Source organism: Loxodonta africana, chromosome 3 (assembly GCF_030014295.1).
Source record: "Loxodonta africana isolate mLoxAfr1 chromosome 3, mLoxAfr1.hap2, whole genome shotgun sequence".
NCBI classification, from domain to species: Eukaryota; Metazoa; Chordata; class Mammalia; order Proboscidea; family Elephantidae; genus Loxodonta; species Loxodonta africana.
The window spans coordinates 37,256,971-37,364,169 of NC_087344.1; the positions used below are offsets into that span (position 1 = coordinate 37,256,971).

The 107,199-nt window shown below is 57.3% G+C and overlaps 2 protein-coding genes across 6 annotated transcripts; one reads left to right on the forward strand and one right to left on the reverse strand.

Moving 5' to 3' along the window:
* Positions 1-442: 442 nt before the first annotated feature.
* Positions 443-17,162, forward strand: ARHGEF16 (Rho guanine nucleotide exchange factor 16). The gene is made up of 14 exons (XM_003413503.3): positions 443-1,015; positions 3,211-3,256; positions 4,276-4,445; positions 6,070-6,126; positions 6,632-6,792; positions 10,521-10,673; positions 10,820-10,949; positions 11,630-11,704; positions 11,982-12,074; positions 13,735-13,886; positions 14,296-14,484; positions 15,781-15,854; positions 16,407-16,508; positions 17,014-17,162. Exons 1-14 carry the CDS (start codon positions 443-445, stop codon positions 17,151-17,153), a joined length of 2,115 nt encoding a protein of 704 aa, XP_003413551.1. The 3' UTR covers positions 17,154-17,162.
* Positions 17,163-26,671: 9,509 nt separating this feature from the next.
* MEGF6 (multiple EGF like domains 6) lies at positions 26,672-97,216 on the reverse strand. 5 transcript variants are annotated; one of them, XM_064281131.1, is made up of 35 exons: positions 96,853-97,216; positions 70,571-70,693; positions 54,023-54,148; positions 52,992-53,114; positions 50,716-50,838; positions 50,280-50,417; positions 47,953-48,072; positions 47,508-47,630; positions 46,639-46,812; positions 46,178-46,309; positions 45,179-45,307; positions 42,878-43,006; positions 41,827-41,961; positions 41,617-41,751; positions 38,428-38,553; positions 37,715-37,846; positions 37,516-37,644; positions 37,103-37,234; positions 36,260-36,388; positions 36,044-36,172; positions 35,596-35,724; positions 35,116-35,244; positions 34,743-34,871; positions 34,335-34,463; positions 33,949-34,077; positions 33,651-33,782; positions 33,295-33,423; positions 32,663-32,791; positions 31,495-31,623; positions 31,148-31,276; positions 30,623-30,751; positions 30,395-30,523; positions 29,594-29,722; positions 27,996-28,043; positions 26,672-27,375 (listed from the first exon to the last, which is right to left on the reverse strand). In XM_064281131.1, exons 1-35 carry the CDS (start codon positions 97,199-97,201, stop codon positions 27,308-27,310), a joined length of 4,632 nt encoding a protein of 1,543 aa, XP_064137201.1. In that variant the 5' UTR covers positions 97,202-97,216; the 3' UTR covers positions 26,672-27,307. The 5 variants fall into 5 exon arrangements, with proteins under 5 accessions (XP_064137201.1, XP_064137200.1, XP_064137204.1 ...); XM_064281130.1 differs by having other exon boundaries at positions 27,996-28,046; XM_064281134.1 differs by lacking the exon at positions 96,853-97,216 and adding an exon at positions 80,350-80,677 and having other exon boundaries at positions 27,996-28,046.
* Between the last annotated feature and the right edge of the window lie 9,983 nt (positions 97,217-107,199).

Below are 107,199 nucleotides of genomic sequence, written 5' to 3' on the forward strand. Positions count from 1 at the left end.
CAGGTCTGCAGGGCCCAGGCACCATGCATGCACACCCACCCACCCAGCTCAGGGGGTTTCCTCAGCAGGCCTGCTGCCCACCAGACAAGCAGGGTGGCCTTGCAGACCCAGCCTCTACCCCCGAAGATGGAGAACTGGCCACCTGACCTCCACAATGCTGACCCTGCAGGTGCCCGGCCCAGGCAAGCCCCTCAGCCCCAGGGAGGCACCTGATGGTCATGGGTGGTGCTCATGGCTGGCCACCACCAGCTGCCATGGCGCCCTTTGCTTATGGTGGCCTGGGAGCTGCAGGGAGCTGTGACCAGGGTAGACACAATGAAGAACAGGTGAGGCCAGGTGGGCAGAAGGACAGTGTCCGTTTGACAGGTGTGGGGGAGCAATGCCCTTGTGGGCTGCCCTCACCTCTATCCTGTCCCTCCCCAGGTCCCTGAGACTGCCCAGCATGTCCCAGCGGTACTCAGACAGCTCCTTGGATGAGAAGCTCCTAGAATACCGCTTCCACTCTGAGCTTCAGCTCGATGCCAACGGCAACCCAGCATGTGGGCTCCCCATGGTCCGGGGCTCCCTGCGGGTCAGGGACAGGACCACTTCCGAGCCTGAGGCCCCGGCACCCCCAGAAGACATAGAGCCGCGGCCCATCGTCTTGAGCACACAGAGCCCCGCCGCCCTCAAGATGGGCACTGAGCAGCTGATCCCCAGGAGCCTGGCCGTACACAGCAGGGCAAAAGCACCAGCCCGTCACCAGAGCTTCGGGGCAGCCATGCTCAGCAATGAGGCCGTCCGACGGGGCCCTGGGCTCCCCTCGGGCCCCAGCTTCTCTCTGGACGACCTGGATGTAGACGCAGGCTCAGGGGGCAACCTGAGGAGAAACCTACGGAACCAATCCTACCGGGCAGCCATGAAGGGCCCAGGGACGCTGGGCAGTGAGGGGGGCCCCACCCAGCTCAGCCCCCGGCTCCAGGCTCTGGCCGAGGAGCCCAGCCAGCCTCCCGCTCGAGCCCAGACCAAACACAAGGTAGGGGGGACTGCCTGCCTGGCTATATTTAGTTGGGCCCAGTGGCCAGGCTGTATGCCGAGTGCAAATGTAGCCCTTTCACGGGTGAGGCAGCTGAGGAAGGTTAAGGATCTCACCCAGGCCCCACTGTGGAGTCCCCACTCTCAGCCGCGGCGTTAACCCTCTCTGAGGTGGGCTAGCTGAGTGGCAAGTGTTAATGACAAGTTTGTGGAGCACTAGCCCTGGCTCAGTCTGCCCGAGGGGCTCCATCCAGGGTCAGGAGTGGCTGGGCCTCCGGCTCAAGCCTGCACGCCCCTTCAGCCAGCACTCAGGCACCTGCAGCCAGGAGGGTAGATGTCCCCACGTCTCTGGACTCCGGCATCCCTTGCCTGGCTCGGGACTGGCCTTTGTAGGGAGCCACCAGCGGAGAGGCCATGTGCATGAAGTTCAGGCCCCTACCCAACCCTGCCTTGTTCTCCTGCCCTGGTGGGCCTGGGGTCTGGTGGGGGATGGGATACAGAAGCTGACAGGGAGGAGAACCGAACCACTGGGGCTTCTTCAGCAGCCTGGGAAAGCCCGGAAGTTTCTCGGGGGTGGAGCAGAGAAGCAGGCCTGCCCCCCGGCTTTTCTATGCTGGCCTGCCCAGGCCCATCCTAGAAGCCCCAGGCACCCACTACCTCTGTGAAGACCTGGGGCGGGGCCTTGCTTCTGAGTGAGCTCGGCAAGTTCTGAACCTTCTTGAGCCCCAGCGTCACCATCTGTAAGTACAGATGACAAGGGCAAAACCTGGGGGGCGGGGGTCTCAAGAGGAGACAGTGTGGCCACGGGGGCCAAGGGCCATGCAGGGTGCTGGGAAGGAGGCATGCTGAATAGTGGTGTCTACTCTCGTGGCTGCCCGCCCCCCACCCCTTCTCGGCCTCCTGTGCCCATGGCTCCTGCCCTGACCTAGTGGTGGCCTGGCCAAGCCATGGGGGCGACTAAAGTTGTAGGTAGGGTCCCCGGTGCCCCCGCTGCCAACACTGTCTTTGGTCTAGAAAGTCACCTGGCTGGGTGGGGGGACTGACTTCTCCTCCAGGCCTGCCTGAGAGGCCTAGGTCCAGCACCCGCCTCAGGACCTCTTCTGCCGTCCCTGCATCCCAGGGACTGGCACCCCACATGCCCTGTACCACCCAGGCCAGGCCAGTAGGCTCCATTCAGTCATCCGTTGGGGGTTCCTGCTTTTAGCAAATGCTTCCTCAGCATCTACTACACACCCGGAGCTGGGCTTCTTAGAAGCGCCCAGGGTGGGGGACACATCAGAGGGGCCCTCACAGCCTCAGGGACAAGAGAGGGTCCCAGAGGAAGGACAGAGACGGGGCAGGTACAGGAGGGCAGAGGCCGCAGCCTGTGCAGAGACCTGGGCGGGGGGCGGTGCAGACATCTGAGGAGGCCTGAGGGGCGGGGGTGCAGGCTGAGGGCGCGGGGACCAGCATGGCTGGGAGTGGCACACATACCAGACCAGCATGGGGAGTTTCAAGCCCTGGCTTGTCGGGGAAATTAGCCCCTGCCTTCCCGGAACCAGTGCAGCACCTGTGATGTGGAGGAAACGGTGTGTCTCAGCCGGGCAGGGCTGACTAGTGCTGGGCACCTAGCTGGGGGCCTCCCGAAGCCCTGCCCACCACACTCATCTCCACCCTCCTGTCCTTCCTCCAGCAGCTGCCAGGCTCCCGGCCTGTGCTGAGTGCCAGACACTCACTAGCCAGTCCCTACTTTGCCTGCCATCGCAGGTCCCTCGCCCCCAGGGACCCTGTCTGTAGCATGATCCCACCTCCCCGCCGCCGCCCCAGTGTCCCTTCTCAGTCCCCTCCCAGCCACACCTGTGCTACACTGGGCTTCCCTTCAGGCCCACTCATACTCCCAAGGCCCCACATCCTGCTCTCCTAGCATCCCTCATGACCAGGTCAGCCCTGCTTCTTCCTCCACGCAGCCCTCCTGGATCCACCAGTCCTCAGTCTTCTGCCCTGCCTGCTCTGAGCCCCAGTTGCACCTTGTCCCAGCCTCCCTGGCCCTGCTTGGTGACCATGAGTCACCCCTCGTGGTGCAGATGATTATTGAGCACCTTCTGCATGTCCAGCACAAATGGAGTATGGAGTCTCTAGGCTCAGAGCAGAGGGATCACGATAGACCTACCCCGTCCTCGGCCCTGATGTGGTGTATATGTCTCTCATTTGCTGCAGAGGACGCTAGGGCGGAAACGTGCACACAAAGGCTCCTTCAAGGATGGTGAGTGTGGCTGTGGACGTGGGCTGGGCTCAGGCCCTACTGGGAGCTGGCCTTGGGCTGCCCCCCCCCACCCCCCACTTCACTGCTGGGGCTAACTTGGGTTGCAGGACCGCCCTGGGCTCAGTGACACAGAGGACGTGCTTACTGGGATCCTTATGCTTCCAGGGGCTGGAGGTCCCAGGACTGGGCTGATGGGTCTGAAAAGGTCTAGAATGTTTGCATTGGACACCATCCATGCAATCCTGGGGCAGGGGACAGACAGAGCTCCCAGGAGACAGTTGTTAGGCACCCCATGTGTGTGCGGGGCCCATCGTGGCCATGCTAGGGGCCAAGGCTGAGCAAAATGGGCACAGACCTCTACAGGGTGCTGTGCGGGGAGTCACAGAGGTCTCAGGGGGGCCCAGGGGATGTATGTTAGCCTGCTGAGCATGGGGTGCCAGCAGGACCCCCACAGGGGAGGACCAGATGTAGGACCAGAATGGGGCATTTCCCAGGTGTGAGGGGCCAGGAAGATATGGGCATCGAGGGCTAGGCCGAGGTTTACCTTTATCGTGAAGTTTGGGGACATGATAGGGTCCATCCAGGAGGTCCCTGCCAGCCTGCCTGCCCCAGAATCTTGGTGTCCCCAGGAAGGTGGCAGGGATGGCCGAGTTGTAGAGCAAGGAGTGGGAGGGAGACAGGAAGGGGTTGCTGCAGGGGCTCAGGGCTCCTAGCCAGAGGGCCTACGGAACTTGGCCTGGGAACAGCCCTGCTCAGAGCCTCCCCAGACCCCTCTGGCATTCCAGTTGGTCAACTTGGCCCTGGCTGAAGGTGCCAAATTCTGCGTGGGGCCACCATTCCTCCTGCCCTGACCACCATGGAAGCCAGCTGGCCCGAGGGCAGCCTGTTCTGGGAGGCCCTGCACTGCCTGTCACTCGCAGGGGTTCCGGGGGCCCCTCGAGAGGACTCAGCCCATGGGTTCTAGGGGGACCAGTCCTCAGAGCCCCCCAGCCCACAGGTGACGCTCCCCCTCTCTGCAGACCCCCAGCTCTACCAGGAGATCCGAGAGCGGGGCCTGAACACCAGCCATGAGTCAGACGATGATGGGCTTGAGGACAATGCCAGCCTCAATGGCCCCCAGAGAGTGGACACCACCATCGTGGTCAAGAGCTACCGGCCTGCACAGATCACCTGGAGCCAGCTCCCCGAGGTAGGGCCAGTGAGGGTAGCCAGGAAGAGGGGCCAAGGCAGCCCTGTGGCAGACCCTGTCTTAGCTGTGGTGGTCCACTGGGCCCTGGTCCACCCCTAAAGTGCCATGGAAGTGCCTGGCTGGTCTGGGACACTCCCTCCTGGTGCCCCAGAGCCATGCTGCCGTTCTGAGTCCATTTGGGGAGAGAGCAGCGAGGGACCTGTTTGCCTTCCGACATGTGTGCCTGCTCAAACTGACCTGCCGGGAGCTAGGGGCACAAAAGCCCCCTCTTCCCAGAGGCCGCACCAGGAGAGGGTTGGGAGGGTTGGCAGGAGGCGGCAGCCAGGGAGGGCAGTGAGCCCTGGGCTGGGACTCTGAGCCAGGGCCACGGCCAAGCCACTGCCCTTCTCTTCTCCCTTTCTGCATCTGAGAACAGGATGCCGTCCTAACCTTTGTAGCTGTGGGGGTTTGGTGGACAGTGTAGGAGGCAGGGCCCTGGTGCTCTGAACAAGTGCGAGGTGGGAGGCAGCAGGCAGTACCCAAGAGGGCACGGATGCAGCCATGGATGGACAGACTGGTGACCCGAGACCCTGACGGTGCCGTGAGGTGGGGATAGCAATCGAGTGGGTGGTGCCTGGCCCTGGGTGGGGGAAGTCAGCCAGGGTGTCTGCAGCATAAGGGGCTCTTTGTTGGCCATCCCCATTGAGGGGGGCAGTGCTGTGCCTGCCCCCATGCTCTGTGCCATTGCTGTGGGACCTCTAGCTGGGGAAGGCCAGAGTAGGGTGGGCGGTCTCTCTCCAGCAAATGGAGAGATCCGGAAATGCGTGGGTTTTTTCCACCTGCCAAATGCATCTCGGTTCCGGGAGCTGGGGGGAAGGGCTGTTACCTCCCCCAGGTCTGGGGTGGGGTCCAGGGTTCCGTGCCCGGGAAAGCTGCGGGAGATTCTGACACCAGCCTGAAAGATCTCAGCAGAGTCACAGGGCCAGAGGAGGAAGGCAGGAGGGGCTGGGCTCCCAGCCCGGTAAGGAGCTGAGTACAATGGGGTAGCCCTGCAGAGGGCACCCTGGATGGTGCAGCAGGCCTGGCCTGATGCAGCTGTGGAGGGCACGGCTCGGTGGCCCAAGCAAGCCACACTCCAGCCAGGGCGTCTGCAGGGTAGAGGCCCGGGGCAGGCAGTGAGCCGTACCTCCTTGCAGGGTGGTGACTCACCTGGCCCAGGTGGTATCTGAGTCATGGCCCCACCCGGAGCTGAGCCCTCACAGCCTATTCTGGGGCACGAGCTCTGCTGGCTTCTGGACAGGCTCCTGTCTCCCCATCCCTGGGGCAGACCCGCAGATGAGGTCAGGGGGTGTCAACCTTTCCCTTGGGGCCATCACGCTTTCCTGAGCTGCCCCGGGCTCCTCGAAGGCAGTGCAGGGACTGGTCTCCACAGGGTAGCAGGGACAGCACATGCCAGCCCAGTGGCTTGTCTCCCAGCACTCCTACCTGCAGCCATTCTTTGGGTGGCCCTGCACAGTCCACCCTGGCTCCTGCCTTCCCGGGGCCTCTGTTCTCCCTGTGGGCTCTGGTCCGGTGGGGGGCAGGGCAGGGAGGGGACAGGAGGTGGGAGCTCACTCTGTTCCCTTCCTGGGCTGTGTCCTCTCAGGTGGTGGAGTTGGGCATCCTGGACACACTGCCTGCCGAGGAGCGAAAGAGACAGGAGGTGAGGGGGTGACTGTCTAGGCTGGTGGGTGGGCCACACAATCTGCCTGGGGAAGGTGACCATGGACACAGTAATGCTGTCCACTCAGTGCTCCTGGGGCAGGCACCCCCGTGAGGGTGGTGACATTGTGGGTGTCTCCCTATGCCAGGCCTGGCCTGAGCCTTCTATTCCATGTCCCTGACCTACACAGGGCCCTCAGGTGGAGCTACTGCCACCCCCTTCTTGATGGGTCGGGGGCCATCCTGGCCCAGTGTCACATGGCTCGTGGGCGACTGAGCCTGCATGCAGGCCCACCCCAGGCCTATGTGCAACAGTGGCTGTCCCGTCAGCCTTGCCCAGCTGTCTGTCTGGGTGTCCTGCTCTCTCCCTGTACCCCAGATTGTCTTCTTGTCTGAGCACCGTTCCTAACACGCCCCTGCATTCTACCCTGTGGGGCGGGGTGGTTCCTTTGGGGGACCGAGTGCTTGTGGTGGGCTGTAGGGCCCAGCGTCTCTCTCTCGCCCAGGCCATCTTCGAGATCCTGACCTCGGAGTTCTCCTACCAGCACAGCCTGGGTGTCCTGGTTGCCGAGTTCCTGAAGTCCAAGGAGCTGCGGGCCACCGTGACCCAGACCGAGCACCACCACCTCTTCTCCAACATCCTGGATGTCCTGGGGGCCAGCCAGAGGTGAGCCCACCCTGTGGCCCACACATGTTTGCAATCCCTGGGCCTCCAGCACCCAGGGTGGAAGGTCGGGGTGCAAGGAAACCTTGGATCTGTGTCTACGACCCTGAGGCCACCGCGAGCAGGTCCCAGGGATGTGCTGGGCACCAGCGCTGTAGGGGTCATGGTGCTGTGCTCCCTCACCCCACCATTCACTCCCGGTGGAGTGCTTTCAAAGAGAGCACTTTTGGTGGGCACAGAGGGCTGCCACAATGCCTGCAGTACAGGCAGGGAGCCCAGGCTAGTGCTGGCCAGCCTGTGGGGCCCACAGGCTGGACTGGAGCCAGGCCACTCACCTGATTCAGACTCGATCTCAGGTTGCAGCCACTGGGTTATGTTCTGCCTGGTGGAGTCTGATGGCCCTGAGCTGGCCACAGGCTCTGGTTGCAGGACGGGGGCGCAGGGAGGAGGGCCGGGCTTTGCACAGGCGTGTGTGTATGAGCACACATGTGTGTGTGCCTCTGTGGAGGGCTCAGGTCCCTAGGAGTGTGTGTGTGTGTTTGTGTGTGTTTATCCCGTGAAGGGTGCAGGCCCACGTGTGTGTATGTTATGAGGGTGTGTGTGTGTTTACCCTGTGGAGGGTGCAGGCCCACATGTGCCTGTGTGTGTGTATGTGTGTTTACCCTGCGGAGTACCCAGGCCCACAGTACATTGTGTGGGCTCATCCCCCTCTGCCCTGTTCCCCAAAGATCCTGGGCCTTATCCAGCTCCCCAGCCTCAGCCTCCTTACTTAGGCCGATGGGCTGACACCACACAGACTGGGTAGGGTCAGTGGCATGATCAGGTGGGTGCAGTGCCTGGCACACGGGCAGGGCACGCTGTCCAAACATGGTGGCTGCTGGTTATCGGTGTCAGCCCCACCCCAGCTGAGCCCCACCCAGGAATCTGTTTCCTGAGGGCCCCCCGCCCGGGGAAATATCAGGCTGCAGGGTGGGGGTGGGTGACCGTCATCCCTGAGGCAGGGGCTTCAGCAACTGGCTGCCATGGGAAGCTCTTAACCCACACCTGGCGGGGAGGGTCTGGGGCAGCAGCTGCCCCCTGCCTGGTCCTGGCCCTTTGCTGTGCGTGTCCCGTGCCCCCCGAGTATGGGGGAGGGGGCCAGGGGCCCACCTGTCCTCTCTTCTGATCTGAGCAGGGCCTCTGACTGTCCCTGGGTGGGGGGCAGCGGGGAGACTCCGGTCCCTCCCCGTGCTGGGCCCTACAGCAACCCCTGGCCACTCATGGCAGAGCCCCCTCCACTTCCAAGAATTGGCATTATTTTGGGTCAGCAGCTGACCGCCACTCCTCAGACCTTTCTTATGCCCCCGAAACCTGCAAGTCACCAGTTGGGGTGCTGACCACCCCGCCCACCCGCACACACACATACCTGACCCTGCATCTGGCAGCGAGGAGCCCGCTCCCCTGGGTCCTTGTCTATGGGGACCTCAGTTCTGACACTGATATGCTGTCCCATCCCTGAGCACTCCCAAAGCAGGCAGGCCCACCTACAGGAAGCACATCGGGGGAGGGTCAGGCCGAGGACCAGAGAACAGGGTGCCTGAGGGACCCCCACTCGCCTCCAAGCCAGGCCCGGTTCCCCTCCCCCCAGGCCCTCAATAGGCCCAGCCCCCATTGGCCCTGATAACTGAGTGAGGCCTGAGCCTTCCAGATGGTCAGTGGGGTACTGACTGATAGGATCACTACCAGGTGGTGGCCCTGCCCCAGGTCCAGGGTGGACTGGAGTGAGGGGCAGGGGGTCCCTTGGTGCTCTGGAAACCTCTGCCAGCCTCAGAATCAGAGAGCTGTCGCCTCCTCCCAGCCCCACCCCCATATGTCCGCCTTGGCTGGCAGGACCAGTCTGTCCCTCGCCTTGTATGGGCCTTGTGTGGGCTGGGCCCACCAGCTGGAGAAGGCGCAGCCCCACATCCCATTGTCCTGCCGCCACACACGTCCTGGCCGCTGTCAAACTGTTTGCAGAGGAGATAGAAGGTGAGGGGCGGGCCTGGCTGGCCTCCATGTCTCATGCGAGGGGACTCTGCCCTCCACCCTTCGGACGTCAGCCTCGCTGCCTCTGTCCCCAGGGAAGGCTGCCACAGATGAGGCTAAGCGAAATCAGTTGGGTCTGGAACACAGATCCAATCAATGGAGCCAGGAGCAAAATCATGGGAACCCCAAATACAGAATTGACTGTGAGAGAGGTGCCGGCTGTCAGGGTGAGACTGGGCTTAGGCTGAGGGGCCATCAGGGCAGAGAGTTTCTTAAAGGACAAAGACCTCGAGAGGGGAGCTGCCCTACTGGGCCCTGCTGACGTGGAGGGGTGGTGAGGCCTTGGGGCTGGGCACCTTCTGGTCTGCACAATGACATGGCACTGCTGGGCCCTGTCCAGTGGCTCCATCCCCATCTCCCTAGGCCTATGTCCATGTACACGGAGGCCCAGAGGAAGCCCAGCCAGAAGTGGAGGCTGGCTGCACCTCCAAGGAGCCTACACCCAGCCAGGCCACTCCCCCAACCCTTAGCCAACTTGCTCACAGCAGGACACACCTGGCAGAGTGGGTGGGTCTCCTGCATGCTTGGAGCCCAGCCCCTTGGGGTCCCAGGGATGAGGGTACCAGGGAAGGCCCTCTGCCTAACCAGGAGGCTAGGCAGCTTATGTCTCCCCCAATTTGTGGGCAGAGTTTCTATCCCTGTGCTTGTTTCTGCAGTGGAGGGGTGGGCACAGGGCTGGATGCTTCCCTGGGAGCCCAAGGCGTGGGGTGAGCACCAGGTAGCTCGGAGGCTGGGCCAGTTTGCAGCTTTCTGCCCCCTACCTAGCAGGCCCACCCATGGGGATGTGGCACCTACCATGAGGGTCCCCGGGAGTACTGCCCTGCGAGATTGGGAGAGGTCCCAGCCACAGGTCCCAGCCTCATGCTGCATCACCCTGCCATCCAGGCAGGCCCATTACCCAGTTCTCAGCACATCCCTGACCTCAGGCAAGCCCCTCCCCTTTCCTGGGCCTGAGTTTCCTTTCCAGCCAGATACAGGGTCTGGGCTTGTCCATGTGCTCAGTCTCCATGCCCTGTGCTGGACTGAGACGAGTAGGGCCCAGGTAGACCATGGCGGTTCTGCTCCACAGCCCAGGGAACCAAGGGAGGCGGGGCTTCCAGTTATGAGGTCTCCACCCACGGTCTCTGTCCTGATTCCCCTCGGAATTGATGTCCAGTGCAACACGGTCTTGGGTTTGGCCCATGGTTACACATCCGGTTATTTTGGGTTTGCAGAGCTGATCTTTCGTGGAGTAGTCCTGGGACAGCTGCCCAGCACTGGCCTGGCTCCCATCTGGGGTTCCATTCGGCTTAGACAGTGACCCACGGAGCCCCGGCCACCTCTGGGAGCCTGTTTTGTCCTCTGCCAGGCACGGTGTGGGTGCAAGTACATGTATGCATGTGTGTGTGTGCATACTGATGTATGTGCATGTTTATGTACCGGCAAACGTGTGCATTGGTGAATACGTATATGTGTCTGCATATATATTTGTGTGTGTGTGTGTATGCATATCCGTACATGTGTATATCCGTGTACACGTGATTATATGCATGCGTATGTGTGTGCACCGTGTTCGTGTATGTGTGTGTACTGTGTGTTCATGCATGTGTGTGCATGCGTATGTGTGTGTGTGCACATGTGGCAGGGGACCACCAGCACCACGCCCTCACCCCTGGCCCCCCCCCCAGGTTTTTTGAGGACCTGGAGCAGCGGCACAAGGAGCAGGTATGCGTGGAGGACATTAGTGACATCCTGGAGGAGCACGCCGAGCAGCACTTCCATCCCTATGTGGTCTACTGCTCCAACGAGGTCTACCAGCAGCGCACCCTGCAGAGGCTGCTGTGAGTGCCCATCCTGGGGCTCTGGGCAACCTGGGCTCTGACAGGGATCACTCTTGGTCTCCTGAGTGCTCTTGCTTGCAGCCCAGTGTCTTTAGCTCCTGCCTGCTTTCTACCGGGGTTCAGGAACACCGTGTCCTCTGTTGCAGAAGCAGCAACGCCGCCTTCCGTGAGGCCCTGCAGGAGATCGAGCGGCGGCCTGCGTGCGGGGGCCTTCCCATGATCTCCTTCCTCATCCTTCCCATGCAGAGGGTAACCCGGCTGCCCCTCCTGACAGACGTGAGTCTGGGCTGGGCCCGCTAGAGCCCTCACCTCGGGGCCTGCTGTGCTGACTTCTGGCTGCTCGGCTGCTCTTTGCGTATCTCCGTTGTTTCAGTTATAGTGGTGATGGACACGAGTTGGCTTTAATAACAGTAATAATAAGCGGTTGATGTAACAGCCCTGATCCCGCACTCTGCGTGCTCCCTCCACCAGTGTTTCCACGTTGATGAGTCAGAACCGGCGCTGCCCAGACCCCTGCACGCAGGTGGCCTCGGGCTGGGGTCTCCTCCTCCCCCTCCCCTTTCTCCTCTCTTTCCCCAAGACCCTTGAGGCTGGTAGGACACCAAGCATCGTCCCCATGTCGGGGTGAAGAACAGAGGCTCAGGGCTTTCATGCATGGTCAGCCCATGGGGCAGAGATGGGGATGTGAAGAAATGGAGGCTGCTTGGGAGCTCCCCAGGCTGGATGGAGAGGGCCAAGGATAGGACAGGGATGTCCCAGAGAGGGTGTGCCAGCTTCAGAGGCCACACCCAACATGGCCTGGCCTGGCTGGAGCGTTGGGCGGTTTGGGGACTGGGAGCACCAGGGGCTTGGCAGGAGACCCCTGGGGGCTGATCTTTGACCTGTGGGCTCTGGTTTTGGAGGGAACCCCTGCCCCATGCAGGCCTCTAGCCCTCACGTTGGTGCCTTCTCTCCAGACTCTCTGCCTCAAGACGCAGGGCCACCCAGAGAGGTACAAGGCTGCTAGCCGCGCCCTGAAGGCCATCAGCAAGGTGAGGCGGGGTCTAGGCAGGGGCCGGCCCAGGTTCTATCTCCCTCCACCACCTGTGGGGTGTGTAGACACTGAGGAAAGGGGCCAGAAGGGGTCTTGGATTATCCATCCCAAGCTTTCCATGGTATCGATGGGGAAACTGAGACCCAGAGCAAGAGTGGAGCTCACCCCAGTCCATCGGTGGACTAGGATCGTGCCCAGCTCCCCCTCCAGGGCAGATGGGCAGTGGGACGCCCTACCCCCTGCCCACGCACATCACCCATGCACCTGCCTGGCAGCTGGTGAAGCAATGCAACGAGGGTGCACGCAGGATGGAGCGCACCGAGCAGATGTACACGCTAAACAAGCAGCTCGACTTCGGCAAGATCAAGGTGAGCTGGCAATTCATGCTGCCCATCCCCCCTCCCCAGCCTTCCCAGGGCCTCTCCCAGGCCTGGCTTCCTGCCGTCCTGGGCCTAAAGGCTAGGGTCAGACCTCGCAGTGTTAGGTGTCACACCCCAGGGGTCAGGGCTGCACACAAGCCTGTAGGGAAGCTGCCACATTGAGCGGTGTGCCTCTGGCCCACTTTGGAGGGTCCCTTTGCCTCCCTGGCCACACATGCTCAGCTTCCCAGCCCACCCTTTCTGGCCTGTGCCCCCCACCCGCAGGGCTGCCCAGGCAGAGGAAGACCTGGGCCAAGTGGCCAAGCCTAGGACTCGGTGGGCAGCAGGCCCCAGTTGGCCCAAGACCAGTGGGGAGGGTGGCCTCAGCCCAGCTCAGGGTCCAAATTCCCTGTAAGGCCAGGACTTGTCCTTGGGTACTTGGGGAAGGAGGGCTGGACTACCCTAGAACCCCCTTGCAAGCAGCCAGGGCTCAGACCCCTCTGTTCCCCAGGCCCCCCATGATCCCACAGGCTGGCCTCATCCCTGTGCTGTCCAGGGGGTGGGTGGTCACTCCAGACAGTGGACCAGTGCCCCACCTTAGGCCCCAGGTCACTCAAACCTCCACCCCCTGCCAGAAGGGCTCCTGTGGGAGGTTGGGGGGCACGTGAGGAGCAGACGGCCCCACCTGTAAATGGCTGTGCCTCAGAAACCAAGGGTCTGAGGCTGCTGGGCTTGATTCTGGCTGCCCCAGTCTAGCACATCTGGAAGGGACCCTGCCCCATCAGGCGTGTTCCCCCTCCCCACCAGTGCTGCCTGCCTGCGGTGCGCCGGCCTTACCTATCCGTCAGCCAGGTGACCCGCCAACTTCAGTGAGGAGGCTGGAAGCTTGGTGGGGAATGGGGGCCACCGTGAGGTCAGGGACCAGGCAGGGTCAGGCCAAGGAGTTTGTGCAGGGAACCAGTTGCCCCCCACCACCACCCATTCTTCCTGCCCACCTGCCTCTGGCCCAGTAGCCTGCAAAGCACTGCTCCCCTCCTGGGTCTCCTTCACCTCCTTTCTGGCAGATTCTGGGTGACTAAGCATCCCAGCCCAGCCCTCCAGCACCCACTCTATGCCCAGTATGTTCTGTGCCCTGCGGTGATCCCCCTGCCTCCTTCAGGCCACCCTCATCCTGTACCCCCTGCCAGCACTTGGTCTGCCTCACTTATCTTTCCTGCCCCCTGCCCGGCTGACATAGCTCCTGCATTGACTGCATACTCCAGGGCCACCCTGAAGGCAGGAGGGCAGGTCAGCACCAGCCCCATGTCCAGCGTGAGTGCTGTGTGGAAGCCCAGGGTCAGGACAGGCCCCCAGATGCCAGAGCAGGGCCAGCCATGCAGGCTGCCCTTCGTGCCCCTGTGCGGAACCCTGGACCAGGCCTTGCGCCCAGCCTGGGCAGAGCATAGAGTAGGTGCTCAGCCTTGGGGCCTGACTGAGCTTGCTGGCCACTTGAATGGCCCTTTGTTTGAGGCCTGGATGAAGCTGTGTCTCCTGCCCGGCCATCAAGCTGGGTCACCTGTTCTCAGGACAGGATTGATTACCAAGCTGCAGCCCAAGGACAGTCCTTCTGGGCCACACACCCTGACCCTCAGCCCCTTGGGGAGTTGCTCACCCCCGTCCCTGTCCCCAGTCCCTTGGGCTCATCTCCGCCTCCCGGTGGCTGCTGAAGCGTGGAGAGCTCTCCCTGGTGGAAGATGCTGGACTCTTCCGAAAGATTGCCAGCCGACCAACCTCTTACCTGTTCCTGTTCAATGACGTCCTGTTGGTCACCAAGAAGAAGAGGTGGGCCTGATTCCGGGGAAAGCTGCTGCATCCCACTGCGGAGGGGGTGACCCTGAGATGGGGAGTGAGGCTGCAACCCTGGCCATGGACTTGAGGAGGGGGTCAGGGGCCAGCTCAGGGTGGAGAGCCCTGTCCCAGCCTGGCCTGGCCATGGCCTGGGCCCCTCTGCTTGAGGACACACAACCCTCCGCTTGGCTCTGGCTTGTTCCTGAAGACCCTGGGTGACTTGACTGTGCTCAGTCTCTGTTCTCCATGGCTCTAGGGGTGGAGGGTGGGCAGGTAACCCCTCTGGAACGGCCCTTTGGAGCCAGGCCCTGGCTGCTGCTGATGGAGTGGGAGGGCAGTGCTCCGAGGCTGCCTGCCCCAAGCCCACATCTGCAGCATCTGATTAATGGCCTGTACCCAACAGTGAGGACAGCTATGCAGTCCAGGACTACGCCCAGATCGAACACATTGGGGTCCAGAAGATCGAGCCCTCAGACCTCCCTCTGCCGGGCGGCAGCAACCGCACCTCCACCGTGCCGTACACCTTCCTGGTGACCATGCTGCACAACAGCGAGGGCCGCCAGGAGCAGATCCTACTCTCTGCCGACTCCGCGTAAGGCCCTCTGCTCAGGCCCCAGCTCCCAGCATCACCCATTCAGCTGTAAGCGGGGCGGGGTCCATCTGCTCAGCCTCATTAGTTCCACAGACATCTCCTGAGCACCTACTGCGTGCCCGGCACTGGTGTGTGCCAGGGATGGGTTGGGAGTGCTGACAGCCTCGTCCTTGTGCAGTTTACACTCAAAGGAGAGGACACACGTACATAATGGGGAACCGGTGGTGAGGGGTAGTGGTGAGCATAGCTGCCCTCCAGAACAAGTAACTGAACTTTCTAGTGTGTGAGATGGGTAAGGACTAAGGGGAAAAACTAGACAGGGAAGGGAGTGCCAGGTGGGGGAGCTGGTGGTGAAGGCTTCATGGACAAGGTGAGGTCTCAGTCAAAAACTTTCGGGAGAGAGGGCACCATGGACACCTGGGCAGGAGCATTCCTAGCAGGGCATGGCTGTGCAAAGGCCCTGAGGCAGGAGCAACAAGGCAGACAGTGAGCCAGGGCAGGGGAGTGTCAAGAAAGCAGAGCCCCCAGGGTGTAGAACAGGTGCTGGCACACAGTAGGGTTCTGTCAACATTGTGGGAGGAAGAGGCTTGTACCCTATGTCTCCTCCAAGCCTTCCTGTGGGGCCATCACAGGCCCCCTTTCAAATCAGGAGACTGAGGCTAGTGTGTTGAACTGCAGGATGGTCAAGGAGCAGGGGCCTCGGGCCCAGCGCAGGGAAATGGGCCGCCTAGGGCCGGCGGGCTGGGTTCTGGGCCTGCAGCTGCCACCTAGCCCCATAACCCTGGGCAAGTATGACTTGGGAGTGGCCTGCCTGGGACGAAGCTGCCCTGCTCCTGGCCCGCCTTGTGACCAGTCCTTTCTATGTCCCAGCACCATTGATGTGTGGTGGGGAGACGGCCCAAGCACAGGGGCCCTCAGAAGGTCTGAGGAGGCATCCACGTGGAACACCTGGCTCAAGCCCCGCCCACAGGGGATGCTGGGCAGGGAGTGCTGGGGGAGGTTGGATGGTACCACCTTCCTCAGCATCCTCACGCCACCCCTGGTGCCCATCCCACCCAAGGGCTGTGGGTAGCACACTCTCACACCCCCAGCCATTCCCAGGGAAGGGACAGGAACCCTGGAGTTCTGTGGCTGTAACAGTAAGGACTCCCGATGGGAAGCCGAGGGACCCCCACCTGTCTTCCTGCTGTGCCACACAGGAAGTGACCTGTGGAGGGCTGAGTTGAGGGTCCCCCTCTGGGAAAGCCAAAGCCAGGCTAGCCTCGGGGCCTCACTCGCGCTCTCTCTGGTCCCCAGGAGTGACCGGGCACGGTGGATCACAGCACTGAGACATAGGGAGAAACAGTGGCAAGACCATGCCAACAAAGGAGGTGAGTTGGGGGACAGGGGCACATAACCCTTTTCCCAGCCCTCTGTCTCCACCACGCCTGAGTCCAGGGCAGCCTGCCCAGGTGAGGGAACACTGGCATGCTTAGACCCCAGCCCAAGGTATCTGAGTATTGCCTCTTTCTTTATCATCAGCCCTTCTCAGGGTCTTGCCCATCTGCAGTGGGAGAGAACATCACTCTGTGTCTAGTAGCTGGGGAAACGGAAGCTCATGCCATAGGGCTGCTGGTCCTTAGGTTTGTCACCTTAGAGGCCAAGAGCTTTGGCCCCAAAAGTGGAAGCAGCCTGTCCCACAGCCTCTGGAGGGGCCACTTTAGCCTGCAGTCAGTAAGCTGCCACCTCTCTGTGTGCCGGGACTCCCAGAGGCTCCCCAGCCCCACTGGGACTCAGCTCCTAGACATGTTGGCTGGCAGCCATCCTTCCCTCCCCACTTCTGTGTAGAGAGGGGTGGACTCTGCCCTACTCAGGGAGATGCAGAGTTCTTGGGGCCTCTCCCCTGGTGGTCCTGGAACTGACACCTCTTCCCCACCCCCCAGACCTGCTGCAGGTGGAGGTCACCAAGGCCTACTTCGCCAAGCAGGCGGACGAGGTGTCACTGCAGCAGGCAGACGTGGTCCTGGTCCTGGAGAAGGAGGACGGTGAGGATGGCAGAGGCTGTGGGAGGCGGCGGGGCTGAAGGAGCCTCTGGGGCTCAGGCAAGGGCCCTGTAAGCAGGGGTGGGCAGCAGGTATTATAGCCAATCTCGGGGTTTTACCGAAGACCCTGCGGCAGCATCCCTCGGGACTCCTCCAAACGGGGGCTCTCATGTCCCCATCAACAGTCACAGTTGGCTCTCTGTCAGTCTTGTCTCTTAGGCTGGGAGGAGAGGGATTTCCACTGCTCCTTGGGAGCGCCCCTCAGCCTGGGAGTGGCAGCTCCTTCCAGGGCTCTGGTAGGAGCTGAATGGGATGGACTCAGCCCCCACCTCCTTCCCCATAACCACGCTGTGCACAGAAGAGCTGGTGCCCAAGTCTGTCACTGGTCACCTCTGCCCCATTTCTCCCATGTGGCGGCAGGGCTGGTGTCCTCTGGAACAGCAGCTCAGGGGCTCTGGGATGCCGACATCCAGGGCAGGCCCCTCTCACCAGCCCTCCTTCCACTCAGGCTGGCTGTATGGTGAGCGGTTGCGGGATGGGGAGACCGGCTGGTTCCCCGAGGACTTTGCCCGCTCCATCACCAGCCGCGTGGCCGTGGAGGACAATATGCGTAGGATGGAGCGGCTACGCGTGGAGACAGACGTGTAGACAGTCACTAGGCACCTTTGGAGCTGCAGCTGCAGACTGGGTTCCAAGGAGTACATGGCTTGCCCCAGTGCCTGGGTCTTCCCAAAGCCCCTGCTCCGAACACTTCACAGGGAAGATCCACATTGCCCTCCTCGGAGGCACTCCCAGGTGGTCATGGGCCAGGCCACGCCAGGTCTCACCTCTGCAAGTCCAGCTGGAGGAGCACACCTGGGCCCCACCACCACTTCCTTCCCCCCACCCCCATCTCCCAGCTGCCCAGGGTCTGGCCCTCCTGGCCCTACACCCCAAGGGGTTATGGGGTGATCCGAGAGGACAATATGGGGCCCATGCCCTTCTGCTCCCCCAACCCATGCAGTACAAGGAGGCCTCCCGCTCTGCCCAGTGCCCAGGGCTGCCCCATGATCCCAGACGAGGGCCAGCCATGGAGGGGGTCTGCAAGGCCAGCCTGGGAATTGTATCTTTGAGGTTTCCAAAGACATTAAAGTATTTCTTTAAAACCTGGATTTCCACAGTCAATCAGAGCGAGGCAAAGGCCACAACCATCTGTGTCCCAGTGCGGGCCGGGACAGGCCCCTGTATGGGGTCACCTGGGTGCTGGGTGCCCTGGGCTGGGACTGGGACTCTTTATGAGGTCACCCCAGTGCTAGGTGCCCCAGGCTGGGGCTGGCCCCCCTGCATGTCTTCCAGAACTTGCCCCTGGCTCTGTCTTACCTGTGACCTATCACATCACCACAGGCAGGGCCCACATACGTGCTACAAGGACCAAAGGCTGACCAGGGGCCTCATGGCCTCCCCCACCAAGCCCCCTACCCAGGACCCCATGGGACCTGCAGATGCAGAGGCAGGTCGGCTTGCCCTTGGAGCTTGGTCAGCAGCCTGGTCCGGGGAAGAGCTTCCCAGGAGAGGTGGCATTTGTGCCTGGGGGGAGGGGAGGCTGCTGGGCCAGGCTGGGGAGGACTGGGGCCTGCCATCCCAGGACGCAACACCTCCCCTGCCCTTCATGCCCTTTACTGAGGCTCCTGGACTTTTTCGGCCTGGATAGTGCTGTGGTTGGGTGAGGGCACCCAGCATGCTCCTGAAAACTCTCCCAGACCTTCTGCGTCACAAGATGGGGCCCTGCTTCTATTCTGAAATCCAAGCCAACTGGAAGTGGGTGACGCTGGGAGGCCTGCTCACTGCCCCCACCCCTACTCTGGGGTTGGCTTGTTGAACCCTGCAAAGGATGAAGGGGAGAAGATAGGTGTGGGAGAGGTTGAGGTGATGGGTCGAGCAAAGGGGGTGGGGCTTCTCTGAACCCCACCCATGGCCCCAGGTATGAAGAGAAGCCTGTAGTGGGAGTGGACAGAGTGGTGGGTGGAGCAAGGGGTGGGGCTTCCCTGAGCCCCACCCACAGGCCCAGGTGCCTTAAGATACCAGCACCAGGAAGGAGTGGTGGCAGCTCCTGTCCCCACGACCCCCAAGCCTGTCACAGGGGCGGCAGTCTGGCTCAGAGCCGCACGAGGGCAGCTGCGCTGCTGTGCAAAATGCGGCAGGGCCACATCTCGGGAAGAGGCATGGTCCCTGGAGACCTGGCCGAGCCCCGCCCACTCCCCCAGGCAAAACGGAAGGAGATCCCGGCCTCAGTTTCCCCACCTGTGAGCTGGTTACCTCTTGCTCTCCTCCCAGAGCTCAAGCTGGCAGCGAGGTGGGGGGAGAAGGACCTCTGGCAGGAGCGGGCAGGCAGCACTTTGTGTAAACCAGGTGCTGTTGTGACCCTAAGGCTTCAGTCTAACCGCTACCCCGCAGCTCCAGGGGGGCCCTCCATTCATTCTCAGCCAAGTACAGTTTTAGGACGTTTTTAGTCAATGGAATAGAGTGGATTTGGCAAGTCTCGGAGGCAGGGCCATTGACTGCAGCCACTTTTTGGAATCTGTCCTGTGCTCATTTGAGTGACCTTGGGCAGACCTTAGGTGACCTTGAGCAGTACCCTCTAGGCTCCAGTGTCCTCATCTGCTAAGTGGGGAAAAGAATCTTTCTCATACGCAATGGGTTTAAAATGCTTAGCCTGGAGGACAGTGAGGGAGTGGGGGTGCTGGGGCTAGCTGCAAGGCCCACCAGAGCACCCACGGCAGCGCTGTGCCCAGTGCTGGGCCCTGGTGGACGAGGCATGACTGGGCAATGCCCTGGTGTCCATACACCCCCCCACCCCGGGCCTTTCTGGCCAGCTTAGTAGCACTTCAGTGGATGAACGTCTGCAGGGCCATGGGGATGGTGGGGAGCTGGGGCTGTTGGGCAGGCTGAGGCTCAGGGTGAATGAGAAGAGCCAGATCCCCACCCCCATCCCCCCCACAGAGATGACCTGGGCAGGAAGAGCAGCCTCCTGGGAAGAAGAGCAAGTGTGGGTGGGTCATGGAGACCCAGATGCCAAGCATAAGGACCAGGATAAATGTCACAGGCTGGACGGGCCACCCATCCCTTCCTGGGGAGGGGGGTGCAAGGTACATAGTGTTGAGCCATCAGCAATGGGACTCAGCGGTGGTGGGGGCTTCAGTGAGCACTCCCTTTTGCCCACCTCTCCCTTCTACAGACACCTCCATGTGTTTGATGTGCTTCCTCAAACACCTGGGTGTCCTTGTAAAAAATATCATGTCCTTTGGTGGGGTGGCGGGGGGGTGTGTGCTGTTGACTTCATCCTAATTTCTGTCTCATTCAACACGGTTTTTAGGACCTACCGGTGCTACTACTCTGTACAGTTCTGATCACTCCGGAACATTCCACCACTATGTGCATTCAAGGCACTTGACCTGTCCATTCTGCTGGGTTGTTCCTGGGTCTCTCCATGCCCTCTGCATCCTTGGGTGCCCCCTGGTGTCTAGAAGCGGCATTGTTGGTAGGTTCTCAGGACAAAAGTATTAATGCTGCCCATTGCTCTGGGGCTCAGGGGCTGACCACTTTGCTTCTACCTCCTCAGCGTCACTCAGGACCCATGACTCCCCAACTGTTCTCCTTGGTCTTAGGGAGGCTATGTCCTGTGAACACTCATGTCCTCGCCTCCCTCTCTCTGCTTATGGATTTGTCACCATCCTTCCTTGTTCTTGATGTCAAACCCTTGGCCTTTTAGACGTTGCAGATTGCTTCTTCCAGGCATCCCCTGTGAACTCCGTCAGGGGTTCTTTGATGGAACAGACTTAAAGACTGACTAGGGGTGACATTTTTACAATGTCAAATGGTCCTCCCTGACACTGGTTAAAGGAGCCCTGGTGGCACAGTGGTTAAGCACTCAGGTGTTAACCAAAAGGTCAGTGGTTCAAACTCAACAGTCACTTTTCAGGAGAAAGATGTGGCAGTCTGCTTCCGTAAAGATTACAGCCTTGGAAACCCTGTGGAGCAGTTCTACTCTGTCCTATAGGGTTGCTATGAGTCGGAATTGAGTCAACGCCAAAGCGTTTGGTGTTTTGGCTTAACACTAGTCAGACACTTCATTTGTTCAGGCCTTCTTCCAGGTCTGAAAGTTCTATGAAGGCCTCATGCATTCTTTTGCCAGATGAACTCCCGAGATACTTTCTGGGTTTCATTGCTATATTGGATGGTATCTTATTTTGTGTTCTGTCTTGTAGATCCCCATGGCCCTGGGAGAAGGGGGTGTATGGACATCTGGTTATTGCTGGTGTTGAAGAACTATTGACTTTATAGGTTAATCTTTTATAGGTTCATCTATCAACCTTGCTGAATTCTTATGAGTTGTAATAATGTCTCCTGGCCCTTCTGTGTTTTCTGTAGAGATAATAATATCCCTGGTAAGCCAAGATAGGTTTCTCTTCCCCCTGGATCTTTATACCTCTTGTTTCTTCTTATCTGACAGTATTGACCAGGGCCTTCAGAACTCTACTGGGCAGGGAGTGATAATGAGACATCCTCTGATTCTTGATTTTTGTTGTTGTTAGCTGCTGTCCAGTTGGCGCCCAACTCATGGCAACCCCAATCACAACTGCACAAAACGCTACCTGGTCTTACACCATGTCTGTGACTGGTTACAGATCAGACTGTTGTGATCCATAGGGTTTTCTTTGGCTAATTTTCAGAAGTAGTATGCCAGACTGTCTTCCTAGTCTTAGTCTGGAAGCGCCACTGAAACCTGTTCAGCATCATAGCAACACGCAAGCCTCCACAGACACATGGGTAATGGCTGCATGGAAGGTGAGAATTCTACCACTGAACTGCCACTGCCCCCCTCTTGATCATCGTGGGAATTCATTTATTCATTCAACAAATGTTTGGGTCCCTACTTAATAGGATCTCACTCCAAGTGGTCACATAGTGAAGCAACCAAAGCCCTTGGCTGTCCAGATTTTGTGCCTTAATGGGGAAGGACAGTCAAACAAAAAGACACAGGATACAATATTAGGGCTGTGAAGAAAAATAATGTGGGGCAGGAAAGACAGCAGCGAGGGATGATATTTAATTGGGGTCACAGAAGGCATCTCGGAGATGGTGTCATTTAAAGAGAGACTTGAATTCATTTGTTTCTCATTCAACAGGATGTTTACAGTAGATTCTTGCCTTGAACCATCGTGAAGAAAGATCCTCTCTGTACCCAGTTTTCCAAGAATTTGTATCCTAAACAGGCATTGAACTGTATTGAATGCTCTTTCTGCTTCTGTCAGGACAAACCATCAGATTTCTAGTCCACGTACGCTGGCATATTTTCTGATGTTAAACTGTCCTCGTATTCGGATTATCCACAATTGATCAAGTTGATATTTTTAAACATTTTTATTTGAGTAGCTAATTTTTTTATTTAGGATTTTTCCATACACAAACTGAGTCTGTAATTTTCTTTTCTTGTAATGTTCTCACTCAGTTTTAGAACCAAGATCATACCGGTCTCATTCAATGAGTTGACTCGCCTTCCCACTATTTCAAGTTTCTGGAACAACTCATATTAGGTAAGATCACGGGTGTCTTGAGAGTCTGGTACAACCACCTATATAAACATCTGTACCTAGGATTATTGGGGTAGGGTAGAAGTGGAGGTCTTCAATTACTACCTGCATTTACTTAATTTATTGGTTTATTAGAATTTATTTCTATTCATACCAGTCCTAGCATTTTATATTTTTCCAGAAATTCATCCATTTCTCTAAGTTGTCAAAGTTAATGGCATACGGTAGTTCATAATAACCCTTTTCTATGTTTTCATCTCTATTGTATCTGTGGTTAATTCTCAGTCCTTCTCACTGCATTTTTTTTTTTTCCCCCACCATCAGTCTTGCTAATGCTTTGTCTTTCTTATTCGTCTCCAAAGAAGCAACTTTCAGTTTGGTTAATTGTTCCATTATGCTAAAAAGAATATATATTCTCCATTTGCTGAGTATAAAGTTTACATAAAACCAAAGAACCAAACCTGTTGCCGTCGAGTCGATTCCAACTCATAGCCCTACAGGACAGAGTAGAACTGCCCCATAGGATTTCCAAAGAGTGGAGGGTGGATTGAAACTGCCGACCTTTTGGTTAGCAGCCAAGCTCTTAGCCACTGCACCACCAGGATGCCATAAAGTTTATAGACAGATAAACATAGATGATGTATGTATGTTAAAGCTTATTCAAACTTCATCATTGCTTGCATCTTGCTTGCTAAACATATTAGTGTTTGTAAAGAGTGCATTGAAATCCCAAGTTATCATTATTCATTTCCACCTATTATGTCCATCCTTGTGTTATGTATTTTTCAGACTCATTGTTATGGGCATACAGATTTATATAAGCAACTCATGATGCTTTCCAACTGTAAATATTAAAACTGCAACCCCAGCTTTGATTTATTTATATTTCTATCCATTTAAATGTCTTTTATAGTCAACATACGGATGGATTATTTTTACTGCAGTCTAGGGATCTGTCTTTTGTTCATCAAACCATTTGTAAACACTTATATTTATTGTAATTACTATTAGAGTTGGTTGACCTAGTTTCTTTTTATTATGCTTTATTTTCCCTCCTTTTCTGCCTTCCATTGAATAGTTCAAATTTCCTCCAGGTGGTTTAAAAGTTGAACATCCTACCAGTATTCCTGATGTAGTTCAAAAACCAAAAACACAAACCAGTTGCCGTTGACTTGATCCCAACTCATGGCAGCCCCATGTGTTACAGAGTAGAACTAATCTGTAGGGTTTCTTGGCTGTAATCTTTATGTAAGCAGGTTGTTGTTGTTGTTAGGTGCCACTGAGTCAGTTCTGACTCAGTGATCCTGTGTACAACGGAAGGAAACACTGCCCAGTCCTGCTCCATCCTCATGACTGTTGTTATGATTGAGCCCATTGTTGCAGCCACTGTGTCAGTCCATCTCATTGACGTCTTCCTCTTTTTCACTGACCCTCTACTTTACCAAACAGGATGTCCTTCTGAAGGGATTGGTCCCTTTGGATAACATATCCAAAGTATGTGAGACATAGTCTCGCCATCCTTGCTGCTAATGAGCATTCTGGCTGTAAACAGATTGCCGAGCCTTTATTCCACAGCGCCACTGGGTGGGTTAGAATCGCCAACCTCTAGGTTTAGAAGCTGATCACAAATCACTTGCATTGTGGTGGTTACAGCTACGTATCCAGTTAAGATCCGCACTTACGTGTATTTGCCTAATCACTTTCTGTAGCTTATCGGGGTCTCTTTCACCAAACAGGACAGGGGCCTTAGCACACACCCTCCTCCCCGGTGGTGGTATCTGCAGTTTCAGCTGTGGATCAACATCAATATTTTGATTCTTCTAATTACTAAGTTATGTGGGGAATGTGGTGACCACGTAGCTCATGGCACCCTCCTGGATTTCTTTCCCTTCTCGCTGAAGAACTTCCCCTAAGAGCATTTTCAAAGAAGATTTTTATGTGGTAGACCCAAGAAGATCTTTATTTGACTTAGCTCTTCAATGATAGTTTAGCTGAATATAAAATTCAAGTTTCAAAATTTTTTCTTCAGCACTTTGAAAATAGAACATGACTGGTTTCTTGCTTTCAGTGTTTCTCTAGAAGTCTAATGTCAATGTAACTCCTAATCCGCTTTTTCTCCGGGACCTTTAGAATTTTTTTGTCCCTGATGTTCTTAAAGTTCTTTACACTGTGGTTTTTTCTTATCAATTCTCTTCTGCCCTTTGAACCCTTCCATCTGAGATCACTCACCTTTAAATCTGATAACTTTTTATTTGTTTATTGCTTCATGTCAATTGTTTTTTCTTCTCTTTTTCTGGGCTTCTATTAGAAGATTAAGGAGACCTGGTGGTGCAGTGGTTAAGCACATGGCTGTTGACTGAAAGGTCGGTGGTCTGAACCCACCAGGTGCTTTGTGGGAGAAAGATGTGGCAGTCTGCTTCCATAAAGATTACAGCCTTGGAAACCATATGGGACAGCTCTAATCTGTCCTATAGAGTCACTATAAGTCAGAATCAACTCAATGGCAAAAGTTTTTTTTTTTTTTTTTAATTAGAAGATGAGGGGGTGGAGCCCTGGCGGTGCAGTGATTAAGAGCTCAAGCTGCTAAAGAAAAGGTCAGCAGTTCAAATCCACCAGCTATTCCTTGGAAACCCTGGGGGGCAATTCTACTCTGTCCTATAGGGTGGCTAAGAGTTGGAATCGACTCAGCGAAGTGAGTTTGGTTTTGGTTAGTGGTTCAGTGGTAGAATTCTTGCCTTCTGTGCAGGAAATGTGAGTTTGATTCCCAGCCAATGCACCTCACGCACAGCCACCATCTGTCTGTCGGTGGAGGCCTACATATTGTTATGACGCTGAACAGATTTCAGCCCAGCTTCCAGACTAAAACAGACTAGGAGGGAAGGCCTGGCAATCTACTTCCAAAACTCAGCCAAAAAAAACCTTATAGATAACAATGGTCTGATCCACAACCAATCATGGGGACAGTGCAGGACCAGGTGGCATTTCCTTCTGTTGTGCATGGGGTCGCCATGAGTTGGAGGCTGACTCAGGAGCAGCTAACAACAACAGAATGAGAAGATGAATGTTGGGAACTTCTCTTACCCATTTCTATTAACTTTTCCTTTGCATTTCCCATTTCTTTTGCCTTCCTGCTATTCCTGAGGGTGTCCTGAGCTGGAAAACCCATTATTCAGTTGTGTCCATTCAACCTACCCATCATGTTCTTCTTTCAACTTGTGTATATTCCACACTCCATCGTTACAGCTGGTTCTTCTTTTAGTGCTTGTTCTGCCTTCACGTGGCCAGTCAAGCACCCTTATCCTTTCTGAGATGTGTATTGTGTTTATTTTAAAGTTTCAATGTGGTGGTCCATTCACGTGGCTTCCTCTATCATGAAGTGCTCACGTGTCATCTGTTATTTAAGTGCTTCAGCTCGTTAGTTGTTGTTGTCAGGTGCCATCAACTTGGCTCCAACTCATAGCAGCCCTGTGTATAACAACGAAATGCTGCCAAGTCCCGTGCCATCCTCACGATAGTACGTATGTTTGAGCCCATTGTTGTAGCCACTGTGTCAATCCATCTCCTTGAGGGTCTTCCTCTTTCTCTATGACCCTCTACTTTACCAAGCACAGTGTCCTTCTCCAGGGACTGGTCCCTCCTGATAACATGTCCAAAGTAAGTGAGATGAAGTTCCATCATCCTCAATTCTAAGGAGCATTCTGGGTGCATGTCTTCCGAAACAGATTTGTTCGTTCTTCTGCCAGTCCATGGTATATTCAATATTCTTCACTGACAATGCAATTCAGATGCATCAGTTCTTTTGTCAAAGATGTCACTTTGATGACTAGGGTGCACCTGACCCATTCCATGGTCTTTTCAATCACCTCATTCGCATGTGAAAGCTGAGGTTGGTAGGGCCCTCCTTATTTTCCTGGTGAGATTCTATGACTTTAGGGGTATCAGCTACCAAGGCAGGCATTGTGGAGAAAGGAAAGGGGGCTACAGTCCAGACCCTACAGAGGCTTCTCCAGGTGAGAGGTGGGGGAAGAGCCTCAGGGCAGAATCTCCAGTGTTACCACCTGGGCTCTACCCTCTCCATGGACTCCCCCGCCCAGGACAATCTCCCTGGCCTCGCTGTGGGCACAACCCTTTTCCCAGGTTATGTCTGCCTCAGCCCGTGAGTACCACGCCCTCAGGAGAAGTGGCCGGTCAGGCCTGTTCCCCCATCCAGCTTCAGGGTCCAAGCAGTCTTCTCACCACTGCTTTCACGTGTGATGGGGATACAGGTGGATAGGGCCAGCTCAGCCAAAAGCATCTCCCGCCCAGGCTGCCCCTCACACCAGCCCTGCCCTCAGACCCAGCCCTCCTCCCCTCCCAGCCATTCTTCCCACGCACAGGCCCTGAGACTTGCACTGTCTGTGTCTTGGGACATCCCAGCGTGAGCATGTTTCGTAGATCCATCCACCTCGTCGGGAACAGCCCCAGCGTTTGTCTCCACAGCACCAGGAATAGGGATAAGCCCCAGTTTTACTGCAGCCTCCCCACCTCCCCTCCCTGGGAGGAGCAGGGGCCAAATGTGGGTTTGTCCACGTCATCAGCAAACACACAGGCTCAAAGGAAGCTGTTGCTCCTTTAACTTGGTGAGTTTTACACGGTAGCCAAGCTGGTCACCTGGAGACCCCAGGGCCTGCAGTCCTGAGTCAGGGCTTCCTGGGCTGGGCCAGGAGACTGGGCAACCTTCCAGGGGCACAGAGGGCAGGTACCGGTGCCCATAAATACCTTTACATAAATACGGGGTGGGCTATATTTCCAGGTAAACGTCCGGCCGAGCTGCAGCAGTCCCAGGCCTAGCACCAGCTGAACCTGCTCTGATGGCAGGGCCACACCTGCCCCCACAGCTGCCTTCAGTCCTGACCAGGGCAGCTGCCTTTCGTCCTGACCAGGGCCAGGGCAGGCGGGGCGGGGCTGGGCAGGACAGGGCTTCCTCAGCACTGGCATGTAGAGCACCTGGTGTGGTCAGAGGCCTGTCCACTTGCTGGACCCAGGCCAGGTGGGGCCCCCTCCCCCGATGGGTAGCCCTCCTTGAAGCAGGCAGCCACATCTGTCCACAGTCCTCCGGAGAGAAGGTGCTTGTGCCCCTGAGGCCGGGGCCGGAGTCCTGGGTTCATGGAGCACCCTCAGCCATCACCAAAGCCCCTGGGTCCCCGCGGCCAGAATGTGGGAGGTGGGGTCTCAGCCAGTGCTGCCTCAGAACTACTGGTCCACTGCTGCCCTGTCGCTGGGCCTGGATGACGGGCTGTGGGAGGCTGGGTGTGTGGCTGCTGCGGGGTGGAGGGGAAAGGAGGGCATCAGCCCCAGGCCGGGGTAGGGGCCCGCCTCCCCCTTCTCCCTACCTCCCCCTGCCCAGCACTGGCCCTGCCCTCATCTCTGAGGTCAAAATTCTGGGAGTCCACAAAGACCAGACTTGCTGGCCTGACAGAGACTGGAGAAACCCCTAGAGTATGGCCCCATGACACCCTTTCAGCTCAGTAATGAAGTCACTCCTGAGGTTCACCCTTCAGCCAAAGATTGGACAGGCCCATAAAACAAAATGAGACTAAAGGGGTGCACCAGCCCTGGGGCAAGGACTACAAGGCAGGAGGGAGCAGGAAAGCTGGTAATAGAGAACCCAAGGTCTGGAAGGGAAAGTGTTGACATGGCGTGGGGTTGTTAACCAACGTCATACAACGATATGTGTGCTAATGTTTAATGAGAAACTAGTTCTGCAAACCTTCATTTAAAGCACAATAAAAAAAAATTCTGTGGGTCCCAGTGCAGTGGACGCCCACCACCCCCATGGGGCCCAGGTTATGGATAAATTCTTCCTTTGGCCTTAGCCATAAAGCTACCTCCTGGCACGTGCCAGCCTCACTGGCAACGTGAGCATCCCCCACCCCCTTACCTGGGCCCAGGGCTGAGGACAGGCTCTCCAGAAGCTGGGGGTGCCCACCTGCTGGGGGATAGGCTACAGCTCATGTTAGTGCCCCCCACCCTTGGGTGGGTAGCAGTAAAGGTACGACAAGGCCTGACCCCACACAGAGCCTCTAGGGACCTCCACCCAGCACAGCCTCTTCCCCCATTCTCATTCCTACTCAGGCAGTAGGGTCCCCTCCCCAAATGAAGCCCCCACTCTGACCTGCCCAGGTAGCATAGGCTGGGCTTTGGCGCTAGGAGAGGAGGAGCCTTGCTCAGGGCCACTCCTGGGCAGGGGGCAGAGCCCAGGACTCCCGACAGCCATGGAGGCCCTGCCCATGGGACCTGGATGGCAAACAGTGGGCAGCCGTGGGAGACAGGAGGGGAGAGGTCTCGAGGGTGGCCTGGACTCACCCAGCCTTGAGGCAGCCCCCCAGGGCACTGGGCTCAAGGAAGGCATGTTGGAGCAGACAGCCGCTGATTCACACCAGCCACAAGACCCAGGCCTTTCTTTCTGGCCCACCAGCCCTCAGGGAGGAGGAGGGGGCCTGGCTCCCAAGACCTCCAGGTTAATTCCAGCATTGCTCCCCAAGCGCGCTGCCCAGGTGCACTCTGGGTCAGCTTGTGCTGCAGTACTGTATCTGACCACTAGATGCCACCATGGTCACCGGTACGTCCCCAAGCACAGTAGCGCTCAAGTTGAAGCCTCAACACTGGTCTGTAGGAGGTGGAATCCCTTCCAAACCCTTCCCACAGCTCTTAACAGTTTGGGTCCATGGCTACCCTGGAGAGGCTCAGAAAGATGCATACCCACATAACACGGAGTCCATGTCTGGGGCCCCTAGGTGAGAACCCCAGGTCTGGAACCTGCTCGCAGCCACACCCAGAGCCCTCTGCCTGACTCCCTCCCTCATCCCTGTCTGCATGTCTGTGCCACACAGGACTGAAGGCTGGCCTTTGCCCCCCTCCACAGACATGCCTTCCCAACCTCCTGAACCTGGAGGAGCAACCAGCAGGCACCAGAGGGACATGGGCTGGCCAAAAGGAGCAGGGGGCACTGCTGAGCTGTGCCTGTTGACAGAAAGTTCCAGCAGAGCCTCGAAGGGCTTAAAGACCAAGGGGGCTATCACTGCCACCTTCCCACACTCAGTGCATTCATGCGTGTTTGCACATGAACTGGTGCACATGCACACACTACTGTATGCACACACACACACACACTGGTGCACACACTGGTATACACACACACCTGGTTTTCACATGCACACAGTGGTACATACAGATGCACTATTGTACACACTGGCACAAACACGCACATTTGCACACATGCAGTGGTGCACACCCACATGCACTGGAGTGCACACACACAGGGCCATGACGGTAGTGATGGTGTGCCCACGTGGGGTAAGTGGCCACAAGGCTCACTCTTGCCTACACTGGATATGAGCAGGGATGGTTACGCACCCAGTGCTGGAATGGTTATGTACCTGGTCCTTGTCTGGGGACAAGGGGCAGGGGAGGTGTAGACCCAGGGCAGGGCTGAGACCAGGGGATAGTGTCTCCCCACCCCCGCAGGGCTCCCCTCACCTTCTCGGCACGTGGGCCCCGTGTAGCCATCCACACAGTGGCACTGCCCGCTGACGGGATCGCAGTCGGCCCCACCCCCACAATCACAGCGCAAGGCGCAACCGGGCCCAAAGCGCCCCCCTCTGCATTCTGTGGGGCGGGAGAGAGACCAGCTGTGAGTGAACCCTGCCTGTCCAGGCATGGCTGTTGCAGGGCTAGCATCTCTGGGGTCACTCTGAAGTATGACAACCTGCTCCACCTTCCCCCACAGCACTCTGCAGCCCCTGAGCTCCTGTGTGGGAAAGTGCCAGACCTAGGTGGGCAGGCACCCAGAATCGCAGTCCCAAGTCCCCCTGGCCGGCAAAGGGAGCCAGCGGTCAGGGCTGCTCCTTCCCAGGACACAAGGGGGCTGGTGTCTGCCCTGCACAGAAGCAACTCCTCCCTTCCTCAGGGTGGGCCTCCCAAGTCAGGCCGACAGGGAGGGTCTTCTTCCCACCAATGACTGTGGTCCCCATGCTGGGAAAAGCCCTCTCCGGGCCCCTGGGAAGCCAGAGGGCAGGTCTGACCTTGAATAGCACTGAGCAGGAGCTCCATGCATGGACTCCAAAAGTCCTAGTGCTGCTCCCTCTCCCTGCCACCACCATCCGCCCCCCCACCCCAGGGCCACAGATGGAGGGAGGCAGGACACGGGGGTGTGGGGGATCCGGGCAGGTGCAGTGCCAGTGGGCAGAGGGCACAGGGAGCCCTCATCCAGCTCAAATGATACTCACCCCTGACAAAGACCCGCCCCATGGCCCACCCCTGTGAAGACCCCAGACTCACCGAGGTCACAGGTGGTTCCCGTGCGCCCCGGCGGGCAGAGGCAGAGGCCGGTGACAGGGTCACAGGGTGCTCCCCCCTCACAGGCACACTGCTGCCGGCAGCCCTCTCCAAAGAAGCCCCGCTCACACCCTGTAGGGGACAATGGGCTCAGCTCCATCAACCGCAGGAGGCAGGGTTGGGGAAGGGAGCATGGGGAAGGCGAGGGTGGGCAGGGCACTGCGCACTCACCCTGCTGACAGGACTGGCCCTGGAAGCCCGCGGGGCAGAGGCACTGGCCGGTGACGGGGTGGCAGGGGGCTCCATGCTGACACTGGCATACCCCCCGGCAGCCAGCCCCGTGGAAGCCGGGGGGACAGGCTGAGGGGAGACCTCAGTTAGAGCTGAGTGAGGGGAGGAAGTGATAGAAACCTCCTAGCAACTCCTCAGCCTTGCCCCGGCCTCAGTTTACCCAGAATGGGAAAGGGCCACCCATGAGAAGCCCCCTCCTTCGCTTCTGTCCCTCAGTCCCCTGAGTCCCTGTCCTCGGCTAGGTGCTCAAGGCAGGAGGGGTGGTGATGTGGACCTGAGGGAGAGCCAGGCTCCTGGCCAGGGAGCTCTTGCTGAGAGCTTCAGGCAGGATCTCATTGGGCTGGGAGGGATAACTTGGGAAATCAGTCACTGTCATGGCCAAAGTCTGCCCGGATTCCCACAGGGAGCAGCAGATGGCCTTCTAGCAGCCCAGCTGGCTGGGAGAGTCCCGGCACCCCCACTCACGGTGCTCGCAGGCCGGGCCATAGAAGCCGGGGCCACAGTGGCAGGCCCCAGTGGTAGGCTCGCAGGTCGCGCCATTGTGACAGGAACACTCCAGGTGGCAGGCGGCACCATAGCGCCCAGGTGGGCAGGCTGCAGAAAGGGTGAGCAGGTAAGCCTCCCTCACAGAGGTGGAAGAATGGGGCTCAAGGCCCAGTCCCTCCGCACTGCACCCAGTCCAAATGACCCTGAATCTTGGCCTGCCCTACAGGAGTCCAGGGTCCCCTGTAGGCCAGGGGCCCACGACGCCCTCCAGAGCCCAGGCCTCTCCCAGCCGGGGTGCCAACCCCTCCCCTCGGCCAGGTACTCACCCTGCTCACAGTGTGGCCCCGTCCAGCCTAGGCTGCAGGTACAGCTGCCATTGGCAGGGTGGCACAGACCCCCATTTCTGCAGAGGCACGCACCCTTACAGCCCATGCCAAACTGGTTCTTGGGGCAGCCTGTGGGTGAAAGAGGCTTGCTGGGAGCTCAGCCCTGGATGGGACATGCCCCATGAGGTCCCACAGTCACTTAACAAGTGTCCCTTGTGGCCCCCTCCCTATGCCGGTCTCTGCCCCAGGCAGACCTGTGCTGGGAGGAGCACCACCCTTCCCTGGCAAATGCCCAGGGCTGCAAGCGCCTGGCCTGGCTGGCTGGGGCAGGGCTTAGGGAAGCTTCTCTGGAGGAGGCGGCAGCATAGTGCACATGGGCCTCCACAGCTTGGGCGCGTGTACATCCCCAGGCACAGGGAGAGATCAGCCAGGCCATCAGTGGACGTGGGTGGGAGGGCTTGTCCTTCCCTGCGGGTGAGGTAGGCCAGGCCCATGCAGGCTGGTGCCAGAGGTGGAGGAAGCAGTGGCCAGGGCCTTGAATGGCTAACACTTTGCTGCACACAGGCTCCCAAGGAGCCCCCAAAGCTGAGAACTGGGGGTGTCATCAGAGGGTGGCAAATGGCCCAGGTCTAACAGAGTATTGGGGACAGGCCTGTGGGTGTGGCTGTAGGGACCAGGTGTGCCTTCACGAGCATGACCCACCACAAATGATGCCCCAGGCCCCAGTTTCTCCACCATGGCCTGTGCCCTGGGCCTCCCTTTAGCAAGTCCCTGACTCCTGGGACCAGCGGAAAGGGCCAGCAGGACGTTGCTCCAGCAGGACATCAGCCAGGAGCCTGGCTCCGTCCTCAGATGAAGAATGGCTGCCTGATCCCTCTGCTACGGGCTGGGGCACTCTGGGTTGGAGGCTGTCCAGCTCCACCAGCCACAGGGACTCAGTAGACCACCTGCTGGCCCGAGCCTCAGGGCCTGTTGGTTAAGGCCAGGCCTGGGGGCTGTCAACGCTCCCCCATGTACTACTCAGACATTCCAGGTGGACTCACGCTGCCTACCCACCAGGGCCACTTGAGGAGTAAACTGAGGAGCTGGGTTGATCACCAGGCTGCCCCTTCCTGGCAGTGCCCACTGCAGAGTGGACTCCCCTCAGCCGTTGCTGTCGGACACTCACCATGCTCACAGTGGGCGCCGGTTCTCCCGGGGGGGCAGGTGCAGGTGCCCGTCACAGGGTCACAGGCCGCTCCCCCCCGACACTCACATGCACGGACACAGTTGGGGCCAAAATGGCCCTGCGGGCAGGCTGCCAAAGGAGACCAGTTAGGGCGCCACCTTGGCCTGGCCCACCAACTGGCTCCTCATTCTCTCCCCAGAGGGTGCCCCCCTTGCCCAGGGGGTGGAGCACCATTGCCCAGACAGAGGTGCAGCTGACTCCCATGCCACCACCCTGCCCCTCCCCTTCGCCTATGGCTCTGCTGGGGCCATCTAGGCCTGCTCTGCGTCAGCTACTATTGCCCGCCCCCCACCCCACCAACCAGCACGCCCAACCCAGATTCCACCAGGGACCATCCCTATGGCTCAGGAAAGGACCCTTTTCTCAGCAGGATGCTCGGCCGCAGATACAGGGGGAGGCTAAGCTGCCCAGCAGTCTCCAGAAAGGGCCAGTGGGGACACCACCCAGGGCTGCAGCCACCTCCTATTACCTCCGTCTGAAACTAGCAGAGGTGCATGGAGGGCACCCACCCCTGCCCCAGCCCCCCACCCTGCTCCCTGCCCCAGTCCCCCACTCCTGTCCCAGCCACTCACTAAGGCTGCAGTTGGCCCCCAGAAATCCAGCGGGGCAGTGGCAGGCGCCTGTGGCCGCGTCACAGGAGCCACCATTGTGGCACACACACTGCTGCTCACAGCCAGGCCCAAACCGCCCGGGTGGGCAGCCTGTGGGAGAGGGCCAGCTGCCAGGGCTGGGGTGGACACTGCCCCCAGCGCCCCTGAGGTCAGTCCAGTGCCCCCACAAGGTGACACCACCCCTAGCCCTCCTGCGGAATGACCAGTGGCCTTGTGAGGCCCCCGCACATCCCACTGCCCCCTCAGAGCAGGGCCTCCTGCAGACTCAGGCTAGTGAGCTGAGTATGGGATGGGTACAGGGCATGAGGGGCACTCACGCTGCTGACAGCTGCTGCCGTGGTAACCAGCTGCACACACGCAGGTCCCCATGGTGGGATCACAGGACTGGTTCTCACTGGGACACTGGCATCTCTGGGTACAGTCTTTTCCAAAGGTGCCAGGTGGGCAGGCTGAGAGCAGGTGGGAATGGCATCAGTCCTGACCACATCCAAGCTCACCCACCCTCTCCAGAAGTCCCCTGTTTCCCATGGAGGGATGCTCTGGGGTGCAACTCAGGGGCTCATGTGGTCTGACACTACCAAGCCCTCAGCCCTGGCCAACCAGTGGGTCACCTACCCTGCTCACAGCCAGGCCCAGTGAAGCCAGGGGGGCAGCCACATTCCCCAGTGACGTGGTGGCAGGCGGTGCCCGGTGAGCAGTGGCAGCGCTGGGCACAGGCCTCTCCAAACCAGCCAGGTGGGCAGGCTGCAAGGAGGGCATGGGCTGAGGGGCTTCTGGGAGGCAGGACTGGGCGACCCAGAGGCAGAGCAGGCCTGGAACTATCCCTGCATGGAGGAGCACCCCCCAGGAGCTGCCCTTGGTGCTGGTGACCAGGTGGGCCTGTGTTCACCACTCACACCTCGTGCCCCTCCATCTGGGGTCAGAGTGGGCCTGAAGCCATCCCTGCGTGGAGTAACCCCGCCAACTCTGGGGTGCTGGTGACCAGGTGGCCCTGCGCTCACCACTCTCACACCTCGCACCCCTCCATCCTGGGGGGCAGAGGCAGGTGCCAGTGACACGGTGGCAGGGGGCTCCCTGCCGGCAAGCGCACTGCTCCTGACAGCCAGCCCCAAAGGTGCCCTCGGTGCAGGCTGCAGAAAGGAGATGGGGGAGGGGCTGAGAGAGGAACAGTCCTCTACCCACCTACGCCTGCATTTCACACACCCCCAGAAGGGCTGGGCCTGAGGCCAGACATGCACCCTACACCAGGCAAAGCAGCCTCACCCCCATCAGGCTGCCTTCCTAGGTGGGGACCCTTCCATGGGGACCCCTGGCAGCCCAGAAGGCAGCCACCCCCACCAGCCCCCTCTGCGAGCCCCCTCACCTCCACAACCTCAGCCCTAGAGTGGGCCCCTGCCCCTCTCACTCACGGCTCTGGCACCTGTCCCCGCCCCAGCCGGCCGGGCAGAGGCAGGCATCTGTTCGGGGGTTGCAGAAACCCCCATTGAGGCAGTCACAGCTGTGCTGGCAGCTGGCCCCAAAGTGGCCGGGGAGACATTCTGCAGGGGTGGGAAACAGGGTGAGTGTCCCCCTGGGCCCCAGAAACCCTGCCCATGCTTCCTGTACGCAGAGCCATGGGGACCACACTCAGAAGGAGAGGTGATGGGGCTGGTCACCCTGCAGGCCATGGCCACACAGAGGACACTGCCACTGACCAGAAAGCCTCCTAGGCTGGGGTAGATTGAGGTGCAGCCTTGGTTCCCACAAACCCCCAGGGGGCCCCCCTCAGCTCACTGTGCTTACCCTGCTCACAGGCCAAGCCAGCCCAGCCCTCTGGGCATAAGCAGTGGCCTGAGACAGGGTCACAGGTGCCTCCATTCTGGCAGACGCAGGGGTGCTGGCAGTCCACGCCATATAGCCCTGCAGGGCAGGCTGGGAGAGGAGGGGGCCACCGCAGTGTCAGCCAGCCAGACCCCAAAGCCCTGGCATCGGCTTTTGGGGTGGGGACCTAACCAGGGTCACCTCTAAGATGATCTGCTCCAGGACCCTCCAGCCCTGGGCACCCCTTCCTCATGTGCCAGATGTCCTGTGAGGGTGTGACAGCCACCCCCCCGCCACTGCCGCCTGCTATTCCAGGCAGGTCTGGCATCCACCCCAGCCATCCATACCCAAGCGACCCCACATGGCCCAGCGAGGACCAAGCACCACTGGGGCCTAGTCCCTGGACTGCTAGAACAGGAATCCTTATCCCCCACTTCCTGGAGGCCCCCCAGGCAGGCTTACCCTGCAGGCAGGTGGGCCCCATCCAGCCTGGGGTGCAGCGGCACCACCCAAGCACTGGGTCACAGGTCGCCCCGTTGGCACAGATGCAAGTCTGGCTGCAGTTGAGCCCGTAGGTTTGGGCAGGGCAGGCTGCGTGGGGCGGGGAGGGGGGGCAGGGGGGCATGGTTACGGCCTTAGAGGGGCTGACCCTGGAGACCCACCAGGGTCCCAGAACCTATGTGTCCCTTTCCTTCTGTAGCCATATCCCCCTCCTGGGCCTGGGCCGCCCACAACAGGGACACTGCAAACCGCAAGGGCAAACAGCGTTCCGGGGGTTAATAGCAAGTGTGGCTGCCTGGTGGTTCTGAACCCCCTCCCCCACCCAGACATCAACAAATGGGCCAGCCCCCAACTCCTGCTCAAACCAGGCCCACCCCAGCAGCACCAGAAGCTTCGCAGCCTCACCCACCCTGATCACAACGGGGGCCACGCCGGCCCGCTGGGCAGACACAGGCCCCACTCACGGCATCACAGGGGGCTCCACCAACGCAGTCACAGGCCCTGAGGCAGTCCACGCCAAAGAAGCCGGCAGGGCAGGCTACAAGAGAGGGGGTGGTGATGGGAGGCCCAGGTGCCGAGGCCCCAGGCCCACCCGGCACACCCCGCTCACCACCACCGGGCTCACCACGCTCGCAGAAGGTGCCCCTCCAGCCAGCCGCACAGGTGCAGGCCCCACTGACGTGGTCACAGTCCGCGCCATGCTCACACCGACACTGCTGCCCACAGCCTGGTCCAAAGTGGCCCTGGGGACACCCTGAGGCACCAGCCCCAGCCCACCATCAGCAGGGGCCCTGGACAGTGGGGCAAGGGCACCTCACAAGGAAGAGGGCTGGGCTCCCCTCCCTCTGTCCACTCAGTCAGACCCCGAACCCCAGGGGAGTAGGTTTGGGGGAGCCCCAGGCATCCGCCTTTGGGGTAGGGGACCTCGTCCAGGGCTGCTTCTAAGAGACCTGCGCCAGGACCACCCTGGACCCCACCAAGTCCTCCTTCCGCCGCCACGAGAGTCACCCATATGGAGTTCTGCAGGCCCTCCAGCCCACCTCTAAAGCCCAGGAATCAGCCTCTGTGGTTAGGGACCTCAGCCAGGACCACCTCTAAGACGAACTGAACTCCACTAACCCACAGCACTAAAAGGGGTGCCCTCCAGCCCTGGGCTCTCCCTCCTCACCTCCCTCAGGTGCCAGGTGCCCTAGGGGGTGTAACGGCCCCCGCCCCACCACCGCCTGCCAGTCCAAGTGGGCGACATCTGGCAGAGGTTGGTGGGGGGTTCCCTTTTCCTGATACAGAAAAGGGGCAGGGACCCGAGGGCCCGGTCAGTGGGTGGGGACTGGGTAAGCTCAGACAGGACCACACCCCTGCTTCTCTGGGCCCGGAAGACAGGATGGGGCTCCCCTAGGCTCCTGAAACTTGGGGCCCCTGCCTGTGGCCTCGGGCGGGGTGGGGACAGCCAAGGTCCCCCCCAACTCACGGCGCTCGCAGCGTGGGCCCACGTAGCCAGGCTCGCACAGGCAGCGGCCGCTGGCAGCCTCGCAGCTCCCACGCCCAGCACTACAGTTGCAGAGGTGCCTGCAGTCAGGCCCCCAGTGCCCCCCGTCACAGGCTGCAACAGAGGCAGTCACTCAGCGCAGGCCCAGCGGGGCCCACAGCCACCGGCAAGTTCAGAGGTCAGGGGGGCATCTTGGGAGGTACCCCAGTGTACGCCAGTCCCAGGGAGCCCTGCTTAAGGCAGGGAGGTGGCTGCAGGTGAAGGAGCCCAGGGCACCCAGCAAGGTTGATGGAGTGGAGGGTCATGTCAGGAGGGACCCCAGCGCTCTCCATCTTGGGGGAACCCTGTGTATGGCAGGGAGACAGTACAGGTGAAGGACCTCCACCCCTGCATACCTCTGCGGCAGTCAAGGCCCGTCCACCCCGGGGTGCAGCTGCACTGCCCGGTCGCTGGGTGGCAGTGCCCCGAGTTGGCACAGGAGCACCTGGCCTGGCAGCCAGGCCCAAACCAGCCTGCTGGGCACACTGCAGGGGAAGAGAGAGTGAGCACCTGGGCCCGGCCCCCACCCCGAGGCACAACCAAGGCCCCACTCACCATCCTGACAGCGGCTACCCACATAGCCGGGTGGGCACAAGCAGGCTCCTGTCTCAGGGTCACAGCTGGCACCATGGTCACACTCGGGGCAGATCTCCTGGCAGCCGAGTCCCCAGCGGCCCTCGGGACACTCTAAGCCCCCCATGCCTGGTCAGTGACCCCCGCAGCTCTTGGCCTGGGCGTGAGCGCCTCAGCACCACCAGCAGCCCACCCAGGGCCGGGAGAGGTTGCAGGATGCCACACCATCCCCAGGGACAGTTCAGCAGGTATCACCATGAGCCCTGGAGAGGCCCCCATGTGGTGAGCAGACCGTGGGCCAGGGGCTGTGCTGGCTGACCTTTGGCTGCCCGCAAATAGCCAACAGGCCCCCAGCTGTCCCCCCACAGGACACAAACACCCACACTCCAGACCCAGCCTTGTTGGCTCAGCAGGGCTCCACAGCTGCTGGGGGCGGGGCTGGGTCTGCAGAGCTCCGGGCTGGGGCCGGGTCCCCCAAACATGGTCTGCGATCAAGGGTCCCCATACACTGTTGGAGTAGGGGTCAAGGGTTCATTAATCACTGTCAGGGCCCCAAACATGGTCTGAGGCCAGGTACTTCCAAACACTGTCAGTGCGAGGGTTCAAAGGAATTTAACAGTTCAGGGATGGGGCCGGGGTCCCCTAACACTGTGGGGAGGCAAGGGGGGGACTCTGCGACGCCACCTGCCACTCACCTGCCCCACAGTCATCCCCAGTCCTCCCTGGCGGGCACAGGCACTGCCCCGTGACCCGGTCACAGGGGGCCTCCCCACAGGAGCAGGAGACGGAGCAGTTCACACCAAACGTCCCCCTGGGGCACTCTGCAGGAGAGAGAAGAATGTGCCTCAGCACCCCCATACTGGTCCAGCCGGGAGCCTCTCCTCCCTCGGGGGATCCCGGCAATGGGGTCCCGAACCCACTCCCTCCCAGGAGCCTGCTCTTGCTCCAGTTCCGGCAGGGCTGCTGAACACAGCCAGGTCCCCTGGTGACCAGGGCAGGTCACAGGAAGGAGCTGGGGAGGGGGTGCTGCAGTGCAGGGCCAGGAGGGGCCTCAGGAGCACAGATAGGCAGAAGTGGGGTCACAAATGGGGTCATGAGTGGGGACAAGTAGCCGGAGGATGAGGCTGCTCCAGCTGAGTCCCGGCCATCCAGGACCCTGGAGAGCTCCCACGGACCGCTGAAGCCAGGCTTTTCAGGTCCCCACCTTTGCTCGCCCCCTGGGGGCTCTCTGCTGGCCTGTGCTCCAAGCCCCACCTGGGGATGACAGTCCAGTCCCCCCCACAAGCCCCCTCCCCTTGTAGCTCTTGCCCAGCTGGGAGGCGTGGGATGTGTGTGTCACCCCTTACAAGTACTCAGCCCCAGACCCCTAGAGAGCAGTGAGGGTCTGCATTTGCCCGCCTACCCCCGGAGCTGCAGCCCTTTCCCAGTAGGATGGGGTAGGGGTGGGAGGGAGCAGACCAGGTGTCCCACAGACTAAGAGAAGGGAGGGTCCTCCTGCAGGCCTGCCTGTCTGACACCTCTACTTACAGCAAGGTCAGTAAGACAGGAAGGGTGAGGGGACATACTGGGAAGGGCTGACTCAGGCCAGCTCTAGGCACACAGTAAGGCCTCAGGAAGAAGGGGGATTCTGCAGAGCCCCATCCCCACTGCTCCCCATGGCCATGCAGGGTCCTGGGTCCTGGAAGCCCCGGAGCCTTCATCAGCAGAGTTCAGGGTCCCTGGCTGAAGGGATTCACACGTCCATGCTTGCCCTGTCCCTCAGGGCCCAGTTTCGGCCTCCCTGCCCCAGGACAACTGAGTGCAAAACTGGGGGTAACCCTGGGGTGCAGGAGACAGCTCCTTCCTTGCCCCAGTACCGAGGGTGCTCCAACGCCCCACTTGCTGCTGCAGGAAAGCACCCCCTGGGCTCAGGAAGGTGTTCATGGCAGCCTTGAGGTTCAGGCTACAGTAGCACCAGGCTCCATGCTCAAAGACTCACAATCCCCACTGAGCAAAGCACCCAAAGTTGGGGCTAAGCACTGAGGACATCCCTGCCTGGGGGAGGAGTGTCAGAAGGACAGGGCAGAGTCCCAAGATGGGGGTCTTCCAAGGCCGTGAAAGGGGACTCTGGGAATACGGGACTTGAGGACAACCCCTGATAAGCCTGTCGTGAGGGGCCGGTCCCCTGTGGGCACACACCCACATCCCACCCCCAGGGACACAGGCACATCAACAGGACCACAGGTGCAGCACACGTGTGCACAATAGGTGCCTCACACTACACATATACACTCAGTAGATGCTGCACACACATGGTGTGGACAGGGAAAGGCAAAGCCAGCCACGCCGGCTGAAGCAGGCCCGCCAGGCCTCCTGGAGCCTCCTCTCCACTAATTGGGGGCAGCCGCGTTTTTTGGTCTGTAATAGTTTCCACACCTAACAGCACTGAGGAGCCCACCACTTCCCTCAGACTATGTGTGTCACTTCCTGTGGTTCATCTTTGGGGCTCTAAAGGTTCCTGAAGAAAAAGGAAACCAAAAACCAAAAACCACCAGTTGGGTTTGAGGCTCTTCTATCTCACCCTTGGAAGGGTCTTCAGCATCTCAGCCAATAGGCTGGTGTGGTGGCACACTCGGGAGGGTCCATGGGATGGGGTGCAGGCCTACGTCCCTGGGCTTTGCAGCCTGTATGGTAGCGTGGCCTAAGACGGCCAGCAGGGGTGTCCTTGCTCCCACCGCTGGCCCCTCTGCTCAGCCTGGGGGGTGGAAGCTGGAGCCAGGCGAGACCCCTGGACTAGCCCTGTAGGAGGGGCAGTGCTGGTGTCCGCCTCCGTCTTGGTGCTGCCCCCACAGGTTCCCTGCTGCCCATCTGCCTCGGGCTGGCAGGCGTGGGTATGTGTGCACCGCATGCTAAGGGAGGGTTTGACCAGCCCAGCGTCTGTCAGCAGCAGCTGCCACGGGCTCTCTTACTCATATTTCCCTTCCCTCCTCTGACAATGACAACACTTAGGTATTTCCTATCACCATGGGATGGAGGAGCAGAAGGCTCCAAGGACACTCGTCAGCCGCACCTCGAACATAAAGAGGCCCGGTGAGTCCTAGCTCCAGCTGGGCCCTCTCCCAATCCTTCTTAATCATCCAGCACCCACCCGGCCAGGCGGATGGGCTTGGAGGGTGGGAGGCCTGCCTCCTACCAGACTGAGGACAGCGCCTCACTCCCCACCTTCCCAACCCTCTCCAGCAAAGCCCAGCTCCACACCTCCTGGGCAACCCCGGGGTTCCGGGTACAATTAAGCAGGTCCAGAGTGCCCTCCTCCTGGATCCTCCTCTGGGCTGCCAGGCCTCCTGGGACCCCTGGGGCTGAGTCCACTGATCCACTGCATGGCCACTCCCTGTCTCCCACCATGGAAATGTGGGTACCCAGGCCTCAACCTCAGCCTACTGCTCTGAGCCTATTACCTACCCCCAGGCTGCAGCATCCATGTGGAGGGAACCTCCATCGCTGCACCCACGCCCCATGTTGGCACCTGCAGCCCAGACTTCTCTCCAAGAGCAGCTGCCTCCCCCACATCTCCCCCAGGTATCCCCAAGGAGCCTATTCACCTGCTTTCTCACACTGCCAGGATGGAGCTCCTGCAGCCCAGCATCAAGCTCAAAGGGTACTCTGGATCTACCAGTGGAGTGAGTGAGTGATTCTGGATGACCAGTCTGGCCCTGAGCAGCCCTTCCAGGAGCAGAGGGACTGACAGACCAGTCACCAGTGCTGCTACAGGTGCAGTGACTCAGGCAGGTAAAGGTGTCAGCCCCCTCAGCCTGGCTCTGCAGCACCTCTGCAGCCACCTGCATCCTGGGCCATGCGGCCTTGACCACCCCCAGATCCCTGGGGGCCCAGGGTTGGCCACTCACCTTGGTCACAGTCCTTGCCCTGGTAGCCGGCGGGACACTGATTCTGACACTCACCACTCTTGGGATCGCAGTCCACACCTGGTGGGCAGGTGCACGCCTGCTGGCACCCCGGCCCAAAAAAACCCAGCTGGCACTCTGTGGGCACAAAGGCAGGGGAGGTCAGCGGGCCCCAGGACACCCCCCTCCCTGCCCCCACCCACCCACACTCACCATGCTGGCACCATTCTCCCCAGAAGCCCGGCTTGCAGGCACAGCTGCCGTCCCTCCGGTCACATGCCTGCGTGTTCCGCTGCTCACAGCGGCACTCTTCCGAGCAGCCCGGTCCAAAGGCCCATGGGGGGCAGGCTGCAGCCAGAGACACCACGGAGACAAGCCTGCTGCTGTCTGTGCCGCCTCCCCAGCTGCGTCCACAGAGCCCTAGCCCCAGGCCTCAGCACCATGCACTCAGCTCTTGTTCCAAGGCCGAGCACAGCCAGCACGTCCCACGCCCCACGCAGCCACCGTGCCCTTTATTAACTGAGCACTCTCTGGGGAGCCCAGCACCTCATCCCAGGGACTGCGATGACTATCTCATCCCTTTTATAGACAAACAAGACTCAGGGAAGTCCAGGGACTCGTCCCAGGTCACACCACCTCCCAGCTAACAAAGTCCCTGAACTTCTCAGAATTCCTATTTTCTCCTCTAAATAATCCCATGTGACAAATAGCTCAAAGTGAGGCTGCACTGAAGCTCACTGTCCCCATCCACCCTCCCTCCAGCAGCCACAGCCCTTCCCCTCCTGGTGTCTAAGAATGTCTGCAGACACTGCCTCACCGCCAGGAATCTCAAACACCCAAGATCAGCTCTGTGCCCTGGAAGCTTCCAAGGCTCCTGCCCAGTATGCAAGGTGGCTTCCTTGTCACCCTGACTCCGGGTGGCATCAGCTAGGTTTCTGCCCACTCCTCAGCCCACCTGGTGTCCCAGATCCAGGGCTAGGGGCTGCCCTCCCCTGACACCACGCTGTACCCTGAGGGTGAGGCCACCCAGCTGGATGCCCTGGAGGCCAGCTCAGTCAAGAGAGTAGACTAGGGAGACCCCAGGCCCCCTGCCCCCTCCTAGCTGGGTGACCTCTCTGAGCCCTGAGCTCATCATCCACAAAATGGTGAACAGTCAAACCCAACCCAAAAGGCACAAGCCCCCAGCACACAGTGAGTGAGGTACACGGGCCTGTCCCCCACACCCGACTCTCCCTCAATGCTGCAGCAGCTCAGCGGGACTCACCCAGGTGGCAGAAGCGGCCGTAGAGCCCTGGGTCGCAGAGGCAGGCCCCGTAGACACGGTGGCAGCGGCCTCGGTTGGGGCAGTGGCACCTCTTGCGGCAATGCTTGCCATAGAAGCCCTTGGGGCAGCCTGGGGGGGCAGCGGGCACAGTGGAGGGAGGAAGTGGGGGGTGGGCATGACACAGGGCCCACCCAGGACACACTGTGAGGACGCAGTACCCAGCATGGTTGTACCAGGTGGAGGGAGGCCTCTGCGTGCCAAGACACAAGAGACTCAGGAGGCAGAGGGTCCACAAGGGTAGGGCAGGCACTGGGTGGAGTGGCTGGACTCTCCCTGCCTATCTGCTACCCCACCCAGCTCTGTGGCCTGGATGGCAGCATGGTGAGAGGCCAAGCAGAGCCCCAGCGCAGACCAGAATGGCACAAATATCTTGTCCGGCTCTCCTGGAGCATCGTAACTTCTGACCCACAGTTGTTACCGAGCCCAGCATCCAGGATCTTAAAGAGGAACGGATGTCCCAACTGGACAGGTCCCGGCCAGAGCCCCCAGGTGCCCTGTTTTCTTCGTCTCTGGCCTACCCTGCCCCATGTCCCTCCAACTGAAGGGCTGTAGTGGGGTAACAGGTATCTCCAAAAGATATGTCCACGTCCTTATCTCCAGAACCTGTGAGCATGGCCTTATTTGGGAAAGGGTTTTTGCAGCTGTAATTCCTGATCTTGAGAAAAAATCATCCTGGATCACCCAGTGGGCCCTAAATCCCCTCACAGGCATTCTTAGAAGAGAAAGGCAGAGGGCAGTTTGAGACGGAAGAAGAGGAGGCCGTGTGACGTCGGAGACAGAGTGAGTGATGCAGCCACAAGCCCAGGAATGCCCAGAGCCTAGGACAGTAACACCGGGCTCCCAAAAGCCTGCCTGCCAGACTCCCTGGGTGCTTGGTCTCCTCCAGCTCCCCTACACAGGTGCATCTGGTGACCCCCCTAGGTGAGCCCAGCTGAGACCCAGGCCTTCAGGAGGTCATGTTGTTGATGTGTGCTGTCAAGTCAACTCCAACTCACAGTGACCCTGTAGGGCAGAGTAGAACTGCCCCATGGGGTTTCCCAGGCTGTAATCTTTTTGGGAGCAGATTGCCAGGTCTTTTCTCCCGAGGAGCAGCTGATGGGTTCGAATCACTGACTTTTCAGTTAACAGTCAAGTGCTTAACCATTGGGCCACCAGGGCTCCTCCAGGAAGCCATAGAACACCTCAAAGCAGAAGCAACACATTCAGTCCTGCAGGTCTGCAGAGCCGCCAGCACGCACAACTCTCAGGTCTCCTCCTCCAGAAGGTGAAAATGCAGGCAGAAAGGGAAGCGAAGCACAGCGGAAGGCAGGGCCTTGAGGGTACAGGGACTCAGAGGCTGACAGAGAGAGGAGAGGCAGGGAGCCCTGAAGGGCAGACTGAGGCCTCCACAAAGCACAGCGCACACGGCTCTGCTGCCCCAAGCATCGGGTCAGGCTCCCTAATTGCTCTCCTCCCCCACTAAGGCAGGGCAGTGTTAGCTACATCACCAGAAAGAGGCAGAATTTATAGGCCTGAAGACTTAAAGACTAAGCGTTAATCTCCTGGGAACTCAATTGTGTGGACTTTCATTTCTCCTGAGTCCCTGGAGGGTGCAAACAGTGAAAGCTCTTGGCTGCTAAATGAAGGGCTGGAGGTTCGAGTTCGCCCAAAGGCTCCTTGGAAGAAAAGCCTGGTGATCTACTTTTGAAAAATCATCCATTGAGAACCCCCATGGGGCACAGTTCTACTCTGACACCCATGAGGTCCCTATGAGTGAGTCAATTTCAATGGCAACTGGTTCTAATTGCTCCTGAAATGCTGAAACTTCAGGGTTAGAAAGGACGTTAGCATCAGCCCTCTAGCCACCAGCCCATGACTCATTCCTTCTGCACTTCCCACCCAGCCATCATACAGCTCTATTTGAATGCTTCCAGGAATGGAGACCTCACTACCTCCAAAGGGAACAAATTCCAAAAGGGCTGTTCTTCTGTCAAGACTTCATCATCTGCTAGAGTTAGAGTCCAGGGAAATCAGCATGCAGTGAGAAATCTGTGCCCTCTCCCCACAGGGCCTCATCCCTCCCCCTCAGGTACGACCCAAAGAGAAGGGGGTCTAAGCCAAGCACAGCATTACTGTCCCCACCACAGGGAAAAAAGGAGACCTGGAGAGAGCAAGCAAGGAGAGCTGTTAGGTGATGCTCCCCCCTCCTCTTGTACACCCTCCCCAAGGATGGCTCCAGGGGCCCAAGAGAGTTGCACACACCATCCTCACAGTGGGCTCCACTGACGCCTGGGGGGCAGCGGCAGGCCCCCATCACAGGGTCGCAGGTCCCGCCATTCTGACAGCTGCAGGAGGAGCTACAGTTCTTCCCAAAGGTGTCTGGAGGACACGCTACAAGGGGAATGTTAAGAACCAGGGTGACTGGCAGCAGAAAGGCTCCAAACATGCTGAACCACCCTCCTGGGGTCTGAACCACCCAGTTCAGAAGCTGCTGCTTGGAGCAACAGATGTCGGCACTATTACACCATTGTCCCCACCCACGCCCAGTAATCAATCCCTGCATCTTCTCCGTCTGAGCTCAACAAAGCACAGTCCCTACTCAACCGGCATGTTCAAACAGGCATACGCTTATGAGCAATTGTTACTTCCCTTGAGACCAAACAGCAAAATGTGGTCTAGGGGGCTGGGCAGGGTGTGGGAAAGGCTCTGGACGGAGGCATGGGAGAGCAGGCTTTGGGACAGCTATAAGCCAGGAGTCACTGCTCCCACCCAGGTCATGGGTACAATGGTTCTCGACTGCCTGAGCCAGAGAAGCCTCTCCTGCCGGTGACACTTCTGAGACCCCTCCTTGTTTCCTGATCACTCCATTTTCCTGATCACCACCTGTAATGGTCTTAGTTAGTTAGCTGCTGGCTTGTTGCTGAGTCCTGTAGATTGTGGCACTTGAGAGGGACAAACACCTGGCCTTGCTGTTCCCAAGGTACAGAGCAGACAGTGATTCGTACTTATGGAATGCATGAATGACTGCCTGAGGGAATGAATGAATGAATGAGTGAGTGATAGCATGAATGACTATATGAGTGAGTGAGTAAATACATGAATGAGTGAGTGAACAAATGAATGCATGAGTAAATGAGTGAGTGGATCACGGGGAGCCTCTGCCCGGGGCTGGTGGGAGGAGTAAGTGAATGGGGCCATGGCTGCCCAAAGGACCTGTCCACCATATCCCCACCCATGCCCTCACCCCACTCCCGGCCTCACTCTGGTTGCAGACAAGTCCAGTCCAGCCCTCAGGGCAGTCGCAGCCGTCCAGGCCTGGCAGGCAGGTACCCCCATTGCTGCAGTCATCGCAGGTCAGGCTGCAGTCGTGGCCGAAGGAGTTGTCCAGACAGACTGCGGGCAGCGGGACAAGGGGTCTCAGAGGGTGACCCCAACCTCAGGTATGCTCAGCCTCAGCAAGCAAAGAGCCTCAGGCTCAGGCCTACAGGCCAGCTGGGGAGGGGGGACCCTGTGAGGTAGGACCTGAAAGCACCCTTTCCACCCCCCACTGGAGGCTGGGGTTACTCTGGTCCAGCTCAGCCAGACATGCTGCGCAAATCAAACAAATGCATGGCCACTCTGGACCTTGATCAACAGGACATTGCAGGAGGCAGCGGCCAGGCCCCTAGGAGGGGGTTCCAACGCCATGAGAGCAGAGCCCCTAGGCCGGGCGCGACCCTCACCGAACTTCTCGGCCAACTTGTGCTCGCTCCGTGCCTCCGTCTCCTCCTCGTCAGCCAAGCCGTCCTCCTCGTCCTGGAAGAGCTGGGTCAGCTCGTCCCGCAGCACCGCGATGTGGGGCAGGGGGCGCACAAAGGGCAGCTGACCGTCCAGGTCCACCGCCAGTTCCTCCAGTGCTGGGGGCAAAGGCCACTGAGCCCGGCTCCCAACACCCGGCCAGACAGGGGTCACACCCTCCCCCTCCCACAGCATCTCCTGGGCAGGGCCTGTCCAGCCCCTCCGTGCAGCCCCCACCCCAGGGGGAGCCGGTCACTGCTTCCGAAGCTGCCCCCTCTGCGCCCTGCTCACAGGGCTGTCCCTGCTGCCCCAGTGACACTGCTTCCAGGACACAGAAGGCCCAGGTCCTGTAGGCTTGACCCACGCCACCACCACCACCAGCCCATCCCCGCTCTGGCCCTGAAGTATGCAGACTCCTGGCCAGGACTCTGAGGCATGAAGAGGGGTGAGAGGCAGGCAGGGTTCTGTCTCCTTTGGACTCTGTGTCGCCTGGGATGGTGTCACTTAGGTTGTGGTCCCTTCTTTCACCTGACAGGAACCATGGACCACCGGGACCCCTGAACATCACCTGGCTCAGAGTATACCGTCTGAGCAGCCCCCTCCCCATGCTGCCATCAGCACCCACGGCCAGTCCCAGCAGGAGGGGGTGTGGCAAAGCCAACCCAGACCCCAAGACAGAGCAAGTGTTCAGAGGGAGGGATGGCAAGGGGGTCTGGAAGGGCACACAGAGAGCAGTGACGTGGGGGGAGCACTGGACTCAGACCCTAAAAAGGAAAGGTTGGGGAGTGAGCAGGCAGGTATGGTGGGGACTCACGGGCGCAGCCCCTGCGGTCCTCCAGCAGCCGGAAGCCTGCCACGCAGGAGCACTCGAAGGAGCCGGCCAGGTTGGCACAGTGGTGCTCACAGCCGCTGTGGCCGGAGGCACACTCGTCCACGTCTGCGGGCAATCACAGGGTTTCGGAGGCCATCCTACAGGGCTGGACAATGGGCTGGCCCTGCCCAAGTCCCTCCCAGCCATCCTCCCATCCTAGGGTAGGGTGATGGTGGTCACCCTGCCCCACTAGGCCAGGTTGGGAGCAGCCAGGGTGCAGGCTCAGTCCAAGTGAGTGACCGCTGGTCACAGGTCAGCACAGCCCTGCATAGGGCAGGCGCTCAACCAGTGCACAGAGGCAGAGTGTGTAGAGGGCAAGGCCTCGTGCACACAGGTGGTCCAGTCAGCCCAGCTCCTCCCACACCCCAACCCAGGCCACGGCACTTACCCTCACAGCCACAGCCGTCAGCGCTGAGCCGGTAGCCCGCGTAGCAGCCACACTCATACCCACCAGGAGTGTTGGTGCAGACCTGCTGGCAGCATGGTGAGTCCACACAGTCGTCCACGTCTATGGGCGCACACCGGGAGCTGCTGGCATGGGCACCACCAACCCATGCCCACCATCCAGGGCCACCCACCCACCACCACACACCCACACATGATCACAGGCACCCCCATGCACAATAACACACACACAGTCATGCACAATCACACACACCTACACACAATTGTACACACACCCACACATGATCACAGGCACCCCCATGCACAATAACACACACACAGTCATGCACAATCACACACACCTACACACAATTGTACACACACCCACACACATATGCACACCCACACACAATCACATGCATACCCACACACACACCCATGCACAATCCCACACATGTGCACACACAATTGCACATGCCATGTACATGATCACATGCACACCCATGCACATCTGTGAGCACACTGAATACAATGCCATGCATAGCTCACACCTACACACAATCACATGCAGACCTCCGCTCACTCGTAAAACACCTGTACGCAACTGTGAGCGCATCCACACATCACAGGCAAACCCACATACAATTCCATGCACGCCTCACACTCACGCAATCCCATGCAAACTCACTCACATATGATCCCATGCACACTTACACATGATCCCATGCACACCTCACACCCACACACAATCCCATGGACACCCACACACAATCCCATGTACACCCACACAATCCCACGTACACCCACACACAATCCCACGTACACCCACACACAATCCCATGCACACTCACACAATCTCATGCATTTTACACCCACATACAATCCCATCCACACTCAGTCCCATGCACACCTTATACCCACAATCCCATGCGCACCCATACACAATCCCATGCACACTCACACAATTCCATTCACACACACGCTCCCATGTAGACCCACACAATCCCATGCACACCTCACACCCACACACAATCCCATGCATGCTTCACACCACAATCCCATACACACTCAATCCCATGCATGCCTCACACCACACACAATCCCATGCACACTCACACAATCCCATGCACACTCACACCCACACAACCCCAGGCACACCCACACAATCCCATGCACACTCACATTCACACAATCCCATGCACACCCACACAATCCCATGCACACCCACACAATCCCATGCACACCCACACACAATCCCATGCACACCCACACACAACCCCATGCACACCCACACACAATCCCATGCACACCCACACAACCCCATGCACACCCACACACAATCCCATGCACACCCACACACAATCCCATGCACACCCACACACAACCCCATGCACACCCACACACAATCCCATGCACACCCACACAACCCCATGCACACCCACACACAATCCCACACGCACCCACACACAATCCCACGCGCACCCACACACAATCCCACGCACACACACACAATCCCATGCACACTCACGTTCACACAATCCCATGCACACCCACACACAATCCCATGCACACCCACACACAATCCCATGCACTCACGTTCACACAATCTCATGCACACTCACACACAATCCCATGCACACCCACACACAATCCCATGCACACCCACACAATCCCATGCACACTCACATTCACACAATCCCATGCACGCACATCCACACAATCCCATGCACACCCACACCCACAGCCACACACAATCCCATGCACACCTCACACCCACACAATACCATGCACACTCACACACAACTCCATATATGTTCTTGCCCTACAAACATGGATACACAGATGGCACATATCACAGCTCCAGCCACCCCACCTGCTCTGGAGAAGGTGCCAGAGCAGGGGCCAGACTGGGGCTGGAGGGGAGTCCATACTGGAGCCAGGGTCACCCATCAAAAGAGGCCCCTCCATCAGACCCTGTATGTCAGGGGCCATTCCCAGGCTCCTGGCACTTCACGGAGTCATGGAACAGTGCTCAGAGGAGGCACTGGAAGTGCCAGGCGTGTAGGGACTCAGCAGGCTGATGCCAGCACCTAGGGTCCTTCCCAGGGCCACTGATGCTACCTCTCACCAGACCCACCCCCTGAGCATGCCTGCAGGGCCCAGCGTGGCCAGAGCAGGGTGCAGCAGACAGAAGAGCACTCCCGCATCTTCGCACCAGACCTGCCTGCAGCCTCAGGCAGCAATGGATCTGGCTTTGGGTCAGAATGAGACAGTCTGGAAGAAATGGACCCCAGGGCCCAGACCTCCTCAAGCCCACCCAGCAACACGCACCAATGCACGTCCTCTGGTCCGTGTCCAGCTCGTAGCCAGGGGGGCAGGTGCAGACGGGCCCTGAGCTGCTGTGGCTGCAGCCATGGGAGCAACCGCCATTGTTGGCCTCACAGCTGTTGACAATTTCCATCTCGATGCCTGCAAAGAGACTGCTGGCCTGGGACAAAGGACAGGATCTGGTGCCCCCCACCCTGCACAGTCCTCCTCTACCCAGCAGCCAGCCCAGGGGACCCCTGCCCAGAAACAAGGAGTTCCTGAACCTCAGAACAACTCAGGCTCTGCCCTCCCACAGCCTCGCCCATGCACTGCTCCTGATTGCCAAGGAAGTGCAGCCCCTGAGCCAAAGTAAGTCAATGGACCAGGGGAGGGCTGGAGAGCCATGCTGCCCCTCTGAGCATCCCCCATGCATGCAGGTGCCTGCCCACTGCCCACTCACGGTAACACTGCTGGCCATCAGCGCCCAGCTCATAGCCCGCATGGCACACGCACTTGAAGGATCCTTGCGTATTGAGGCAGCCATGGGCACACTGGGCCTGCCCGGTAGTACACTCGTCCACATCTGGAGGGGAGGGATCGGTGAAAGGGTCTCTGGGCTTCTGGCCTGGGAGACCGGGCACCCAACAGGCCAGAAGGGGCATGGCTGGGTGCTCAGGCCTAAGAATCCACCTACGACAGGAGGGGAGCCACCCGATACCCTCTGCACCCTTCATTCCATGGCTGCACCCCTCTGTGTCCCATGGTACCATGGCTGCACTCCTCTATGCTTCCCCCATTCCGTGGCTGCATCCAATGCCTCTATGCCCCAATTTCATGGCTGCACACCCTCTGGGTCCCCTTGTTCTATAGCTGCACCCCATTCCTCTGTGTCTCCCATTCTGTGGTTGCACCCATTCCTCTGTGCACCCCCCACCCCAGTCCACGGCCACATGACCAGGACGACTGGGCCTCCTCTGGATCTGGCCCCTCCGCTCGTCCGAATTCTGCTCAACGAGCTCCCTGAGAAGACATGTGTTCCCTCTCGGAGGGGGTGTGGAGCACAGAGGTTGGTAGGAAGTGTCCACTCTGGGCCCCACTGCTAGGGCCTCGGGTCCTTCTGGCAGCTTTGGGTAAAGAGCTTAGCCTGTCTGCATCCAGGTCTTCTTGGCTGTTCCTACCGCCTGGGGGCTGGGAGGGGCCCAGGAGCCCTGGTCTCAGGCCTGGACCTGCTGGCACCCAGAGCATGGTTACCAGCACCTCCCCTTGTGGCTGCATCAGGACCAGCATCCTGGTGGGTGTCCCCCACGACCCCCACAGGCCTCCACTGCTGTATTCACGCCCCTAAGATTCACTGGGAGGAAGAGGTCTGATCCCCAACCCCGTCTCAAGGGAGGGATCCCCTGAAGCACAAGGCTCCTAGAACCACGGGGCCTGCCCTTTCAAACTGGCAATGACCTTTCAAATGGCCCTTCCTGGCATTGGTGAAAACAGGAATATGGGCTTCTCACCAGCTGCCAAGACCATCTCTGCCAGCCACTTCACAGGATGTCTGGACCCCCCACCCCACCCGGGGCCCTCTCCATGAGCAGTCAGGAAGCATGGACATCACCCGAGCTGTTTCTAACACCAAGGAGTCGGAAACAACTCCAAGTCCACTGAGAGCGGTAAGTAGCACACACACCGCCAGGCAGACAGACCAAAGGGCAGCCAAGGGTATCAAGGGTCTCGTGTTTTAGAAAACAGCAACCAGCTGTGAGCATGTCTGAGTGTAAGACTGCATAAATATGCCTACTAAATTAAATGTGTTATGTACAACTGTGAGTCTGTGAGATTTTAAATGCGCATAAATATGCATATCAACTTAAACGTGTTAAATATGCAGCAGGCAACCGAGAAAGGCGAAGCCGAAGCATCGCAATGTCACTCTGGGGCCCGTGAGTGATGTCTTCCTCCTTTTTTCTTATCTTTTATCTGTACTGGTTCCTAACAAGCAGGTATTACTTAGGTAATACAGTGAAATCTGGAAACACCGGCACTTGCGTAAGGCAGAAACCTGTCAAAGAAGGAGAACTCAAAGATTTCCCACTAAATAGAGAGTGATAGAAAAGTGGTGAGGGTGCCCTGCCGAAGGTGGAAAACTTGAGAGACTCAGAAAAATAAGGCAATTCTGCTGAGTTTCAACTCTCATAGGTTTCCCTGTACAAAAAAGTATTTTTAAAAATAAAAAACAAACACCCTGGGATCTCTTGCTTCCTCATGCTGACAGGAGACTCCAGTTCGAAGCAGCTGCCTTGAGCATGTTACTGCCCTCCCTGTACCTCTCCAACCCCCCCGCCCCCGCAGCTCAGATGAGCTGGGGCCAAGCAGCCTATGCGTCATCCAGGGTCGCCCAAGGGTGACCAGACTGGCCAGCCCTGCTCCCAAAAGGCCCAGTCCAGCAGGACGCAGCTGGGCCAGCCCAGACTCAGACACAGGTCACTCCTCAGTGCCAAGGACATGCTGGCTGACTCTGGGTGGGGCCAGAGCACAGCGCTAAGGGAGTCCTATGGGCAGGGTCCAAGCCGACAGGGGTTGGGGGGACTCATCAAGGGGGCAGGGGCAAGGCTGGCAAGGGTGAAGGCAGGGTAAAGCTGGCAGGGTGAGAGGACAAGATGAGGGACAGGGTGGGACTGGTAAGGCAAGGGGGCAGGGCAGGGAGGGGTGCAGGATGAGCTGAGTGAGTCGGGGCAGACCCACCTTCACAGGCCTTGCGGTCCTCAGCCAACCGGTAGCCAGTGTGGCACTGGCAGTGGGCGAGGCCCCGGCGGTCCTGGCAGGTATGCATGCAGCCGCCATTTCGGTCGGCACACGGACTTCTCCCTGCAGGCAGGGTCACAGAAGGCAGAGGCAAAGGGAGAGGTCAGGGCAGGGTGTACCTGCCCCACGTGAGGCCCCAAGCATATGCATGACCCTCCCGGCTCTGGCCAGTGGGCTTCCCTGAGAAGACCTCGCCATCTCAGGACAAGGTCGCCCTCCTGCAAGAACCGCTTGAATACAGGAGGCCCCCCCCAATGCCCACCCTCATCCAGAGCCTGATTTCCCAAGAACTCCATCAATGACAAGAAACAAGGTGGGGACCCTCACCCCTACATCTTTCCCTTGTTGGGACCAGGTGCCAGGCTGGCCAGCTGCCTGGCAGCATGAGGACCCCTTTCTGGGACTGTGACCCCATGATACTCATCTCACTTCTAGCCTTGGCCCCTCCCACACCTACCCTCACCCCTTCCTGGTGGGCAGGACCCAGCAGGCTATGGCGGGGAGGTGAGGGGGGCACTCTCTCATCACCTGCCCCCTCCAGCCTCATTTCCACAGCCGGGGTCCTCTGCACCTGTCCCGCCTCTCCACTGGCAGTACCCCTTCCTCCTTCCTTCTGAATAAGCAGCCCAGAGACCCCAGGACAAATGCCAGAGGGGCCTGGGCAACCCTCACCCAAGGCTGGGCCCCAAGTCCCCTGTACCCACAGACAGACCCATGGTGGGGCAAGGTGGGACCCCTCCAGGAATCTCTGGAACTGAGAAGTACACGGAGGCCCTCCAGTCCCCCAGGGTGCTCCCCAAGCCCAGCCCCTCACCCCAGCTGGGTACCCCACACAGCCTTTCAGCAGCAAGTGCCTCTAAAGACCCTAACCAGGCCGCCTTCCCAGGCATCTCCAGTCCCAGAGGTCTGTTGGGGAGGCGTCTCCCTGCCCCTGTCCTTGACTGAGCCCGTGGGCAGCCAGATGGACTCACGGACGCAGCGCTTGCCGTCCTCCTGGAGCTGGTACTCGGGCCGGCACTGGCAGCGATGCCTCATCACCGTGAGCTGGATGCAGTCATGCTGGCAGCCGCCATTGCCCAGGGCACAGGAGTTGATGGCTGAGGGACAGGGGAAGGGCCCACATCAGCCAGGGAGGACAGGCACAGAGTACGGGGTGCAGGGGACGCAGGGGACGAAGGTGACAGCCTCCTTTGGGAAGCCGCTTGGACCCTCCAGGCCACTCTGGACCCGTCTTGCCACCCACGGCCTGACCCGGCCTGGGTAACTCTTCCCCAGAAGCAAGGTCAGGCCAAGGTCATCCCCTCTGGTTCACTGCATTCTCAGCCCACCTGTAGGGGATGTGGCACCACGGCTGCCTCTGGACCCTCCGGCCCCAGCACTCAGGAACACGGCGCACACAGGCTCTCTGCCGGATGGCCCAGCCCCTACAGAGCCCAGGCCACCCAGTGCAGGACACAAAGTCCCTAGAGCCCCTGGAGACCCGAGAGGAGGAGTGCAGGGCCTGGCGACCAGAGCTAGCCCAACATGGGAGGAAGGCCTGGCATCCCACTCCCAAATGTGGGTGCCTGGGCAGTAGGGATGGGGCGACAGGCAGGCAGGGGGCCCAGGGCTCAGAGTTGGAGATCCGTGCACCAGCAGCACTCCCGCCCAGCACACACCAGCGCCAGCAACGCCACTTCCCAGAGAGCTGCTCCACCCCAGCCCCCCAAAGAGCAGTGTGGCCTTTGTGCCTCTGTCTCCTCCCCTGTGATGTGGGGTGATAGCAACCCCACTACACACAGTCACTGGACCACACAGGACTGGGAAAGGCCCCATGTTGGGATGAGGACCACAGTATAGAGCTGGCAACAAGCAGGCTGTGACTGCCAGCACAGAAGAGGATGAGGGCGGGTCTCCTGGGTCCCAGCGTCCACCACTGCCCTTGTCTGGCCCAATCCTTGGGACACACATGCAGGCTACCCGCAGGGCTCGGGGCCCCACTGACTGCCCAGGGTGGGGAGCCAGTGGGCAATGGAAGTGGTTGCCCCCGCATTGCCGGTAGCCAGCTCCTCTTGGCAGGGCAGGTGCCATCGTGGGGACCAGAGGCTGCAGGCTTGAGGATCCCAGTCAGTGCCCCTCTGGCAGCCCCAGGCCAGGCTGGGCCACACTTCCCACCTGACCAACCCAGGACCCCACCCATCCCAGCAGCAGCTCTCGGAGATGCCACAGGGCCAGGGACGGTACCCCAGTCTCTAGGGAGCATGAGCTCAGCCTGTGAATGAGGGTGGCCAGCAAGGGGTCAAATTCCTAGCCAGCCCAAGGAGCTGGCCCAGGGTGGGCACTGGGCGTCCAGCAGCAGCTGGCTCCTTGGGGAGGATTTGGTTACAATCAAGTTGCTGGCAGCCGCCTCTGTGGTTAGCAAGGGATCCAGCCGGAGCTGGGAGAAAAGCCACAAGAATGCACATGGCCTGTGCTACAGGGAGGTGGCGTCTGCCCGGCAGGGCTGCCCAAGCAGTGTCTGGCCCAGAACAAATCTGAGGCCATTCACAAAGTATCTTCGGGGGCCAGGCATCACCCAAGATACTGCCTCTGTTGTCATCGCAGGCCTTGGGGACACTGGCATGGGCTGGTCCAATCTGAGAGGACTCCTTTCTGTCATTCTCTATGGGACCCGGGAGTGGCACACCTGGCACAGCACAGCTGGCTCCGCCGAGAACCAGAGGCATGGAGGTCAGCGGCACTGGGCTGGAGCTATTTACATAGCGTCGCCAAATGGAACATGGAAGCTGCCCCAAACCTCCAACAAGTCCAGGCCATACTGTCAGCAGACGGCAACGCTTCTCCTCAAAGCATGCTCACTTTACTTAGAAATAAGCCACAAAACTCATGACACTGGCCTCAGTTTCCTCATGTGCAGCTCCTCAGTGGGGAACACATGCAGAGGGTCTCCTCCTGGGGCAAAGCCAGTCCCAAGGGTGGAGGACACCTGATAGTGGTACTGCCAGCTCCGGGGAAGGGTCACCCACCTGCAGGACATCACCCCTGGCCCTAGCAGTGCCTGCGGTGGATGGAGCAGAGGCAGCAGTGTAGCTCTGTCTCACCGTCCCCCTTACCCACTGAGCCCCCTCCCCATTTATCTGCCCCACATGCTGCCCAAGGCCCTATGCCACAGCCATCCTGGACCCCAAGCCTGGCCTGCCTCACCTGAGTAGGCTCTGCCCACGCCACCAGCCATCACCCAGTGGCTTCCACTCCTCGCCAGAGCCAGTCCACATTCCTGGGGACTCTGTTTATTTGTATTAACAACACCACTGCATTCCAGCTCAGAACACTTAATAGGAACCAGAAGACCTTCTGGCAGGGCCTGCAGGCACACAGGGGGGTGCAGAACCCAGCTCAGGGGAGCCAGGCTGGGCAGGCACCACAGGCAGCTGGAGGGCCTAGGAAGCTGGTGGCAGGACTGTAAGAAAAGGGACCACCAAATCAGCCCCACCAGGCAGGCCCCTGAGGTGGGCATGGGATGAGCAGGCATTGGGCTCAGTGGGGCCCAGCAGTGAAGAAGTCACAGGCAGGGGCAGGAGTGCGGTGGGGGAGTACAGCTCCCAGGCAGCCTCGCACTCTCCTGAACATAGCCTCTCTCTGTTCTATCCCACAATGCTTGGAACATTCCAGATGCTTCCAAGCTGTGCAAAGAAGGGAGCCAAGTGCAGTGTCATCATGCACATTCTATGATGTGGATTCCCAGAAAGCTGAGCAAGGCAGATTCCCCAGCGCTGGGCTATGCAGCTCAGGGACAAGCCAGCTTGTGTGATATTTTCTCAAAGGAAAAAAATCCCCATACTGAGAAGGCTTGCTGATCAAAGTCATTTTAAGGGAGTAAGACTGCCCAACATTTCTGCCCCTTTCTGACTTTAGGCTCTTTTCTCTACCAGGGTCTAACTTAGATCCCTGCCCACATCCAGACCAGAAGCATTTTACTCCAGTTGGGAATACCCTGACTTCCACTTTGCAAATTCTAGGGCATGCCACTTCAGCCAGGTTACTTGTAGGTTTTCATAGAGCTGGGCTGCATTTCCACTATACACCAGCAGGAGTCACTGCTAATCAGAATATTTGTTATGCCGGAGTTATCAAGCTCTTCAAAGGGAGAGAGGGCCATACTTAAATAGAAAACTGGAAATTCTAGAAATCTAATTTCCTACAGGGTCAAAGACCTGCTCCGCCACTGCCAGCTTGCCCTTGGCTCCTGGAGAGTCTGCATTCCAGACAAAGGAAGAGCACTGTTTCGGGGATCTGGAGGAAGAATCTGAGGCCTGGGTGTGGATCTGGAGCTCAAGCCAAGGCCATGGTGCCAAGTATCAGGTGTAGCCAAGTGCCAGGGAAGAGGTAGCAGGTGGGCACTGGTTGCTGGAGACCCCAGGAGTGGCTCAGCTGGCAGGGGCCCTAGCCTCCACGTCCCAGCATGCCAAGGGCCCAGGCTGGTGAGATGAGGGCTGTGCTGTGGCTAGGGAGGCTGGGCCAATGGAGGGCATGTGTGCCACACAGTGCCAAGCCCAGCAGCCACTCCATCAAACCTCAGAGTCCAGTCGGTGGTTTGGGGCTGGCTGAGGGGAGGATCTGGTTCCCATGGTTGAGTGAGGTTTTGAAATCACTGCCCCGAGACTAGCTTGGTTGCTAGGTCTCCAGAGCACATGATCAGAGGCCATGGCAGCCCTACCTTCTAGGAAGCCCTTGGTTAGAGACAGGGCCAGGATAGCCAGACAGGATGTGGTGACCCGGGCTCTGCCCCTTCCCCCAACACCAGCATCCCCTCATGCCCCTCCCCACCAGGAGGCCCACAGGTGCACCTACTGCTCTCTGCCTCCCGCATTCTGCTTGTCTTCTACCCTCTGAACAAGGTCTCTCCACTGCACAGGGGGCACTGTCCATGGTGCAGCCCGTATAAAGGGTGCCCTTGGAGGTGTGCAAATGATGGCCCTGCTCACAAGTCACGACACTTGCACCTAGGGTGGTGCCAGGGTTGACCACAGCCTGCATAGCTGCCCATTAGGCCCTCTCTTCTCAATTTCAGCCACAGAAGCCACCAGTCAGGACAGTTCCTTCAGCATGGCCGGCAGGCCAGGGTGTCACACAGGGGAGAAGAGTGTGGCTCACCCCCAACCCCAGCTGGCCATCCTGCAATCCACATCCTGCCTGGCTCACCCCCAACCCAGGCTGGCCATCCCGCACCCCACGTCCCAGCTCACCCCAGCCCCAACAGTACCACCCCATGCCTCCCGGGCAAGGCTGGCCCCTCTCACAGCTCCCATTTTCCTACAGCTCACCTACAGTCTGCCACTGTGGCCAGGATGGCCTTGCCTTCAGAGCAGGAGTAGGGGGAGGAGGAGACATTTTAACAAGGTGACAGGTGACATGTGACCTTTCCCAGAGGGGGCCCAATGAGCCCTCAGGGGACACTAGGCACTTCTAGAGAGAAGTGGGCAGCAGCAGAGCCTGGAAGACAGTAGGTAAAACCTTGGGGCAGCCAGACAGAATGCCCAACGTGCCCACCCCAACCCCTGTGTAGCCAGCTCCCCTCCTCACTGGGGCCTCAGCTCCACGGCCCTCCTCAGAGAGGTCCCCAGATCTCCATGGGGCCGCAGCTCCCCATCCTGCTTCACTCCCACGGAACATTTAGGGAACGACCTTGTCCGTCATATAGATGGTTAAATTGTGTCCCCCCAAAAATACGTGTTGTGAATCCTAACCCCTGGCAATTTGCTCCCACAAAGATTTCCCCCTAGGAAACCCTATGGGGCACTTCTGGATGGCACACAATAATATAACCTATGTAATCCCATTTGGGAGCCCTGTTGATGCAGTAGTTAAGAGCTTGGCTGCTAACCAAAAGGTCGGCAGGTCAAATCCACCAGCCACTCCTTGGAAACCCTATGGGGCAGTTCTAACCTGTCCTCTTGGGTTGCTATGAGTCGGAATCCACTGGAAAGTTAGGTTAGGTTAACCCCATCTGGGGATAGGATTTTCTTTGTTATGGTAATGAGGCCATATCAGTGTAAAGTGTGTCTTAAACCAATTCCTTTTGAACTATAAAAGGGCAGATTAGGAACAGAGAAGGACGCACAAACAGGGGGGATGATGCAAACCACAGGAAGATTGCCAAGGAACTGAGCAACAGAAGCTGAAAACAGACAAGGAACTTCCTCCAGAACCTGGCCCTAGAAGGCTCTTGTATTCAGACTTCTAGCCTCCTAAACAGTGAGAAAATAATTTGTTTGTTAAAGCCATCCATTTGTGATACTTTTGTTACAGCAGCACTAGGAAACTAAGACAATGGTTATCAGCAGCACCCATCAGATTGCAAGTTCTGGAAGGGTACTCATTTCTTCCCGACTGTATTCCATAGGCTAAGCAGTGCCAGGCATTGGCAGCCAGCCAAAAGGGTGAGACACCACCAGCCGGAAAATCACACAATACCAGGAATCGTGGTACATTTTGATACATACATTTTGTGGGGGACATAATACAATCCATGACAGGTGGGGAGAATGGCCACTGCTTCCTCCCTGAATTCGACAGCCCCCACCCCACTGGACCCCCTGGGCTGCCCTGCAAAGGAGCGGCCTGATTCTAGGGTCCCAGGGGCGCAGGAAGATGGGGCACGAGGGCAGGCTGTCAGCACTGAGGGGGCTTGGAGCAGTGACTGACTGGGTTGGACCCACCAGGAAGGGCAGGGGCAGACAGGGGCCTGGCTGGCACAGATATGAGTGAGGTCCAGAACAGGTGGTGTGGCAGGCTGGAGGGCCAGAAGGGAGCCTCCTTGTCTAGCCACTCAAGGTCCTAGCATGAGACCGAGGTCTGGGGCAGAGCTGGGCTGGCAAGCAGAGCTGGGGAAGGTGGGGCAGGCAGGGGGCACCAGGTCAGCATGGGGAGAGATGCTGACAGCAGGGTCCCCCCAACGGCCTCTTTCCAAAAGGATCAAGAGGTGAGACCAAGCAGGAGGAGGGCAGAGAGCCCACCTTGCCCCAGTGACCAGTCCAGGACATCGGACCTAGATGGTCCCTCTGCAGCTGGGCTAGCAATATCCAAGGTCCCTCAGACTAGCCCCGGACAGTGCCACTTACTCCAGGGGACCCAGGAAACAGCTATATCCAGGCCAGGCTATCTAGAAGGTCAGATGGGCCAACCTTTGGGATCACAGAGCATTATGCTTGCTCAGAGGACCCCAGGCCTTGGGAGGGGCCCCCAGCTCAAAGGAGTTAGGGCCCTGGGGGCTGTTTGTCTCTCAGTGGTCTACATGCCAGGGCTCTGTGACATGTCACAGAATACCAGAGTGGCCCTACTGGACGCATTAGCCACCACCCCCAGGGAAGCCTCCATTTCACAGATATGGGGGAGAAAATGCTGGCTCATACCCCCCAGGGTGTGAGAATCAGGGCAGGAGCAGAGCTCGGGCCTCTGTCTAGCCCCAGAGGCTTGGGAGATGGCCCAGGAGGACACTGGGCCATGGAGCACCCTAAAGGTAGAACTGTACTCCCTCAGTGGGGGAGGGGCCCTATTCTTCCGGGGCCAGGCTGGCAGGGCAACCAGGGACAGGGTGGGCTCAAGGCCTCTAGGCCTAGGCACTTCTCCCAGTTTTGGGCAGATCACAAAGTCGTTCTTATAAATTCTCACCTTTAAAAATTAAATAGTTTGGGTTTTTCTGTTTTATTCCCATAATTTGGAACGGAGGAGTGAAAAAAAATGAAAAGGGGCGGGTTGGCAGCCCTGCCCCTTCCTCCCCTCCATGCAGCTTTGAGAGTCATTCAAGGCCCCTCAAGCGTTGCCTCCTCCTAGAGTTTACAGGATTGCTCCCTCAGCCCCAAGGCTCGGTCCCACCAGACAGCCCCCACGCTCTGTGCACATGCAATAACCCATGCTGGGGTACAGTGTGACACCCCCGGCGGTATCTCTCTATCCCACACTCCCACACCTCTCGAGTCCTCACTACAGGTTGTTGGGGGAGGGGGCCTCCAGGCCTGTCCCTGTTCCCTGGCTCCTTCCTGCCACTGCAAAGTCCAAAAGGGCTCACAGCACCCTGCCTTCCCCACCAAGAGGGTCCCAGCAGACCCTGGGAGGGCTCCATCCAGCTGTGCTCCAGCTGTGCAGCAGCCCCACAGCTGGCCCATGTGGGGCTGGGGGCAGGAGATGGGGGCAAAGGCAGAGGCGGTGCACGGCTCCTATGTTAATTCTTCCCAGAAACGTTTGCTGAGGACCCACCACAGTCCAGGCACAGGGATGCCACTGTTAACCAGGCAGACAATGTGCCAGCTCCCATGACTCCCTGCCCTGTCTCTCCCTGGCCAGAAAGTCCAGCCCCACCCCCAAAAGCCCTCTTGGGGAGGGCAGGGCGGGAGCCCCCTGTTAGAGGGCTGGCACTTAGAAGTTCAGTCTCCTGTCCACCTCAGGGCAATATCTCGGTGCCACTGCACTTCAGGGGCAGGCCGGCAGCCACAGCAGGGGTTGTCAGTGAAAAGCAGTGTCCCTGGAAAGAACGCTGAGGCTCTCTGGGTCAGGAAGTCCTGGGCGACATTTCTTCTGGAGCAGCTTTTCTACAAGCCCTGGTGAAACAGCCCAGCAAGCCCTTGGCAACCCAGGGACACTCCCAGGAGACCTAGGGACAGCCTGCCCCCCGCAGGGGTCAGCAGCTGGCCTGCGCCTGAAATTCACCAAGAAATTCCAGTGGCTTAGTTATCTAGTGCTGCTATAACAGAAATACCACAGGCTGGTGGCTTTAACAAACAGAAATTTATTTTCTCACAGTTTAGGAGGCTAGGAGTCCAAATTCAGGGCACCAGCTCTAGGGGAAGGCTCTCTCTCTCTCTGTTGGCTCTGAAGGAAGGTCCTTGTCTCTTCTGAGCTTCTATTCCTGGGCGATTTTCGTGTGTCTTGGCATGTGTCTTCCTCCATCTCTGTTTTTTTTTTTTTTTTCCGATTGCTTTTTAAATCTCTTTTATATCTCAAAAGAGACTGACTCAAGACACAGGCTACACTAATCCTACCTTAATAACCTAACAAAGACAACCAATTCCCAAATGGGACTATAACCACAGGCAAAGAGGTCAGGATTTACAGCACATATTTACGACATATAATTGAATCCATACATCCTGCTCCATGGAACCCTCCTCTAACAACCAGCTTTGTGGGACTGCAGAGTGAGAGGTCCCCATGGGGCAGGGGACCAGCAGCGCTGATGTGCTCCCAGGAACTCCTAGGAAGCTGGGAGTGTTGGGATGGGGGCAGCCCAAGAAACAGTTCGTCTTCGCCTGTCCTGGGCAACTCAGGCCTTCGGGCAACCAGGGGCCTTGGGGGAAGAGGAAGGTGTTTGCTCCAGAAAAAGAGGAATTTTGCCCAGGTTGGACTATACCCAGGGTCTCAACCAAATCTAATAGATTTGGGACTTCAAGAGGTCTTTGGCAGCAGATTTGCCCAATGCAATGCATCTTTTGATTTCTTGACTGTTGCTTCCATGGGAGTTGATCATGGATCCAGGTAAAATGAAATCCTTGACAACTGCAGTGTTTTCTTCGTTTATCATGTTCCTTATTGGTCCATTTGTGAGGGTTTTTGTTTTCTTTATGTTGAGGTGAAACCCAACGTAAAGGTTGTGTCATCTGCATAATGCAGGTTGTCAATGAGTCTTCCTCCAATCCTGATGCCCCATTCTTCTTCATGTAGTCCAGCTTCTTGGGTTATTTGCTCAGCATACACATTGAATAGGTATGGTGAAAGGATACAACTCTGACACACGTTACCTGACTTTGAACCATGCAGTAGTATCCCCTTGTTCTGTTCAAACCTCCTGCCTCTTGATCTATGTACAGGTTCCTCATGAGTACAATTGAGTGTTCTGGAATTCCCATTCTTCTCAATGTTATCCATAACTTGTTATGATCCACACAGTCAAATGCCTTTGCATAGTCAATACACAGGTAAACATCCTTGTGGTAGTCTCTGCTTTCAGCCAGGATCCATCTGACATCAGCAATGATATCCCTGGTTCCTCGTCCTCTTCTGAATCTGGCTTGAATTTCTGGCAGTTCCCTGTGGAAACACTGCTGCAGCTCCTTTTGAATGATCTTGAATTTTACTTGAATGTGATATTAATGATATTGTTCAGTAATTTCCACAATCGATTAGATCACTTTTCTTGGGAATAGGCATAATATGGATCTCTTCCAGTCAGTTGGCCAGGTAGCTGTCTTCCAAATTTCTTGGCAGAGACAAGTGAGCACTTCCAGTGCTGCATCTTTCTGTTGAAACATCTCAGTTGGTATTCTGTCAATTTCTGGAGCCTTGTTTTTCACCAATGCCTTCAGTGAAGCTTGGACTTCTTCCTTCAGTATTAGAGGTTCCTGATCATATGCTACCTCCTGAAATGGTTAAACATCAACCAATTCTTTTTGGTAGAGTGACTCTGTGTATTCCTTCCATCTTCGTTTGATGCTTCCTGTGTCGTTTAATATTTTCCCCATAGAATCCTTCAATACTGCAACTGGAGACTTGAATTTTTTCTTCAGATCTTTCAGCTTGAGAAACGCCAAGTGTGTTCTTCTCTTTTGGTTTTCTATCTCAAGGTCTTTGCAGATATCATTATAACACTTTACTTTGTCTTCTCAAGCTGCACTTTGAAAGCTTCTGTTCAGCTCTTTTACTTCATCATTTCCCCTTTTTGCTTTAGCTACTTGACATTCAAGAGCAAGTTTCAGAGTCTCTTCTGACATCCATTTTGGTCTCTTCTTTCTTTCCTGTCTTTTTAACAGGGCTTTTGCTTTCTTCACGTATGATATCATTGATGTCATTCCACAACTCTTCGGGTCTTCGGTCATTAGTGTTCAACACGTCAAATCTATTCTTGAAATGTCCTCTGAATTCGGGTGGGATATACTCAAGGTCATACTTTGGCGCTCATGGACTTGCTCTGATTTTCTTCAGTTTCAACTTGAACTCGCATATGAGCAATTGATGGCCTGTTCCACGGTCGGCTCCTGGCCTTGTTCTGACTGATGATATTGAGCTTTTCCATCATCTCTTGCCACAGATGTAGTTGATTTGATTCCTGTGTATTTCACCTGGCGAGGTCCATGTGTACCGTCGCCATTTATGTTGGTGAAAAAAGGTATTTGCAATGAAGAGTTGTTGATCTTGCAAAATTCTATCATGCGATCTCCTGCTTCATTTCTATCATCAAGGCCATATTTTCCAACTACTGGCCCTTCTTCGTTTCCAGCTTTCCAATTCCAATCACCAGTAATTATCAATGCATCCTGATTGTGTGTTTGATCAATTTCAGACTGCAGAAGTTGGTAAAAACTTCAGTTTTTTTCATCTTTGGCCTTAGTGGTTGGTGGGTAAATTTGAATAATAGTCATACTAACTAGTCCTCCTTGCAGGCCTATGGATAATATCCTATCACTGACAGCGTTGTGCTTCAGGATACATCCTTGAAATGTTCTTTTCGACGATGAATACAGTCATTCCTCTTCAAGTTGTCATTCTTGGCATACTACACCACATGACTGTACGATTCAAAATGGCCAATACCAGTCCGTTTCAGTTCACTGATGCCTAGTATATCAATGTTTATGCAATCCATTTCATTTTCGACACTTTCCAATTTTTCTAGACTCATACTACGTACATTCCACGTTGCGATTATTAACGGATATTTCTTCTCATTTTGAGTCAGGCCAGATCAGTAAATGAAGGTTCCGAAAGCTTGACACCATCCACATCATTAAGGTCGACCCTACTTTGAGGAGGCAGCTCTTCCCCATTCGTCTTTTGAGCGCCTTCCAACCTGAGGAGCTCATCTTCTGCGACTATATCAGACCATGTTCCGCTGCTATGCAGAAGGTTTTTACTGGCTAATTCTTTTCCGGAGTAGACCACCAGGTCCTTCTTCCTAGTCTGTCTTAGTCTGCAAGCTCAGCTAAAACCTGTCCGCCATGGGTGGCCCTGCTGGTATTTGAATACTGGCGGCATAGCTTCCAGCATCACAGCAACACGCGAGCCCCCACAGCACAACAAACTGACAGACGCATGGGGGCTTCTGAATAGTATCTTACAAAAAGAGCAGAATAGACACAGTCACAGACAGGCCATGACAGACACCATGTGCAGATACAACTATATGCAACCAAGGAACGCCAAGATATGCCTGGGGCTACAGAAGCTGAGAGACAAGGATCTTCCCCTAGCGCCCACAGAGAGAAAGAGAGATCATGGTCTTGCCAACGCTCAGAATTCAGACGCCTAGAGAGACAATAGCTTCCAGTTCTTTAAAGCCACCCACGGATAATTTTTTTTTTATGGCAGCCCTGGGTAAGTAACTAAGACATAATTTGGCACACTCTGCCAACCCCGGTGGGAACCCAGGCACTCACACAGGAGCCAGGCACAGTGTGTGTCCACAAGGTCCCCAAGGGCATGACAAGGGTTGTGAAATCAGGGTAGTAAGTCACTACTGAGAAACTGTATTAATTCTCCTGGAATCCAGATTTCTGGGATCCACGGAGTTGGGGTGACCCACCCAGGCCATTTGCCTTTAGGTGTCCTTTTGAACCAGGGCTTCAAACCAGTTCATTCCAGCTGGAACCCCGGCTGAGAATTTGCCTTTCCACCCCAGATATACTGAAGCAGAATCTACTGTTTAACAAGGTCTCCAGGTGATTCTTAGGTATAATAAATGTGGAGAACCACCGCTCTACTAGTGGTTCTCAGAACTGGTCCCTAGCCAACAGCATTAGCATCCCCTGGGAACTTGTTAGAAATGCAAATTCTCAGGAGGGTTCAAACCTGAAGGAACAGGTTTGGAAGCCCTGTTTCAAACCTTGAGCCCTGAAGAAACTGATTTCCTAAAGGCACCTTTAAGTCCAACAATAGCCTAGTCAGCAGCGTAGAGGAGACTGTTTTGCCTTAGGCACTGGGCTGTTTTTGGAGATTCCAGGGTCTGACTGGAAGCTGTGTTTTTAGGGTAAACTGTTATTATAAAAACACTGCTCTGGACTTAATGGTCTGACTGAGACTAGAAGAATCCCAGCAGTCATGCTCCCCAAACCTTCTGTTGGCCCAGGACAGGAACCACTCCCTAAGACAACTCATCAGACATGGAAGGGACTGGACAATGGGTTGGAGAGAGATGCTGATGAAGAGTGAGCTACTTGTATCGGGTGGACACTTGAGACTGTGTTGGCGTCTTCTGTCTGGAGGGGAGATGGGAGGGTAGAGAGGGTTAGAAACTGGCAAAACGGTCATGAAAGGAGAGACTGGAAGGAGGGAGCAGGCTGACTCATTAGGGGGAGAGTAAATGGGAGTATGGAGTAAGGTGTATATAGGCTTATGTGTGACAGACTGACTTGATTTGTAAACTTTCACTTAAAGCACAATAAAAATTATTTAAAAAAAGAAAAACACTGCTCTGGCCCAGTTTCCATGACAATGTTGATGGCGTGAAGTATAAGAGTCTTTGGAGGTTTTCTCATCTTCAGAACATTTTCTATTCCCAGGGGCAGAGTGGTTAAGAGCTTGGCTGCTAACCAAAGGGCCAGCAGTTTGAATCCACCAGCCAACCCTTGGAAACCCATGAGGCAGTTCTACTCTGTCCTATAGGGTCACTATGAGTCAGAATCGACTGAAGGCCACAGGTTTGTTTTGTGTTTTGTTTTCTAGTTGAAATGTTACCCTGATTTGTAAATTCTACACTAAATAAACTTCAATCAATTTCTATTATTGGCTTAACATGCTGTTTATTTTAACATTACTGCTGTTGTGTGCCGTCGAGTTGGTTTCGACTCATAGCAGTGCATACGACAGAATAGAACTTCCCCATAGGGTTTCCTAGTCTGTCATCTTTAAGGGAGTAGATTGCCAGGTCTCTCTCCCACGGAGCCATTAAAAAAAAGAAATCCCATTGCCGTGGAGTTGACTCCTACTCACAGTGATCCTATATGACAGGGTAGAACTGCCCCACAGAGTTTCCAAGGAGCGTCTTGTGGATTTGAACAGTCAACCTTTTGGTTAGCAGCCGCAGTACTTATCCACTACACTACCAGGGTTTCCGTTAGGTGGGTTCAAACCACCAACCAATCTTTCAGTTAGCAGCCAAGGGTTTAACTGTTGTGCCACCAGGGCTCCTTTAAGTCACTACTGGCCCCTTTTAATAATGAAATTGAATCTACTAAAAAGTGTCAGCTGCAGCTCAGTATCCCAAGGGCATTCTTTCCTGAACCTTCAGGGTATGTGAGTGTTCTGAGCACACATGCTTCTTGCTAGGAGTTACCATCAGAAAGTGAAAGCCATAGTCTTCTGTCAGTGTTTGGCCCCTCCCATTCACTGTTACAGGTGAATGTGTCCCCCGAAAACATATGTTGAAGTCCTAAACTCCAGTACCTGTGAACGTGAGCTTTGAAGATATTATCACTTAAATTAAGCTATAAATTAAATTATAAATTAAACCATAGTTATAAGTTAAGGTTATTAGGATAGGCCCTAGTGTCTTTACAATTGGTGTCATTAAAAGAAGAGGAAAAGAAAGAGAAGAAAGACAGCTTGTGACAGCAGGAGGCAGAGACTGCTACAGCTGCAAGCCAAGGAACGCCTGAGGCTACCAGAAGCTGAGAATGATAAGGAAAAATGTTCCCCTAAAGACTTCAGAGAGAGCATGGTCCTGCAGACACCCTGAATTGGAATCACCTGCTTCCAGAACTGAGCCAATTCCTGTTGTTTAAAGCCATAAGTATTTCAAACACCAGCAGGGTCACCCATGATGGACAGGTTTCAGCAGAGCTTCCAGACTAAGATGGACTAGGAAGAGAGGCCTGGCGATCCACTTTCAAAAATCAGCCAATGAAGACCATATGGATCACAACAGAATAGTGCCTGACTCATTTGCTTTGGACACATCATCAGGAAGGATCAACTGTTGGAGGGAGACATCATATTTGATGAAGCAGAGGACCAGAGAGGAAGGCCCTTGGTGAGAAGTACTGACATAATGGCTGCAACAACGGACTCAAACACGCTGGCCATCACGGGGATGACTCGGGACTGGGAAGTGTTTTGTGCTCTGTGGTACATAACGGTGGCCATGAGTTGAAGCCAACTCAATGCCATCTATCTACCTACCTATCTATCTATCTATCCATCCATCCATCCATCTATCCAACCATCCATCAATCCACAAATCCATCTATCTGTCCATTCATCCATCCATCCATCTGTCCATCTAGTATGTGGTACTTTGTCACAACATCCCCAGGACACTCACACACTTACATAGAAGAAGGCAGCCCAGCATCAGCAAGAGGCACAGGTGAGCCCACTTGCCCCTCCAGTGAAAGCAGCCAGGAGGTGGCCCCAGCACCAAGTTGCCCCAATAGCCCAGAGCTCCTAGAAGCACATCCATCCCAAGAATGGTGCCAAGAGTTAGGGGGTCCATGGGTGCTGCAGAGGGGGCAGAGGGGGCAGTGGGGCCTGAGCAGCCCGCGTGCTTGGGCTGTGCAGACCTTGCCCAGGACTCTGGTGTCAGACTCTCAAACAACCCTTTAAAATAAGCAAATGCCACCGTCAATATGCCGGAGCCCTGAAAGCACAGGGAGGTGGTTTTGGCAGAGCAGAGGGGTGAGATCAGGGGCAGGGCTGGAGGGGTACCCCTCCTGGGTTTCCAGAAGCCAGCAGTTCAAGGCCACTTTTAGCAGCCACTGCTGGTAACTGCAAAGCCCCAAAAGGCACCCCCCCACTTCCGGCATTCGCTTATCATCAACCAGGTCCTTCTCCCTTTTGGGAGTCTCTGTGACAGCCAACATCAGGACACTGGAGAGGACACAGGCTAGGGCAGTGTGTCCCCCAACCACGCCCTACAGCTGGGGTCAATGTGAGCGAGGGTGCCGCCAGGCCCCAGGGCCTCCATTCTCCAAGGAGAACCTGCCCTGCTCCTCCCCCAGGGCCTGGAGCTGCCTCCCCTAGAGACCACAGTGGAGAGGTGAAGGAGCCCCCACCCCTCCCTGCCCCGGGCAGCAGGCTGGCTGCTGCAGAAGGCTTTCAGTCTTGAAGGCAACTCGGCATTCCTGCATCTGTTTCCACTTTCCACCAGAGAGGCTTCACGGGGCAGCCGCCTGCTCCCCACACAGCGTAGGGACACGTGAGTGGGGAAATGGCCCCCCAGGGCTGGCTGGCTGCCCTGTCACATGGCAGCAAGGCAAGGGGCGGGGGGCTCAGAGCCAGTACCCACTCCGGGTCTGAGGTGGAAAGAAGGGGCATCCCCCAGCTGGGAGAGGAAGACAGGGAGACAGCAGGCTCCCGCTCTAGAAGAGTTCCATCCAGTGTCCACTAGCCAGTGGTGTGACCCAGCTCTACCCCGAGAATGACCCCAATGTGGCCCCCAAACAGACACCCACACCTGTGTCCAGATCCAACCAGAAGGGTGGCTGGGGGTGGGGAGGGACTGTCTCCAGGCTTCTCCACGCAAAGCTGCTGCCCGCCTATCCTCAGTCCCCATCCTACCCAGCCTCAGCCACCCACCTCTCTCCCTTTAAACCCCCCAGGCCCACAGGGCTATAGTCTGTGACCCTGGGCGACTCCATTGAGCCCACTCCCTGTGGCAGAGAGAACCTGCAGGGTCAGAACCTGCTTCTTGATCCCCCCTAACCACCTGCCAAGGAGCCCTGCTGGCACAGCAGTTAAGCGCTTGGCTGCTAATCAAAAGGTTGGCAGTTCAAACCACCAGCTGCTCCACGGGAGAAATGTGTGGCAGTCTGCTTCCATAAAGATTACAGCCTTGGAAACCTTATGGGACAATTCTGCTCTGTCCTATAGGGTCACTATGTGTTGGAATTGACTCAATGGTAGTTTTTTTTTTAACTACCTGCTGCACACCCTCAGACTCTCCAAAGCCGAGGTGGGAGACAGGGGTCAGGAGAAACTATTTATGCAGGCCTGGGATGGCCTCGTGTTGCCTCCTCACCAGTCTCACCCCTTCCCAGCAGGGCCTACCTCCCTGGAGTCCTGGGAGCGCATAGCCAGGCCTGGGCTGCTGAATGCCCACTGACCCATAGGGGGCCTCAGTGGGACACTGGTCGAGGCTCCTCCCCAAAACAGAGGCCTGGACAGGCTGATGCGCTGGGCATCTTAGCCCAGGGAGCAGGCATTGGTGGAGGGTGGTTTGGCCCCGCATCATGCCAACCTGGGCTCGAGGCCCCACCTTGTGGAATATTCTCCCACCTGCCCAAGCCTCACCTTTCTCACCTGTCTACGGGCTGACAATGGCACCCAGCAGGGCACAGTGAGGCCCCAGGGACCACAAGCTCAATATAACAGCTGGCACTCTGAGCCAACCCATGCCCACAAGAGCCCAAGCAGGCCTTCCCGCAAGCAGTGCCAGGCTCTAGCCCTCCCCAGACCTGGGTACACCTGAGGCCAGAAAGCCAGGGTGGAGGAGGCCCAGAAGGAGGGCCCGCCACCCCCAGAGCCAAGGGGTGGGGGGGGCGGGCAGGGATGCTTACCCAGGCAGGTCCTGCCATCAGTGTGGAGCCGGAAGCCAGGCCTGCACTCGCAGAGGTAGGAGCCTGGGGTGTTCACACACCTGTGCTGGCAGCCGCCGTTGTGCGCCTGGCACTCATCCACATCTGGGCGGGAACACAGTGGAGGGTGGAGGGTTAACAGCCAGTACCCACCCTGGGATATGCATCCACCCTTTCCACATCAGCCCAAGGGAAGCCGAGCCCACAACGCAGGAGGTGGTCCCAGGAACCTGGGCCTGGTCACCTCATTGAGCACATCACCATAGCCCAGGTGTCCCCAGACCCAGGCCTTTCTCCAAGGGCCATGACTGCCACGCTTCTGGGGGCCTCACCCACACCCACCGGAGCCAGCTCAGGAGAGGAGGCAGGCAGCCCGGTCCCAAGCTGCCCCATCCTCCCACCCTGGCCCAGCCTGCTCAGGCAGGCTCAGCCCTAATCCCAGGGGGCCCAGAAGGCGGGAGGAGCAGGCTGGAGCAGACCCAGGTGTGTCAATGCCCACCTTCTAGCACCTTTCAAGACTGAACTTGGGGAACATATTGTTTTCCTAAGTTCTCATCCTGAAAATGCTCTCTGGCTAGTGGCAGCCACTCCTCTTGGGTCCACAACGTCAAAAGGAGAACCAATAACCCATGAGATGCCCAACATAGGCCGTGGAGAAACCCTAAGAGAGGATAGGGGTGGCAGTGTGGTAGGTTGGGCAGGGATCCCCCAAAACTCAGGGACCACCTGGAACCTCAGAATGTGGCCTTATTTGGAAATAGGGTCTTTGCAGAGGTAATGGGTTAAGGATCAAGATGAGGTCATTAGCCAAAAACCCATTGCTGTCAAGTTGATTCTGACTCATAGCGACCCTATAGGAGAGTAAAACTGCCTCATACAGTTTCTAAGGAGCAACTGGTGGATGCAAATTGCTGACCTTTGGCCTAGCAACCTAAGCTTTTAACCACTAAATTTACCCATACTAAATACCAAAATAGAAATGAAAATCTTCACAACTGGGCTGATACACAACATCATGATAAATGGAGAAAAATTGAAGTTGTCAACAATTTCATTCTACTTGGATCAACAATCAACGTTCGGGGAAGCGGCAGTCAAGCAATCAAATGACATTCTTATTGTATTGGGCAAATCTGCTGCAAAAGACCTCTTTAAAATGTTACAAAGCAAAGATGTCAGTCACTTTGATGACTAAGGTGTGCCTGACCCAAGCCATGGTCTTTTCAATCACCTCATATGCGTGTGAAAGTTGGAAAAGAAAAAGACAGAGGAAGAATTGATGCATTAGAACCATGGTGTTGTCAAAAAATGCTGAATACACTGTGGACTACCAGAAGAACAAACAAATCACCGAGGATATGGAGACTTTGGCTCACCTACTTTGGATACAACATTAGGAAACACCAATTGCTAGAAAAAGGTATCGTGTTTGGTAAAGCAGAGGGTCAGCGAAAACAAGGGAAACCTTCAACGAGATGGACTGACACAACAGCTGTAACAATGGGCTCAGACACACCAAGGACCCTGAAGATGGTGCTGGACAGGGCCGTATTTTGTTCTGTTGCACACAAGTTGCCGTGAGTCCGAGCCAACTAGATGGCAACTAACACAAAATATTAAAATGAGGACCCTAAATTCAGTGACTTATGTCCGTATAAAAAGGGAAAAGGACATAGAGAGACATATAGAGAAGATGATGTAACAGAGCCAGAGGTTGGAGTGATGCAGCCACAAGCCAAGAGAGAGCCCTGCCAAAACCTTGACCTGGAACTTCTGGCCCCCAGAACTGTGAAAGAATAAATTTCTGTTGTTTTAAGCCATGCAGTATGTGGTAGTTTGTTATGGATGCCCCAGGAATCTAATACAGGCCATTTCAGTCCTGGGGTCCCCCTACAGGGACCCAGGGGGTCAGCTGGGCAGACATCCTCAGAACAGGAGGCCCACCTGTGATGTGCCAGCTCCCTGCAGCCCTCATCGTGCCTTGCAAAGTACCTGCAGGTGACTCAGTGACAGCTTTGGCTTTCCCACTGTCCCAGAACAACCCATCCATTAACCCATTGCCATGTCAAGTCAATTCTGACTCATAGCGACCTCTATAGAACACAGTAGAACTGCCCCATTGGGTTTCTAAATCTGTCATCTTTGGACCAATAAGCAGCATCATGGTAAATGACGAAAAGACTGAAGTTGTCAAGGATATCATTTTACTTGGATCCACAATCAACACCCATGGAAGCAGCAGTCAAGAAATCAAAAGATTGCATTGCACTGGGCGAATCTGCTGCAAAAGACCTCTGAAAAGAAAAGATGTCACTATCATGGATTGGATTATGTCCCCCCCCCCCCAAAACACGTGTATTAACTTGGTTAGGCCATGATTCCCGGTATTCTGTGGTTGTCCTCCATTTTGTGACTGTAATTTTATGTTGAGAGGATTAGGGTGGGATTGTAACACCACCCTTACTCAGATCCAATATAAAGGGAGTTTCCCTGGGGTGTGGCCTGCACCATCTTTTACCTCTCAAGAGACAAAAGGAAAGGGAAACAAGCAGAGAGTTGGAGACCTCATACCACCAAGAAAGCAGCACCAGGAGCAGAACGTGTCCTTTGGACATGGAGTCCCTGCACCTGAGAAGCTCCTTGACCAGGGGAAGACTGAGGACAAGGACCTTCCTCCAGAGCCGACAGAGAGAGAAAGACTTCCCCTGGAGCTGATGCCCTGAATTGGACTTATAACCTACTGGACTGTGAGAGAATAAATTTCTCTTTTTTAAAGCCATCCACTTGCAGTATTTCCGTTACAGCAGTACTAGATGACTAAGACAGTCACCTTGAAGACCAAGGTGTGCCTGACCCAAGCCATGGTATTTTCAATTGCATCATATACATGCAAAAACTGGACAATGAATAAGGAAGACCGAAGAAGAATTGATGCCTTTGAACTGTGGTGTCGGCAAAGAATATTCAATATACCCTGGACTGCCAAAAGAACAAACAAACCTGTCTTGGACGAAGTACAACCAGAATGCTCCTTAGAAGCAAGGATGGTGAGACCGTGTCTTACATACCTGGACATGTTGTCAGGAGGGGATCAGTCCCTGGAGAAGGACATCATGCTTGGTAAAGTATAGCGTCAGCGGAAAAGAGGAAGACCCTCAAGGAGATGGACTGACACAGTGGCTGCAACAATGGGCTCAAGCATAACAATTGTGTGCATGGCGCAGTATCAGGCAGTGTTTCGATCTGTGATACACAGGGTCACTACGAGTCGGAACCGACTCAACAGCACCTAACAACAACAATCTTTGGAAAAACAGACTGCCATATCTCTCTCCCGCAGATTGGGCTGGTGTTTTCAGCTAGCAGCCGAGCGTTTAACCGCTGTGCCACTAGTATTCCTTCGGAGAAATTCAGACCTTCTCAAACCCTCTCTGCCCCACATGCAGCACTCAGGCCACTCAGAAGGTGTGGAAATGACTCTGTCAGCCTTAACGGCTGAGTGCAGGTCCCAAATTCCAGAGTCCCCACCCCAATACTGGCATCCGGGAGACAGGAGGAATAGGCCTCGTTGGGGCCCTGGGGACCTTGCAGTATCAGTGCTGTTTTAACCCCTACGGCCTGGGTGTCATGGCGAAGTCCCAGCTCTCTGTGTGGGGGGGCATGGCAGGCACCCGCCACTGGGGCAGAGCAGCAGCCTGCAGTGGCTTGGCGTCCCCTCCAGCCCCAGCTTACCTCCCTCACCTCGAATGTCCTGAGCAAGGGAGGCTCAAGTTGGGGAGAGAAGGACAGAGGCACAGAGGATGGTGAGGGCTGGTGACTCCGGGGCAGAGAGGTCCCACTGCCAGAGGACACGTCCCTCCTAAGGTCACACAGCACCCCCAGGTGCAGAAGGACATCTGTCCCCACCTGCCCTCTTGCCAGCACTGTCTGCAGCCACAGGAAAGTGCTGGTAGGAAGCAGACTGGACAGGACGCTGCAAGGGACACCCCATGAGCTGAGCTGTGTGCAGGAAGGGGCTGGAGAGACCCCTCCCCATGGCTGGAGGCCCACATCACCTGCTCCCCGATCATGGGCCCTTCAGTCTGCCCTGGCCACCACCTGCCACAGGGGTGGATGCAAAGGAAACAACAGGGTGGTGGAAGGCTGGGTGGCCCCCACTTCTCACCCTACCCCCAGGCCCTTCTGCCAAGTGGGGTCTTCAGGGGAGGGGGCAGGCAAGGCAGAGGCAGCAAGAAGATAGAAAGCCACAGATGACCTCAAACCCTGCTGATTGGCTTTCAGGCTGACCAGGGCCAGAGCCCAGCACCTTGCTCAGCCCCACCAGGTGGCCAGGGCATCTCACAGGGACTCCTAAAGCTGACCCAGCCAAGAAGGGACTAGCAGTGGGGAGAGACAGGGACAGACAGACTCCTCCTGCCCCTGCAGCCTCATCCAGGGCCCACATCCAGGCACTGCCATCAGAATAGACCCTGGTGAGTCTTCAAGTCAGCCGGGTCAGGGCCTCAGGGCCCCAGCCAGTGAGAATTGCAGAAGGAGAATGCTCGGTAGGGAGTAGGGGAGCCTCTTCAGTGAGATGGGGGCTCTCAGAAGTACCAGCAGTGAGCTGCGAGAGGCCGGAAGGCCAGCCTTCTGCCCGGACAGGACGAGGCTGATGCGAGGGACAGGCTGCAGTGTTCAGGACCCAGACTACCGGACACACCCTAGGACAGAGAGGGGAGGCTGGGACTCTGGTAAGGACGGAGATAGGAGCCAGCCTGGGGCGCCAAGCACACCACATCCCCGCACACCACCCAGGGCCATGGGAACTTTTTATGTACCAGATGCACAGGCCAGGCGGCCGGGTTCCCAGGGAGCAGCCAGGACCCCAGACAGACAGGGCCACCATCAAGTGGAGAACAGGGACACAAACGCTCTTCACTGCAGCTAAGAGCCAGCCGGCTGGGACAATCACAGCGGGCTCAGGATCCTTTGCAGCTGACGGGCCTCATCAAGAAAAGGAGACGCCTGGCTCAAAGTGCAGGGAAAGACAGCCGCTTAACAAGGCAAAATTGGGGGAAGACGTCCTGATTTCAAGGGGAAGTTCCCAGCTACCTGACAGCAAGGCTGGCCAGGTGGCACACCTGCCAGGCTGCCCAGAATTCAGGCTCCACTCCAGCCCTGCTCCACTGTCAGACAGTCCCACCATCCACCGTGATTGCCAGGGCTTCCTCTACTCTCTAGTCCTCACCCACGATCCCCATTAAAATGCTGACCTTGGAGGTGCCCATCCTAAAACCCCAGCCATCTGGGCACACGTTGAAAGGTGCCAAGGCAGTTGGGGACACACAGAGCCCTTCCTAGTCAGACAACACCAGCCTCAGGGCCACCTTCCCAGGTACAGGACTCTGCCAGACTACAATCAGACCACGAGCCCAGGAGTCCAGAATGACACAAAAAGAAACCCAGGAGCAAGGGTCCACCTGGGGAGAGACCCTCAAGCCCCCAAGCTGCCTCTGGGGAGGGGGGCAAGCGAGACCAAGACAGGCTCTCCACCTGCTCCACAGATCATGTAACCTGTGGAGATCACATGCAATGACCCTAAGAAAGAGGCCAGAAAGAGTAAAGGAAAGAAGCTGGAAAGCAAAGGGTTAACGAGCCCCCAACAGAGACCAGAGACGCTGGAATTGAGGTAAGGAACCAGCTCTGGTAGGAAGTCTGGGGACCCAGGGCCTCCTAGGGGAGATCTAGCCAAGGCAGAGTGGGTGGAGGGGCAGACCCACACCCACTGGGCCGGGTGGGCAGCTCACACCAGGCTCTTTGCTGCCCAGGGTCCCTCCCCTGAGATGGGGTGGTGATGGCCCCGGGGAGGGTCACTGACCACCAGGAGTGCAGTGCTGGGCACGAAGTGGGTGTAGACAGCCGGTGCATGCAGTCAGTGCTTAATAAAAGATGAACGGGCAATGCTGCAGAGGCCTCGGGGCCGAGGTCCCCATTTGCGCCCACATTGTCTTAATGCCCCCCACACAGGAAGAGTGGAAGGCTGAAGTCCATCCTGTCTAGAGGTAACCTCAAACAGCAAGCAGGGCCCTTCGAGTCCCTTCTGTCTGGAAGCAGGCACAAAAGAACCTCCATGAAACCCAACTCGTGGCTGGCAACTTTGTTTCCATCCCTGCCCCCCTCCAGACTGCACCCTGAGAGCAGTGACACTTCCTGAGCCCTCCACAGAGACCCAGGCTGGAGGCTGAGCCACCCAGAGGCTACGTCCTTAACAAGCACCCAGGTGAGTCTGCTGGGGCAGTCCCCACTCTGACGGACAACTCCTGGAGCCGCCACCTCTTGCACCCTGGTGCCCAGTGGGACTGTTCACTCCTTGGGCTGGCCAGGGAGCCCTGGTGACAGCAAGGACCAGCCCCGAAGGATGGTCTGAGCTCAGCAGGTTCCGTCCCTCCTCATGGCACCCTTCAGCAGGCTGGCCCTGGCTCCCAGGCGTGGCCCTGACCCATCACTGAAATCTGGGCCTCCCTTCACACACCCACACCCCACATGAGCAGTGGCTCTGCCTTATCTCCTTCCTGCTGAACTGACGGGAACCTTTATTCAAGCATCCGTCCCCAGGGCCCGGCCCAACCTTCCCCAGTCCTAACTTAGAAACTCCAGCTCCTGCAGACGCTGCTCAGGCCCAGGGCACTCAGCACACCTCGGGGCACTCAGGACTCCAGCCTCCTCCAGGGAGTGGCTGGCCCAGGACTTCCCACCCTGGGGCACACTGCCTGGGGGTCAGAGTCCACCTGTGAGAAGAGACTATGGTCTGTGAGCCCAGCTGATGGCCTCCGGAGCCACAGTTTGCTGTCCCCAGGCTCATATCTGGATTCAGGGATCTGGGTTAGGCTGGGGATGGGGGCCTTCCCTTCACTTCTGTGGGCAGCAGAGGCCTGCCTGGGCCCCTCCAGCTCTGAGATGTGGGCACCTTTCAACCAATTCCTTTGTAGCAATGGCTCCCACTGCAGAGAGCAAGGCAGCCAGGAGTCATCTGAATCCCACCTGACAGCTCCCCAAGCAGGCCCCAACTCCACCTGATCCCATGGGTGCTCACCACAGGCAGAGCCCCGGCCTGAGGAACCACAGGCTCATTGGCCTTCACGGAGACTGTGGTCAGCTGACCAAGGGCCCCCCCAAAGATGTCCACGCGCTCAAACCAGAAACTGTGAGTATGTGACCTTATATAGCAAGAGGGACTTTGCAGATGTGATTAAATTAAGGATATTGGATGGGAGATTGTCATGGATTGAATTATATCCCCCCAAAAATGTGTGTATCAATTGGGCTGGGCCATGATTCCCAGTATTGTGTGATTTTCCCATATGCTGTAAATCCTGCCTCTATGGTGTTAATGAGGGAGGATGGGTGGCAGTTGTGTTAGTGAGGCAGGACTCAACATCCAAGATTAGATTGTGTCTTGAGGTTACCTCAAGAAAGAAGCGAGCAGAGAGACAGAGGGACCTCGTACCACCAAGAAAGCAGCACCGGGAGCAGGGCACGTCCTTTGGACCTGGGGTCCCTGTGCAGAGAAGCTCCTAGTCTGGGCTGAAGATGGATGAGAAGGCCGACAGAGACAGAAAGCATTCACCTGGAGCTGACACCCTGAATTTGGACTTTTAGCCTACTTTACCTAGAGAAAATAAACTTCTCTTTGTTAAAGCCATCCATTTGGTATTTCTGTTATAGCAGCACTAGATGACTAAAACATGATCCTGGATTATCCGGATGGGTCTGATGTCATCACAAGACTCCTCATAAGAGGGAGGCTGGAGGGTCAACGTCAGAAAAGGGAGATGTGATGATGAAAGCAGAGGGCCAGAGAGAGATTGGAAGATGCTATGCTCCTGACTCTGAAGAGGGAGGAAGGGGCTATGAGCCAAGGAAAGCCGGCAGTCGCTTGAAGCTGGAAAAGGCAAGGAAGCATTCTCCCCTAGAGCCTCCAGAAGGAACACAGTCCTGCCCACACCTTGATTTTTACCCCATTTCGGACTTCTGGCCTCCACAACTGTGAGATAATGAGTCTGTGTTGTTTTAAGCCACTAAGAGTGCGCTCATTTGTTACAGCAGCCACAGTACATCGATACAGAGAGCAGCACCACTGTCTGGGGTGTCTTTTCCAGACTGCGGCAAATCGTGCACATTGAGAGTCCAGAAGGCTAGACCATCCGAGCCAAGCCAAAAGGGTCTTCAGATATCACCCGATCCAGGGGTCCTCAACGTCTGCCCGGCTAGCCCGCCTCCTGACTCTCAGGTCAGGGTGGGTCCCACCAAGCTGGTGCCGGGCCGTCTGTACCACGGTGCCTCCCAAGAACTGGAAACTCCTGGGACCCCTCCCAAAGGCAGCGCTGTGGTGGGGGGGGTCTGGCTGAGCCTACAGTGGGACCCTAGGACACCCCAACAGTGGTACCCCAATTGAGCATCGGCACCCTGGACTCGTCCTAAACCCAGCAGAAAACATCGGCTCAAAGGAGGACCTGGTCCTCTGTGGCAAGGCTGGATGGGAGCGTGGAGACCACTTCCTTCCCCATGCTTAGAGAAATGCGCTCACTGTGAGGTGGGGGAGCAGGTGGGCTCATTCCAGGGGCAACAGCCTGGCTCAAGGACAAGCCCATTCTGTACCCTGGAGCCCAGCGCCATGCCCCACCCTTTCCAGGAAAGGCCAGAGAGAACAACTAGCAACTCCCCAGAGGACGGGGGAGCCTGTGAAGGTCCTGCAGGGCTCAGAAGACTGATGATGGCTCTGGGCAGGGGCGCCTGGCCCACTGGAGCATAATGTAATATACAAAAATCTGTGACAGCTGTTTTAAGTGACGGCCAGGCCAGGGTTTGCAGGAAAGTCCCCATGGTCCTTTTGGTCCCCTCTGCACCCTCAGCTGAGCTGTGTGATTAAGGACTTTGGCAGCTCCATGCCGGGACACACCCCTGAGCTGACACCAGGCCAGTCACCCTCACCCCCAAGGGGACTGGACTGACCTGCAGTGTCTCCAAGCTGAAGGCTGGTGGTGCCATCCAACCCCCACGACACTGCTCAATCAAAGGCCGGCCTGGCACTAGGAGCCCTCAGAGCCCTCTACCCGTGGAAGGAGCTGGCGCAGCTCAGGTACCATCAGACCTAAACTGCGGGGTGGGGGGGGAGGGGGGAGTGGGAGCTGAGTGAGGCCAGGGTGCACCCTGCCTGCCACAGGCTGCTGGGGTCCCCAAGTCCTGGCTTCTTGGCTGTCCTCACAGCCCACTGGGCTGACCATGCCCTGAAAGCAAAAAGGATTTTCCAGCACCTGCCATGGTGCATCGGCCACAATCACACCATGAACTCAAACGGCCCCAGCCTCCTGGGATCCTGGAGGGGGAGACCCCACCCCGCTGTGGGGGGCCAGGGGCCCTCTCTCTCTAGCCCACCTTCTCATTTGACCCCCTGCAGGTCCCTCCCATACACACACCTCCGCAGGCGAAGCAAGGGATGTTTCCCTTCCTTCCAGTCAAATGGCCACCCTGCTGTCACCAGCCTCAGGGCCTCCCAGAGGGACAGCAGGAATTCAGATGATGGCATCCCGGTCTAAACCATTTACAAGTTCCCAGCCCTCTCCCGTTAAGGCGCCGCCGTTGCCCCCCGCCCCACCCCCAGACGCACAGACCCAAACTTTGGAAAAAGGAAACAAGAGCAGCGCTCCGGCCCACCCGACCAGGTCCCGCCGCGCCTCCGCCCCATCTCCACTGGCCCGGCAGAGCGGGTCGCCAGCGCCCACCTGGCCTCCGCTGGCCGGCGCTCACAGGATAGCCGGCCTGGCTCAGGTGGCACGGATAGCAGCTCCTCCAGAGGTAGCGGTAGTGCGTGCCCGCGACGCGCGCCAAGCCCCCCAGGAGCCCGAGGCACCAGAGCGCGGCCAGCCCGCTGGCGCCCCGGGACGCCCCCATGGCGGGGTTGGCCCGAGCGAGCGGAGGAGGCGCCGGGACCAGGGCGCCTAGCTGCAAGGCAGGAGAGCAGCGAGGTTGGCTGGGCGACTCGGGCTTGGGCTCCGGGATCGGGCTCCGCGCTCTGCCTCCAGATCCGGCTCAGGCGGGCACACAAGGCGGCCACTCAGCTCGGCGCCGCTGGGGAGCCGCTAACGCCGGCCCGCCCCCTCGCCTTTATGTTCTCAGCTTTCCCTCCTCCCCCAACAGGTACAAGCCAAATCTTCGCTCGCTGGAGGGGGCTGCCCCGCCCCTGGCCCGCCTCCGCCGTGGCTCCGGGGGTGCTGCGCTGGGCCTAGCCAACGCGCGTCCGCCTGCCCGACACATTCCTCCGCGCGCGGTCACGGGCCGGGACACATGGATATGCGCGCAACACATGCACAAACACACACAGATCTATGCAAACACACACAAACTCAGACATACATAAACACACACATACACAAACGCATACCTTCCCCTGTGCAAACATAGAGAAGAAACCAAAGGCCAGGAGGAAGCATCCTATGGGCACTGTGGGTCCTGCATGTGGCTTGGTGGGGGCCCAGCTGTGCCAAGTTTGGAAGGGTGGGGAGATGAAGGCACCCTGAGGTGGTGTTGCTAAGTGGAAACCCTGGTGGTGAGGATATTCCCCCAGCCTAGATGTCCCCTGCCTTGTACTATCCTGCTCCACCACCACCACTGGACCAGGGCCTGTACCTGAGGAGCCTGGGCTGGAGAACCCTTGTATCCCACAGTGGGGGGTGGGGGTGGGGGTGGGGGGCGTGAGGGCATAAGTACAGGGCTGGGAAGATCATGAGGCACCAACCCCAGAGCGGTGGGCAACCCCTCCCTGCTTAAGAAGAAAACCCAAGCCCCCTCCCCCACCACATCCCCAGGCAACCTCAGGGAGCCTGAAGTCAGGCCAACCCTTGACTTGCAGTAGCATGTCTTCCTTGCCTGGGGTCTGGAGACCCCAGAGCCCCCAACCTCTCCCAGCCCTCCTTCCACATGTACCTCAGGGCGTCAGACTCCACGCTCAGAGCAAAGCTGGAGCAAACTAGCTGGGCACTGGATGATCATGAGCAGTGGTCATGGGGCCAGGGGAACCCCCACAGGGGCTAGAGTCCCACCCACACCTGTTTCCGGGCCATCTGCAGGAAGCCCTCCAAAGGCAGCATCTCTGGAGCACTGTCCATGCCCCCCGAAGGCCACTCGACTGGGGCCCCTGCAGAGGCATAAAGCCTGGGGACACCCCCAGCCACCTCTCTTCAGGGACTGCCAGCCATTAATCTAGGGGAGCCAGGGGTACCTGCACAGGGGTCACCTGGCCTGGCACAAGCAGGGGCCTACCGGGCACTGGGTCGATGGTGCGATGAGAAACCACAGCTGCTGTGACTGTGTACCTGGCTCTCATCCTCACCATGGCCCTGAGGGACAGGGGCTGTCCCCATTCTTGAGATGAAACTGAGACTGGGGGAGGTTAGGATACGACCTTCATCACATGTCCAGTCAAGTGGATGTCCCCTCCAGCCCCAGCCCCACTGGGTGGTACCTGAAGGCAGATCTCCACATCCATACTTGGATGCCACCAGCCTGTACTGAAAGGCTGTCCCAGGTCTGCCCTCTCAGGAAGCCCCATTCAGTGCTGAGGTGTGGTAGAGGGACCTACCCAGCCCACCTGTGAGGCCTGGCCAAAGGGCAGCCACAAGCCCATGACAGAGAAGGGCCCAGCACAGGTACCAGTCACCTCGTTGGGTTCTATCTGCCATCCAGAGGCCTGCCCACCCACTGGCCTGGCCAGGCACCCAGCTGGCAGAGCCCAGCTCAAGGCAGTGGAGGGGGGTTCTGCTATCCGTGAGACTCTTCCATGAGCTCCCCTCCCTGTCCTCTGCTCAGCACCCTGCCGCACCCCAAGCCTCACCCTGCAAAGTCTCCATCATTCTCAAACCCGTGGCACCAAGTGTTAACAGAAGGTATTGGAGAGGGCGGCAGGGCCTTCACCCGGCAGTTCCCACAGCACCCCAACCCTCCACAGCTGGGCCCCCTGCTCTGCCCCCTCATCCCACCTCAGGGTGCTGACCTGGGCTGCACGCCCACTCCAGGCTAAGCAGCCATTCGTCCCCAGGCCATTCGCTGCCTCAGCCTCGTCCCTAGTAAGCAGAGCACGGCCGGGGCAGACGGGAGCCTGTGTGCATGGACAAGTGCCAGGACCCCTCTGGGCCTCGGTTTCCTCATTCGGGCAGTGGGCAGAGGCCTGAGAGCCAGAGGAGGCAGGGGTTTGATGAGTCACCCTCCACCATGCTGAGAGGCCAGGGAGGAGATCGGCCATGAACTCTTGAGTTTCCAGGGGCCAATGCAGAGAGCACAATTAGACCTTGGGAATGCTTCACAAGGACAAGTCTGGGCAATGACTCCATCATTTCTGCCTTGGAAACCCTCAAAAGCTATGAAAGTTCACGGATTGAGGCTAGGTCTGCAGCTGCAAGATGGGGTAGGGAGTCCCGCTCCTTAGACACCAGCAGGCGGGAAGGGGCTGCCCTGGCACTGCCCACCTTGCCAGCTCGGCCCAAGGCTCCCGGTCGCTCACACCGACCTCCCAGCCCCCAAGCTGCCTTCCTGCCCCCTTGCAAGCCAGCCTCCACCTGACCAGCCCAGGGGAACATCCACTCCTCCTCCCCCCGCCCAAGCATTGGGTCCGCCCTTCTCCTCCTCTCGTGCTGACACCCCCTTACCTACCTCTGCCCCTGGCGGACACGCCACACTGAATCTTCATCTGTCAAGACGGGAGACTCGTGCAGAAGCGCCCTGGGCCCTGCACTGAGATTGCCAGGTTCTGCAACATTCTCTGGATCTTGCTAAGCCTGTTCTCGGAGGAGAAATGACTGTCCCAGGTCCCACAGAACATAGAGGGCTGCTGAGAGGGACTAAGTCTGACTCCGATTAAACAGTCTCTTTCTGCCACCACCTCCACCCTGAGCTCCTCCTCCTGGGTAGCAAGGGCCCCAGGGAGTCCTGAGCAGTGGAGGAGGGGAGGCTCATGCTGACTCTTGCTCACCCACCACCTGGTGTCCGGCACTGCCCCTCGCCACACACACTCACAGGCCTCAGCCCCGAGCTCACAGCTGCAGCTCCTCCGGGCAGGGCCTCCAGAGGGCTCTCTCACCACTGAGATGGGTGCTGGGCAAAAACATGTCTAGGAAGTTCTGGGTTCAAATTCTGTCTCTTACGACATTCTCTGGGTGACCTTGACCTCCCTGGGCCTCAGCTTCTTTATCACCCCAACGTTCATCCTGCCACCCACCCGATGGACTTAAACTTCAATTTATCCTTCAGTGCCAGCTCACAGGCCACCTCTGCAGCACCTCCCTACCAGGCCTCAGGCCCAGAGCAGGCTGCTGCCACCACCTCTGCGTTGGGGGTGACCCAGCCCTCCTCCACATTTACCCATCCACTCATTCATTCACTTACTCACTCTCTCATAAGATCACTCGTTCATTGGTTTATACACTCATTCACTCACACTCACTTACTCTCTCAAAGATCATTCTCTTATTTGCTCCCTTATTCATTCATTGGTTCATTCCCTTGCTCTGTCACTCATTTACTCATTCACTCATTCACTCATTTACTCATTCACTCATTTACTTATTCACTTACTCATTTGGTCACTCACTCATTCATTTTTTCATGCATTCATTTGTTGGTTCATTCACTTATTCACTTGTTCACTTACTCTCGTTCATTCACTCACTCATTCACTCATTCCTTCACTTACTCGTTCAACAATGAAGTGTGTGCCCACTATGGGCAAGGCAGAGTTCTAGGGGTACAGCAATGTCTCCCTACCTGACTGAGGGCTATATTCACGTCCCCGGAGCCTGGCACAGGCTGGCACATTCCATGGCATGGACGAGCTTGGCAGTGCCTCCCTGACAGACTGAGGCGGTGCAGTGGCTCTGTGCCCTCCATCCACACGGAGGCCCAGCACACAGCCATGGAGCTCACCAGCCCGCCAAGCACCAGCGGCCCAGACGGAGCCTGCAGCCATCCCACTGTCCCTCCTTGGTGCCACCGCCAAGCGCATCCAGGGCTGCGCCTGTGGGGTCTGGAAGCTGTTTGGGAAATGCGTTCCTGGTGTGGAAATGGGCTGGGCATCTCTGCCAAGCGGAATGTCTGTTTGTCAGCAGAAGAAGCGCCTGCTCCACCCGCCAGCCCAGCTCCAGCTCACCGCTCCAGGCTGGTCAGCCGCCGATGCAGTGCCAGACGGGGACCCTGGCTCTGCCTGCCTGCCTGGTGGAGGATAGGGCACATAGGTTCCTCACTTCTAGGATGACTCTGAGGATGGAGCAGGGAGAGGATAAGAGCCCTCTGCAGGCAGATTGGTTTGAAGGGGTGAGGGAGAGGAGGGACATGCCCAAGAGGCCCCAGAGGTCACAACCCTGTGATTGGGGGGCTGCACTTTTTGAGGTACCAGGGCAGAGCAGCAGCTGTGGACCATCTACAATATCTGGGTACATTGTCCACGCCCAGCACTGCACAGGGGCTGAGAACAGAGAGTGGGCAAGCCACCTACCCATCAGGTACATGGATGGGCCCTGAACAAGGTCAGTCACGTGTGAGTGGCTGACCAAGGAAGAGCCAGCCACCGGGGTTCTGCCTTTACCACCACGGCCCATTCTCACCCTTCTGAGCTCATGGGAGGACTGTGTGTGCATATGCACACATGTACACACATGCATGTGCACATACGTGTGCATCACAAGTATGTACACGCACATGCACACACACAAACGTGCACATGTGTGTCCCCTGAAGCAGGCGTGCTCACGTGACTGGTTCCAGCCAATGAATGATGAACAGGAGGCACCTGGGTCACTTCAAGCTGGGAGCTTCAAGATTCATTCTCCCTCCCAGGATCATGCAAGGGACCCTGGGGCTTTGAGGGCTCTGGGCACACAGGTGACACCCCTCATCTGGGGTAGGATGAGCAAAGTGGGAGCGGGCTGGGGGCATGGGAAAGGTGAGGGTGTGCCCATGACTGAGGACCCCCATGTCGGGGGGAGGTGAAGTGAGACTGTTGGGCTAACAGCAGGAGGAGGATGGGCAGAGGGAGCTGGAGAGGTGAGTGGTGCTGGGGAGGTGGGTGGGAGTTGGGGAGGTGGGCAAGAGGGCACAGAGGAGGTGGGCAGAGGCTGACTTGGAAGGCCTGGGAGGCCACAGAAGGTGGCCTAGGTGTTAGCCCAAGACCAGCAAAGGGCAGGGAGGGTGCTGGACCTGGCAGTGACCAGGTGGGTATTGCAGGCACCCCCAGTGGTAGGAAGAGAACGGCCAGGAAGGCACAAGAAGGGAGTCTGTTCTCTTAGGCAGCTTTCAAAGTGCCTTACAAGGCTCAAGGCCTCACAGCCAAAATCCTTCCTTGGCTATCCCCAAAGGGCAAAGGCCCCTTAAACCAAAAAAATCCTAACTCGTTGCCATCAAGTCCATTTCGACTCATAGCGACCCTGGAGGACAGAACAGAACTGCCTCACAGCATTTCCAAGGAGAGGCTGGTGGATTCAAACTTCTGGTTAGCAACCAACCTCTTAGTCAGCTGGAAAAATAGACCTGGCCTGGCTACTTCCAACCCTTGACCTCGAGAGCCGAGTCCAGAGCAGATCAGCTCTCAGTCTGAGGTCCGGTGGGGTCTAACCTGCCTCCTCACAGAGACTGCATAGAACCAGCCCCCGCCTGGCCCTCCCACCCTTCTCGAGGGCGGTGTTTATTTCAGGAGCAGAGAACAGGGCTATCAGCCTCAGAAGAACGCCAAGCCTGGCTCTGGCCTCCGGAATCCCTCCAGTGGCAGCCGCATGGCAAATCCATTAGCCTGTCTCTGCTCCTCACCCAAGACAAAGGAAGGAAAATTGAAACCAGGGCTGTTTCCATGAGCCCAGCTGCCAGGCTGGCTGCAGCTGTTCCGGCTGGCCAGGCAGAAACAGGGCGCCCCCTCCTCTAGCAAATGCAAGGCCCCTGCGAGGATCCAAGAGAGAATAGCTTTCCACTTCACATGCCCCAGCAGAGGCCAGGCGGCCTAGGGGCACCTAGGCCCCCCCAACATGCGGAGAAGCCCAGGTTGTGACCTGTCACAGGGAGGCGGCACGGCCAGCCAGCAGAACCATGCTGCACTCCCAGACACATGTGCACGTGGTTGTGCACGTGACAGGGCTCCGCGGTGTTCTGCTGCTCCTTCTTTTCTTTTCCCTGTGGCCAGGCAAACTCCCTGGGGGGCCTCAAGTGCTGACTCAGCCCCACCACAGGCACAGTCCTAAGGCCAGCTGCCCTGGGTACCTGGACTCTCCTTGGGGAAACCAGAGGTCCCTGGGTCGCAGAGACCACAGACAGGGCACATAGGGGCCCCTGAACTTCACACTGCACACACGGGAAGCCTGGGTGATCCGGGAAGGCTTCCTGGAGGAGAAGAGCCTGAGCTGGCCTTTGGACAGGCAGAGAAGATGGGAAGGGCATGAGATTTCAGGGGACTTAAACAGCCTGGATTGTCAGGGAGGATGTATAGGGCAGGTGGGGGACCACTGGGCAGAGCAGGCCAGGCAGTAGAAGGGACAGGGGATCAGGGAAGGCCTGAATGCTGGGCCAGAAGGTTTGCTGACACCGTGTGCCTGGACACCAGCTGGGAGCACAACACCATGCCAGGACCAGGCTGTGGCGGGCACCCCGCAGACTAGAAAAAAAAAGAAGCCCCCACAAATCAATGACCGGGGTACATCACCAAGCTGCTTACAGCAGCCCATAAGGGGCACTAGGCCCCTTCGGCCACCTCTGCTCTCCTCGCTCCCCACCTGAAGCACAGCCAGGCACCCACTGGAACCCCTCACAAGATGCAGGGGTTGAGGGGTGGCACCCAGCCAAGGCCTGGTGCTGGGGCCCAGGCAGCACGTGCCTCCAAAGGTACCCAAGCTGCAGTTGGCAGGCCCTGGCCAGCCACCACCACTCCCCTCGCCCCTGAGGCCCCCTGTGCTGCCCTTCCCACGCCCTGGCCCACTAGCTCCTGCTACACTACCCTGCCACCAGGAGAGCTGGGCACAGCCGCCAGTCCACACAATCAGAGAAGCAACTTCCAAATGCCCAGGACTCCCAGCTCCAACTGGGGGGCGCAGCACCCGTGGCTCTGGGTCCACACCCTCCTTCCAAAATCTCCACATGGAAGTTACACAAGCCCTAGGGTCTTATTATGACAAAGATTCCCCTCTGCCCCCTTCCCTCACAGTGGCTCTGGTCAGACCCCGGGCTCAGGGACTGGCCTCTGAACCAGGCAGAAAGACAAACACAGGGTTTGTCTGAGGGCCTGGTGGGGTCAGAAGCCCACCGCCCCAGCCAGGCTCTGAGGGGAAAGAGGCTCAGGAGGTCAGGGGAGGAGGCCGGGGCCTGGATCACATCTCAGGGTGCCCTGGGGAAGAGCCTGAGACCATGATGGGGAAGTAGTTCCCGGGACAGTGGGGGTATGGTTCAAGCACTGTCACAAACCAGGAGGGACAGAAATGACCACAGCCAAGAGGACTGGCAGCACGAGAATCTGAAGAAGGGGCTGGAATGGAGGGGCCCTACAAACAGAAACAGACAGGGAAGGAGCTAAGCTCATTGGTGGAGGGGAGTGTCCCTCCTACCTGGTGGGTGGAGGGCAGGGGGTCTGCCTTCACATGGCCTCCTTGCCTCCCACCATCCACTGAGAGGGCCTGGGGCCTCCATTTCCAGGACAGGCACAGGGGGCAATGGGGTGCCCAAGGCCACATGGCGGGCAGCCCATGGCTCTGGTGAGCAGTGGTCACTGCTGCCCTGAACCACTCCAGCCTCTTCAGCCAGAACCCGTGAACTGCATGGAAACAGAGCTGGGACCAGTCATGTTTCTAGAACAGGGGGAGAGTGGCTGCATGAGCTCCCCACCCAGGAGACCCCTCTGGGCTCTGCAGGCTCTGTAGGGGCAGCTGCCAATGCAGGGGGCAGGCCCCCCTGAATGGTTGGTCTGCTGATGGCCTGTCTAGCCTGTCTTCTCTCTACAGGGCAGCTGCCCCAGGAGGAGCTGACTGGACCAGGCCAGGTCCACAGGGTAGGTTTTTGTCCATGGCTGGGGTGTGTGTACACCCTCTCACCAAGCCCTGAACCTGAGGATGGTGGGCTCCCAGGGTTAAACCAAACCCCTGAGTCACCTCTTTACTAAATCAGGGGGCCAGATTTGCACCCTGGGCTTTCTGACTCCAGCGTCTGGCTCTTTCCCTCCACCCCATCTCCAGGTCTGACAGGAACCAGCAGGTCCTTCAGTGGCATGGGCACCTGGAGCATGGCCCCTCAGAGACTGCAGACGGCTTGGCCTTGGTTCTCCTTAGAAAGATTCTCCCAGTCCCAGGGTGAGGGATTAGGCCCACGGCAGGCCTTGGGTTGCTTGTCACCAGCTTGGCTCTAACTGTGGGGTTGAAGGCTATTATGTTCCTGCCTTGGCCTTCACTATGACTATACCTGCCAGAATGTGCTGCTTGGAGAAGCAAGAGAGCCAGGAGAGGAAATGAGAGCTTTCAGCTCTCGGCACAGGATCGGCCCTGGCCACAGACACTGCCCAGAAACACCGACGCCCTGCCTGGAAGGAATACGTTTCACACTTGGGTTTCCTCGACCATGTCCAGAAGAGAAACCCAGGGAATGCTAGCCAGGGAGGGCCCAGATTCCGGAACTTAGGGAACACTGGCCAGGGAGAGACCAGACCCCAGAGCTCACAGAGATAAGCAAGGGCTTCGTTCACACCTGCTTGTACTGCCCACAGGTGACTCAGGATGGGCAGGCCACACCACCTGTCCGGCCTCGGCCTCCTCGTCTGTACAGGCAGGTTGTTTAAGAATCAATGCAGGAAAGCAGTTGGCAGTTCCTCCAAAAGTTGAACATAAAATTACCATATGACCCAGCGATTCTACTCCTAGGTACATACCAAAAAGACTAGAAATCAGGAGCTCAGACAGACATTTCTGCACCATTGTTCACCACAGCACTATTCACAATTGCCAAAAGGACCTAAATGCCCATCGACAGATGAATGGATAAACACAATGTGGTACAGCCAGACAATGGGATATTGAAAAACCAAAGCCAAACCAGTTGCCATGGAATCAATTCCAACTCATAGCAACCCTATAGGACAAAGTAGAACTGCCCCATAGGGTTTCCGAGGCTGTAATCTTTACAGAAAAGATTGAAGCTGTCAAGGATTTCATTTTCCTTGAATCCACAATCAATGCCCATGGAAGCAACAGTCAAGAAATCGAACGATGCATTGCATTGGGCAAATCTGCAGCAAAAGACCTCTTTAAAGTGTTGAAAAGTAAAGGTGTGACTTTGAGGACTAAGGTGCACCTGACCCAAGCCATGGTGTTTTCGGTCACCTCATATGCACCTCAAAAGCTTCACAATGAACAAGGAAGACCAAGAAGAATTGACACCTTTGAATTATGGTATTACAAAGAATATTGAATATACCATTGACTGCCAGAAGAATGAACAAATCTGTGTTGGAAGAAGTACAGCCAGAATGCTCCGTAGAAGCAAGGATGACAAGACTTCGTCTCAAGTACTTTGGACTTGTTATCAGAAGGGACCAGTCCCTGGAGAAGGATGTCATGTTTGGTAAAGTGGAGGGTCAACAAAAAAGAGGAAGACCCTCAATGAGATAGATTGACACAGTGGCTGCAACAATGGGCTCAGGCAAAACAACGATCACAAGCATGATGCAGGAGCGGGCAGTGTTTCTGTTGTACATAGGGTCGCTATGAGTCAGAACTGACTCGATGGCACCTAACAAGAACAACAATCTTTACAGAAACAGACCGCCACGCCTTTCTCCCATGGAACAGAGATTGGCGTGAACCACCAATCTTTCAGTTAGCAGCCAAGCGCTTAAACACTGTGCCACCAGGGCTCCTTAATGGAATATTGCTCAGCCATAAAAAGGAATGAAGTCCTAGGACATGCAAAACATGGATGAACCTTGAAAACAGTATGCTAAGTAAGATAAACCAGACACAAAAGGACAGAGATTGCGTGATTCTGCTCATACGAAATGTCCGGAGCAGGCAAATCCATAGAGACGGGAAGTGGATCTGTGGTCAGTGGGGCCTGAGAGGAGGGGGAGATGGACAGAAACTGCCAATGGATACAGGTCTCCTTTGGCGGGTGGCGGAAATGTTCAGCAGTGAGGTAAAGGTGGGAATCGCACATTGTGGATGTACTCAATGCCACTAAATTGTCCAGTTCAAAATGGTGAATTTTATGTTCTGTGAATTTCACCCCCAGTAAAAAAAAAAAATCCACCTGAGTCAGGCCCCAGGTATGTGCCAAGGGTCAGTCTAGGCAGGCCCCTGGCCCCTGACAGTGCAGGCTGGAGGGGCAGTGGTGGCACCCTCAGATGGGCCTGTGGGGTGGCTCCAGGCTCACCTCCAGGAAGTGGTCTGCATCCCCCGCCTCCCCCGGCACTTCCTGGCTGTGTGACGGGCCATTTCCACCCCTCTTTGGGGCTCACATATTGAAAATGGGCATCACAGCACAAGGACGGAGTGACAGTGGGGGGCTTTCGCCAGGCTGGCTCAGAGCAGGCTGCACAGAGCCGTGGCTTGCCTGTCACTATAACCTTTACGGCCACCCCTTCCCATTCTTCCTTCAGTGAGAGCAGCACCATGATGGGAAGCGCAACAGTCCTTGAAGCACAAATCCCTCCAATGAACCTCCCCTGCGAGCGCCGCTCTTAGGAGTAAGGGGTTCTACCATGGGCCGATCTTGGGGGTGAAGGGGCCTGCCATTGGTGGCAGGAGTGGATTACCCAATAAGTAAGGTAAGCACGCGCTTATGTGTGCTTACTTCCTAATCTGTAGTAAGCACAAGTAAGCCTGTGCTTATGTGGTGAAACCCATGTGAAATTGTTCACTACAGGTTAGTAGATAAGCCCATGCTTACCCTGCTGACTAGGTAATCTGTCCCTGTCAGGGACTGTACATTTGAAAAGAAGCTTTGGTTCAGTAGGAAGGTGCTGTGGGGGTTGGGAGAGAGACAGACACCAGCCATACCTAGAAGCAGAATCTTTGATGTGGTGAAAAAATGTGAAATTGTTCATTATAGATGATCTGGTAAGCAAGGTAAGCACGGTGCTTACCTTGCCTATTGGATAATCCACCCCGATCGGTGGAACAAAGCATCACCACCCAGCAGGGAGGTCAGAGGAGGCCCACTGAGAAGAGCCTCGAGAGGTGCAGGTGGTCTCACACCCAGGCTGGGCTATGAGGACCTATCCTGGCACTAGGCCAGGATCCCTATCAGCCCCCCATCCCTTCCTGCTGAGAGACGGCAGCAGCTGGCTCGGGTCAGCCCACGACTCTCCCAGCAGCCCGGACCAGCGACCCAGATGCTTCCTAATCTAAGCCCCATCTGACTGCTCATCACTCTCAGATTCCTGCTTCTCCCTGGGGGCGGTGAAGACTTGGCCCCTCCTCACTCCTGCTGAGCCCATGGGGTGAGAGAATGGGCTAGTCCAGGACTTGTCTCCCACCTACCTTCTGAGCCTGTGCAGATGGCTGGGACCAGCAAGGAGGAAGCAAGAAGTCCCCTGGCCCAAAAAACCAAAAACCAAGCCCTTGTGTCAAGTCGATTCCAACTCATAACGATTCTATAGAACAGAGTGGAACTGCCCCGTAGGGTTTCCTAAGAGCGGCTGATGGAATTCGAACTGCCAACCTTTTGGCTAGCAGCCAAGCTCATAATCACCACACCACCAGGGCTCCAGCCCTGGCCCAGGGACATCCAATTTGATCCGGGAAAAGGCTCCCTGGGCTCACTGGGGGAGGGGAGGCACAGGTCTCCTCCGTGTCCCCTGGGATCCCAAGTACATGTATCTTAGGATGGATTCTATCACCCTTCCACAGCAGGGGCTGAGAACCCCTGGGGACTGGGCCCACAGTGTTGGACCCCAGGGACATCATCACAGCTTCTGCCAAGGGCTGGAGCCCCCATGGAGCTTCTCAAGACACCAACTCCACCTGGAAGACCCAACCACGGAGGAGTGGGGGTTGGCACGCTGAACCACTCTCCACCACCCCGGAAAAGAGCAGGCCCAGTTCCACGCTAGATAGAGAAGGACCTCACCCAGGGAAGGCCTTGTTCAGCGGGAGCCTCTGCCCCAGCAGAGCCTTCACCCCACCCCACCCTTCCCTGACTGGGCAGTTGCCCTCTTTCCCAGGCCCCCTCCTTATCTCCTGGAAGGAGCTGATGTTGGCAGGAGTGGGAACAGCAGGGTATCTCCAGAGCCAAACCCGTACCACCTGTGGGAAGCAGGCCCAAGGGCCCTGGATTCGATGACACCTACCAGCCCAAGGAAGCCAAGGGCCCCTGGGCCTCACTATCGCCTGTGGAGAGGCCCCAGTGTCCTCCAAGCAAACTGGCAGCATTGATTTCTCCCTCCGAGCAGGATAGAAAAATTCCCCCATTACAATGTCACTAGGGTCTTCTGGCTAGATCATCTGGCATAATATCAAGAATTAGGCCCATTTTACAGATGGGGTATGTTTACAGGATTGAGTTCTCAATCAGCGGGCAGTGGAGGAAGGTAGGGTCAGGGGCTTGAGGCTGGAATGGGAGACCTGGACCTGGATTAAGGTCCTGGTCCCCAAGGACCTTGGTGAAGAGAAGGCAGTGAGGTGGGACAGTGTTCAGCTTGGGTGGGGGCAGCTTTTCTCCCCTTGCACGGTTCAACCAAGAGCTTGGCCTGTGGACCTGGGTGCCTGCCACAGAGAGCCTTCCACCAGCAGACACTGGGCCTCAAAGCTTTTCCCCCTGAATTCCTCAAGAGTAGATGTCCCACTGTACAGATGAAGACACTGAGGTTCAGGGTGGTAATTATCTGGCCACACAGTAAGGGGTTGAGCTGAGGCTCAAACCTGGGCCTAACACCCAAGTCTTTCCAGGGGGCTTATACGGAAACACTGGGCTTCCCAGACCATGGCTTGGTAGAGCCTCTGCCCACCGTCCTGGAGGTGAGCTCAGGTCAGCCAGGACCTAATTCTGCAGCAGTGCCCACATTTCTCCAGGGCCCGTGGTTACCAACAGCCTCACTCACATGAACCACAGCCGAGCCCATCTGCCCTGGGCACAGAGGGGGGCCACACCCTACCCGGCCTCACCTGGGAGATGCCGCCTCAGCTACGGCTCCAGGCCTGGCTCTCAGAACGCAGCTAACACACCGACCTGGAGCTGCGCCCACATCAAGGGCCAAGGCGGCCAGCCAGGCCCCGTGCCAGCTCGAGTTTAGAATGCCAATCCATCATCTCGAGTGGTTTCTGGCTCACGCCATGGACACACACCATCAACCCAACTCACACAACCCTGCGTGTGACCAGGCAAAGCCGTCCTTCCTCTGGGTTAACATCTTAATTTCCCGTCATCCCCATTAGCACAGGCAGTCAGCCATTTGTTCCCTGCCTGAGCTGTCATTTCTGGGGCGGGAGGGGCACGAGAAAACACAGCAGGCTGCTGGCCTTGTAAAGCCCTTGTCCAGCTGCACAGTGACTCAGGCCCAGCCATCCAACACGCTGAGCTGGGGCAGGGAGCCCCGGGAGCTAAGGCCAGGGAGACACCGGTCATCTCATCCACACCAGTCTTCAGCCAGCCTGCTGGATGACAATGGCCTTGTCTGTCCCTAGGGACCCTCTGGATTCAGAGACTCCCAAGGGGACACAGTCAGCCTCAGATGGCACTGGGAGCCCCTGCTCTGTTTGTGGACACTGTACCTAGCTCCTGCCTGTTGTTCACCTGTGGACCTGAGAGTCCAGGACAGACTAGAACTGCCCCATAGTGTTTCCAAGACTGTGGTCTTTAAGGAAGTAGACCACTGCATCTGTCTCCCAAAGAGGGGCTGGTGGGTTCGACAGGCTGACCCTTCAGTTAGCAGCCGGGTGCATAGCCACCGTGCCACCAAGACTCCCTCTGTAAAGGTTACAACCAAGAAAACACAACAACAACAGCACCATCTTCAGGTGGGTTCCTGGGTGGCACAAATGGTTTGCTCTAGGCCACTAACCTAAAGGTCAGCAGTTTGAACCCATGCAGCAGTGCTGTGGAAAAAAGACCTGGCAATCTGTTTCCATAAAGATTACAGCCAAGAAAATCCCATGGGGCACAGTTCTACTCTGTAACATCGGGTGGGTATGAGTCAGAATCAACTCGGCCGCAAAGAGTTTAGATTTTTGGTTTGTCTTCTGGGTGGAGGGCAGTGGTAGAATTCTTGCCTCCCATGTGGAAGATCCAGGTTTGATTCCCGACCAATGCACCTCAAGCATAGCCACCATCCACCTGTCACTGGAGGTTTGTGTATTGCTGTGCTGCTCAACAGATTTCAGGGGAGCTTCCAGACTTTTTTTTTTCCCAGACTAAGATGGACTAGGAAGAAAGGCCTGGCTATCTACTTCCAAAAATCAGTCAGCGAGGGCAGCTCAGATTCCCTGGGAGCACGTCCTAGGCCCCTTGATTCATCCTTTACACCAGCCAGTCACCCCCACTTTTGAAGGGAACACCTAAGGCTCTCAGGGCTGAAGGAACATGCCCAAGTCCCCAAGACTGGTAGGGCAGGGCTCACATCAGGACACACCTGCCTGTCAGTCACCGAGGAGGGGTGTCTGTGCACTGGGGGTCTTGGGCACAGCCTCAGTGGCAGCTCCAGGCCCAACCTGCCGCAGTGAAACCAGACCAAGAGGCGGTGGGCTGCTTCCCAAGGTCAGGGTCCAGACCCTCAAAATCAAGGTTAAATCAGTTCCATGTCACAGACCAGCCTGGGAATCTGGCTCCAACCCATAAGCCCTCTACCCTCTGAGCAAGCTCTCCACCACTGGCCTCGGGGCTCTGCCCCCTTCTGGTGGAGAGCCCAGGTGGACGCCAGGTGGGGCCCAGACCTCAACAAGTTCCATCCTCCTTGAAGAGGCTGCCCAGGTGGCCCCAGTTGGGAGACACACAGACTCCCTGAGACCCAGCCAAAGCCTCCCTTCCAGCCTGAGTCTGGGAGAGGCAGCTCTGGACACCACACTTCCCTCCCCGACTCTCGGTCTCCTTTTATTTTTAAAATGTCCAGGCGTTGGCTGATTTAGGGCTGCTTTGAGCTGGATTTGACATGAACACAACAGAGCCACCTTGCAAGAGAGTGGGCGCTGGCTGGCCACCCAAACAGGACCCTTCCTCCTCACATGGGTCTGGGTCTGGGGAGGGGTCTCCCCCTCCCCCCACCCAGCCCCACCTGCATGCAGCAGATCCTGAGTGGGGTGGGGCCTCGGTGGCTTCTGCCACCCCAGTGGAGCCCCTTGCACAGAAGGGAAATGAGGCAAAGGCCAGGAAGAGGGTGATGTGGGGTTGCCAGCCCCAGGAGCTGGTGGAAGGCTGTGTGCCTATTTGGCACTGTCTCCCCTTCTCACAGGGATCCCAGCCCCCACACCTCCTATCTCCAAGGCACTATTAGGTCCCATTCCCACGCAGGCCATGAGAACAGATGGGAAGGGAGACAAGAGCACAGGGAAGCCCCATGTTTCCAGAACATCTCAGGCAGGGCAGACTCCCAACCCCACCCCAGGCTGGCAGGCCTCGACCCCCTCCGATGACGGCGAAAGCTGAGCACAACACACTGCATAAAGGCGTTGGGAGACTGAGGCGCTGCTGGGCTTGTCTGCATGGCTCCCACCGCTCTCCCACACCCTCTCCTCTCTTCTCCATCTCAGTCCTCATCAGCTCTCATCTCCTTCTCCAGGGAATTTCCTTTCTGTTTGTTTTTATTTTACTGACAGCTGGCCAAGGACTAGGGGCCAAGCTGCAAGGTCCGCCGAGTTGGCAAAAACTCCCAGCCCAGGACGGAACTTGGGTCATTGAAGGATTGTGGGCAGGTCCACGGGGCCCTGGCTCGCCTAGCCGAGGCAGGCTCCCTGCCACCACCCCCAGTCTCCAACGACCACACCCTCCCCAGTGCAGCCCCAGGACCCCCACCTGCATCTCCCCAGCAGGGTGGCCTGGGCCCACCCCCTGCCTACCCCCAAGGTTCCCTGATCCACACCGGGGGCTCCCATCCCCTCTGTAGGTTCTTGAGGCACCTTCCAGGTCAGGATGGGTGGCCATGAGGACTCCCTCAGGCATAGGGATGGATCAGGTGGCCAAGTCCCTGAGGAGCTGGTTTCCCCTTGGGGAAAGGGGAAGCCCAGGGACTGGGAAGGAGGCAGCTTGAAGTTGGCTGGGCAGGGGCCAGCAGGTGGGGGCAAGGGTCTTACCTTGGCAGGTCTTGCCGTCCCCCTGGAGCTGGTGGCCAGAGGGGCACTGGCAGTAGAAGCCCCCAATGGTGTTGCAGCACCGGCCCTCGCAGCCCCCATTGGCAGCCTCACACTCGTCCACATCTGCAAGGGGAGAGGGCAGTGAGCTGCCGGCCTTGAGGGGACCCTCGCCACAAGACGACAGCACCCAGCAACAGCTGGCAAACCCCACTCTGTCCAGCAGGCCCTTCAAGAGCAGGGGGGGACCCTGACTCATCCACCCGACAGCCAAGAGCCCCAAGATGGGCCGTTTGAGGTGAAGCGGCCCCTCCTGTGCACTGTGAGCATACATGGTTTGCAGAAACTCCATCTGGGCCGAGCCTGGAGGCCTGCCCCCCCCATAACAGAATTGCCCCTGGTGTCACGACTCCCCCAGAGAACACCTGTGTGTTCCAGTCCCGGCATCTGACACAGCTTTGATTTTCCAGGGAAAACCAGGTTCCTCCAGCTCTGAGGCAGTAGGAGTCTCACAAGGTCAGGCCAGGACCTGGCCCTCAGAGCTGGCCACTGAGTTCAGCTCCACCTCCAGCATGGAGGGGTCCCCAGGTCTGCTGTCCCCCAGGGGCTGTGGGATTCAGCGGTGTTTGAGGAAGACCTGGGCTTGGCCTTCCGGGGGAGTGCCTGGAGGGGCCCCAGGAGCCAAGAGGAGTGCAATTTACAAGGCTCTAAGGCCAAGCTGGGGGTGCGGGCACAGCCCTCCAGGACCCAGACCCGAAGCTCTGCTGTTCTCTGGACACGTGGGTGCTGACCCTGGGGCTGGGCACTTGACCAGCTGGGCTCGTAGGACCCCCACCTTGCTGCTTGGTACTAGGTGGGCAAGCATCACCTCCTCCCCACCCTGCCCCTGGGTAGCTAGCTGGCCTCAAGACTGGGGCTGCAGATGGGGAGGAACAGGACACCGTGGGATAACACAGGACCAGAGAGAGGCCTCCGCCCCCACCCCTGCCGAGCCTCCCTCCTCACAGCTTCTTGCTACTCCATAGGAAACGGAACCTGGAAGCAGGTGCAAATCAAACCAAGACCCTCGTGTGCCCCAAGTGGAGGACTGCCAAGCACCAGCACAGCCCCAGCACTGCCACCAGCTCCCCTGACACCCCAGCACCAGCACCCCCAGAGCTGAGCAGCCCAAGGCTCCCTGGACAGCCCCGGCCATTCACTCTGTACCTCGTGAAGGGGCCCTGGAAGATGCCCAGAGCCTGAAAGTCCCACGGGAAAGGCCAGACGCCTCAGGACTGCTGGAATGTAACCCCCGCCCGGCCCCGCTGAGGTTACCGTCGGGAATTTTCTGGGAATTCCTAGAGACTTACGCAGGGCGAGACAGATCTTGGTCCAGCCCTGGGGTTAAAGCCCGTGACGCCCAGGCTCTCCCAGCCAGCCCAGCAGGAGAGCCAGAGCAGAGGGCCAGCTGGTGGATCAAGGCGCCCAGCATCGGGTAAGCACAGAAGCCCCCTGGGACTTGGGCTGCGGCAGCCAGGAAGCACGAAGCACAGCAGCCCAGCTGTGGTCAAGCTGGGCTGAAGACAGAGAGTCTACTTTCACAACTGTTTGCACAGCAGGACCCCCATTGCCCAGACTCAGAGGGCCACACTTGGGGCGGGCTCTGAGCCACACAACGGGGCAGACAGTCACAACGTGTCACCCTGAGCCCACTAAACACCACAGCCAGGACCTCTGCTGAAAGCCCACACCCACAGAAGCTTGGTCCCCACGTGAGCCCTGCTGCCTCTGGTCCCTTTCACTGCTAGAGTGTTATCACACTGCTCCACCTGCAGCTCCCTGGGGCATCCCGGGGTGCCCAGAGTGCACACACCCCCCGCCCCACCCCCATGCACATCCACACCCTGCCTCCCTCGCTCCCACTGATCTGCAAAGCCCGAGTCTGTCTGCACTGGGCCAGCCTCCCTCAGCATGGGGACCAGCACCACCTGGTCTCGTGGTTTCCCTGTTTCCAGCCCAGGCCTGGCACTCAGGGCCACAGGAAACCCTTAGTGAATGTTGAATAAACATCACCACAAGGGGCTCCAGGAGAGGAGAGGAAGCTGGGGGGCAGCTAGGTGCCCACAAGCCCCCTCCCCAGGCCATGCCAGCCCAGAACTGAGAAGGAGGTACCCTTACCTAGGGTTTCTTCCTTCGCTGGGGCCGGAGCCAGGGAGGGGCAGGGCCAGGTCAGAGGGCGCCCCTCTGCCAAGCACCTTCTGTGTATGTGGCCAGATGTGGGGGTACAGAGGTAAGGGAGCGCACCAACCTGAGCAGTGGGCAGCATGGGCCTGAGGGGGAGAGTAGGAGGGGAGGGAGGGAGTGCAGGGAAGGGGAGGTGCAGGGAAAGGGGGTGCCTCCCCAGTAGAACATCTCCAGTGCTGGGAAGAAACAGGTTGACCAGACCCTTCAGAAGACCCTGGACAAAATAACAGGCATATACCCTAGAGACTTGAAAGCAGGGTCACAGATATTTGTATACCGATGTTCATTGTGGCATTATTCAAATAGCCAAAAGGTGGATACAACCCAGGTGGCCAAAACAGATGACTGGATAAACAAAATGTTGTATATACATACAATGGAGTATTAAAACCAAAAAAAAAAAAAAAAAACAACCCAAACCCATTGCCATCAGTTGATTCCGACTCATGGCAACCCTTTAAGGGCAGAGTAGAACTGCCCCCATAGAGTTTCCGAGGCCGTAAGCTTTACAGAAGCAAACTGCCACATCTTTCTCCCATGGTTTCAAACCCCCAACCTTCCGGTTGGCAGCTGAGTGCTTTAACCATTGCGTCATCGGTCTCCTAACTTAATATTACTCAGCAATAAAGGGAAATGAAGTCCTGATACATGCTACGACATGGATGAACCTGGAAAACAGTATGCTCAGTGAAATTAAAAAAAAAAAACCCGTTGCCATTGGGTTGATTCCAACTTGTGATGACCCTGCGTGTGTCAGAGTAAAAACTGAGCTCCAGAGGGTTTTCTATGGCAATAATCTTCAGGGAAGTGGATCACCAGGCCTTTCTTCCACATTGCTGCTGTGTGGATTGGAACTGCCAACCTTTGGGTTAGTAGCTGAGCTGCAAACTGTTTGAACCACCCAGGGACCTTGTGTGAAATAAGTCAGTCACAAAAGGACAAATATTATATGCTCCCATTTATATGAAACATCCAGAATAGGCAAGAGCATAGAGACCAAAGTTTATTAGTGGTTACCTGGGGCTGGGGGAGGGGTAGAAGTTTGCTGAGCGGGGAAAGGGGCTCTGTTTGGGCTGATGAAAAACTTTTGGAAATGGACAGTGATGATGGTTACATAACACGGTGACTGTAATTAATGTCACTGAATTGTATGCATAAAAATGGTTAGAATGGCAATCTTGATGTTATATGTATTGTATCTCAATAAAATTTAAAAAAAGAAGAAGGTCGACCACTGTGCCCAGGTGTCAAAGTGAAGAGGAAGGCAGGACTGGTGAGCACACCCAGGAGTCTCACCTGGTCCAAAAGAGGACAGAGAGACAATTGTGCTGTGATGACAAGGACCAAGGAGAGTGCTATGGGTTGAACTGTGTTCCCCACAAAAGATATGTTGAAGTCCTAACCCCTGCACCTGTGAACACGACCTTGTTTGGAAATAGAGTTAATAGGGTCTTTAAAGATGTTAACATGAGGTCATCCTGGAGTAAGGTGTGAGTGATGTCTTTATAAGAGAGGAGACACAGACACACAGACACAGAGGGGAGCTGACCATGTGAAGATACATCTACAACCAAGGACTGCCTGAGACCACCAGAAGCTGGAAGAGATAAGGGAAGATCCTCCCGTAGAGGCTTCAGAGACAGCATGGCCTGCTGACACCCAGATTTCAGCCTTTTGGCCTCCAGAACAGCCAGACAATACATTTCTGTTCTTATGAGCCACTCGCTTGGTGGTCCCTCTTCCCAGCAGCCCCAGGAGACCAATACAGCGAGCATCTCCACACCAAGGAGGTGCCTAAGCTCTCAGATCCACAGGAGAAATGCCAACGTGGACATCTGGCTCTGAGAACGAAATCACAGCAGTCCCAAAAATGACAGGGAAAGACCACTCAGGACAGCTGAGCCAGCCCCAGGAAAATGGTCTGTCCAGGAGGGTGGTGTTTGTCTAGGAACAGGGCAGCCCAGCAGAAGCGCCGAAGGCCCAGCCTTCCCTGTTACTTCTGGGTCTGCAAACCTGTCCCCTCCCAGGGACACTGTGGGTTCGGCAGGGGGCACAGCACCACGGCAAGGAGCCCTGGTGGCACAATGCTTAAGCCCTTGGCTGCCAACTGAAAGGTTGGTGATTCAAACCCACCAGCTGCTTTGTGGGAGAAAGACATGGCAGTCTGCTTCCGTAAGATTACAGCTTTGGAAACCCTATGGGGCAGCTCTACTCTGTCCTATAGGGTCGCTATGAATCAGGATCAACTCGACAGCAATGGGTTTACGGCATGATAGCATCAACCTCTTTGCTCCCTCCCTGCTCCCAATATCTCAGAGTAGCCCCTCCCTCTCCCACATCACCTGGCAGTGGTGGAGCCTAGGTCCTAGGACCTGCTCTGGGCCAGGGGCTTCCAGGCTGGGAGTAGGCCTCCACAGGTTTGGGGTCAGCATGACCCAGAGCATCTTCCTGTTGCTTCAGCCCCTATCCTGCCCCTGACAGCCACTCCCTAGCCTTAGGCCTCACTCAGGGCCTCAGCCTCCCCACTCTTCAGGTCCCACACCTCTGGGTGTCTAGAGAAGTCAGCATGTGTGGGGAGTATTCCTCCCCTTCCAGGTCAGGTGCCAGGGTATGGCATGGCCTCCCTCGAGCTGCCCTGCAGGCATGTCCAGGGGTCCTGGCACCCAGGCTTGGCCTCACAAGGGGCTAGGGGCTGGGTGTGGCCATCCCTTTGCCAGGCAGCCCCCTTAGCCATGCCCAGCACGGTGGGGGTCTCCCCGCTGCAGGGCTGCTCTGGGTAGCCAGGAGCCTTCGGGTCTTTGGAATCATCTCTAAAAGCCACCCCCCCCCCAATGATCTATGAGCCTTTAATGCCCACAAATAAACCCTGTCCTGCTGCAGCTCCCCAGAGTGGGCCTTGGTCTCTGTCTTTGCACATCCCCCAGCAGCACAGCAGCACTTGTGTGGGACAAGTGTGATCCTGGGGAGGGGACTGGGGCCTGGGTCAGGTGGAGGGAAGTTTGCTCCTCATGGGATGTTCTCTGGAACTGCATCTACGTGGGCAGATTACCTACTCGAACTCAAAACACACAGCTGGTCTCCCAGGCAGGGAGGAAGGGTGGCAGCCCAGGGCCAGGGGCAGCTGTAGGTTCTGCTGGTGGTACCCCAGGGTGATCGGCAGTGGCCTGCACTGACCCTATCCGCAGCCAGCCTCAGGACAGAAGACCATCCCAGCCCCTGCCTATAGGAGCCCAGCAGCTGGCCCAGGCTGGGACTCCTGGCGGGCAGCTTGTGCATGTGGCCAGAGGGAGATGTGTGACAGAAGGGCCTGAAGACCCTGCCATGGGCCAGGAAAATGAGCATTCAGTGCAGGAGTGGATGGAGAGCCCCCCGAGAGTCCTCCCAAAGCCTTTCCTTTTTCCCCTTGGTCTGGGGTGCTTGGGGCTCCAAGTTTGGGTGGGAGCCTGGGACTGCTCAGTGGGTTTCTGGGTGGCTCCCAGCCACAACCCAGCCCAGGGCTGGAGCAGCAGGCACTCCATTGGCTGCTTCCAGACTAATCCATCAATTACCATAGACAGGGGCACAGGACACCCTGGAGCCAAATTCCAACAGGATCTGCCCCCTTCCCACTCCTCCCGAAGCTGACCCAGCTGGCCTCCCCCACAGGACTGGAATTCCAGCTCTGGCTGTTGTCTGTGGACTGGAATTTTACTGGTGCACCACTGCTCCCAGGGGCCCACCCCAGGGGCTGACTTTCAAGTGAGTCTGGGGGCCTCTTGGAGCCTCTCAGCCTGGGAACTGGATAGCCCTTGCTTCTCCATCTCATGGCAGGGGAAACTGAGACTCAGCAGGGCAGGTAATCCAAGGTCAGGTCCAGGTGGCTGTTAGCCGGCTCCTCCCCTGGAGCGGGAGCTGGAGGCAGAGAGGGTTCTGCTCAGGGAAGCACCTGAGGCTGGCTCCCGAAAACCCCAATCTCTGAGCAACTCTCCCTGGAGCACTGCCCCTCAACCTGCAGAGGATAGCGTCCCCAAGGACTCCCATTCAGGGAGACTCAACCTCGTCCCCTGGGAGGGGGCAGGAAAGTGACACTATACCCATGTTCTGGAGAGGGCGGCAATGGGGCATTGTCTTGGCCCCCAAGCCAGGTGCTGATGCCCATTCACAAAAGCTGCCCGCCAACCTACTCCTTCTCACCAAGTCCCAGCCCTGGGACCCTTGCTCTCCCCAAAGCTGCAGATGAGGGTACAAGCTGGCCAGGGAGAGAGGCCAGGCAGAGCCTTGGGTGGGGAAGCTGGCTGCCTTCTCACCATTGCTGCCCTGGGAAGAGTTTTCCCATGCCACCAGGAAGGCATGCCTGCTTCAAAAAGTTCAGCAAAGTCATCACATGGCCCAGCAATTCCGCTCCTAGGTATCTACCCAAGAGAAAGGAAAATAAGTGTCCACACTGATGCTTGTATACGAAATGTTCACAGCAGCACTGTTCACAAGAGCCAAAAAGTAGAAGCAACCCAAGTGTCCATCAACAGACAAGTGGATACACAAAAGGCAGTCCATGCATACAACGGAATATTACTCAGCCATGAAGAGAAATGAAGTACTGATACATGCTACAACACGGATGAACCTTAAAAACATTAGGCTTCATGAAATGAGTCGTACACAAAGGGCCACATAATGTATGATTCCATCAATATGAAATATCTAAAATAGGCAAATGCATAGAAGACAGAAATAGATTAGTGGTTGCCTAGGGGATGGGGAATGGAGTGACATTTTACTGGGTACACAGTCTCCTTCTGGGGTGATGAAGATGTTTTAGAACTAGATAGAGGTGGTGGTATACAACAAATAGTGAATTGTCCAGTTTAAAGTGGTTAATTTTGTTACATGAATTTTACCTCAATTAAAAAAAGAAAGTATTGCCCATAAGGAAGAACAGCTGGTGAGGCAGGAAAGAGCTCCCCCAGAGGGGTCTGTCCCAAACTACCAGCTGTGGAGGCGCCTGGGCCTGGACTCAGCTGGGGCTGCAGGGATGGCTACCTGGCAGGAGCTAGGATTCACAGGCCAATAATCATCGCTTCCTGCAGCCAGGTGTCACCTCAGCAGGCTGGAGCTGCCCCTGAATCCCAGCTGGGTAGGGTGGAAGTCAGCTGCAGAAGCAGACTATGTGATGCAAGGAAGGGGGCTCGAGAGGAGGCAAAGCTGCTTATGGGGCCACAGGCTTCCTTCCCAGCAGGAGACAGCTGGTGCCTGCCCATCTCTCTCCCCAGGAATGTTCCAAAGCCCAGCCCCTCCTTCCCCAGGGGGCAGCAGGACAGTTTGGGCTCCCTGTGTGAGTTTGCTGTGTGGGGCCAACATGCCTGTTCAGCATCCTCAAGGGAACAGGCTTGGCACGTGCAGCAGGGGCACCCACTCTAGGTGGGTGGGGCTGGTACATGTCCCTCACCCCCACACCTGGCGGCCACCTTCCTCTGCAACCCACTGCATGCTGGGGCTTGAGACCCCGCAAAGGGTAAAACAAGGCCCCTGGTGGGACTCTGAGCCAGCTACAGGAAATAGGGACAAAAGAATGAGGCGCTGCACCAGGAGAGAAGGGTGGTTGTGGCAGAAGTGAGACAGGGAGAGTAGACCTAAGGAAGACACTGAGGCCTCCTGGCAGGGGGTGAGGGGGGCAGAACCGTAGAAAGGTGGGGGTCCCTCGGCTTTGGCAGCAGGCCATCCACCTGGACTCAGGCCAGAGGCAGCAGGGTGCCCCAGGCCACGGCAGGTGGTGGTTTTGTTTCTTGGGGCTGCCGTTACAAGTTACGAATTACAAGCTAGGTGGCTGGAAACAACAGAAGTGTGTTCTCTCACGGTTCTGGAGGTCGGAGGGCTAAAAGCAGTGTCACTGGACCAACATCAAGGCGTTGGCAAAACCGCATTCCCTCCGTAGCACAGACACTAGGGGAGAATTGGTGTACTTGCCTTTCCCAGCTTCTAGACGCCACCTACATTCCTTGGCTTGTGGCCTCATCACTCAGACCCCTGCTTCAGTCCTCTCACCTCCTCTCTGACCCTCTTGGCCCCCCTCATAAGGACCTTGTGATTACATTGAGCCTACCCATCTCCAGGTCTTTAACTCAATCCCATTGCAGTCTTTGCCATGTAAGGTCATGGTCACAGGTCCTGGATTAGGACAAGTGGAGGAGGCCACAGCACTGGCTCAGTGGCTCCCTGGACCCCACATCTTGGCCTCTGAGCTTCTTGGGGGGACCCTCATCCACGAGACTGAGACCAAGCAGACTGGGGCGGTGCTGACTGGGAGTGCGCTGCTTCCTGGCTCTGCTGCCTTAATCTGCCCCCGCCCCACGTATATCCCGTTCAGGGGATGGGAGAAGGTAGTAGGGACCACCAGCCACACAGGACACATCCCGGGCCCAAACGAATCTGCACCCTCTGTTCCCCAGGTCTCCTGGGCTGGCTTGGCTGTGGGAGGTGATCATGGGGGAGGGGCATGCTCAGGTATGGCTGCCCCAGCTCCTCACCCCCAAGGAGCTGCCATACGCTAGCAGCCCCCTGCACATAACTCAGGCTGCTCCTGGGGTCTGCACCCTTCAGACCTGGCGATGAAAACAACCCTGCGGGGGTGGGGGGACCCCACACCTTTGGGAGGGCCTTGTATTCCGCTGGGCCTCTCCCCGTCACATGGCTCCTCAGCCCTTCTTGTGACCCTGACTCCATCCTGCCCATGGCTGCTTCTAAGAAGACCCCAGAGAGGGAAGTACCCAGCCCAAGAAATAGGAATACAAATAGAGCATCTTGACTTGGCACAGGACCCTCCCTGGAAGACTCAAACCCCACTTAGCATGGCCCATGGGTTCCAGGGCTGGCCCACAGGCACAGGTTCCAGCGCCAAGGGCCACGGGCACAGGTTCCACGGCTGAGGGGCATGGGCATGGGTTTGGGGCTAAAAGCTATAGCACGGGTTCGGGGCTGTCTCGGCCTCTCCAACCCTGGGTGAACTTGGCCAGTAGCAAACCTCCCTGGGCCTGGGTTTCCTCATCTCTGAAACACAGATGGAATGTAATCGTCATCATGGGAGGACTGCTAGAAGCATCAAACAGAATTGCGTGTAGAGATTAGCACTCTGGAGTGCTAATGACTCCAGGATGGAGTCAGAGTCAGGAGGGATCTAAATGTATTTGGGTCAGAAATGAAAGGCCACAGGAACACAGCCCCAGAGCTCAGCTGGCACCAGCCCAAACCAAGACCCCTTGTCCTCCTCCACAGCTGCCAAGGGGTCCCTGGTAGTTGGATCTGCCAGGGGAGCACCAAGACCCCACAGGGCCGAGCTGCCTCCCCAGGGTCACCACCCCCAACATGGGACTGCCAGGCTGACACTGCCTCAGCTTGTTCCTGAAGCTCCCAGACCACATTCCCCCTGGGGTCGAGGGCCAAGGCTGAGCTCTGTGGTTCCCTGGAAGCCTCTGCCAGGCAGGGTGGGTGCCAAGGCAGGCAGCCAAAGGCACAGCCCCACCCCTGCCCCTGGCCGAGGAAACAAGTCATCCTCTCAGCATCCGTCAGAGTGAAAACTACCCCTAACCAGCCGCCAATGCACAAACCCAAGGGACAGCTCCACCTCCAAAAAGCTGTCACCCCACTGCCCAGGGATGGGTCTTGGCTGGGAGACACCCAGGCCCCATGGACCCCCACTCCTGGCTATGTCTCCAGCCCACCCTCGGCACAGAACTGACAAGGCCCAGCCAGCCCCAGGAGCCTAGCCCTGGCCAGGGCCTGCAGCCAGCAGAGCCCCCTCTTCAAGATGGCCTGAGTGCAAGGACATCAACTGGGATGGGCTCTGTAGCCCCAGATGGAGCAGCCCCTCCTGATGGCCACCCTAGGAGTCCATGTCCCACCTGCAATCCCCGCTAGGACAGGACCTGCAAGAGGCTGCCCAGGGATGGAAATGGGGACAGCTGGGACCCAAAGATAACCTAGAGCATCCTGTGAAGCTTGCTGGCCAGTTGTGGGACTGGACTCCATGACCTTGGCACACAGCTCCCCGGAGCAGGAAACATCACCCTCATTTTATGAAGCTTGGCACGGTAACCAGCAGGCCCAGAAATGTTGGATGGAATTGAATTCTCACAGCGCGCTCCTCCCGGAGCC

What these genes read in the sequence shown, in the direction of transcription:
- MEGF6 (XM_064281130.1), bottom strand. Translation starts at nt 97,201, where the DNA reads ATGGAGTTTCTGCAAACCATGTATGCTCACAGTGCACAGGAGGGGCCG. An exon ending in GGACGGCAAGCGCTGCGTCC is followed by an intron (nt 53,115 to 54,022) that starts GTGAGTCCATCT and finishes CCCTGCCTGCAG; the next exon opens with GGAGAAGTCCGTGTGCCGAC. An exon ending in GGGAGAATGGTGCCAGCATG is followed by an intron (nt 41,752 to 41,826) that starts GTGAGTGTGGGT and finishes TTGTGCCCACAG; the next exon opens with AGTGCCAGCTGGGTTTTTTT.
- ARHGEF16 (XM_003413503.3), top strand. Translation starts at nt 443, where the DNA reads ATGTCCCAGCGGTACTCAGACAGCTCCTTGGATGAGAAGCTCCTAGAA. An exon ending in CCCTGAAGGCCATCAGCAAG is followed by an intron (nt 11,705 to 11,981) that starts GTGAGGCGGGGT and finishes CCTGCCTGGCAG; the next exon opens with CTGGTGAAGCAATGCAACGA. An exon ending in GGTCCTGGAGAAGGAGGACG is followed by an intron (nt 16,509 to 17,013) that starts GTGAGGATGGCA and finishes CCTTCCACTCAG; the next exon opens with GCTGGCTGTATGGTGAGCGG.